General features: G+C 29.6%; 4 protein-coding genes across 12 annotated transcripts; 2 read left to right on the forward strand and 2 right to left on the reverse strand.

Annotated features, from left to right (window-relative positions):
- Window positions 1-8,011: 8,011 nt before the first annotated feature.
- Window positions 8,012-42,342, forward strand: LOC107438262 (nose resistant to fluoxetine protein 6). Of its 8 annotated transcripts, none has more exons than XM_087158083.1 (16): window positions 8,012-8,174; window positions 8,558-8,806; window positions 16,330-16,569; window positions 19,052-19,169; window positions 20,046-20,133; window positions 23,333-23,415; window positions 23,515-23,694; window positions 26,704-26,800; window positions 27,487-27,579; window positions 29,628-29,793; window positions 30,892-30,971; window positions 33,507-33,629; window positions 34,976-35,096; window positions 36,032-36,206; window positions 38,663-38,805; window positions 41,044-42,342. In XM_087158083.1, the coding sequence occupies exons 3-16, from the start codon at window positions 16,396-16,398 to the stop codon at window positions 41,200-41,202; spliced, it is 1,800 nt and encodes a 599-aa protein (XP_087014209.1). In that variant the 5' UTR covers window positions 8,012-8,174; window positions 8,558-8,806; window positions 16,330-16,395; the 3' UTR covers window positions 41,203-42,342. The 8 variants fall into 8 exon arrangements, with proteins under 8 accessions (XP_087014209.1, XP_087014208.1, XP_087014212.1 ...); XM_087158081.1 differs by having other exon boundaries at window positions 8,063-8,174; window positions 16,346-16,569; XM_087158082.1 differs by lacking the exon at window positions 8,558-8,806 and having other exon boundaries at window positions 8,015-8,174; window positions 16,346-16,569.
- A 399-nt stretch (window positions 42,343-42,741) lies between these two features.
- Window positions 42,742-64,741, reverse strand: LOC107438263 (uncharacterized). 2 transcript variants are annotated; one of them, XM_087158088.1, is made up of 7 exons: window positions 64,415-64,740; window positions 61,055-61,218; window positions 59,005-59,490; window positions 57,692-57,810; window positions 55,316-55,470; window positions 44,762-44,940; window positions 42,742-42,989 (listed from the first exon to the last, which is right to left on the reverse strand). In XM_087158088.1, exons 1-7 carry the CDS (start codon window positions 64,522-64,524, stop codon window positions 42,814-42,816), a joined length of 1,389 nt encoding a protein of 462 aa, XP_087014214.1. In that variant the 5' UTR covers window positions 64,525-64,740; the 3' UTR covers window positions 42,742-42,813. The 2 variants fall into 2 exon arrangements, with proteins under 2 accessions (XP_087014214.1, XP_015905984.3); XM_016050498.5 differs by lacking the exons at window positions 42,742-42,989; window positions 44,762-44,940 and adding exons at window positions 48,583-48,826; window positions 50,596-50,774 and having other exon boundaries at window positions 64,415-64,741.
- Window positions 64,742-64,764: 23 nt separating this feature from the next.
- Window positions 64,765-108,430, forward strand: Mcm3 (minichromosome maintenance 3). Its single transcript, XM_087158079.1, has 18 exons — window positions 64,765-65,062; window positions 66,350-66,462; window positions 66,728-66,850; window positions 70,640-70,725; window positions 71,261-71,391; window positions 75,307-75,545; window positions 77,327-77,429; window positions 79,212-79,342; window positions 83,556-83,710; window positions 85,244-85,452; window positions 87,094-87,183; window positions 87,270-87,354; window positions 88,573-88,699; window positions 92,805-92,955; window positions 95,190-95,410; window positions 97,356-97,426; window positions 99,574-99,670; window positions 108,133-108,430. The coding sequence occupies exons 1-18, from the start codon at window positions 64,991-64,993 to the stop codon at window positions 108,332-108,334; spliced, it is 2,406 nt and encodes an 801-aa protein (XP_087014205.1). The 5' UTR covers window positions 64,765-64,990; the 3' UTR covers window positions 108,335-108,430.
- A 21,536-nt stretch (window positions 108,431-129,966) lies between these two features.
- LOC107438265 (NPC intracellular cholesterol transporter 2) lies at window positions 129,967-142,966 on the reverse strand. Its single transcript, XM_016050501.5, has 4 exons — window positions 142,673-142,966; window positions 135,103-135,201; window positions 133,995-134,170; window positions 129,967-130,189 (listed from the first exon to the last, which is right to left on the reverse strand). The coding sequence occupies exons 1-4, from the start codon at window positions 142,752-142,754 to the stop codon at window positions 130,088-130,090; spliced, it is 459 nt and encodes a 152-aa protein (XP_015905987.3). The 5' UTR covers window positions 142,755-142,966; the 3' UTR covers window positions 129,967-130,087.
- Window positions 142,967-144,179: the final 1,213 nt, after the last annotated feature.

Below are 144,179 nucleotides of genomic sequence, written 5' to 3' on the forward strand. Positions count from 1 at the left end.
AATAAAAAGATCGGAACCATTAGTTAAAATTGTTTGCGGAACGGATATAGTGAACTCCCGGTTATAGTGAACCCAAATTTCGGTCCCTTGAAGGTTCACTATATCGGGGTTTGACTGCAAAATTATATTTCAGAGGAAATGTTTCTTTTTTTCCGTAAAATTTACGATTTCCGCCTTCTTATGAATGCTGTGTAAAGTAATCTTTGTAGTTCTAAAATATGTTTTAACTAAAAACGTGCAAAGAAAAAAAAATGGCTTTGCAAGTAAAACGAGTAATTTACCAGCCAAAATATCTGTACACAACAAAAATTCTCAATGCTATTTTTAATTTGAAACTGCAATGCATAAATTATCTTGACAATAATTTTTTTTTTTTTTTACTGCAACTATTCTTCTTTTATAAAATTTAAAATTACATCTGTATTGTTTTATAATGAAATATTCTACAACGATTACGTTTACTAATCAATTGTAATAATATATTTTTCCATATACTTTCGAACTCAGATCATGTTTCTAAAATATAGTATTTTAATCTCAAATCCAAACGCAACCAAAGTTAAATTCAAAAAAATTAAGTAGCTCTAAAAAATCTCTTAAAATTAATTCTATTCAAAAGGATTTGATTTCACTTTTATTTTTGAAAAGAAAAACTATTAAATAAGTTTCATTTTAGCTTAATTTTTAACTAAAGTATCTAAACTAAATGCAATTTACGTTACACTTTAACGAAATCAACATAACTGTAGTTTTCAAGAAAATTCAAATCAAACTACAATTTTTTCAATTTCTGGGAGGCTCCTTACACTATCGTTTCGCTCAGCAATCCTTGTAATCGTTTCTTAATCATTGCTATTCTTTTCTTAAAAATGTATGTAAATAAGATAAATTTGTTTATAGTATGTACTCGTTACTCTTTTAAGCACATGTTGTTAACATATAAATCGAAACGAAATGTACAGATAACTAGATTTTGAAAATTGTTCAACTTGAAAATGCAGAATTTGTTACACAATAATAATAATGATGTAAAATTTATGACTTGGTGAAAATTTATAACTTTTACCTTCTATCATATAACAGTTAAAATTAGAAATATTTTCAATAACTTTTGAGTCTCTTATATTTTTAAAAATTTCGATAAAATTAGCAACTTCATCGAAACATCAAGTTTCGCCTTCTTATTTTGTTTTATTAATTTTTTATTTTATTTATTCGTTTATTTATTTATTTTATACCTTTAGACATGGAGAGAAACGAAAATTCGAGAGAGAGAGAAAAAGAATGGATAAATAGGCATTATTTCAAGCAACAAAAAAGAAATTACGGGAAAAAATGGTAATAACTTTCGAACAAATTGAAATGCCAACGAAAAATAAATTCCCGTAAATTAATAAATGAGAATTTTAGGAATTTCAATTAATGAAATAATTAATAAATAATGAAATTTCATGTGCAAATTAAAAAGAAATAATTAAACTAAGGATTACAGATTGTGTTACAGAATAGTAATAAATTTTACTTATTAAAAATTTATATATATTTTTTTTTTCTAACGGCAGGCACTGAACTGTTACGTTCTTTACCTAGGAAGATGCCAGAAGTACCACTCATTTAACGTAACCCAGTAACGTTACCTGTAAACCTAAGTTACGGAGGCGAGCAACATTACCCAAATCACACTGCCGCAGATACCCGTTTATAGGGTGGGCCACATTCACACAATATCCGTCGTTGAACAGCCGACCCAATTGCTTGGGTTTACGACTAATGTTCAACTCCGTGGCCTTGTAATTTTGAATCAATAAAGAAGACAAGGAAACTCTTGAACCAGTACCCCTTAGAGGTATTGATTTGTTATGGGAATATGGAGGACTTTGTGACTCGACAGATTTAACGTGCATCAATCACCATTTACTACACGGGGGTCTTCGACCGGCCTGGGATCGAACCCACGAACTTTAGGACATGGCCCCAATACCCTACCAACCAGCCTATCCCGGCTCCACATTAACCAATCATTTTTAAAATCAGAAGAAAGAAACGATGATTGCGAAAGTTACGCAATTTCAGCCTGCATGATTGTTTTTTTAGAATTCTTTTTTTAACTTTTAATTTTGTTCATTAAACTGGTGAGTTTATTTTTTAGACATGGGACCAAAGAGATTCAATAAATACTTCTTGAGTTGTGAATAAAAGAGAATTTCATAATTTGAACAATATTTTTTTTTCCTTCGTATCTTTGATACATCAAGTGGGAGGCCGTGGGAATTAAAAGTATTTAGATAATGTTTATTAACTTTATAAATTCTTGTTCTACAACCGTTTCCTTTAAGAATACAATTCCAAGCTGCTTTATTGTTTTTTAAGTTTGAATGAAGGCTGAATGATTGGTAGTAAAATAGGCAGTGTTTTTTTATTACTATTATTGTTCAACTGCATAGCCATTCAAGATTGAACCCAACCCAGAAGACAAGGGAGCTCCCGTATCAAACACAGGGATAATCTAGCCTTCGTGGGGAACTTCTTGATGAAACTAATCAGCATTTGCGTTATATGGAGAGGAAAACCTCGAAATCCTTTCACAGTTAGTCCGATAAGAAGAAGATTCTAATCCATGATATGTCTACCACTGTGCATATTTTACGTCAGCACTGTGGTCGGTGCTTGTTAAGCTATTATTGACGTAGGGATGCTTAACTGATTGTGGTAAAAGAAAAATAATACACTTATGTGAGTGCTAAAGAAAACAGCTTTTTATTTAAAAACCACCGGAAATTACACGAATCAAAACTTTCACAGGATGCAGCTGCTTTATATTTTTAGAACTTTATTTATTTATTTTTTAAATGTATCACATTTCATACATAGAAAGCTAGACTAAAATATTTTAGCATTAAGAAAACCTTTAGAAGTGAAATACAAAAGCTATGACGGGGATTGTTATCTTTTACAACTTCTGCGAGAAATTATAACAAGACTTTCATTTAAACTATTATTAAACGCATTATAACTCTGTTTAATGTTTCTGTCCGCAGCAAATATTGCAGAACTCACATCTAAAACAGTTAATTATCTGTACCACACTGGAGAAAAATAAATGATAGATAAATTAATAATGATGAAAATTTCATTCAGTTAGCCTTAAAATAATAAAAAGAGTTGTTCAACTCAAGTTTATTCTAATATCCGATTAAATGTACACAGAATGAATATGCTATTTACCTGGCAATTTTGCATGAATGTAATTCGATAATTTTCAAAATCAATTACGGCAAATTTGTAGCCGTAATTGATTTTGTAATCATATTTAATCATCATTTTATTTGTGATTCATATTCTATATTTTTAACTTGCATATATCCTATAACAATTCATATTCTATATTGCAATTCATATTATAACCTAATTTTCGATAAGTTAAAATGTTTGTTTCATTTCATTACATTAAGAAACTAAAAAGTTGAAATCACGTAATCCTCGGTGGTAGACGGATCATGGGTCTGAGTCTCCTTGCCGCCAGGCTAACTGTGGGAGATTTTCGCGGTCTTCCTCTCCACGTAACGCAAATGTGGGTTACTTTCATCTAAAAAGTCCTCCACGAAAGCAAACTTTCTCCCAATATTTGATCCAGAAGTTCCCTTGTCTTCTGGAGTGGTTTCAAAATGACAAGGCTACGGAGCTGAACATTAGTAGTCGTAAATCCAAAAAATTGGGTCGGTTGTTCAACGACGGACGTAAAATAAAATAAAATTTGTAATCGGATATAAAACATACATTTGGTGCATTCATCAGACTCAAAAATAGTTCTAAGAATTAAAGTTTTGACTTTATGTAATTACAAAAAAATTCTTTATGCCAACACAGATACAACGAAATCCTGATGATATAAATTTCATGATAATTGTTGCAAAATATACTAAATATTTTGCACATAGGGAATTTTAGGGATTTTTATAGTCATCAAAAAAGAAAAACTGCCATGTTTTCCAGCTATGATTTCACATTAAATGATCTTGAAATGTTATGCATTATGTTTATTCATCTTTTTGAATAATAATAGGCAGTAAATTCAAAGAGAGTTAAATGAATTTTGTTATTGAGACTCGCTTTATCATGTATTATTGACACTTATTTAAATATTCAAGCAAGCAATAGTCTCAATGGGGATTTTTTTTTTAAGGAAACTTACTCAATATTAGAGAATTTTCTAAAATGTACAAAAACCAGAAGAATTTTTATTAAACCAGTAGACCTGGAGAAACTGGCAAAATCCAGAAGTTATGTTTATATTATTTAATTATATTATTATATTAGTTTGCAGCTATGTTTATATTATTTAAATTAGCTACATTCTACTACATATTCAAAATTTTTAATCGCGCCTCACGTTTCAAAATCAAATAGTCATTTGACTTCATTAAAATTTTCAAACATCAAACAGGGTGCGTCTGTTCATCTTTCAACGAAAATAAGCACCTTTTAAGTACTTTTTAGGTACTCAAAAATATTTTTAAGACCTACATACATTAACAAAATGCAAAATAATTTTTAGACTTCACATAATCATGATAAAATAACCATCAGTTTCTGATAAAGAACTCTTTTCTTGATTATATTAGCCATTATGAAAAGATGAGATTTTTCGGTTCCATATCAGAGGGTGGAAAATGAATCTTGAAATTGAGAATATCTTGAGGCAGAGTTGCATATGAGAGTGCCAATAATCTCACCGAACTCAGCTCAGTAGACGCACATGTGGACTCGCAAGTACTTCATCAAACATGTAAAATGATTGGCGCTTTCATACGCTACGGGCCGCACAGTGGGCTATGGGCGACGGTCTGGGAAACATCCCTGAGGATGATCCGAAGACATGCCATCACAATTTTGATCCTCTGCGGAGGGGATGGCACCCCCACTTCGGTAGCCCGACGACCTGCGCCCGAAGTCGAGTACTTTACGGTAGCACAGTTAAACGAGGACCAATACCGCACACCCTCGGTCCCTACGCAGACTGATCCAAGAGGTCACCCACCCGCACACTGACTGCAACCGGTGATGCGTGACTTTGGTGATCTGCTAGGAGCCGTGTCCTAACGATCAGTCCACTAAGGGACTACTGCTGTTGTTACTCTTCGGTTGACTTTTCACTAATGGTGCGAAGAAGGTGGAGATTTCGACTTCAAGTTAGAATTATGTATATTCCACAGTAAGTGTTGGTTCTACTCCGTTTAAGCACTGAGGTCCTTTAGTGATTTCAGACATGAACTTGAAACCTTCTCTTCAGCCGTCCGAGAAATTAGACACCCATCTTCCCACTAGACATCAGCTTCACGTTTCATTCCAGTTAAATCCGGCCATGTCTTTCTGCTAATCAGGTCTGGATAACCTGGTTGGTGGGGCACTCGGCCCATGTCCAAGAGGTCGTGGGTTCGATCCCCGTCTGCTGTAGACTCCCCGTGTCATAATGGTGGCAGATGCACGTTAAATCTGTCGAGTCTCAAAGTCCTCCATGTTCCCATAACAAATCATATCTTTGGGGGTACTGATCCAGGTGTTTCCTTGTCTTCTGGATTGGTTCAAAATCACATGGTTACGGAGTTGAACATTAGTCGTCGTAAACCCAGAAATCAGGTCGGCTGTTCAACGACGGTTATAAAATCGTTTAAGTCAAGTTGCATTGTCCTTCCGTCGAATGCTCTGAAGCGTGGAGGTAGCGGGATTTGAATTCCATTCTAACCATGATTCTACCTTTACGGAATTCGTGCAATTATATCTTCGATTTGACAAAGATTTATAACCTTTCATTTTATTGAGTATGCAAACCGACATGAGAATAAATTAATCAAATCAATTCAATTTTCTAGTACCGTTCAGTTTGATGAAGTTTTGCAAGGGACTTAAGGGATAGCAAAGAAGTAAAAATCCAGCACAGATTCCTTCCCCGAAGAAAAACTTCGACGATAAAGGGATCAACATTCAAATTTTTTATATCACATAACCTGTCTTTCTAATGAACATACAAGCCGGCTTATGCATGCGTATAAAAATTGCATGCAATTTTCAGTCGTTCGATTCCCCCGAAGAGCTGCAAAAACGAATAACATTCAACTACAAATTCTACAAGAGTTTCATATCAAAGACACTTTAATGATTTTTCATAATTTTTTGGTTCACAAGAAAACTTTGATATTAATTTCAAGTCATTGCATAGGCGTCAAAATTTCTAAAAAACATATACATATGCTGAAAAATATTTAATAAACAGCTTTGAAAAAATTTTTATTTTGTACGTGTCACCGTAGACTATTAGTACAGGTGTCGCTGAAATCGACAGTGACGCAAATATGATATAGAAGGGAGAGGAAAATTCTTTTTGGCCTACTTTCAAGGTACAGTATTGTCTATTTCAGTTAAAGGCATTATTATCATTTACTTTCTTATTATGATTAAATACTGCATTTTATTTGGCGGACACTTTAATGATTTTTCATATTTTTTGGTTTACAAAAGAACTTTTATATTAATTTCAAATCATTGCATAGGTGTCAAAATGTGCTAAAAGGCATCACATTTCATTACATTTTGATCGAGAACATAATTATTCACCGCAATCTAAAACAAGAGAGAATAATTTGAATTCAGAATGGAATAATAAACAAATTGAAAGAGGAAATCTTTCTTTCCCCCCTCTCTCTTCACTAGCTTTCGAATTCACACCTGCAATATGCGATGAGCAGGCACAGGTATTGGCGCTAATATCTTTTCCGCCACGAGTCTGGAGTGAAAACAAAACAGTTCTTTTTTATGTCAGCAATTTGTGTGATGTGATTCTTCTGGAAATGAGAGGGAAGTTCGTCTTACAGTGGCCAGGGACTGTAAATGTAATTTCATAAGTAAAAAGAATGCTCAGATCGTCTGCCATTGAGAAAGAATAAAACATGCCTGGGTTGAATGACTGGGCTATTCCTGTTAGGTCTTAAACAAGTGTTACTTTAATAAATAAAGTCCAACAGATTTAAATTTATGAGTTGTTCCTTGAATTACTGCTCTCACACCCTCAAAAAAAGTGTGAGAGGTTACAAAACATTAACTTAGCTGATGAATATTTTCACATCCGCAGAGCTAATAGATCCTGGATAAATTTATCTTCCTAACTGGAATTTAATCTTACAAAATTCTTTGTTTGATTATTTAGTCAGTGGGAGCAAATCAAATATGGAGGATGCTAAAATCCATTGAAATGACGAAGATAATTTTAAACCCAATCCAGAAGACAAGGGAACTCCTGGATCAATCATTGGGAGAAATTCACCTTCGTAGAGGACTTTTTGATTGAACTAACCCGCATTTGCTTAACATGGAGAGGAAAACTGTCCACGGTCAGCCTAACGGCAAGGGACTCTAACCCATGATCCGTCTACCATGGAGGATGTTTTACTTCAGCACTGTGGTCGGTACAAGTCGGATGCGGAATTCGTATCGACCAGCCGTCGCTGGTATTCGAAACCGGTTCACTTCACTGAAATGCTCTGTTCCCTGAGCCATCGTGGCTCAATCTAAAGAACTATTAGATCGATCCTGATAAAATTTTGCTAACTGCGCAGTTTGAAATTTTTGTAGTAAAATGTTTTTAGAAGAAATTATCTTCGGATAAATGAGTTCAGTCAATGTATGCAAAAAAAAATCGTTTGAATTGTGATAGAAAGGTACTGAAATACTCAGAAAATAATAATTTTCTATTGCTATCCTGTTGTTACGAGACTCTATCAGGAAGTAAAATATCCTGCCGTTCTCTACTTCTAATCTAAATAATAAATCTGACTAAATAATAAAACTTCTAGTAAAAAAAGAACAACCTTTTATTTACATAATAATTTTCAGACGATTATTTCTTGTTCCACAAAAAGCAGAATAAAGAACGTTGCCATGGCAACTCGGCAGTTTTAACAGAAAACGAAAGTTAGCTTTTAGCTAACATAAAAAGAATTATCAACTTTTAACACCTGTCTAAACAGCTTACTTTCCAAATCACGGCAACCTGTCTTACTTAGTGATTCATAAATCCATATTCGTGGAATAATATTTATTCAGAAAAAGTACGATTTTTGTGTTTGACTTAAAACTTTTAATTTCCATGAAAACCATCCCGGGAAATATTAAGACTGCATGTAAGTACACGAAATCCGATTATCAAATCGAAAGTTATTCAGCTGTTACGATTTTTTATTTATTTCATCATGCACCTAACAAGTTCACTATAAAACAACTTTTCCTCATTAGCTTTATTTCTATCCGAAAATCTTAGATCCCTTATTATTTTCTTTACTGCAAAATCATCTCTTGGCAGGTTTTTAATTCTATATTTCTCTCTGTATTTCTAGATTTTTATCCAGTTTCTTCAATTTCAGTTCGTTTTTTTCTTTAAGCAGTCAATAAAATTGCGTGCCTCTATCTGAATAAAAATTTTTTTTACATTAACTGCTTTATTTAAATTGGTATTAAAATATAAAAATGTTTCATAAGATTTGGATCGCCTTAATATTGTTTTCAGGAGTTACAGAAGTCGTTCAAAATACAACTTTGAGCAGTTTCTTGGAATCATACAAAAATTTAAATGTCTCATTAAATTGGCATGATCTTAAGGTGATGTACCAAAATGAGTTTGATTCGACTTTCTCACAGTCCGCGTTATTGGAATTAAATGAAATGTTAGATAATGTGAATGTGTCATCGAACTGCTCTGACTCATTAACTCAACTTTACTTTGACCTGAGAGAAGCAAAAAGTTGGGCTGTACTTAGTAAGTATTTTTTAAGTGATCTAGTTACGCTACCGTTGCTTTTTTTCCGTTTTGATTTGTTCTTGAGTATGATGTTTATTATTTTGGTAGCACTGTTATGTTTAAGATTATTAAAAAGTTGTTAAGTTTTAAATGTTAGTATTGGTAGTTTTTTCTAACAGAGTTGTGTTTTAATTATGTTTTAGTTCGAGGTTTAATATTTTCAGCTGTGTTATTAATCAGTTCTAGTTGGTGTTTTAACAGTTTGTTTCATTTTATTACCTGCATTGAACATTATTTTTTAATTCAACTCAGCATTATAAGATTTAATTCAACCCAGAAGACAGGGATTTTTCGAATCAAGTATGGATATATATATATAGATATATATTTTATTATTTTTATTTAATTTTATATCCGTCGCTGAACTGCCCACCAATTATTTGGGTTTACGTCTACCAATGTTCAATTCCGTAGCTTTGTAATTTTCAATCCAGAAAACAAGAAAGCTCCTGGATCAAGTATTGGAAGAAATTTTGCCTTCTTGGAGGACTTTTTAGATGGAATTACCCCCATTAGCGTTACAAGGAGAGGAAGACCACGAGTACCTCCCCTGGTTAGCTGGACGGCAAAGGGACTCGTACCCATAAGGATATTTCACGTCAGCACTGTGGTCGATACAAGCTGGATGCTGATTCGTATCGACTTGAACCCGGTTCACCTCATTGGAAGGCGAACGCTCTGTCCCCTGAGCCATCGCGACTCTGGATCAAGCATTGAGGCAAACTAGCCTTTCTTGATGAAACTAACCTACATTTACATCAAATAGAGATGAAAACTTCTTACTGTTAGCCCGACGTGAAGAAGATTCTTAAACATGATTCTTCAACAACTGGGGTTATTTTACGATGCGAGTAGAATTCGAATCAACCAGTATTCTCCAGGATTCCAACTTGTGGTGTTGCCAGAACTTAAGATTAAAAAGTAGCGAATGGGAGCTCCAAAAGTAGCGGATTCGAACATTTTGAAGCCAAAAAATTTTCGTGAGCCAATATATATATATATATATATATATATATATATATATATATATATATATATATATATATACATACACTAAATAGTCAAATTCAGTATTTCGTTTTAACTCAGATTAAAGGTCACGTGATTTTTTATTTTTATGGGAGATAAACGGTTAATAATGATTGGATTTAAAGATTTTTTTCATCATACTCGCCGTGCATTGTTCCACATATGGGTGAATCTCACGAAATATGACAATTTACCGTCTCTCGCTACAAGGTATAATATTATACTACTAAAAGAACTTTTTTTTAAAAAAAAATTAATAAATAGCATTGCTGTTAGCATTTTAAAATGATTTTGCACTAGCATTGACTGTTTTGTATAGTTAAAATATTTAATTGAATATCAAAGTGTCATTTTCCTGGTATGTCTAAAACAATATTTCCAATTGTAACTAGCTTCAAAAGTTCCCATATATTCTTCAATATCTAATTATTTTTTATCTCAACCGTTGTAAGCATTTCTAGAATATATGCAGAGGGTATTATTTCCAAAAACTTTGTTGAAAATAATTTTTTCTGTCAATAATTTGTCTGTCACATGAAAGTCAATCATTTTCCTGGCAGTGTTTTTAGTAATTTATGGCCAACAGCAATCAATATCTTAGGTTAAGAGATTGATTAGAATACTATCAAAACATGTCTAATTGCAGGAATCAAGAACCAACTTTCTGAGTCAAAATATATTTCAAAAAATTTTACAAGGTGAGAAGGGTTTTAAATTGTCCTTTTTCTGTCCTCCTGAAATCATTAATATTAAACTATTTACATTCACATTAGTTATTTCAAGAAATCCTGATGTTTTCTGCAGAAAGTAAACGTCTTAGGCCAAAATCTTAAGGAATGTTAAATGCTGTAAAATGACTAAATTGTCATTATCCTGGCTTATAAGTTCCAGGACATTAACACAGTTATAAGAAAATGTTTTAAACACTAAAATGAAAAGAGAGGGAAAACAAATATTAACCTAATACCCAGTTTATGAAAGATTGTAATATGCTCGTATGTAATTAAAGTTATCCATTTATTTAATGATTGTTTATTATACACAATTTTATTCTGTGCATAACTACAAAAACATTTTTGATTTTTTCTACAGTGGATAAAGTAATTAATTTAAACAATTCATGGTCCTTCTAATTCATAGGCTTTAGGTTATTTTTTTTTCTTTCAAAACACGGATAGTTAAAAATATAAAGGATAAACTAAGAACATCACTGTACAATTTAATTCTGTCAGTTTTTAAACGCTGCTTGGGTCTATAAATTAAGGAATGTAATAGAGTGGTAAAATAAAATGATTTAAAATATTTTAAATTTAAATAACATTATAAAAGAAATTCCGATGTAGATTATTAGAAAATTAATTTTAATGTAAATTTTTATAAAATTAATTAAAAAATTCCTAAGGTTATCATTTTTAATATAGGACTTTTGAAGTCGTTTATCGAGATATTAAAGTTAGCTTTATTGTTCGTGCTCGCAAACAGACTGCTAATTACTTTAAGTGGCCCGGGAAAAATGTCTGAGTCAAAATTTCTTAGAATATCACAAATTCAAAAATGTCTGCTCCTTACCCAATATCTTCCAGGCATTTTGCTTTCTCTGAAAGCTTCAAGATTAATGAAATTTTACAAAGTTTTTTTGTTTTCTTTGTTTTAACTGTTTCTTTGCAAATTAAGGTGTAGTAAAATTGAAAACTAACTCATTGTGTGTGTTACTCTCTTTTTTGTATTTAAAACATTTATTAAAATTTTTCACAATAATAATTTATTTTTTTTTGGATTCTATTTACATAAAAAAGTCAAAAATAACTCCTCAAATTTGTCTTTTTTGAATTTTTTAAGTTGTGTCACTTACTATTAGCTTAAAATGACTGTTTTCTTAACTTCTCAGCTAATATGACATTTTCCTGGCATTCACAATGTGGTGAATTTCTATTATATTTTTTTCTTGAGCAAATGTCAATAAACTACACACAATACTGCTACACATCTTACTGCTGTCTGTAAGATATTAATAAATGTAACTAAATAAATGTACAAAAAATTTTATTTCGAAAACTTTAAATTTGAAGAAATTTTTTTCCTCCGAATTTTCATATTTCCAAAGAATCACCCATATATCCTTCCGATTTCACGAGTTTACGATTTGAAACATAGATATGGAAAGATAATAGATTCCCAGCAGCAAAACAAATCACGAATCCAGAACTGAAGCAGATGCGTTTTCAACAAAAAAAAGTTTTATTTTTAAAAAAGATAAAGAAACTGCACACTTTTCGGAATCATTTTATAATGGGAAGGCAAAAAATTAGAAAAAAAAATATTTCTGTAAGAAAAAAAAGTAGCGCTTTTTTAAGATTTGTAGCGTTCGAAAAATAATGAGTAGCCCAAAAAGTAGCGGGTAGCCCAAATTCGATTTTCAGTAGCGGGGACTTTTAAAAGTAGCCCAATTCGCTACTTGTAGCCCAATCTCTATCTTCTGAACCTCAACTTCTTGTGTCTATTTGTTAACGAGGGAAACATACCAATTGAGGAAGTCGGACATACCGTACCGGTCATAGGTTTAGACTCGCTCTTGAATTTTTTAAAAATGAACAAATAGCAAAGATTTTAAACTGAAAATCGCAACAAATTAACTTTCTTTTGACAAAGGATATTTATAGATACTATATAAGGGATGCTATAATTCATGTGGTATGCTATAATTTTATCTATAACTTATGAATTTCGTCCAATATTGGATTTTTCGAAATGTACTCCTTTAGCCTTAATCACAGCAATGCATACTTTTGGCATTCTTTCTATCGGCTTTTGCAATGTTCTAGTTGAGATCTGGTTCCAGCTACTAAGTAAAGATTCACAAAGTTTGGTTTGATTGGTACATCCCATTTTTCTAACAGTTCTACTTAGTTTATTCCACAATAGCTCAATAGGATTAGTATCGGAGGATTGTGGCTACCAATCCATGTATTTCTGTACTTTTCTTTTGATGCAATGTAGTTCCTACACAATTTCAATGAATGTTTCGGATCGTTATCTTCCTGAAAAACAAATCTTTGATCAACGATTCTCTGTTCACATGGAAAAGCGTAACAATGTTTTTTATCTATAAATCCCTCTATTATTACAAGATCTCCAAACTTTGTCTCCGGTAAAACATCCCCAAACCATGACAGAACCTCCACCCTGCTTAAAAGTTGGTAGTAAACATTGATTTGTCATATGCTCACCAACTAAACGACGAACATACTGCCTTCTTTTTTTCCAAACAACTCAAATTTTGACCACTGTTCTAAAGACCAGTTAACATTTTTTTTAACTCATTACAGTTGTTTCACTATGTTTTGTTTCTTCAAAAGAGGTTTTCTAGCAGCTGTAACAACCTTTTAAACCATAGTCACGAAGAAGACGATGCTCTACAGTAGTTATTGAAACAGTTTTCTGTCTAGTAACCTTCAATTTCTTCTAATGATGTTCGATACTGCTGACGCTTACTTATAGTGCACATGAACTTATCCTCATGTTTGGACATTATTCTAGGTCTCCCTGATCGTTGGTGGCTCTTATTTTAGTCAGTTTCTTTCTTTTGTTGCAAAGTTCTGACAACAGTGGTCTGGGAAACATTTGTTTTTAAGGGCAATATTTGTCTACTTTGATAACCTTTTCCATGAAGTGCAATATAAACTAAACCTGTTTATACACTTATATCTGATATTTGACTCATATTTCTGTAACAAATTAAATTTTAAAAAATGCTATCATTTGTTTTTAATATGTCCATGTTATTCTGCCAAATTAAGGCTATTATATCAATATTTTAAATGCGTTATATGCATGAAAATAAACTTAGAATGAACCTACCCAAAGGAAGATAAAAAGTAAATTGTTTCTAAATTAAAATTAATGAATTTTTTTTTAAAAAACAAATTACACATTTTTTAGAATAAGTATTTACATGCACTTTCGTTCATTTCGTAATCAACTACAGAATAAATACAAAATTAAAAAATAATGAACAGTTTTAAAGGCAAACAGCATTTTGTGAAGTTTGTTGCTGTTCGTATTTGATAAATTAGATATTTAAGCTAGAAATATATAAGTGTGTTAACCTGAAAATGGTCGAAGTTTTGGTTGTTAATAAATCCTGCCAAAAATCAGAAAAATGTTCATTTTTTTTAAATTTAATTTTACACTAAAAACGTAGTTATTTAAAACTGGATTTTTTTCCTAGAAAATTATGCTATATGTTAATGCAAATAGTTTAAATAATAAGCTTAAGAAACATTATTACGACACATTAGTTTGCTTAAATATTCACCTTTTTTTTACTCTTCAGTGTTATTTGGGTTGTTGACAAAGGTTTGCAACACGCAGCGACGTGTATTGATGGCTGTTTATTTTTTTTTTCTTCATGAAACTAATGGAATAAATAAGTCATAAATGTATTCATGACTGATTTAAATTCCATAAGTTGTCCATAATTTCTTTTGTGGGGTTAGCAATTGGTGTGTAGGGTTAAACATTTCGCTTTGACTTAAACTAGAAAAAAATCAAGTAATGACTTCAATTCTCCCAACCCTAAATAGTTTTACTTTTATTACTTTCATCGTTCCTCTCATCATTTACTACAATAATCATTACAATGCAATACTGTCCCCCCGCCCCCCCCCCAACATTCTTTTTACCGACGCTAGAAACTTACTAGACTCGAGTCTCTTTTTCTCGGTGCCGAACCTTCATTTGAAAAGTATCGCGGCACATTTTCTTAATCGAACCAACTATCTTATAATCAGTTGAGGAATCGAGTCTCTTTTTATCTGTGCTGGAGCCTTCATTTGAAAAGTTTGAAAACACATTGTTTTAATCGAACCCACTATATATATATATATATATATATATATATATATATATATATATATATATATATATATAATTTTAAAATAAAAATTCTGATATATTTAATGATTTAGTGTTGAGTGGTGTTTTAGTTCCCTTCAACTCCCTCTCTACAAGCTACTGTGAGAGGATAATTTATCATCTAGATCAGTGTTTCCCAAACTTATGACTTTTGTGTACCCTTTCTAAATTTTTCGAAACGCTGCGTACCCCTAATAAAAAAATGAATCCATTTTTTGCTATAAGAAAATTGCACAAAAGTTAAAAATCATAACTAGCCGTTGACACCACTAATAGTTAACTGTTAACTCTGCAAAAAATAGCCAATAGAAAAATACGTAATCATAAATTTTCATGGCTAGCTTTGTTTTTAAATAAAATATTTTAAAATTTTCGTTTGTTGCAAGTTATTTCGCATAAGAACGCGTACCCCCTCTAAACTGTTCCCGTACCCCTGGGGGTACGCGTACCACACTTTGGGAAACACTGATCTAGATAAACAATGACATACCTTCTTTCGTTTTATTAAAATATATCAGTGACAATGAGATTAAATCATACATTCAAAAATACTTATGACGTAAGAAATCCATGACAGTAGCATCTTCGGGAAAGGTTTGCGGAGCTTCCAAGAAAAATATCACTATAGAACATCCGCAAAGATGTGTTTTTATTTTTTTAAAGTACTGAGCACGTCTCGGTCTCTTCTGCATTTAATCTGAGCTTCATAGAGCGGTCAAATAACTTAAATATTTTAAAAGTTATCAAACTTTTTTTTATGACTCTCATCACGCTAATGGTAAAAGCCTGCGTACTGTTGTTATAGGTTCTGCTCTGTGCCACCTGTAGTTCATTTCGATCACCAGTATACAAACCCCGGGCCAAATTATTAGACTAACTGTAAGATTCTATGTAAAATCTTAATTATTAGGTGATACTATACAGCATTATTGTTTTTACGAGACTGTCTGCACTTGTTTACATTAGTGTATCAATTGACTAAATTAGGCGATATACAGGGTGTCTCAGTTAAGCGTTTCAGAACTTCTAAGAGGGGTAGGGGGCATCCTGACGACTCGAAATCATATAGCAATGTGGGGTCGGAAATGCTTTCCTGAAGCTGTGACGTACACAGACGCATCATAAAGAAAAGAGACCGTGAGTGAAAAATTGCTATAATAATACATTGAAAAAATTATATGGTACATGGGCCAAAGTAAGTGTTCGAAGTTTTTGCCCCGGGTACAATGTACACCTCACATCTCCGGCGCATGGACATTTGAACATTCTGCAATACTCCAGGCATATCTCGCAGGCAGCTACTGCGATTCTTGCAACCAGCATTATCAACAGGGGTGTCATAAACCAGTGTTTTCATTTGACACCAGAAGTCAAAACATGATAGGTCGGGTGACTGAGGAGGCCATATAATTTTTTCAATGTATTATTTTTTCAATGTATTCTATATGTAAGACGTTATCTAATACTTGTGACAGTTTATACTTTGATTCTTATTTTTTGTTTACTCTTATTGTATGAGTGATATGGTTTGTTAACAGTTGAGTTATTATTCAGTGGCTGATGCAAGTGGCAAATTTCCAAGTGGGTTTTTGACATGGACACTTATGGACTTAGGCTCGTTCGACGAATGCCTTAATATACGATTCAATGATTCATCCATGTCATTCAGTGGTCAGTATTGTATGGTTGGATATTCATCTCCGTTACTGAGCCCTTTTTCTGCTAACAGTTCATCTGAAAAAAAGTATATCGATTCTTATGGCGATCCTCCAGAATGGGTGAGAATTAATTAAATTAATATAACAAAGAAATAATAACTAAGTAAGAATATTAACAGAATAAATAAGCATAACAAGTCACTCTTGAACTGATGGTCTTCCCCGAAAGTCATAACTTTCAGAATTAAACTTAGATTTTAAAGATTCTAAAAGTGTTTAATTTTCATTTTAATTGAATTAGTAACAATTTCATGTATTTTCTATTTAAAAAAAAAGTCTTTCCCAGAGAGCAAAATAAGGTTTATTTTCACCCAGCGAAAACCTTTTAATGTTGACCTAAAAAGGTTTGTTGTGTGGTTTACGTGTAAACTTACTAACCATGAAACGAGATGTGTGACCATCTGCTCTATTCTACGTACATTCCAAAACCTTGAAAAACAACCTTCTGTATAAAAACCTTAAATGGAGGTTGACTTAAGCGTGAAAAGAATCCTTTAATAAAGATAGTTTCAAGGTGAAAATAATCTTAAATCTAGGTAATTATAAAGTTTCTTATCGCATCATCTTGTATGCTCAGCTAAAATCCACCTTGTCTTGAAATTTTAACGGACAATGCAATTTGATCCTATCTCTAGTGTGACGTCAGTTAATACGTCATAAGTCACCATTTTATTCTAAGTTACAATACTTTTTAAAAAAGCATTAAAAAAAATTTTTTTTTTAATCCTTTTAGGATGAAAGGTTAGAAATTGCAATATTTTTGCTTAATTGAAAGAAGGTTTTTAGTACAAACATTTTCGTGACAATAAAATGAAAATTCCGATACAAGATTGTCGTAAGGTTACATGCTTTCTGAGTTGTTTGTTGCTTCTCTCTTCGCAACATCGCTCTCTCAGTGGTCATTCCTCAGAAACTATAAAAAAAACCATCTGAACAATACAGCAACAACAATGGACTGTTCCACAAGTCTTAGTTTTTGTGTATTTCCCTACTTTTTTTCATTCATGATTAGGATTTATTTTGGAAAGGGATATTTTCAAATGTTTCTTCATAAAATTTCGTAATATTTTTTCCCCTTTTTTTAATTTCTTATAAAATAACCAAATTAATATTTTTTTTAAGAGATTGTAATCAAAATTTTGAAGAAGGTTAAATAAAGAAAATGAAAATTTCTCTCTCTCTCTCTCTCTCTCTCTCTCTCTCTCTCTCTCTCTCTCTCTCTCTCTCTATATATATATATATATATATATATATATATATATATATATATATATATATATATATATATATATATATATATATATATATATATATATATATATATATATATTATCAATTTTCCGCAAATGTTTTTAAAAATACGTTTTTGTTTGGTATATCAGAGCAAGTGAAAGTTTGAATTTAAACAAACTACTAACACGCTTCCAGAAAACTATTACTTTTTTTTTAATTATTAGCCGTTTGATTATTTTCAAGCAATTGTTCTTTTCTCATATTCTAAATTGTTATTAGAAATTGCCAGTTTTAAGAACTGAGACTCTAGCATCAGCTCTACCACACCGACTATACTCTAGGGGAAATAGACGTCTCAAGGTTATGGATTTTCCCTTCTCTCCACACTTTTCCTCTCTCTGTTGCCATGATCTCCGCTAGTCTTACTTTTTCCCCCACTGCAATGTACGTTTCAGTAAGAAGTTGGAATAAATAGGCGAAGGGGAAAAAATAAGATTTGCCCCATAGTAACGGGGAGGGGGAAATTGTGAAGAGTAGGAAAATCACGTCATTTTGAGACGCTTATACTGTTGTAATAAGCTGTCAGCAAAATCATGTCAGTGAAGGGATTGTGTCAGCAAAGCCAGTTATCAGTGAAATGATTTATCAGCAATGTGAGCTGTCAGTACCGTGATCATGTCTGTGATGGAATCTGAAAATTTTCCACCGTTCAATCATCTTTTCAAGAATCGTGTGTTTTATCCAGCATGAACCACTTTTCTTATGAAATCTTCCTTCCTTTCAGTATGACGTCACTTTTCTTTTATTAGCCAATAAAATGCATGTCTTCGACTAACAGGAATGATATACAGTTGAGACAAAATGTATTTCTTGCAAATTTAGTGACACAACTCGATGTTTTATACTTTCTTGGAACATTTTGCTCGTAACTCCGAAAATGAAGATAAAATTAACTTTGAAAACGAAGCTAGCTATGCAAACCATTGGTGGTGCATGGTTTGATTATTATTATTATTTTTTTTTTTGTATACATCTTCATTTTAGTCAAAGATTAGATTGTGTTCCATATAAAAAATCCGATAATTTCTGTAAAGAGGATTTTTTTCGCCTTTTGCATTAAAAAAGAGATCCTGCTTCGAAGATAGTTTGACTCTTTCTTAACTACTACAACATGATTTTCTCAAGGTCGCTATCCATTGGTAGATTTTGGTTTACTCGTTCGTTACGATCAGTGCGTTAACGATCTTCATTTTTTCTTTCTAATTGATAGTGACTAATAATTTGATAATTAAAGATGTTTTTCTTCCAGATAGCCAAGGATGTTATTATGAACGCTGGAATTTCTATAAAACACGCTGCTCTTTGGCTTGGAACATGCATTCCATCTACTTGTTCCCAGCAAGATCTGATGAAGCTTTTGGTGCAACGTATGATTATTAGTTGTTTATATCAAATTAATACTATTGTTGTTATATTTTATCTCGTTAAGTTCTGACATTTGATGCTATATTGTTAAATTTGATTAGATTTAACGGGATTCCAAAAATAAACAACAGTTTGGAAAATCAATTACAGAAAACAAAAATCGATAAAAAAAAAGTCCGGCTGGCGGAATTAAAATCAGGAAAACGGATAATTTATTCTCAACAAGTTTCAAGATTAGTCAACAAATAGTACAGCTGAGTTGTAAAAATTATGGATCATTGTTTCTGAATCAATTTTATCAAATAACAGCAGTTATTGATACATCTTATTTTATTAGGTATTGTCCTTTATTACAGTATTGTTAATTATGATTAATCTTAACTAGTGTTCCAGATAATAAATGACAATTTGAAAAGATCAATTACAGAAAATAAGAAAGTGATAGAAATGCTGAGTTCAAGAAACCAGATAATTTATTCTTGTCATGTTGGAAAATTATTTGCAACAGATAAACTAAAATTATGGCTAAAACTATAGAAAAAAGTTTTTTACTGAATGTCAGACCATTCAAAGTAAGGCATTGCACACTGTTTATGTTTCGTTTTCCATCTGTGTCAAGTTATAGCTTCAAATTAAAGTTATTTTGAAAACTTGTTTGTTTTTTCCAGACAGTAGCCCCAACTGTTAACAAATTTTGAAACAATGGTAATATTTAGTTTTTTACCTTTTTTTAGCGGAATTGAGAAAATAATACATCTTCCTTCCGTTTGACTCTGTATAATTTTTTTTATTGTAAAACTTATGCAGCACTTAATTTATGATATTATATAACATGACATATAATATTTATTTTATATATTTCACAAATTTGTTTTTAGTTACAAAGCCATTAGGGATAAAAGTATCTATTGCTGATTGCCAAATTCAACAAACAAAACCATGGCCTACCTCTGCATCTGTAGCTGTGTAAGTAAAACTATTTTCTTAGAAAAAATTGATTGAAAATGTTTTAAAATTTTTATTGTACTGTCAAAGGTGCTCCTCGTAGTATAGCAAACATGTATACTTTTTTATGAAAAAAATTTCTGACATTCAATGTTGGGAATTTTATTCTATATCACTATTTTAGTATTATTATTATTTTTTAAATAAATTTTATTATTTTAATAAAATTATGCACAGTTGGTTATTCAGTGAGAAAAATGAAGTGTACTTTAGAAAATCAGCACAAAAAAAAGGATAATCCTTTTGAACAGTTGGTTGGATTTTCATTCTGGCAAGTGTTATAGCAATATCTCAGAGAATTTTTTTTTTTAAATTTTCTTAACAGTTAACTGTAATCGTAAAAGGGGGGACAGTTTTAATTAAAAAACAAACTTTTTCTGTAGAAACTGTCAATTTATATTACATTTTATTGAACTTGCGAAAATACCCCCTGAGACCAAATTTCATAAATTCTAGCCTGTAACGACATCTGACCATTTGACATAAAAAATGGAATACTGTCAACTTTTGGCATTAGATTATGTAACAAATTTACATAAAGCATCACTTGGGAATCATACTGCCTTTGATTAATTCACAATGAGAAGTAAATTTTAAATCAATTTTCAAGAATAACTTTGTAAAAGAATTTTATTTTATTTTGTAACCGTCGTTGAACAGCCGACCTAATTTTTTGGTTTAGGATTACTAATGTTCAACTTCGTAACCTTGTCATTTTGAACCCAATCCAGAAGACAATGGAACTCCCGGATCAAGTATTGGGATAAATTTGCCTTAGTGGAGGACTTGATGAAACTAACCCGCATTTGCGTTACATGGAGAGAAAAACTAAGAGAACCTCCCCCGGATAGCCTGATGGCAAAGGGACTTTAACCCATGACCCATCTACCACTGAGCACGTCAGCACTGTGGTCGGTGCAAGCCGGATAGGGATTCGTATCGACCGGCCATCTCTGGGAATCGAACACGGTTCACCTAGATGGAACGTGAGCACTCTATCCCCTGAGCCATCGCGGCTCTTTGTAAAAGATTTTTTTTTGCAACCATCGTTGAAAAGCAGACCCAATTTTGGGTTTACGACTCCAAATGTTCAACTCCGTAGCCTTGTAATTTAAAACCAATCCAGAAGATAAGGGAACTCCTGGATCAGTACCCTCAGAGGTATGATTTGTTGTGGGAACATGGAGGACTTTGTGACTCGACAGATTTAGCGTGCATCAGTCACCATTTACTACACGGGGAGTCTTCGACCGGCGGGGATGGGACACACTTTCTCTTGGACACAGGTCCAGTGCCCTACCAACCAGGCTTCTTTATCCTTCAGGAACTTGTGGATAGTATTCACTTTTTGCGCTCCCCTCCAAGAGTTTCTGGAAATGATATTAGGAAACTAGGAATCGAATTGACCTTACATACCTCTTTCTGTCACTTTCTTCGTTCTTCAGTCAAACCACGCTAGGTACACGGTTTAAAGTTTACAGTTTAAGCAAATTCACATATTTAATGTTCAAGTGGAATATAAATATATATATACAGTCAAACTCCACTATGGTGAACGAATCTTCCCTCCCTTGCTACACGCGTTTAATGTTATTTTTGTGTGGATATAGTGAACCAAAAAAATAGAGGAAGTTGGATATTATAAACTTTTTTCTGTCCTCGACTGATTTTCTTCCTTTTTTCGTTGTGAGTTTGAAATTTCTACTTCAAAATAAATACATATACAGATTTTTAAAAACAATCTATGGCATGGAATGTAGCAATAAGTATTTTTTCTCGTTTGCTTCATTATTGAACAGCATTATTGAATTGGTTGAGCATTCAAAGAAGCCGCAATCTTCCCCAGTATCTGGACAAATGCGATGTTTTTGCTAAGCGATTTGGTGAGACTACTTTTATGTGACTGATTAGACACGTTTAAAAAAGCGGATATTCATAAATTCAGGAAAAATTATCGGAGAGTCTGGAATTGCTTCGGTATGTGATGTTGAGGATTGCTCATCAGCTAAAGATTACAAATTTTTTTTTTGTACGCAAGACGAAGAGTAATAAATAGAGCCCGGATTTTGATGACCTAAAAAATCTCAACTAATGCCCTTAAAAAGTGCAAAAAATGCCCTTAAAAAGGGCAAAAAATGCCCTTAAAAATGCAAAAATTGCGCAAAAAATGCCTTAAATAAAGTAAAAATATTGAATTAAAAAAATGTTTTGCTCTTTAAAATTATTATGAGTCATTTAAAAGATATAAAGCAATGCAATACTTGTTCTACGCTCATTAAAGTTTGAAAAATATGTTTTATATCCTAAAATAACAAAAAAAAAGGAAAATATATTGACACCAAAATTTTTTTATTTTGTATAGAAACTTTAATGGATATAACAACTTCCATCTCATAATATTACTAAATATCAGAATTACATTGGATTATTAAATGTTTTTTGATAATTTGAAATGTAAACGAGCGTCTCTTGTCTGAGAGTAAATTTTCATTCCTGCAAAAGCTTCTTTCAACGTCTACTGATGTTATAGGTGCGTACTTGAAAAAGACGGTCTTCCTTACTGACAATTCTTCTTCAATTTGAAAAGATGTTGCTTCACCTGTTAATATCCTAGAGATTTTCTTTTGTTTGGAAGCCAGTGTAATAATGAAAATTGATAAAAAATAATAAAAATTGTAAAAAAATTAACAGAAAACTTTAAAAAATGCAAAATACGCCCCAAAATTTCAAGAAAAATGCACTATAAATCTAAAAAAAATGCTCTTAAAGACAAAAAATGTCAAAAAATGCAAAAAATGCAAAAAAAATGCAAATGTCATCAAAATCCGGGCCTTAGTAATAAAAAATGAAAGTTAACACATTATTTGTTACTACGTATTATTTTTGAGTCATTTTTGTATTACATTTTATGGGTCATTTGTTTAAATAACGTGCAATAAAAGCGGGAAGTTTGTGCTCATTGCTTGAGGAACGGATATAGTGAAGTCCAGGTTATAATGAGCCCAAATTTCGGTTTCTTGAAGGTTCACTATAGCGAGATTTGACTGTATTAAAAAAAAGTTTCAAATTCTATACAATGTACCACTTGATTTTAAATATCATAAAAGTTGAAAAGAATCGTGAGCTGCTATAGTTGAATACTAATAAAGTTTCCTTTCAGTTGTTTTTTTATAGTTGTTGCTTGTTTGTGTATTCTGGGAATAGTAGCTGATAATATTACGATTCATCAAAATTTAGAAAGTTGTAAGTTTTTGGCAATTTTCTTTTTGTATTGTTGCATGAGTAGTTTTTCTTTATACCATTGGTTTCGAGCATCTTATCAAAACAAATTTTATTTCATAGATGTGGCGGTCAGATTTTTGAAAGCTTTTTCAATCTATAGAAATACTGAGGAATTGCTAGGTCATGCTCCTGATGCCAGAACTTTGGGATGTTTTCACGGAATCAGATTTCTATCTGCCACTTGGATAATTCTGGGTCATACTTATTTTATTCCTGATAATTGGCAGTATTTAAAGCATCGTAAGTTATATTTAAAATTGTTTTTTTTTTCTTCACGATTTTTATTTGGTATTGTTATTTACAAGCACTGCTTAAGATTTCCTTTATAAATTATTTTTTAAGATTGAACGTGAATATATAAATTAAGAAATTGTGTTGTAGAGCTCGTCATGTCCATGTCTTGACCTCTTCTCAGTTGTGTGGGAAGAGTTGTTATCTACCATGTCAACCTTCATCTCAGAAAAGGTATCCCACCATAGAATCTATTTGAAAATCAAGATAGAAACTAACGTACTTCCTTCTCCTATGACTCCCCTCACGCTAATGGAAATGGTGAAAGTGTGCGAAGTGTTGCAGTAGGTAGAGAGTTCTGCACTACGCCACCTGTAGCCCTTTCGATCGCCGAGTGAATTGTCAGTTTTAAAAATATGCTCCAATTCGATGATTTGTAAAATCACCTAAAAATTTATTGGAGTCAAAAATGAACAGTAGGTTGGTTCTTAATTGCTCAAAACTACTTAATAATTGAAAGCTACTTATTTCCACCAAGTTTTAGAAATATTTTCAGGAATCATCAACAAAAGATTCTGCTCACTGAAAAACCATAAAACAATATTTTCAAAATAACCACCCTTTGCAGCAACAATAGTTTACTATGAGAAAAAAAAATAAACCGACACTTGTGCAAATATTTCAGTTTGAATGATCAGAATACATTGTTTTATTGTCAGCAGAGTCATTTGTTAACTATCTTTGAAACGGGTTGCAAGATTTCTAAGCAGAATACATATACAATTCTGACCCCCTATCAATTTTCTTGAAGCATCTTTCCAATCAACAGACCTATTTTGGACATCCACTACTTTATTAGGAAACTAAAATATTCTTCAAATATTTGAATATCTGAGCCTTTTGAATAGTATAGTTTTGTTTACCTACAATATAATCTTGTACTAGTTTTTTTTAAAGAAAATCAAACGTGACATCATGTTTTAATATTTAACAATTACATCAGTGTTTCACTACTAAAAGAAAACAATTTTTTTAAAATTCTAAATAGATAAAACTTCCTTGAAAAAAACGCTCTTAAAAGCAGCAGAAATTTCAAAAAAAGGATTTTTATTTTTTGATAATTTTGGGGCCGGTACCCCCTGAAGACGTCGGCTTCGGTTGTTATATTTTTATTTCCTTCGTTTCCTTTATTGCTACGAATGTAGATTGTAGAATGTTCTTTTACACTACTTGGTGTAAATGATTTATCATAGTTGGCCAGACAGCCCCAATGCCTTCCTCTGAAGATTTCTCCATAACGACTTATCTTTGAACTCTTTTCGTTCATTTCAAGAAAATCCACCGAGTTTGCCCATATCCTTCCCCGCTTTCTTTTTCGAGTGGGTTTAAAAAACAGTATCTTTTTTTATTGTATTGCCATCAGTCATTCGAATCACGCGGATCATCCAATTCATTCCAATTTATTTCTATGCATTTAATAATATCGGATCGTTTAGAAGTCTTGAGTTGCAGTTGTCACCTCAAAAAAAAAACATTTGGTGGCAGCTAACTTAAACGTCGTAGATTAGCTGCCACCACTTTTATTTTCAGTAACATTAATACTTATAATAACAGTAAGATGTGCTATGCATAAGAGTCGGTATAGTTATTTTCATGATATACAATAAAAATAATAATCATTAATTTAGAATGCATTCATATACTAATTCCTAAAATAAAATTAGTTTCATAATTAATTACGCGCACAACATAGAGAGAATTGTAGGATGAATTCAAGCTAAGCATAGTGATACAGAAACAAATCGAAATTAAATATTATAAAATTATTTAATACAATTGACCGATTAATGTAAATCATTTTATTTGGAGAACATACTTGAACAATTATGTAAATCTTCTATGAGAACATTCTTATAACAAATTCATAAATATTGTTTATGCATCTGAGCTTGGTGTGAGCTTTTTCATTATTGTTTGGACTTAAATACATTTATGAAAAAGTGATCTATTCGGTCAGTATTAACTTGAAATGGAGTATTCATTCACCTAATTTTCAGAAATTTTCTGCTCTGAATTCAGATTTCATCCCAGTTTTTACAGTGCAACGTTTCAGTCACAAAGGATTGTGTTCGATTCTAAAGGACTACTACTACAGCTATTGATTCAGCTAAGTCATTTTACTGAGATATATTTACTGTTACAAGATATACAATATGTATTTGTGGAAAGTGTTGTTATCGACAATCTCAACCTTCATCTATGAAAAGGTACCCCCCTATAGTATCGAGTTAACATGTCTTATATACTAGTGAGTTGGAATTATATTTTTGTAGTCTTAGATACACTACAGTACTCCCCCATCAGAATTTTATCTGTGATAGAATTCGTTGAATGGGATACCACTAGTTGTTTTGTGAGAAGTTGGGAGAACTGTATTAAGATCACCTTACTTTTGAGTGCTGAATTAAATTCACTGTCTTTCCTATGCTGCCCTTAGAAATCGAGTGTATACGTTGTATGTGATAGAGACTGAGAAGCATCAGCGTGATTGTTGCAATCACAAGTCAACTGTGAACCATCCATCGAATCGAAGTGGGTGTTACAGTTAAGATAGGCATGTTCATTTCGAAGTGGGAGTTTTTGGTCAAGGTAGGCATGTTCACATCACGCCCGATGGTCATCAATGTGGGAAGTGTTATTATCGACAACATTCATTTAAAAAAACGCATCCCACCATAGAATCGAGTTAACATGCCTTAAATATTAGTAAATTGGAATTAAATTTTTTTAGTGGTAGAAACACTTCCTATTGATTGTCTAATAATGCAAAAGAAATGCTTCAGATATCGCTTTTCAGACAAAATTTGCATAACTTGGTAAATGTTAGAATTTTTGTTAAATTTTTAATGTATCTTTTTTTAATTTTCTTCTCTTTATTTACTTAACTAAGTTATTAATAATATTATTGCATCATAGCAAACTCAAAATATCCCTTAATTGTGTTGTATATCTTTTCAGGAAACTTAAAGAGATTTACAGAAATATTTAATCATAATTTACCGGTAGCTGTCATTGAAAACTTCACCATACCTGTGGGATCCTTCTTTTTTATGAGGTATGGTTCACTAGGTAGTTAAATCTACTTTGATACACTTATATATAAATCTCATTTTTACTTTTCATTCAATTGATTACATTCATTATCATAATACATTTTTACTTGTTTTGACTAAACCTGTATATAAATCTTAATTAAATTTTTATTTTTTTAAACTCTGTTCCTTAAAACTTATTCCAATGTTACACATGTTGTTTTGATACACCCTATACATAAATCTTAATTATATTTTTAATTTTGAATCTCTGTACCGAACCATACATAAAATATAACTTATTCCAACGGCACTTTACTTGTTTTGATACGCCTTGTATATTAGTCATATTTTAGTCATATTTTTACTTTTTAAATATTATACCATACAACTTATATGCATTTAATTCCGATGGCTTTTTACTTGTTTTGATACGCCGTGTATATACGCGTCTTGTTTTGATACGCCGTGTACCATACAACTTATAATATGCAACTAATTTCGATTGCATTTTATTTGGTTTGATATAACCTGTATATAAATTTTAATCATATTTTTACCTTTCAAACGTTGCATGATGTAACTTATAATATGTAATTAATTAATTTCTCTTTTTACTTGTTTTGATACAGCATGTATGTAAATCTTAAATACATTTTTGCTGTTTAAACGTTGTAACATACAGCTTATATTACAAAATTTATTTCAGTGGTTTTTTACTTGTTTATACTATATGGAGAAAATTGGAAAAGAATGATGGGAATTTTAATTTGATTATGTTTCTTGTACGTAAATATTTGAGGTCAGTATTCTTCTCTTTTGAAGTTAATCTTAAATATTTTCTCATATTATATATATATATATATATATATATATATATATATATATATATATATATATATATATATATATATATATATATATATATATATATATATATATATATATATATATATATATATATATATATATATATATATATATATATATATATATATATATATATATAAAATAGCATTCAGGTTTTAAATACACTAAAAACTTTAAAAAATGTTGATTCAATTCACTGTTTTGATTTCGAAAACCTATATACTTCCCTTCCAACAAATAAAATTCATGATGACCTTCTTCAAATTCATAGCATGTTTAATCTCAGTGATATTATTAATGAAGATAACTGGAACTTTCTAGTACACATTAACCTTAACAACAATTATATTCTTTTCAATGACCACCTTTTTCAACAAATTAATGGTATTCCCATGGGAAATAATTTTAGTACTAACATCTGCAATATTTTTCTTTTTCTACAAGAATATAGATTTGTAAAATCACATGTTAATCTTCCAATTGATTCTCTCTTTCTCAGATTCATTGATGATCTATTAGTTATTAATTTTAATGATTTCGATATTCTGGCAAAACATATTTATCCAAATGAATTAATTCTTAATAAAACAAATAATAGTAATTCTTCAGCATTTTTTTAGATTTGAAACTTAATATTAATGCAGATAAAAATATTACATTTAAACTTTTTGACAAAAGAAATGATTTTAAATTTCCAGTTAAAAAATGCATTGATTTTAACTCTAACTTAGCCAATGGCATTACTCTCGAGGCTGAAGTTCGGTTCCTTTACTCGGTCATTCAATTGACAACACTTCAGAAATAATTAAGAGACGATCGGGATAAAAATCGGATTTTTTTTTTAAATTCCCTATTGCGCAATTGCAAAGTAGTGCACTATGAAATGTTAATTCATACATACTTAAGTTTTAAACATAAAACCAAGACGGCAGATGTAAATAATAAAGTGTGAGAAAGTATCTAATTTTGAATAATTAAGAACAAGATCTAGAAAAAGAAATAACATAAAAAGTTTAGTTTAAGAATTTTATGTTAGACATGTATATATGTACATATAATTCTGACCGCAGTAAAATTTTAAAAGCTAAAAAGAATTTTAAAAAGTTGCTCCTTAAGAACAAATTTCCATTAAAAAAACAATATATTACATTTTAGTTTGGCAGGGTAATTGATTCTAAAATCAATAAATTGTATTGAATACAATATCACATAGCAGTAAAATTAAAAAAAGCTACCAATTTCAACTCGAATAATATAAAAATTAAAATCTTGCACTGATTAATAATAATTATACTTATTAATAAGGCATGAAAACAATTATGAATACTATTGTTAGAGTCTTTGTAGACTTTTTATGATGCATAAATACTTATTTTGTAGACTTCTTAGTTTTTTTTCCAATGTAATGAACTGTTTTTTACCTTAAATTTCTGGAAGAGTGAATGAGGGTTTTGGTCTGTGAAAAACCATCATACAATGAATGTTATTTATAGGTTCTTTTTTATTAAAAAAATATAAGTTAATTAAAACCACTTAATTGAACAGTTAATTTAAAGTTTTTTCAAACAAATGTTTTTTATAGTTTTTCAAATAAAAAGTATTTCTAATTTCCAAATTTTTATTTATTTAAATTAAAAAAGATATATTATTTGAATTATTTGAATTAAAAAGATATATTATTTGAATTATTTGAATTAAAAAGAGATATTATTTGAATTAAAAAGAGATAATGTTCATAGAGAGATAAAAAAAATTCTGAAAAAGAGAGTGTTTTAAAATGAAACGAATTTAATAATAGCAATTTACCTAAAATTATTTATTGTTATTATAACTTTTTTTTTAAATATTTGTTAAAGCACCCTTTTTTCTTTCAAACTATAAATTTTTTGAATAATTTTTCAAATTTTTTGAAGAGTGAGTTTTTAAGAATTCACCATAAATGTGAACTACATAAATACTTAATTCTCTTTTCGATTTTAGATTGACTCCAGCTCTTGGACTGATAATATTGATGGTCTTTGCTTTGCCCCTTATAGACACTGGACCTCTATGGTATTCCATTATAAATCCAGAAGTTCACGCATGCGAAACATTTTGGTGGACAAATATTTTGTACGTAAACAACTTGTGGGAATCTAAGAGTACAGTAAGTTTTATTATTTTAAGTGGGCATTGGACCTTTCAAATAGTTTTTCAATTACAGTCAAACCCCGCTATAATGAACCTTTAATAGACCAAAATTCTGGTTCACTATAACCGGAATTTCACTATATCCACACCACAAGCCATTTTGACTCATTTTTCCTAATTGTTCCCTTTTATGACACATTATTTAAATAAATGACCCATAAAAAAGAAATACAAAAATGATTAAAAAACAATATGTAGTCACAAAAAATGTGTTAGCTTTTATTTTTTATTACTCTTTCATCATCTCGCGTACAAAAAATTTAGTGATGAGAAACTGAGATAGAAGAAGCTTAAGAAAAAATGCTTATGGCTACATTCCACGCAATAGGAGGTTTTAAAAATCGGTCTATCTATTTTGCGTAGAAATTTCAAAATTACAAAAAAATGAAGAAATCTATTTATTTTTGTGTGAACTCTATCAATCATGTTTCCAATTTTCTTAATCTGCAAAATTTCATAAAAAATATTTGAAAGTGAACGCAAAATTTTGTTAACATGTCATTTAAAATGTCCCTTTCAGAACAATGTGTTTTAAATAAGTTTATTTTTAGTACATTTTTACACAAATAAGATCAATACCACTACACAACTACTTTCTATATAAATAATGTACTACTGTAACTACTGTCACAAATAAGATCTATAACACTTGTTACATGAAATGATTTCGATATCAACAATTTAAAATGCAAAATTTATTAAACCAGAGCATTTTTTTTATAAAATTTTATTTTTTCTGTCTTTGTAAACATAGGGATACTTTTGAAATCATTTTAAATAATAAAGCGCTTAATTTTATTTGCGAGCAAATTTTTAAAATATTAAAATAATTTCTTTCATTCGTAGAGTGAGGTGTATTTTTAATTAGAAGGAAATAAAAATGTTTTTATTTAATAAATTTGTGATTTTCTTAATACATTTTTTTGAAAGGTATTTTGGTTAAGTATAGCTGATAGTCAAAAACTTTGGCTTATATAGTATGAAATGAAAAATAAATAAATAAATCCAATGCAACTTTTCTTCAGGGAAAATTTAATTGATTGTGCTTTCCTAGTGTGCATTCCATACTTGGTACTTGGCAGCATTAATGCAGTTTCATCTCATAGGAGTCGTCGTTTTACTGATTTGTTACAGGTAAGAAATTTATGTTAACTAATAGAAATATTTTATTTTTACATTTAATTTCATTTTTTATTTTTCTGATTTGTTGATCTTGAATCTGATTTTTTATTTTTTTTGTAAAGGAAAAAATATCGATAGTTGTTTGTTTTAAAGCACTAATGTTTTTTTTAAATCTTTTGGCACAAAACACAAATTTTTAAAAAAATTATATATGCGGTATTTCGATACGGTTTTATCGGAAATCCCAGTTATTTTTTCTTCGTTTTTTCGGCAACAAATGTGATTTGGTCGAACGTGATAATGAATTGTGATTCGGTTGAATACCGAATTTTCGGGGCCAAATAGCAACACTGGAACCAAAGTTTCAGTATTATGAATAATAACTTCTGGAAAAACGTAATCATAAAACAATGCTAAAAAATAAGGCCTATTAGAAACGCTTTTGAAAATGCCGCGCTATCGTAAAAACTAATATGTAAAAAACAGAGAAAATAAAAATCGATTTTAATTTTCGGAAGAAAATAAAATCGATTCTTAATAAAATAAAATCGATTCGAGATAAAATCGACCTTCCCAGATTTCCAATTACCAGAAAAAGTAAAGAAAAAATAATTAAGTCTAACAGAAATGCTCTTAAAATTGCTACTTTGTAATAAAAATATCAATAAAAAGAGAATATTTTTTAAAGGAAAAAAAAGCTAGATAGATATAAAAAGAGAAAGCGTTTTTAATTTTTTAAATGAAAATCTTATGTTGAAATTTTCAATTTCAATTTTTCACATTGCCATTTTTTCAGAAGAGAAAGTATTGCCATGAAAAAAAGTTTATTAGTAACGTTCATCAAACAAATGCTGTGTCATAATAAAAATGCCTAGAAGAAAAAAGAAACGTCAATTAAAAAGAAAAGCAAAAAAAAAAAAAAAAAAAAACAAATTGTCCTTTATTCCTCAAACAAAACTTTAACACTGAAAATCACAGTTTTCTATGTTACCGGTCATCTATATTTCAGTACAGGGAAAAAGTGACAATAAATTAATAGTATGAGACGTTCTGCTCATGATGCTACGTTATATGAAGCGCTAAGTAAAAATGCTACGTTATAATAAAACAGCAAAAATGAAGAAAAAAAATCCTTCTCAATTTTTTGAGCTAAAAGTTTTGAAAAAATGATGAAATTGACTTGTATGAATATAAATTAAAAAAAAAAAAAGCAGACGTGCAAAAACTAGTGGTTCAGTGTAAAGTAATCTAGTCTCAATTCTTCAAATTTCGTTTTACCACTTGTCTTCTAGAAGGTAAAATTCCAAGCCATGTGCAAAAAACATAAATTTTAAAATGTAACAATTTTTTGTAAAAACTATTTCGTATAATAAAAACAATACTATAATATAATTAAAAATATGATTTTATATTATTCTTTATCATGTTTATACAAAAAAAAAACCACTTTGCTGAATAGTTAGCCGATTATTTCACCAACTGAATTTTTGGCAAAAAGTACTTGTTACATCATTAATTTAAATGCAATGTTATTGCAACTTGAGAAATTTACAAAGTGGTGCAAAACGTGAATTTTTAAACTGCTCGTTATTTGTAATTTTGATTTCAATTTTTTTGTTGCACAAGTGCTCTTTTACGGTGAAAAAAAGAAAACGTTCACTTAACAAAAAGAATCTAACAATCAATAAAACACCATACTAAAATACATTGAATTTTATTTTAAACTTATCAATTTCGTTTTTATTTTAGACTTTTGTTTAAACCTTATAAATTTTCTTCCATCAAAATATTTGATTTAAATTTATATTACTTAATACCTGGGTGTACTAAATTTTTTTCTACTTTCATCGCAGTTTTCTTTAATTAGAATTTATTTTTAAAATGAATTTTTATATTGAGTGATATGATAAAAAAAGACATTCCTTTTCACCAATGTTTATTTATTTATTTTGATAAATCTATTTTTAATAAAAGTGGAAATTTTTTAAAAAATATTAGTTTTTTTCATTTTTGAATGAATTCTGATAATTGAACGCCTTTAATTTTCTGAAAATAAATTACTAAGTTTATTGATAAAAAAAATTAGAACCCTAATGTTTAAATAAATGTTACTACATTTACTGTCAACCTATCTAAATACATGTGCGGCCCTTCATGAGTCAACCTGCTGTACAAGGGGCCCTTGACTCAAAAAGGTTGTGCACCCCTAGACTGTTGCTACGCTGCATACCACAAACGAATAATAAAAAAAAAATTTAAAATAATAACACATAGAAACAATAGATCATTGTTTACCTTATTCGATTCCTGAGTATGACAAAGTACGTTACTATGTAAACGTCACCATTGTACGTTACCTTGTATACATCTCTTTTGTATGTTACCCTGCATATGTCAAAGATCGCATTTTAAAACAACTTTAAAGTGTTATTTATTCCATTTTAAACCCGATTCTCAAGGAATAGGTAAAAACAATAGGCATAATATTGTTTGAAATCTAGTTTTTCTTCTATCTTGTTATTTCTTTATTCAATGCTTTAATTATAGGTGGAAAGTTATGGGAACATTTGTAGGACTTATCATACCTGTTGGCAGTTGCATATTAACTTCTTTTATTGCTGCCTGGCACAATTTCCCTATGCCTGCACTAGGATACGTGAAAGATATGGAGTATGTTTCATTTTATTATCGTACCTCTTTTTTCCAAAGGAAATAATCATGGGTTTTGAACTTTCAACAACGTTATACAAAATCTTGCCGTGAAGAATCACCTACGCTTTAGAATAGACACAATTCTTAAAAATTAACAAAATTACTAAATTTTTTTAAAAAAAATTACTTATTTGGCAAGATATTTCCCGCAACAGATTTCTCATTATTTTTCTTTGCAAATTTTTAAGAGCCTAATGCATGCATCATTGAAGTAGCTTTGTAAATATTTATTTAACCGTCGTTGAACCGTCGACCCAATTGTTGGTTTTCCATTACTAATGTTCAACTCCGTGGCCTTGTAACATTGAACCAATCCAGAAGACAGGCAACTCCTGGATAAATATACCCAGAGATAGGGTTTGTTATGGTAACATGGAGGACTTTGTCACTCCACAGATTTACCGTGCACCAGTCACTATTTACTTAAAGGGGAGTTTTCGGCCCGCGAGGATCGAACCCACGACCTCTTAGACATGGGCTCAGTTCCGTACCCACTAGGATATCCCGGCCTTGTAAATATTTAATAATTAGAACACATTCATTTTCCTAAAATTATCGAAAAATAATAAACCCATTTTATCATTATGCGCCATTTTCATAATCAGCACTAGGAGAGCACTGAAAAGAGAGGCAAAACTCGGTTTGTACTGCCAAATAGTGATGAATAACTGTTGAAAGCTCACAACTAATATAAAAATAGCCTATAATTCACTAAAAAACCGACTTCTATCGGCTTCAAAGAACAATCAAATTCGTCCATGAACCAGTTCAGTAACTTTTTATTTCATGTGATCTTACAGTTCCTGGCCAAATTATTACACGCCCAATGAAATTCTATGTAAAATCTTACTTATCAGGTGGTACTATATACAGATTTATTGTTTTAACAGCTTTATTGTTTTATGTTTATAACCGTTTGCACCTGTTTACGTCCGTGTATCAATGGTTTAAATTAGACGATATATAATATAAATTCGACGATAGGATAAATTGGATGATATATTTTATAAATGTAGAATAGAAATGTAGAATGTATTATATTAGTATATTTAAATAATTAGATCAAATTATTAGACGCACTGTAGTGTTTCAATAATGACATGTTTTGCACGAGTTTATAGGCAATACTTTTGTATTTAAACACACATGTAATGGGTTTTTATTCAGGAGATTTTTTTATATTCTTCCTATTTATTTTTAACGTATTACATTACAATGTTAACCCATTGATACAGGGGCGTAAACCGGTTTCAGTCACATTAAAGCTGTATAAGTATCACCTGTATTTTTTTTTCCTTCACCAGATTTGCTGATGATTATCTCAAAAAATTGTATATAAAACCATTCAACCACATCGCAACTTACTTCATCGGAATGCTCACAGCTCATCTTGTTTTAAAATACAAGGACAAGAAATTGGAAACTGTAAGTTATTCTTACTTCAATTGCATTTAATCTATTTGTAAAATATATGTTTACACACATCCGTTTGTATGAGAAAAAATTCGTAATTTCAACATCAATTGCCAGTGGGCAAACAACGAAAATTCGCCATTTGTATATGACAGTCTATAATTTGTCAAAATGTTTGGTTAATGATGGTACTAATAATGCCAGAGGTTTCAATTGCACAGATTAAGCTTCTAGAAATATTGAAGTAACATCAGTATTAGGCAGGTGTGTTTTAAGAAAATCATGCAATGTTAAGATAGAAATTATATTATTGTTTAAAATTAAGAAACCACTCATTAATAGGACAAAAAAGTAATTTATTTATATTGAGTTTAAAAATATTTAGGTATGTAATAAAAAACAAAATCAACAAAAAAGTTGTGATGGCCTTATTACGATTACTGGTTACCCATTTGTCAAATGCTTTTTCTTTCTGGATTGACTCCGTTAAACATTTCAAATCATGGGTTGCATAAACTGTCTCCATTGATGTTTGTCGTACGAATTGATTTTCATATCCTGCCTATGTACGTATTTCAAGACGTCGCAAAATACTTTTCCTTCTTCATTATTCATATTTATATTAAAATCACCGTCAATAAGTCAGTAATTATACGTTAATAGTAAAAAGAATATAAAAATACTTTAAATTATCATTATGTAAATACATTAAAAATGTCTGCTGATGAAAAGAAAAACAACTGCGGTCGCCATAGCAACGCATGCGCACTGTTTACTATTACTGTTGAGCACAGTTGAAAAGTGTGTGGACGCCATCAAATCCAAACCAAGACCCATTTTGCCAATGGGCAAAAAAAAATCTACATTTTATTAGCAAAGATAAGTTTGAGAGAATACCATTTATCGGCTACAAAGTATTTTAAAACTTGTACTGTTCTTCCTTACAGCACTATCAAATACTTGGATGGATTTTAGCAGTTGTTAGTTCATTGTCTTCTATTTATGGACTGTATGGGCCATCAGAATCCCTTTTTGTCCGATCATTTTACATAGGATTTCACCGTGTTGGCTGGGCTTCTGCCGTTGGCTGGGTAGCTTACTCGTGCATAGCTGGAAATGGAGGTAAAAACTAATTGTGCAGTAATGCAGTGCGTTTTATGCAAATAAAGTCACATTGATTTTGTGCCGAAATTGACACATGTGTTTCTAGGTAGTTATCTTATGGTATATCCGGAAATTTTTAAAATACATGTTAGGAAGAAAAGCTAAGGAACAGCTTATATAATGTAAAAAGCATGGCTTAATCATTAAATTGACTGAAACATTTTAATTTACAGCCATGAAACAAAATCTAATTATTCTTTTCTAAATACGTTTATTTTTGAGTGGAAAAAAAATTAAGATTACTTTCAACAGCTATCTAAATAAATAATCTATCTAAATATGTAATAATCTTATCTAAATAAATAATAATCTTATCTAAATAATCGTAGTGAGCAAACTGTTAAAAGCTGAACATGTACAAGCTATGGTTTATGTTAATTAGTAGGAACTGCAGAGAGCAGTAGTGCTAATATAAAATATCCTTAATCGAGTTCCTATTTTTCTGAATTGAGTTCATTCAGACAAGGTTTCGTTAGTAAGCTGTATTTAATCAGATCCAGTTTGTGTCGAGGAGAAAGTTATTGGAAGTGATAAAACTTTTTGGCAAAGAGTCAAAAATAAAACATTTGCTTTTTGGTACATACAATCAATTTCTGGCTAATTATTTTACAGCTTTAACCATATATAGTTCGTTCGTCTGGAGTTGGTACTTGGCTCCACCACCTTGTACGAAGTCCGCCTCCTCATTCCAGCGAGTAAGAGGAACAACGTCTCCGCTCTTGAAATTGACGCAACTCATAGTGCGCCAAACACTAACAGTGAATTCTTTTTCAGTCACTTACTTCGCTTTATCATGTGCTATTATACCTTTCTTTACTCTAGCTAATTAAATATATTGCGGCAAAATATCTCAAAAAGGACAAACTATTCACTCAGAAGAGGGAAATATCATATGATTTATGAAATATTTAAAAAATGCGCATAAAGATTGAAAAATAAATATTTTTGTCATGCGATCGCCAAATAGCAAAATTGTTCAAGATCGTTCACATCCTTCTCCCAAAAATAGCGAAATAGTATCGTCGGATACCACGTGATAAAGGCAAGTGCCAACTCATGGTGAACGAGTTATACTCGTATAATGTAAAATATTCCTTTGTGCAAGTCTCTATCTAATGCAAATGGGAGATAGAGTAACTTAAGGTCTTAAAAAAAAGGTTTTATTCGTAAAGAATCATAGGAAAAACCCTTGTTTTATGAATTGGTGCACCAAGAACAGTGTATCTGGTATATGGATTGTCCATTTATTGCTAAAGATAAAAAAAAAAATTATTTAGAAGATTTGTTACTACTTCCCTGCGCTCCTTAAAAAAAAAGGAAAAATATTTACCAGGTGACCGAAAAATGTTTGATAATTAAATAAATAAATAAATTTAACAATAAAATTTTAAAAAAATCAAATCAAATAAATAAAAGAAATTGTGATCGCGGAAAGGCAATCACAGGTTACCCATTGGCAAAATGGTTGATGTGTAATTTTTTTTTTAACTTTTAACCTTCTTTATTTGTGATATTCATCTGAATTGGTATTGAAAACGATCTAGTTTGAACTGTACGTTAGAATTTCTGATTCTTAATTAAAACAATAAAAACAAAAATATCGTTCGAATGATGAAATTCTCTTTTATCAAGAACTCAAGAAGTATTTATGGGAACTCTCTCTGGTCCCATAACTCAAAAATAAACTTACCAACTAAATGCATAACAAAATAAAAGTGAAAAAAAAAAGAATTCTAAAAAAGTTATCAAACAGCAGCTGTCGCCATAGCGACGCATGCGCACTGCTTACTATTCCTCTTGAACACAGTTGAAAAGTTTGATGACGTCCAAATAAGGTGCGAACGCCATCAAATCCAAAACAACACCCATTTTGCCAATGGGTAAAAAAAAAAAAAAAAAAAAAAAAAGCTGTAGATGATAGAAAAATTCCCCTTTTTCCCGGTGTTGCTAAACCAAAGAATTTATACACACTAAATTTGCTAACAGATTACATTGGTAGATGAGAAAAAAACTATCAAATTGCCACCATTAGCAGCAACAATATGGTAAATTTTGAGAACAATGTTTGTAAATACCCAAGCAAATTTCTCAGAGTGGAGGGCTTAAGTCGCTCAAAACATTTTCGATGGCAGTGCTATTTGTTGAAGAAACTCATAATTAATTTTGATACTTGTTTTATAGTGAAGTATATCTGTCATTTTCCTTTAATTGACATTTTAAATTGTACACCAGGTAAGATACAGTATAATATATGACTAATTGACAAATTTAAGTAAACCTTAAATAGATTTTTTACTTAAAAAGTCAATGGAACTGACTAATCAATTAAATAGCCTGTGATTTGTTTTAACTCAGGAATTTTAAAAAAATAAAATAATACATTTTAGAAGTTTTTGTACGATCTTATTTTTCAGGCATAATAAACAGATTCTTATCATGGAAAGCATTCATTCCTTTGGGTCATTTGAGTTTCTTAGCATATCTGATTCATCCACTAGTTATGATTTACAGAAATGCCTCACTGAGGGAACGGGTGTATTATGGACAAACAGAATTAGTAAGTGCTTATATATATATATATATATATATATATATATATATATATATATATATATATATATATATGTGTGTGTGTGTGTGTGTGTGTGTGTGTGTGTGTGTGCAGTGGGAACTTTATTTAGCGAAGTCGCTAAATCCCGACAATAAGTTCGTTATGTGAAAAATTCGTTAAATAGAAATCACCGTTTGAAGTACTTAAAAAACACAAAACAGGTTTTAAATTCATTAACGCTAGATATAATTAAAATAGCAATTGATACACCTTTATCTTGTAAACTAGTATCTACTGTTTATTTTACAAATCTTAACCATAAAAGAAATCTGCATGGAAAGCTGGAAATAGAGCAAAACATTATCTAATACATGCTGCATACATTTTCAACTAAAAAAAGCTAAATTAATGTATAAATTAAATTATAGCTGCAGTTTATTATAAAAGAAATTTTAAACATTAATTACCGCATGCGTTTTTAAGTTTAATTGCTACTGATAAAATCCGTTTATTTTGTCTGAGTTTTTCGTTTGAAATGCAAACAAAAAGAGAAAGGGAATTTATTGCTTCTCTAAAAGTTAAGCGGCTTCAAAAATTATTTCAAGGTCGCTTCCCCCATAAAATGCGTTAAGAAGTTTGAAATGTTCTGAAATATTTTGGGAAATCGGATCTCAAAGAAAAGTTCGCTAAACAGAAGTCCAATATATATATATATATATATATATATATATATATATATATATATATATATATATATATATATATATATATATATATATATATATATATATATATATATATATATATTTATATATATATATATATATATATTTATATATATATATATATATATATATATATATATATATATATATATATATATATATATATATTATATATATATATATATATATATTATATATATATATGTATATATATATATATATATATTTATATATATATATATATATATATATATATATATATATATTTATATATATATATATATATATATATATATATATATATATATATATATATATATATATATATATATATATATATATTCTCTCTCTCTCTCTCTCTATATATATATATATATGACCCAGTGGATACTATGGGTAAGTCACAGCGGTGGAGTAGCAGTCGCTCACTTCATGCAACCACAAACCCCTTTATTGGGTGGGTTACATTCACATAATCACTCAAAAGAGAGCCTTCCAATGAGTTGAAAAAGGTTTGAATCCCAGCGATACCTTCTTCTTCTTCTTCTCATTGGCACGACAGCCCAGGATGGGCATTGGCCTTCTCATCAAGCCTATGCCAAGACATTCTTCCCTTAGCCAAGGTTCTCCAGTTAGTTATCTTTAAAATTTGTAGGTCCTTTTCAAGGCAGTCTAAAAATCTTAGGTTTGGTCGTCCTCTTTTTCTTGTACCTGTTGGCCTGGCACAGAAAACTTTTTTGGTTGTCCTGCTATCCTCCATTCTTATAATGTGGCCTGCCCATTTAATCCTTTGAATTTTGATAAATTAGCGATACCTGGTCGATACGAATTCCTCATCCGGCTTGCGCCAACCACAGTGCTGACGTAAAATATCGTCAGTGGTAGACAGATTATGGGTTCGAGTCCCCTCCCCGTCGGCCTAACCGTGGGAGGTTTTCCTCTCCGTGTAACGCAAAAACGAGTTAGTTCTATCGAAAAAGTCCTCCACGAAGGCAAATTTCTGCCACTACTTGATCCAGGAGTTCTCTTGTCTTCTGGATTGGGTTCAAAATGACAAGGCTACGGAGTTAAACATTAGTAGTCGTAAACCCCAAAAAATGAATCGGCTGTTACGTGACGGTTATAAAATCAAACAGAAGAAAGGACATAGAACACAGAAGAGAGAGAGAAAAAGTTACATCCATGGCTACGGTGGGATTTGAACCCACAACTACTGGCCCCGTGCAGTAACAACTAGACCAGTGGTCGGCATGTTTCTTAATAGCCAAGTTTCCATTTTATTTTCAAACCGTTTACAACTCTGCTTACTTCTCTTCATTCATTTCTGGTCAGTCTTGAATGAGAGAGCCTTTTTTCGAACGCTCGAAACGTGACGAATTTTTCAGTCTTTATACTTTTTGAACAAAAACAAATTTTTACATTATCTTAAGAAAATGTAATGAAAAATGACAAATATTTCTTATTTAAATTGTAATTGCTTTAAGAAAATTGTATTTTTATTGATTAATTTATGTTACAGGTTTTCAAGTATTTGGTATACACACTAGTTAGTTTCTTTTTGGCCTTCATTGGATATATCACTGTAGAAAAGCCATTCGCCACCCTTGAAAGATTGATGTCTAAGACAGATTCATCAGAAACAACAAAAAATGCTTACAAATATAAGTTATTACGTTAAAAATACTCTATATTTTGCTTCATCAATACATTAAATTAATTCTTAGACAATCGTTAACTGGAACTATAGTTAGGAGCATTTTGGTAAATTCGTAACCAAACTTCAATTTCTTCAGTATTTCTTAACCTCATATGTGACAATATTGTTTCTTGTGAAATAGATTATATTAAATATATAATTTGGATTTTATTTAAACTTTTATGTTGTTCATCTGAATCTTAAACACTTAATTTAAGAATTTCTCGAAGCACTTACGCAAATAAAAACAAAATCCATAGTATTACCTTGCGCTAGAATAACACATGTAATAATTTTGTATTTAAGATTTGCGTGAACATTTTAATATATGGCTAAACCAAATACTTGTTACACCCTTATAAATTAGTACAGCTTAAGGAAACTGCTCTTAGAATTTAATTATAGATAGGTAACAAAATTATTTTTTCAATTTTTTTAAAAAAATAAATTTTGAAATTTATGTTTTAAGTTTACTTAACTATCTTTGAAGAGGTTAAAATTTTACGATAATAACCTGACTTTGCAAAACTAGGAAAAATTAGTGATCTATTGGATGAATGTTATTTACAGTTAATCAAAAATAGACTTTTAAGACACTGAAAAATAACCTGGTTTTGCGAAACTAGCAAACACTGGTAGACTATTGGATGAATGTTATTTACGGTTAATCAAAAATAGACTTTAACCGCTTCCCTAAATTATCCCAAGTTGACTCTGGTATGTTCCAGCTATTTATTATTCCGAGAAAACTAGAGAGTAGCAGAATTTGTCAGTATGTTTTGTTTTATCATGTTTTTACTTGGCCGAGAAAAATTAATGAATAATATTGCTGAAATATGTATATATTGGAAGCTAATAATATTGATGATATATTGTTAATATATGAATAATATTGGAAGCAAATAATATTGCTGAATTTGCATGAAGAAAAAAAAGTTTTAAAAAAATGGCATATCATTTTAGTGGCATATGGAAAGTATCACTTTTTGTTGTCTTTTGTTTTAGAAACCATCATACAAAGACTTACATGTTACTTTTTTCTGTTGCCCAGACTCCTCGGGATAGTAAATTGATGATAAATTAAATGTTTTTACAAATAAAAAAAAAATTCGAAATTTCAACTTGAAACTTGTGTATTATGTTTTGTTTTAGTTCCTAGTATTTATTAATAAAATAAAAAAATATGTTGATTTTTTCCCAAACAAATAAGATACTCAAAAATAACCTGGCTTCTAAAAACTAATTGTAAAAATTGGATGAATGCTATTTACGTTTATTAAAAAATAGACTTTAAAACAACCTGAAATGACTGAAAAATAACCTGATTTCACAAAACTAGCAAACATCAGTAGACTATTAGATGAATGTTGTTTACGGTTAATCAAAAATAGACTTTTAAGACATTGAAAAATACTAATTCTTAATATATCATACATAAAATCCTAACATGGTATTTATTTTTAGATAGCAAATGACTTGTAAAATGTATGTGTAAGATAGAGAGAATGAGAATATTACAAATTGTTTTGACAAAAAAAAAAACATTTTATTATCTTATATTTACAATTTATTTACAATTAGAAAAGCTTCTCTTTACATGTCTTGTACACTCCACAAGTAAGCTTCTTCTTCCGTCGCTTTTTTACTTGATTTTTGTTCAAAATATCTTTTTTCAAATCCATTTGATCTATCCACACCATCCCATCGATATCCTGGAGTAATACCAAACCGGTTTGGAGGAGGGGGTGGTCCACTGTATACAGGATATACTGAAATTAAAAAAAATGCACACTTTAAGATATTAAGTGTTTAACTTTTATAGTGAACAGAGTTCATACTTGAAATGAAAATTTTCCCCTGAGTTTTCCAAATCAATTTACATAAAATTCCAGGTTATAAAAAAAGCAGCAAAATTTATATTTAATAAAAATGTAAATTATATTTAATATACAAAAATAAACATAAATGTAATATAATAAACATTTGAAAAATAAAATGAAATGTAAATTTAACTTGTATCCCAATGTCAGTGATTTCAATTTAATGATTAAAACTAGCTTTTTAATGTTTTAAATACTCTATCAAAGACTGATATTTTGGGATAGTAAACTGAGGGTAAATTAAATGTTTTTTACACGTAAAAAAATTAAAATTTCAACTTAGAACTTGTGTATTATGTTTTGTTTTAGTTCCTTGTAAAGAAAAAAATATGTTGATTTTTGCATTTTATCAACAAAAAAAAAACTAGTAAGGGAAGCGATTAAGATATTAAGTGTTTAACTTTTATAGTGTACAGAGTTCATACTTAAAATGAAATTTTTTCCCTAAATTTTCTAAATCAATTTACATAAAATTCCAGGCTAAAGAAAAGTAGCAAAATTTATATTTAATAAAAATGTAAATTTTATTTAATATACAAAAATAAACTTAATTGTATAGTAATAAACATTTGAAAAATAAAATGAAAAGTAAATTTAACTTATACTCCAATGTCAACGATTTCAATTAAATGATTACAACTAGCTTTCCAATGTTGCAAATAATCTGATATTCTTAAAAATCAATTAAAAACAGTGATATAAAATTTAATGACTAAGATAATTTGTTATGCTTTAAATTTTGAGTAGTCAAAACAAAAAATATATAATTTTTCTAAAAATATTCTTTTAAAAGATTTTAGACGAAGTTAGAAATTTCAAACATATAGCAATTATAAGAGCAGGGCTATTTAGAATGCACAGTAATCAGGTACATAAAAAGTAACAGTTACAAATGAACCAAAAGCAATGGCATAAAAAAAAGTAAATCATATAGCCACAAATAAAATAAGAAGAGTAATGATAGAGGCCCTATGCTCTAATTCAGTGTGAAGAGAAATATGCGTGCGTGTATTAAGAATCATCGTAAGACTCTTTTTGATATTTTAAAATTACTAAAAAGTAAAAGTATGCAAGAAAAAACTAGCATTGTGGTTGAAAAACCAGTAGGCTTCCACTTTATGAAATGTTTCTTATTTATTCCTTATTTCCTCTCTCCTTATTTTAATTGTGCATCGAAATCTTTTGTAAATGTAAGTAAAAAGTTGATTTAAAGAAGAAGAAAAATTCTTTTAAAAAAAGAAAAAAATGTTTGAATTTCAATTGTTTAAGGTTTTTAAACTTTTCCCTCAAGTTTAAATCAAATATGTTGATTTCCGCTGAGTTTTTGTAAAATTAAATTTAATTCTCTGAATTTTCTTTTAAATTAAACTTTAAAACCCAGAATTTTTCAAATTTGCCCTAAGGCAAACAAAAAGATTTTAAATTTCCTTATTAATTTATAAATATATATTTTTCTACTTTTCAAATTTTTTTTATTTCTATTTTATTACATTAAAATTTTTTTATTTAATACTTTCTTTTTTTTATAAAATTTTTTATTAAGAATAATACAAGATACTTAGAGCAATAAGGCTCTAAGTATTTTGTATCATTCTATAGATAATGCTACAATTTTTTAATCTTATACAAAAAGCAATATATTATTTTTATAATTGTTTTACCATTTACAGCATGTTTTTGCTTCTTTTTTCGCATATACTGGGCCATAGGATCATCATCACGGATTTCAGACTTAAGTTTTTCTTCTAAATCTTCATCATCACAATACCTGGCGAGTGGTTTTGATGTTTCATACAAATCTTCTGCTAATTTCTGATTTTTACTCTCTCCTTGAATCAAACTAAAAAGAGAAATAAATTCTGCTCACATATTTACAATTGTACATTGCATTTTCAAAAATAAAATATAACAAAACTTCATATGGATGAAACAGAAGTCTTTATATAATATAAAATTAGGGCTTGCAATATGGGAGTTTAATGGTACAGGGTCAATGAAAATGTTGCTGGTGTTGTGTAACCTCATTAAAGAATGAAATTTAGTATGAAATTTATGTTAATAGACATTTATTAATTTGCACAACCCAATTTCGTAATTCTGGCAGTCTTTTCTATAATCTTGTAAATCTAAGATTATATATATATATATATATATATATATATATATATATATATATATATATATATATATATATATATATATATATATATATATATATATATATATATATATATATATATATATATATATATATATATATATATATATATATATATATATATATATATATATATATATATATATATATATATATACAGCGTAAATACTCGAAGGACTAGCTCTATGCAGCGACCACCTCTATTTATGACCACTTTTGGGAGGCACAGAATTTTTTCCATAGACTTTGTGTTAAAGAAAACCTTTATGGGAGATCATTAAAACCTCTCCTATCTGCACCAAATGTGGAAAAATTCAAATAAGGAAACACCAAAAAATATTAAAACAAAAAATGTAACAAAACAAATAAGTAGATTAAAATGTATTCTAAATATTTGAGTGAGGCTCTTATTTAGAGAGCTCTTTTTGATGATACAACTTCATGTTGCAGTCAGATTGCACTAAAGACAATGCAATCATTGATTTACTTTTAGAGTTGAAAATTAAATTAGAAAATGAAGTTATTTTAAAAAAACAGACATCTCAAACAAACAAAACTCTTCTCATCTTTTAAAGTTGACTAATTTTTATGATATAAAATTAAAGCAAACTTAAACAAAATACCTAATTGTTTATTTACTTAAAATATTTTTATCATTCATAATTGATAAATCTGGTTTTACACATAACTATATCAGTTGGGATAATTTTTATAGAGGCTAAATTTTACACATCAAAACGTCTTTCCATGACACCAACAGAAGTGGCATTTTCACACTAAGAAAACGACACTAACTAAAATTAAAATTGTTTACAAAAAAATCATGTATCTTTGACAACAATTTTGAAGTCAATGTGAAGAAAGAAGAAAAAAAGTTTGAATTTCAATTGTTTAAAGTTTTTATACTTTCCCACCGAGTTTCAATTAAATATGTTTATTTTTGATGAGAAGAATTAAATTTAACTTTCTGAAAATTAAAGTTAAAACTCATAATTTTTCAAATTTGCCCAGACTCAAATAAACCCTGTGTGTTCATATTAAACTTTCTGTTGCATTACATAAACATGAATTACAAAAATAATGGGCAAAATACAATATGCAAATAATCTCTAAGAATGACCAACTTCCACCATATATATATATATATATATATATATATATATATATATATATATATATATATATATATATATATATATATATATATATATATATATATATATATATATATATATATATACACATACAGGGGTTAGACAAAATAATGGTAACACTTTTATACTAATAAATTTTTTTTTCTTCATATATTCAAGCTTTAATATTTCTCAAGAAATAATTAAAGCATAATTTTATAACTTCAGAAGTGTTTGGATCATGTGATTTCTCATTATTATCAATGAAATTTAAAACTTTTAGAGGCTTGTGGGACCAACAATAAATTACAAACAAAATATAGTGTTCTTGAACAACCTATGACAAAAAAGGTAGCAATAAATCTGTAGTAATTATTTTGGTTATTATATGTAATAATTGCACAAAATTTCATAAGTCTAGCTTAAATATTTATGGAAATTTGGACGTTTATTTAATAAAAAACTAATTTTTTTGTCTTACGATTTTTTGCTATAACTTAAAAAATATTCAATAAAATTAAATGAAATTTTTAAAACAAATTAAAGTTAGTTACAAAATTATTGCTTTAAAATTAGAGAATAATTTGTTTAAAACTGTGAGGGATATGAGTGATTAAAGTAGTTCTTTTATACTGCGCATGCTTGAGAAAAATTTGAAATTTTTTTCTTAATTTTGTACAGAATCATCTTCGGAAACTGATTTAAAAAAAATCATATTTTAATATCTTAAAAATTTTAAGCAATTTTCTAAGTAGTTTTTGAAATTTTCAGAAGAAATTAAAAATGATAAGGAGTTTTCTCTAAATATTATTTGTATCATAAGACAAAATTAATTACAATAAATGTTCACACACTAAAATATGATTGTATAAGGGAAGAAAACAGTAACACGCAAAAGAAAAGAAACAGGCAGTATAAAAGTACTACTTTAATTATTCTTATCTTGCACGTTTTTTTCTCAAATTTTGAGGAACAGTTTTGAAATTAAGTTTAAATAGCACCAGTAAATTTGTTTACTTGTTGTATTGAATATTTTTAAAGTTGTCGTAAAAAAATTAGTTTTTTATACAAATGTCCATATTTCTATAAATGTTTAAGCTAGGTTAACGAAATTTAGTGCAATTATTGAACATAATAATCAAAATATTTGTTATGAGTTACAAATTTAAAGTTACATTTTTTGGCATTGGGTATTCAAAAACATTTTTTTCTATTTGTAATTTATTGTCGTTCCCTAAAACTTCTAAACTTAATTGAGAAGTATGAGAAATTGCATAACCTAAACTCTTCTATATTTATAAAATGATTCTCAAAGTATTTTTGAGAAAGATCAAAAAATTTGTTAGTACAGAAGTGTTTTCCTTATTTTGTTCAGCCCCTGCATATATGTTCCAGCTATTTATTATTCCGAGAAAACTAGAGAGTAGCAGAATTTGTCAGTATGTTTTGTTTTATCATGTTTTTACTTGGCCGAGAAAAATTAATGAATAATATTGCTGAAATATGTATATATTGGAAGCTAATAATATTGATGATATATTGTTAATATATGATTAATATTGGAAGCAAATAATATTGCTGAATTTGCATGAAAAAAAAAAGTTTTAAAAAAATGGCGTATCATTTTAGTGGCATTTGGAAAGTATCACTTTTTGTTGTCTATTGTTTTAGAAACCATCATACAAAGACTTACATGTTACTTTTTTCTGTTGCCGAGACTCCTCGGGATAGTAAATTGATGGTAAATTAAATGTTTTTACAAATAAAAAAAAAATTCGAAATTTCAACTTGAAACTTGCGTATTATGTTTTGTATTAGTTCCTAGTATTTATTAATAAAATAAAAAAATATGTTGATTTTTTCCCAAACAAATAAGATACTCAAAAATAACCTGGCTTCTAAAAACTAATTGTAAAAATTGGATGAATGTTATTTACGTTTATTAAAAAATAGACTTTAAAACAACCTGAAATGACTGAAAAATAACCTGATTTCACAAAACTAGCAAACATCAGTAGACTATTAGATGAATGTTGTTTACGGTTAATCGAAAATAGACCTTTAAGACATTGAAAAATACTAATTCTTAATATATCATACATAAAATCCTAACATGGTATTTATTTTTAGATAGCATATGACTTGTAAAATGTATGTGTAAGATAGAGAGAATGAGAATATTACAAATTGCTTTGACAAAAAAAAAAACATTTTATTATCTCATATTTACAATTTATTTACAATTAGAAAAGCTTCTCTTTACATGTCTTGTACACTCCACAAGTAAGCTTCTTCTTCCGTCGCTTTTTTACTTGATTTTTGTTCAAAATATCTTTTTTCAAATCCATTTGATCTATCCACACCATCCCATCGATATCCTGGAGTAATACCAAACCGGTTAGGAGGAGGGGGTGGTCCACTGTATACAGGATATACTGAAATAAAAAAAAATGCACACTTTAAGATATTAAGTGTTTAACTTTTATAGTGAACAGAGTTCATACTTGAAATGAAAATTTTCCCCTGAGTTTTCCAAATCAATTTACATAAAATTCCAGGTTATAAAAAAAGCAGCAAAATTTATATTTAATAAAAATGTAAATTATATTTAATATACAAAAATAAACATAAATGTATAATAATAAACATTTGAAAAATAAAATGAAATGTAAATTTAACTTGTATCCCAATGTCAGTGATTTCAATTTAATGATTAAAACTAGCTTTTTAATGTTTTAAATACTCTATCAAAGACTGATATTTTGGGATAGTAAACTGAGGGTAAATTAAATGTTTTTTACACGTAAAAAAATTAAAATGTCAACTTAGAACTTGTGTATTATGTTTTGTTTTAGTTCCTTGTAAAGAAAAAAATATATTGATTTTTTTATTTTATCAAAAAAAAAACAAACAAAAAAAAAACTAGCAAGGGAAGCGATTAAGATATTAAGTGTTTAACTTTTATAGTGTACAGAGTTCATACTTAAAATGAAATTTTTTCCCTGAATTTTCTAAATCAATTTACATAAAATTCCAGGTTAAAGAAAAGTAGCAAAATTTATATTTAATAAAAATGTAAATTTTATTTAATATACAAAAATAAACTTAATTGTATAGTAATAAACATTTGAAAAATAAAATGAAAAGTAAATTTAACTTATACTCCAATGTCAACGATTTCAATTAAATGATTACAACTAGCTTTCCAATGTTGCAAATAATCTGATATTCTTAAAAATCAATTAAAAACAGTGATATAAAATTTAATGACTAAGATAATTTGTTATGCTTTAAATTTTGAGTAGTCAAAACAAAAAATATATAATTTTTCTAAAAATATTCTTTTAAAAGATTTTAGACGAAGTTAGAAATTTCAAACATATAGCAATTATAAGAGCAGGGCTATTTAGAATGCACAGTAAACAGTTACAAATGAACCAAAAGCAATGGCATAAAAAAAAGTAAATCATGCAGCCACAAATAAAATAAGAAGAAGAGTAATGATAGAGGCCCTATACTCTAATTCAGTGTGAAGAGAAATATGCGTGCGTGTATTAAGAATCATCATAAGACTCTTTTTAATATTTTAAAATTACTGAAAAGTAAAAGTATGCAAGAAAAAACTAGCATTGTGGTTGAAAAACCAGTAGGCTTCCATTTTATGAAATGTTTCTTATTTATTCCTTATTTCCTCTCTCCTTATTTTAATTGTGCATCGAAATCTTTTGTAAATGTAAGTAAAAAGTTGATTTAAAGAAGAAGAAAAATTCTTTTAAAAAAAGAAAAAAATGTTTGAATTTCAATTGTTTAAGGTTTTTAAACTTTTACCCCAAGTTTAAATCAAATATGTTTATTTCCGCTGAGTTTTTGTAAAATTAAATTTAATTCTCTGAATTTTCTTTTAAATTAAACTTTAAAACCCAGAATTTTTCAAATTTGCCCTAAGGCAAACAAAAAGATTTTAAATTTCCTTATTAATTTATAAATATATATTTTTCTATTTTTCAAATTTTTTTTATTTCTATTTTATTACATTCAAATTTTTTTATTTAATACTTTCTTTTTTTCATAAATTTTTTTATTAAGAATAATACAAGATACTTAGAGCAATAAGGCTCTAAGTATCTTGTATCATTCTATAGATAATGCTACAATTTTTTAATCTTATACAAAAAGCAATATATTATTTTTATAATTGTTTTACCATTTACAGCATGTTTTTGCTTCTTTTTTCGCATATACTGGGCCATAGGATCATCATCCCGGATTTCAGACTTAAGTTTTTCTTCTAAATCGTCATCATCACAATACCTGGCGAGTGGTTTTGATGTTTCATATAAATCTTCTGCTAATTTCTGATTTTTACTCTCTCCTTGAATCAAACTAAAAAGAGAAATAAATTCTGTTCACATATTTACAATTGTACATTGCATTTTCAAAAATAAAATATAACAAAACTTCATATGGATGAAACAGAAGTCTTTATATAATATAAAATTAGGGCTTGCAATATGGGAGTTTAATGGTACAGGATCAACGAAAATTTTGCTATGTTGTGTAAGCTCATTAAGGAATGAAATTTATGTTAATAGTCATTTATTAATTTGCACAACCCAATTTTGTAATTCTGGCAGTCTTTTCTATAATCTTGTAAATCCAAGATTTTATATATATATATATATATATATATGTACAGTGTAAATACAAGAAAGACCAGCTCTATGTAGCGACCATCTCTATTTATGACCACTTTTGGGAGGCACAGTATTTTTACCATAGACTTTGTGTTGAAGAAAACCTTTATGGAAGATCATTTAAACCTCTCCCATTGACCGGGCAAACATCTGCACCAAATGCGGAAAAATTCAAATAAGGAAACACCAAAAAATATCAAAACAAAATATGTAACAAAACAAATATGTAGATTAAAATGTATTCTAAATATTTGAGTGAGGCTCTTATTTAGAGAGCTCTTTTTGATGATACAACTTCATGTTGCAGTCAGATTGCACTAAAGACAATGCAATCATTGATTTACTTTTAGAGTTGAAAATTAAATTAGAAAATGAAGTTATTTTAAAAAAACAGACATCTCAAACAAACAAAACTCTTCTCATCTTTTAAAGTTGACTAATTTTTATGATATAAAATTAAAGCAAACTTAAACAAAATACCTAATTGTTTATTTACTTAAAATATTTTTATCATTCATAATTGATAAATCTGGTTTTACACATAATTATATCAGTTGGGATAATTTTTATAGAGGCTAAATTTTACACATCATAACGTCTTTCCATGACACCAACAGAAGTGGCGTTTTCACACTAAGAAAACGACACTAACTAAAATTAAAATTGTTTACAAAAAAATCATGTATCTTTGACAACAATTTTGAAGTCAATGTGAAGAAAGAAGAAAAAAAGTTTGAATTTCAATTGTTTAAAGTTTTTATACTTTCCCACCGAGTTTCAATTAAATATGTTTATTTTTGCTGAGAAGAATTAAATTTAACTTTCTGAAAATTAAAGTTAAAACTCATAATTTTTCAAATTTGCCCAGACTCAAATAAACCCTGTGTGTTCATATTAAACTTTCTGTTGCATTACATAAACATGAATTACAAAAATAATGGGCAAAATACAATATGCAAATAATCTCTAAGAATGACCAACTTCCACCATATATATATATATATAGTAGGGAACCGATTATCCGGAACTATCGGGACCATCGCTATTCCGGATAACTGATTTTCCCGGTTTTCTGAATCGCTACAAAAAGCCGTTTTTTTAATGTTAAACCCAACTAAAAAAATTTTTTTTGGAAATAATCTTAAAAAGAAGGAAAAACGATGAAGTAATACACTAATGATTATTTCCAAAATGATGGTAAGGTAAAAATCTTTCAAAAAGAAAGAAAAATCCTAAAATCCTATGAGGAAATAAAAATTTTTTTTTTAAAAATGGCGGGAAAATTCATCGAATTTCGTTCCGGTTTTTTGGTTTTCTGATTTCCGGATAACGGGTTCTGTACTGTATATATATATATATATACACACACATACAGGGGTTAGACAAAATAATGGTAACACTTTTATACTAATAAATTTTTTTCTTCATATATTCAAGCTTTAATATTTCTCAAGAAATAATTAAAGCATAATTTTATAACTTCAGAAGTGTTTGGATCATGTGATTTCTCATTATTATCAATGAAATTTAAAACTTTTAGAGGCTTGTGGGACCAACAATAAATTACAAACAAAATATAGTGTTCTTGAACAACCTATGACAAAAAAGGTAGCAATAAATCTGTAGTAATTATTTTGGTTATTATATGTAATAATTGCACAAAATTTCATAAGTCTAGCTTAAATATTTATGGAAATTTGGACGTTTATTTAATAAAAAACAAATTTTTTTGTCTTACGATTTTTTGCTATAACTTAAAAAATATTCAATAAAATTAAATGAAAATTTTAAAACAAATTAAAGTTAGTTACAAAATTATTGCTTTAAAATTAGAGAATAATTTGTTTAAAACTGTGAGGGATATGAGTGATTAAAGTAGTTCTTTTATACTGCGCATGCTTGAGAAAAATTTGAAATTTTTTTCTTAATTTTGTACAGAATCATCTTCGGAAACTGATTTTAAAAAAAATCATATTTTAATATCTTAAAAATTTTAAGCAATTTTCTAAGTAGTTTTTGAAATTTTCAAAAGAAATTAAAAATGATAAGGAGTTTTCTCTAAATATTATTTGTTTCATAAGACAAAATTAATTACAATAAATGTTCACACACTAAAATATGATTGTATAAGGGAAGAAAACAGTAACATGCAAAAGAAAAGAAACAGGCAGTATAAAAGTACTACTTTAATTATTCTTATCTTGCACGTTTTTTTCTCAAATTTTGAGGAACAGTTTTGAAATTAAGTTTAAATAGCACCAGTAAATTTGTTTACTTGTTGTATTGAATATTTTTAAAGTTGTCGTAAAAAAATTAGTTTTTTATACAAATGTCCATATTTCTATAAATGTTTAAGCTAGGTTAACGAAATTTAGTGCAATTATTGAACATAATAATCAAAATATTTGTTATGAGTTACAAATTTAAAGTTACATTTTTTGGCATTGGGTATTCAAAAACATTTTTTTCTATTTGTAATTTATTGTCGTTCCCTAAAACTTCTAAACTTAATTGAGAAGTATGAGAAATTGCATAACCTAAACTCTTCTATATTTATAAAATGATTCTCAAAGTAATTTTTGAGAAAGATCAAAAAATTTGTTAGTACAGAAGTGTTTTCCTTATTTTGTTCAGCCCCTATATATATATATATATATATATATATATATATATATATATATATATATATATATATATATATATATATATATATATATATTATTATATATATATATATATATATATATATATACAGTATATGACAATACAATAAAAAAGATAATGCTTTTTAGATCCACTGGAAAAAGAAAGTGGAGAAGGCCGTGGTTCCCCACTTTCTTGGTTTAGTGGAGTCTTATTTTCTTGCAATTAATGAAAAGAATAGAAGATCAAAGATAAATCCGAAGTTGTTACGGAGAAATCTTCTGAGGAAGGTATTGGCCCACATTGGGCTGTCTGCCAACTATGATGATACATATAAATATATACAGAGAGAAATTGACTCCTTGTAGTGCATTGCTTTAGAAATCAATGGTCAACTTATAGTGAGGGACAAATCACGGTTTTTTTCTATAATTTCATTCGAAGAAATTTTAGAGAAGTTTTATAGAAATACAATATACTGTGCTGAAGCTGCTAATACACAGAACTCTAATAATATATATAAATAGAAAACCAGAAAAGACCAAAGAAAAACATATAAAAAAATATTAATTTTTAGAAATAATTTGTAAAAAAAACATCATAGCAATTTTCTAAATTAAAAACAAAATAAATACAGAAAGGAAAAGAAAAGATATCCTTTACAAAATATTTTGTTTTAAATTAATATTTTATTTTCTCCTTTTAATTTTTTTTAATTTCCTTTTCTGAAGTGTTTTCTAGTTTTATATTCATTACTGTTGTATAATATTTAGTAGATGAGATGAAATGAAATTAAAAATTTATCACATTCAGAAGAAAGTAACCATATAATAAAGTATTGTAGTATATAAAAATGATGAAAAATAGAAAAGTCTTATACAATAAAATAACAAAACTTTAGTACACAATTGGAATAAAAAATCAAAAGCAGCCATTTCAGTTCGAACTGTTATTTCAGAAATTAATAATTTGAGCTGATAAATAAAACTTTTCTTTACTTAAAATATAAACTGTAATCAGCTGCCAAGTTGTTATGAACTCACAAAACCAATGCAAATTTCGATGTAATGTTTTCTCAGAAAATACTAAAGAAACTTTCTTTTTGTTTAGTCCTCTTTGTTATGGCGAGCACTTTAGCAGCTTTTTTTCTTTTACTGCATCTTTCATTTAAATTAACAAAAACAAAAGACAATTTTTCCAAATTTAAAAAAAGAAACACATGTCAAAGTGTATACAAGAGGTATAAAGCAAAAATAAAAACAAAAGATACAATATGCATTTACACAGAAAATTTCAACCAAGAAGGGCATCTTTGTTAAATAAAATGAGAAAAAAATAAGTTTTTTGAGCAGGAAAATATTTATTCATTGCAATAGGTTTAATATTAATTAAAACAATTCTATTTTTATTTCAATAATCTTCTAGGCTTTCTGTCATGTACAAATTTTTAGTTAGAGGAAATTTTTTTTAGATTACTCACATGTTCATTTTTAAAAGACATTTGTTAATTTCATAAAGATATCTCCATTAAAATATATAGAAAAACACACATTAATGACTTAGAAGATTGTTGTCACTAATACATACCCTTGACCCCACTTGTCATATTTCTTTTGTTGCTCTGCCAATTCCTTTTTCTTTTCATCATCGACCTTTGATTCATCTTCAAGATTCCTTTTTTGCCCTGTACGCTTATCTCTGACTACAGTACCGGCATTACGTCCAGATAATTCATCATCCAACTAAAAACAAATTTTTTGATAAATTAGCATACTAGCATGCACTTGCAATTCATGATTACGGAAAATGAACATGTATTGAAATATATAACGTATGATTAGGTTCAACATTTGCCTTTTGGTTCATTCAACATTAAAACACAATCACAGCGCCATGACGACATTGTCGCAGTACGTTACAGAGTTTTTGCAGAAAGAATTTTCTATTAAAAAGCAAAAAATTTTCTTTTCTACAGAAATTTACAGGTAATATTTAAATCAATATTTTTGGCAGTTATTGATATTGATTTATACGTTGTTTTTTAAATATCCCGATATATTTCAAACAATATGGAAAATTCGAATCCTGCATTTGAGTATTTACTTTTTAAGGCAATAATTCTATGGAATTCTTGGCAGTTATTGATAAATTTCCATTTCTCCATAGTTTTTAAATCCGAAATTTTGTACACGATATTGTTTATTACAACAACCTAATCTCGAAACGAAACACGAATTTGTAGAATCCGATCAGCGTGATTTTGTCCTCTATCTTTTTTTTGGCAATTACTACTACGGATTTCAAGATTTTTTTATTGTGATGATTATTTACAAAATGCAAAGAAGGAAATAATTCGTGCATTCCTCTCTAACAAAATACAAGGATATCACCCACAATATTAGAATAAAAAAATATTACATATTCAACAAAAAAATATTTTATAGTTGATTTTTTTTTTTTTTTTTTGTAAACACAGCACTTTCGTTATTTTAAATTAATAACATATATGTTTGCTACTATTTAAAGTATCTTGCAGAATGATATAAGTGCTAGAGAGTTTTGTCACAGATAGCTTGAAAAACTTCTGCCACAGGGAACATTTCTAAATCAACTTCTGTTTTTTCACATAGTAAATCCTGGGGATCAATGTTGTCGAACCACTAGGTGTTACAGAATCCATTTTAGTTTCAGACTGATAAGAAATCCAAGAGTGTAGAATAGTAATTGTTTTTCTATGAAAAATATTTTTTGTTATTCACTTAAAGATTTTGTTATTGTTTAGGGGCATTTTCAACAGTTGTAGAAATTAAGAAAAATTAGTCATTGGTTCAAAAGAGTAGTCAACTAAATATGAAACAAGATAAATTAAGAAATACAATAAAGCTTTAGTAAACTGATTAACAAAAGAAAATGAAGTTTTATATACATAAATAGCCATTATAATAAACATTCAAAGTGAAATTAGACAAAAATAATTTAATAGTACTGCAGATAGATGACAGAATTGCAACTTTTATGATAGAATCATAAATCTTGGTACACATATACCCCATGTATAAAACTTTAATTCTGAATGGGAGGCCATCACAGGTTCAACCCATAACAATAATAGCATATTCAAAATGGAAACCTCTGAAACATTTTTGCAACAATTTTGAATTATATCTATAAATTTCTCACATGAATTTTTAAATTTTTTTTTCTTTCCAAAATAGTCATATCTTTAATAGATATCATTCAAAATTGTAAAATAAATAAAAAAATATTTAAAAAGAATGCATCAAAACTGTTCAGGGATCGCATTTTGAATGAGGACCATTATTGTTAAGGGTCAAGTCTGAAATTGCCTTCCATCCAAAATTAAAGTTTATATGTTTGGTATATGTGTGCCAAGTTTTATGCTTCTATCATAAAAAAGTGTGATTTTTAAAAAAAACTATTTTACCAATCAGTCGGACTAAAATAAAAAATTAAGATGAAATAATGAAAATTGTGTTTTAGATCAAAAGTCATTATAATAAACAATGAATATGATAAAAGATTAAGGATGTGAAATTAAATTAAAATAACTTTGAGTGTGTGTGAGTGATTCTTAGTTATTATGAAGCATGACAATTTGGATTAAGATACATTCTAAAAATATTCTGGCGTCAAACCCTATCTAACTCAGACCTCTAAGTAAAGTTAAACCAACTCTTAGATATTAATATAGAGCTTAAAAATCTGAATAAAATTAATACAATTTCTAAATAAACAGATAAATGTAAATTATTTTTTTAACATTCTGGTACTATGATAAATTTTATTTAGTTAATTTAAACTATGCAACTAACCAATTATATTGGTCATTTTTAGTTTCTCCAAATTTGTATAGTTCTCCAACTTTCGTCTTCCAGAAAAAATCTTAACCCTGAAATGCATCACATTCAATAAAATGTAAAAATTATAGTTCAGAAAATACACCTCTTCAATTCTAGATCTTTCTCTTTTTTTAAACTCTTTTGTTTCCTCTCTTAGTGTTACTGCATTCTGTAGGCCAGCCTTCAAACCAGAAAGCGTTTTCATGGGGCGGATCTCCTTATCTACGAGAAGAAAAAAGTATATGAATGTTAATTTTAGATGCATAATAATAACATACTTAGTTAATTTCAAAATAGAGAGTTCTGAATTAAAAAAACTGAAAATAAGTCAAACTGATGACTATAATTGAAGCTATTCTTTATTTATATAGAAAAAATACTCAGAATTCTTTATTTAGAAATAATACTCAAATAATTAAGCAGGAAACAAACTCCACAATAACCTTAGCAAGCAATAATAAATTTTAGAATATTTTCTAAAATATACAAAGCCAGAAATTTTTGTCATTAATTTACAAGAAACTGGTCAAATCTAACAGAGTAAGCAGCTATGCTTTCATGTACTGCTAGCAATGGTCAGATAAACTACATTTCTTTGTAGTTAACTACAACTACATCAATATTGATGTAGTTAACAAGAACTATAGTTATTTTTTTAATTGTAGAGATTACAAACTACTTTTGAAATGTAGTCACTACTGAACTACTTTTAAGAGACAAATTCAATCACTCATATTCAAAATTACATTCATGTTCAAAATTAAAAAAGTTGAGCATTGAAGTAAAAAATTCATAAAAAAATTTTCAGAATAAAAAATAATTTTTTTAATCTCCAATTTTTTAAATGAATGGTATATTTATCTTGAATTAATTTCAATAAATGCTAGAAAACTATATAATATGTATGATTTTGTTACATGTTTAAAGATTAAATTAATTTAAATGGAAAAAAACAAAAACAATTTAAGTAAAATACATTGAGGATATCCTCATTACTTAAGATTTGCACTAATCAAATTTGAAAAATAAGTAGCACTTCACCCTGTTTTTTTTACTAAACTAATGTTAAAAGTAGTTGCTAGGAAACTACTATTTCTTTACATCAAACTACTCACTACGCAACTGTTTTCAAAAAATAGAACATTACACAACAAACTATGAAAAAAACTAATGACTACAGTAGTTTTTTTATTTGCAGAGCATTATTTCTGATCATTGACTGGATATTATACAACTCAGTCTTGGTGACTGTGATTTTTAGAGAAGTTAAAATTTTACATACACATAAAAAAAATTTTTTTTTTTCAAAATAGCTACGAAAATAGTTATTTTCCTTTAACATTGCAAAATAAAACAGTTATAACTTTGAAAAAATAAATCGGGACCAATATGTTCCAAAAATAAACATTGACAAACCTTTTGATTTCGTTTCTCTACTTGCAGAAAGAGTACTTTTTCTCGGTGGAGAAAGATCACTATCGTCATCATCTTTAAATGAAGGAGACTTTCTTCTTCTGAATTTTCTTTCAGGAGACAAATCGCTATCATCATCTTTAAAAGTGGAAGATTTTCTTTTGCTTAATCTTTCAGGAGATAAATCACTATCTGACTTTACATGTGAAGATTTCAGTTTCTTCCTAGATCTTTCAGGGGAGAGATCCCTTCTAGAGTTATCTTGAAGAGATTTGTGTCGGTTGGATCTAACAGGGGAGAGGTCGCTATCGGAGTTTGTGTGAGCAGAGTTTTGTGGTTTAGGTCTTGCAGGAGAGAGATCACTATCAGAATCGTGCCTGCCTTTAGAATTGGGCACTGACTTTTTACTTTTTGAGGAGGGCTTAAACTCCTTTCTTTTTTTATGGGGAGAGTTGGTGGTGCCAAGACTGTTTTCTGTTTCTTCTTCTCCTGCAAAAAAAGTAAAAGGTGTAGAAAAAAAGAAATATTCATCCAAACATACTTTATCTAAATATAACCAAAAAAATAGATATAATAGACTCTTAATGTGATCAAATTTAATTTTACTAATATAGGGTGCACATCCAAATCTTTCAACAAAAAATAAGCACCTTTTAAGTATTTTTAAGCACTACATGCATTAACAAAATGCAAATAATTTTCAAAGACTTCATATGATCATCATAAAATAACTAGTTTCTAACAAAGAACACTTTTCTTCATTATATTAGCCATCATAAAAAGATCAAGAGATTTTTCGGTTCGATATCAGAGGGTGAAAAATGAAGCCTGAAATTGAGAATTTCTTGCAAAATGCAGCAGAGTTGCATATGAGAGTGCAAGATTCTCACCAAACCCAGCTCAGTATACACACATGCAGACCCACAAGTACTTCATCAAACATGTAAAATGATTTGCGCTTTCATACGCTATAGGCCGACAGGACGCCGAAATAGATTGTGGCTGAATGAATTGTGAGAACGTTAAATAGAACAATGTGAAAAGCACGTTTTTGAATAATATGTGGCGAAAATCAACATGGTAAAGAGAAAAATCTGATTTTCGAAAAGGGAAAATTAAGCACTTTTTAAAAGCACTCAATGAAAAAAACACCTTTAAGGGCTTCAAAAAAAATCAAAAATAAGCACCTTAAGCACTTTTTAAAAATGCTAAGCACCACATAATAGCAAAATCACTGAACCTGTAACTTCTCAATTCATTTGTATGTTAAAATTATCGTTTTCTGCAACCATGTCATAGTTTAATGTTATTAGTGCTTTTATTCCTTTATTTGAAAATCATCTTAATTGCTAAAAATTATTTACTATATATTCAGAAGAAACCTGTTTTTTTCTTTCTTTGCATCATAATTAGAATTTCTGAGAATTCTCTCTTCTTCACTTAAGGTGAACTTTCTAGTGTAGGTGGGCAGAAATGTGGTGATTGTTCAAATTTAATTATGCAAACATTAGATTTTAAGTGAAATACTGATGTTATACTCCTGCTTTTGTTGGAGTTACAACTGCATTTCAAGGTTTATAAACAATCCAATATTATTAAATATGTAAAAATAAATATAATGAATTGGATGACCCACGTGATTTGAATGAGTGATGACAATAACAATAAAAAATATATTGCTTTTTTAGACCCACTGGAACAAGAAAGCTGGGAAGGCCGTGATTGAGATGGGCAGACGTGTTGGAGTCTGATTTTCTTCAATTAATGAAAAGAATTGGATATGAAAGATAAATCGGAAGTCATTATGGAAAAATCTCTAAAGGAAGGCATCGGCCCACATTGGGCTGTCTGGCTAATTATGATGATGACAGTTCTTCACGGCAGTAAAAGAAAGATTATTTCAAAGCTTAGGAAAAAAAGTTTTTAGTCTAAAAATGTAAATTACTAATTATCTAAATACTGTGATAAATACATAAATATAATATAGAAGGGAATAGAGAAATTTTAATAGTTAATGAGATACATCAAGCCTTCATGAGCAACTTTTATTCACCTAATCTTTTCCATCTTGAAGATTCATAAATTTCTTTAGACTTTATTTCTATGGGTCTTTCATCCACTACTTCTGCTATAACTGGACATTCTTCTTCATCTGTTTCTTCCTTGCTTCCAAATTTAATAGACCTTATATCAACATCTTCATGAACTATTTTCACACTAAAATATATATATATAAAAAAAAAGAAGAAAGTCAACAAAATAGGAAAGTTAAAAACACATTTAAAAATAATATAAATACAGATCTTTTAAACCATTTCTCTCACAAATGAGCTAACTTATAGCTTGTGAGCTATGTTTTTCTCCTGTACACAATTTCTTTATCTATTATTGCAAGAAAAAAATGTTTTGCTTATAATAAAAAGCATAAGAGTTGAAATAAGATTTCAAATGGATTGCTATCTAGAAGATTAATATGTCGTTCTAAAAATTGATAAGAAGAAACTAATTAGGAATATTATATACTTCCGCAATCAAAATCTTTAAATTTATAGAGGTTTATATCTTTTTCTAATAATCAGTTATAAGCATAATAATCAATTATAAGTGATTATAATTGATTATGATGCATATAATCAATTATAAGTAATTATAAGCATAACAGAATCAAAATCTTTAAACTTATAGAGGCATATATCTCCTTCTAATAACCGATTTTCATCATCATTCGAAATTGAAAATCGAAATTGATACTTTAAAAATTTAAAGGGTTCAATGTGATTTAGATTAAAACAAAATCATTACAGAGCAAAATAAGATTCAACATTTAGTTGAGAATATACAACTTCAACTTGAAGACATAGTATAGAGTGAATAATAAAAGGATTTAGGAACATTAAATAAACAAGTTTCTTTGGTTAATTCATTTTTGAAAGCTTTTTTCGAGCCACAAAAAGAATGAGAAAGTTACAAACCAGTAAAGGGTTAATATTAATTGTATTCTCCCCCTTTTTCAACTTTTAATGATGCATTAATAATATTGCATTAAAATTGTGGGATTTGAAATACCACAAAGAAGTGCATGGCAGCAGGAAAAAAAAAAAAAAAAACTTCAAACCCACTTATATTCATAAATTAGTACAAATAAACTTCATCAAAAATTTATAGAAAATAATTAATAAAAAATTAATATTTTTTAAGAATAATTTCTTTTAAGCTAATTGAAACCTCTACAGTTGCGAACACTTCACAATATTACACTTATTAATTTAGGAAATTTATTAGTATATTGCTATGAATTTGAAGGAGATATTTCCGTACTGCGTTCTGTTACACTAATTACAATTGCCAAGGCACCTAATGGATTTTAAAAAAAATATGCAGAGGTTTGATCTGGACTCGGCACAAATTATACCCTTCAAATTGGTCCCCCAATATATATATATATATATATATATATTAGTTTTTTGCAGGCCTCTACCCAGAAATTGACATGACTTGGCGATTATTCAACCGCAGATCACTAATATGAACATCTTCTCAATTCGGAATATATTGAAAATCATAATGTTTTTTTATTGTAAATTACGTAGAATTCAAATTGCTCTTGGCCTTGAAGGCAGATGTCAGACATGGATCATTTGATATCCAGGGAAAATATATGTATACAATAAACACCAAAATAATCAGTAATAGTTTACCAAGAACTTATCAAATAACGGTAAACATAGTTTGCGGTAACCACAGGGTTGGCAGGTTTTTGACATGTGACAGTTTTTGACAGTTTAAACCATGGTTTAAACCGTCACGTCAAAAACCTCACTGTCAAAAATGTCGAAAATGTCAAAAACCTATATTCATATGTGAAATTTAATTAATACATAAAATTTATATATTTTTTAAAGGATAGTGTTTCTAAATATGTTCTAGAAAAAATAAATTTAAAATTTTGAAGAAACACTTATATTTTGAATAGTAACCAAAATCTTGTACTTTTGAAAACTCACATCTTTTGTAATATTATGTATTCATTTTCATGTGTTATTGAAAATCTGCAGTGATATTAAGAAATTTATTTATAACCAAATTTAGTGTATAGTATAGATTATACTAAAAATTAGACATTTTTAAAGATAAACATTAGCAGTTTTGTACATTATACATCTTCTTTTAAAGAAAAATATTTTTAATATTCTTTTAAATCTTCTTAATAATCTTCTTAACATAAGACAATACAAATTTAAGTGCTTTCTGTTAAATACACAGAGTAGTTAGTGTCGATTTACAGTATATTCAGTCTATTCATTTACTATGCTGAAAATTTAGTTTATCCAAATACTTGTGAATTTCATTTTGCTGAATACGATATAGTTTTGTTGAATATCTAAATATTCAGCTGTTGAATAATTACTTCTTGCTTTCAAGATATGCATTATTTGTATTCTTAATACAAGTGGAGAAAAAAAAATTAAGAGATAAAAATTGTTTTAAAATGATAAGTGTAATAATTATAACTAAATATAATAAACAATATGAATTATATTTATCATTATTCATAAATATAACTACTTTTAAATTCAAATTAACATACTGGATAATAAAGATATTCGGTATAACATTAAAAAAAATTTTTTATACACTTGTATCTTATATCAAGTTTGTATTTATACAACATAACTTGTAAGTTCCTTATAAATATTAGTTATATGTTCCTTATATGTCAAAAATACATAGTAATAAACTTTCAATTTTCTTAAGTATCAAAAAGAAGAAAAAAAAATTTTAAATATAAATATTTAAACAATTTTTGTGCAAAATTTTTCTGCACATGCATTTGAATATAAATTTCTGAGATTTTAAATCTTATTTTACCTTAATTTTAATTAAAAAATATTTTAAAACCTGCTGATTACCTATAGTATAATTAAATTTCAATATAATGCATGGCAACTGTTGGTAGTATTGAAGTTTATATATTTTATTGGCAAACTTCAGTTTTTGACATTTTTGACGGGTTTTTGACGGTTTAAACCAGTATTATACCCTTGTCATGTCAAAAACCACTTTTTGACGTCAAAAATCCAACCCTGGGTAACCATAAGTTTACGTCATTGTAATAAAAGATATCTAAAATATAGTGATCAGAAACGGGATTTGAACAAATTGAACGAAAATTATCGCCAAACCAAGAGTCCCCCGAATGTACATCTTAATCATATAATCGTAAAGTTTTGGCGAGTTAAGAGCTGTGGCCCACAGAAAACATAAAATCCTCAAAAAGGACCGACTTGAAGGATCTAACTCGCAGCGATTGTAACTGGTGCAAACAGACACCGATACGGAAATATCCCCCTTAAAACAAATCATTAAACTGTGAACTCTGAAAAACTGTTACTGAATCAAAATAAAGTTTTACGTAGGTAAAATGGATTTGCAAGTTTTCGGCTTTCTTTTACGTTTCTTTCCTTTGTCATCTCCTTCGATATAACGTTTTAAATATTCTTGCTTAGATAATTCAGAGCACATAGCAGTTTAGAAAAAAAGTGCTTCAAGCTAACAAAAGGTGAATAAAAATCAATTCATAAATTCGATGCAAAACTTCGTTCAACAGCACGGCCTCAGGCGAAGAATTTGTTTACTAATATAGAGTGCTTTAAGAAACTGAATTTTTTCAACTTTTATATTTGTTTTTGCGTTGTATAAAATGCAAGGTTTTGTTACTTTTTTGAACTACAACTGATTAAACGTTTGATTTGTAAAATCCTTAAAACAACGTTTTAAACTACTTGTTTTTGTTGCAATGAAGAATCGCTTAAAATACCAAATATAAATTAAGTAGCAGGAACATCAACTTCTCAACTTTATCTGATTTGGCGCGAAGTCGAAGCTCCCGATATCTGTTTTTGTTATGTCCAGTTCCTTTTGTTTGACACTAATTGCTCTTTAAATTTTCAATATCCCTACTTAAAGTTTTATTATTTTTCTTTAAAAAATGGCTGATATTGATATTGATCAACGCTTAAGAGATATTCAAAAGGAGTACCTTGACTTTTTGGATGATGATGTACAGTATTATTAATGCCTTTTATTCCTATAGTTCACTTTTTGCTTCATAATTAGATTTTTAGTATTGTTTGCTTATTATGTAAAAGACTGTTTATAAATTCTTCCCAAGTTGAGTTTTTGTATATATCATTGCCATAACTAATTTTAACTATTAACTTGATTGTAAAATGTATGCTAAATTTCTATTTTTTTAAATTTAGTATTATGTTTCTTAGAATAAAATTGCTCGTAATTTTATTATTGATAAATTAAACTTCTTTTAAATAGTTCACACTCAAAGAATACTCTTTACTGCTATTGTGTCATAAGTTTATTAAATGCAATCAATTTTACTTAAATTTTTTATCATATCTAACTATTCTAATTTTTTAAGTTTTTCTGTTTCGTAGAATTGATTACTCTAGTGGAAATCTCTAAAGACAAAGTAATCTTTACTAACATTTAAAAGCATCTAAGTCAAAATTACATAACACATAAATCATCAAACACATCTTAATACTTAAAATTATTTTAAATGTTAAAATATTATATGTTTTTTATTGATCTTACTGATTCAGTTTAAAAATGTATCAAAAATGTATCTCACTTGATTAGATAGTTTGCAAATTTCCCCCCGTTTATTTTTGTTTTGACCTTTTTAATTTAGCACTAAGACCTATTTTTTAATATTTATAAATTTTGTGTTACTAAATAACACTCTCAATGTCTTGATATTATGTTTAGGTAATTCATAGTGTGTAGCATTTTTAAAAAGGGCTTAAAGGTGCCTATTTTCGTTTCTTGAAAGCCCTTATAGGTGCTTTTAGTTGTTTTACAAGTTTGATGAAATACTTGTGGGTCTGCAAGTTTGTATACTGAGCTGGGTTCGGTGAGAGTTTTGCCCTCTCATGTGCAGTTCTGCTACATTTTGCACAATATTCTCAATTTTAGGCTTCATTTTTCCCCCTTGAAATAGAACCTAAAAATTTCTCTATATTTTTGTGGTGGCTAATCAAAAATAAGAGTTCTTTGTCAGAGACTAGTTATTTTATCATGATCATTTAAATTCTTTGAAAATTATTTTGTTATTGTATATAGTGCTTAAAAATATTTTTTTAGTGCTGAAAAATTACGTAAAAGGTGCTTAATTTTTGTTAAAAAAATTTGGCTACGCACCCTGTAATTGAAGAAAATAATACTTTGAAACTTATAAGTATTAAATTTTTCTTTGTTTTCTTTTTTATCCTTTGATTTTTTTTAATGTTAAACTTGTTATTAATTTTTCAAATTTCCTTTCTTAATTTAGAGTGACCAAGGTGTTTATAGTCAACTTGCTAAAGACTTAATATTGAGGAAAGGAAGACGAATGCTGATAAACGTAAATGACCTGCGAAAAAAGAATCCTGTCAGATGTCAAAGGTCCTAATTTTATTAGAAATGTTTTTCTTTTATAGTGATTACCCATTATTGTAGTAATAAACTTATTTCTTGTCATCCTAATTTTATGTTATAATCATAATGCTCTTATGTTGTCTTCATAATGCTCTTATGTTACTATCTTCGTATTGTTCTTATGTTTGCTTATATATATTGTTCTACCTCATAATGTTCTTATGTTGTCCTCATTACACGTTCTTATGCAACTTCCTGTAAATTAGTAAAATAATTATGTTTTATTTTCTAGCCTGTTGAATTCTTCTTTTGAAGAGTTTGTGGCATTTCAAAGAGCCTTAAAAGAATTGATTTCAGCTGCTGATCCGAGCTATGCCAAAGATATAGAAGAGTTTTTTATTGCACTTGAAGGAAGGTAAATTAATAATCAATTGTTATATTTTCAGTATTAATATACAGATGTGTTACTTTTCTACAGAATCACTTTATTTTTGTCCAATATCCTTCATAAACTTAATAGTTGAAAAATTTCTGAAATTTGATTTATTAAGCTAAAAAGCCATCCACAAATTGTTCAAGTGATTAAAGTATTTTATTTACCTGTTTCACTCAAATTTTATAAATGTGTCATATTCTTATGTTTTCTTTTTAAAAGATTTAAAAAAAAATTGAATGATAGAGATAACATGATGAATAGCATTTCTCAAAAGTATTGTAAGGTGTTTATTTTTGTTTTTTAAAAAGCCCTTAATAGTGCTTTTTTCAAGAGATGTTTGTAAGAAGTGCTTAATTTTTGCTTTTTAAAAATTAGATTTTTTTCCGCATGACGATTGTTGTCAAGAATTACACAGGGCATTATTTTGCTACATTCCATTCTACATTTTCGTAGTTTATTTCTTTGTACCGATGTTTATATTGTGTGCAAGCTGTTGTTATTTTACGTGTTAGATGGTCCTCATGCATGTGTACTAAGCTAAATTTAGTGGATATAATTCTTGCAATTGCATACAGCTCTGCTGCATTTTGCAAGAGATTTTTGTTTTGAAGCTTCATCTTCTGCCTTTTGAAATAAAAAGAAATTTCTTGAATTTTTTTATCATTAGAATCAATTAAACGTTGCTAAATCTTTTTTTCCTAATAGCAAGATGAACTTTACTTATTTCTTCTTGTTAATTTTTTCTTTTGTAACTCTTTATAATAGGTATGCTGCAGAGTTTGTTGATTTAAATCAAATGATTTTTTTGAAAAAAATCATTGATTTAAATAATTTTTTTTATTTATATTTATTGATAGTACAGTACAATCTAAACTGCGCAATCGCTTAGGAAATGTGAAACCTGAAAATTTTGTAAATTTTTTTTTATATAGTCTGTGTCATTAAATTAAATAACCCAGTATTAGAATTGTGCTGTCTCTTTTATCAATAAGTATTTTTTTTCTCATAATATGTTTACAGTATCTTCAACATTATCAGATTTTCTCTTAAGAAATTTTGTAAAAATAAATTCCAATGAGTGCATAGATTTTTAAAAAAAAAATTTTTGCTTAACTTATCTATTTTGATATAGGATTAAAAATGAATATTTTAATATAAAAAAAAAAGAAAGCACAATTTTAAATTAAAATCAAGGTTTGCTAATTGAAATTTTGTTTTAGTAGTTAAAGTATTCTTTAAATTCTTTATTTCATCTAGTCTTTAAATTTCAATCATGCATTTGTTTCAAAATGCTTGCTATGCATTCAAAGCTATATATTATAAGGAAAAGTTGTTTTACTTAGAGCTTCTAAAATATTGTTATAATATAGTTTTAATATTGATTTAACATTTATAAAGTTTTTTAATCATAAATCAAGGTTCTTACAGTGTATTTGAATCCGATTTAAACAATTCCAATTTAAGCAAACTCTGGTATGCTGATAACATTCCTGCGCGTTCTATTTGTACATTAGTACATACCACAATCCTTGAACTTGATTTACGAATCATTCACTAATTAAGTATTTTCATGCTGGTCCATAACAGTCAACAATTATAAAGCTTCCCCCTTTTTGTTATTTGATTTAATAAAGAACTTGATCGGCTTGGAAGAGAATTCCTCCAGACTAAAAGTCAAGAACTCCCTGCTGCGATTGCAACAAAGCAGAGTACGTTTTTATAGAAAATTTAATATTTCCTATAAAATTCATATTTCAAATACTTTTATTTTTGCTATTTCTTGAAGAGAAAAAAAAATAACTTGATTAATTGAGTAGCAATGAGCTTGTTTTTTTACATTTATTTTTATCTGTTATGTGTTGTTTTCTTGTTTATTTATATGAAAGAGTATTTTCTTTAATTTCCACAAGAAAATGCTTTTTTTGTATCAATTTTTTCTGACTTATAATTGGGATGAAAAACGCTAAATTTTAGACTATTTATTTGTATAATCTTCCTTGTTAAAACTTTTTAAAAGATGAAAACTTTACTTTTAACATATGTATATTATATGTAATATTACTTCTTAACATATAATCTTTTAAACTTTACATGTATTCATAAAATTCAGAAGATATAAAAATTAAGATAAAAAGTGCCATTTTCTGATTTTTTTTTTAAAGTCTTTTTTTTTCCCAGAAGAAAAGTATTTTTTAAAACTTATTATTTATAGTGTTACTTTAAGATTTTTATTATTTTTCTTTATTGTACGATTAATTTATGAATGGTTATTTATTTTTATATGAATGAATAAAAATGTTTTATCTATGCATGAATTGAGATTTTTTAACTGTTGTTCTTAAAGGATAGTTTACTAAATGTATAAAATATTTTAGGCTCTTTATTTTAGTCTCATTATCTGAATTTGTTATTAAAATTTCTGTACTCTAGTTATTTTGTAGAAATTAAAAAGAATAGAAACATTTCAGGAGCAAGGTTTTTTAAAAAAAATTATGAATTGAGAGAGACTTTAACATTTTAGAAAATGTATTTAAGAATCAATTCAGACTTCATAATTTTAAATAATATAATTGATCTCTTTATCATTTGACTAAAATATCAATTATTTCAGTTAGATATGATGAATACAGCTGTAAAATATAATGAATGTAAGGTCTATAAAAATTAAGTTCAGTCCAAAATGCTTATCACCAATACTCGTTGTTATTTCATTTTGAAATTACCGAATTTTTACATTTTTTTTTAAACATTTTATAATTATTTAGTCACTTCAAATTACAAATATCCGTAAAATGTTTAATAGGGAACCATTCACTTATTTACTTTTTACTGTTGTAATATGAATGTATTATTTTGCTCTCTCTCTCTCTCTCTCTGCACATTTGTCTATACACTCTACATCACTATGGTCAGTAATATTGTAAATGTTTCTTGTTGAGTATACTTTTCTAAAAAAAAAATTTTTTTCCAAATCCAAAAAAAAAAAAAAATCCAATAACTTTTTTAAAATAAAGTTTTAACTAATTTTACTTTTGAATTAAAATTATTTATAATATGTAATTGAATTAAATAATTATTAATTAAAAAAAGTAAAATAACTCTATATTGAATAACTTTAAAATTGTACATAAAAAGATTTTATGGTGGTATCTGAAATTAAGAAAAGTGTTCTTTAACTATTAATTTTATCGTGATTGTGTAAAATATTAGAAAGTGTTTTTGCATTATGTTTTGTATTTAGTTAGATATATATAAGAATTTTTAAAAATAAGAAAAATTTTATTTGTGCACTTATCCTAATTAACATTTTTTTCAAAGACTGTTTAGTTGCCTTAAAAACTGTAACACTTAATTAAAAACTATAATCAAAATTGTCGTTTTCAAAAATATTTAAATTTTTTAGATTATTTCTCATTAATAAATTATTCCGATTGAGATTTTAATAAGTTTTGAAACAACAAAAGTAGAATATTATAATTTAAAGTGCAATTATTGATTATGTTAATAAAATACTTTTTTTTGTTTGATTTATATTGTATAATAATAATTCCTTTAAAGTGTAATTTTTATCATAATTTAATTAATAATTTTAAAGACTTATTCTAAAGTTTTGTTACCATGCAAATTTCAGCTCCCTTTTTTTTTCCAAAACTGTTGTGCATGTCTGTGATATGGTTATCATAAGTAATCTATTTTATTTTTTTATGAATAATAGTAGTGTATTTTTAATTTTTTAAATATTATTTTGACGTAGTGAATTTCTTTTAGTTTTGGCTCTAGACATGTTACTCCAAGAACACTTGTTTCTAGTTATTTGGGTAATGTGGTTTGTGTTGAAGGAATTGTTACAAAGTGTAAGTTCTATTGCTTTTTTTGTACAATTGTTTGTTTTATTAAATTACATGAAATCATTTCTTTTTTGAAGTAACTGTAATTAATTTTCTTGTTGATGGTCAAATATTTATAGCCTAAAGACAAGATTTATTTCAATATAATTTCACTATGTCAATTATTTATTTTTAAAAGCTGCTATTGTATTAGCCTTCATGCTTTTAGTTATTCAATGTGTATAATCGCTCTTGTGATGATACTAAAGCTATCAGGCAAATTATATTCAAAAGAATATTCTGTTCAACTTTACTCAATAATAGTTTTAAGAATACAATTGTTGCATAAGCGTTTAACCTCAAATTTTCAGAATTTTAGGGAAAAAATTATAAGTTGGCCACAACATTAATTTTTTAAAATTTCCATTTAGTGAAAGCTGTGCAAGCATTCAAACTAAGAAGTAGATATCATCTAGTCCTTCAAAAGAAATAAATTACCATTGAAATCACTGATAGTTTTATGATAACTCTTCCTTACATTAATTTTTTTCTATTTTTAAAGGCTCCATTGTTCGTCCCAAGATTGTCAGAAGTGTTCATTATTGCCCAGCCACAGCTAAAACTATGGAGAGGCGTTACACTGATTTAACTACGTATGATGCATATCCTAGTAGTTCTGTTTACCCAACTAAGGTAAAAATGTTTTCTTTTCTTTTTTTAAATTAAAGGAAGGGGTAAATTATTAATTTCGAGACAAATGTTGACAGAGTGGAAATTTGTCTTAACTCTGGTTAGTAATACTCTGGCTGTGACTAGTTGACTCTGTTCCTATAAGTTAAAAGAAGTTGGTATTATAATTATTATTTGTAAAATTCACACTAATATTGAAAATGAAGTGGTCCAATAAGACCACCTAGGTATTTATTTAGTTTTCAAAAACCTTAATATAGTGACAAGCTTAAGAAAAAAATCTAACTTTAAATTATATAGTTCATGCTATGGTACACGATAAAAATTACCATCTATATATGTAGTAATAAAACTAATTTTATTACCCCATAATGATTAAAGGTTAGTATTAATCTAAGTTAAATGAAAAGAAGCTGATATTAGTAAATAGATTCAACTATCAATATTAATAAATAGATTTAACTTACAGATAAAAATATTGAGACCAAATATATTAAATGAGGACAAATATTATAAGTCAATTCTAACGAAGCAGAAAAAAATAACTTTATTGATGTCGCATCGGTCGTCACTATTTCATTTCGAATTTGCAATTTTCTTAAAATTGAAAAGCTCAGGGCTTCAAGTGCTGCGCATATAGCGCATTTTGCGCCAAATCGGTATATTGGCGCATTACTGCGCAGAAACGACATTTTATGTTAAATTTGCGCCGAATCTGCGCCAAAAATGTTTTGGGGACCAACTAAACATTGCCAAATTTTAATAGCAAAAGAAAATTTTTTCTCTTGTTGATTTCATCGTTATTGATGTACCATCGTCTTCGTCAATGGAAAGCTAATGGCCTTCTTGCGCTATTCTATTTATAGATTAGTACCATGATCCTTGAATTAACTAGGGGACCATCCACTAAGTACATAATTTCATGTTGATCCTCAGAACAGTCAAGAATCACAAAGCTTCATAACCTCAAACTTTCTATCTCCGTTTTATTCATGTAATTAGATAACGATAAGATTAAATAAGGATAAGAACTAATTGAGTTTCATAACTTAAATTTTTTATCTGAGGGACCATCCACTAATTGCAGATTGTTTTTAAACAATTATTTTACTTTGTTACTTTTTAAAAAAAATTTTTTTTTTTTTACTTATTGCATTTTATTATTGTATTATTACCTTCAAAATTTTCAGTGCTCTTATTTTGTTTTAGGAAATAACTTAATAATATTTAGAGGCAAGATTTTAAATAAGTATGAAGAGAGGGGTTTTCAATATTTTAAATGCAGCAAAAAATCTTATGTTTTTCAGATTTGTCATTCAAAAATACTTTAATTCATCTCTTAATGATTTGATTTAAAACAACTAATATAAAAAATTTTAATTATCACAGATTTGCTAAATATTATGAGTGTAGGGACAATATAATAATTTACTTCTGAAAAATTTTTTTTAGCTTCAATACTCATTGTATTTGCATTTAAAAATTATTTAATTTTTTTTAATCATTTCATTAATGCAGTACTTTATAAGTAACCAATTTTAATAAAAATTTATTAGGGGCCATTCACTAATTTACATTTGTAATATAAATTTATTAAAGTTTTCTTAATTTGCTTAATTCTTTACATATTTTTATAAATTTGGTATGATCAATATTAATCTTGTTAATGTTGTGTTGAATATACTATTACAAATAACATTTATTTAAATTTTAATAAAATTACACTCGATAACCTTAAATAATAGTTAAATTAATTAGAGTTTTGAATTACCTTTTACAGAATTAAATAAAGTAATTATTAATTTAAAAAATAGTATGAGCCACTCAATGTTGAATTTATCAAATTTTTTTTTAATATTTCGGCAATATTAAATAAATTTTTAGGTCTTTTCCACACTGAAACACCATTGATTCACTTGCTGTATGATGAAATGGTGTTCCTAGTTAAAGCATTGTTGGGGCGTTTTTTTAAAGAGTTTTGATTTTCATGTTTGTCAGGAAAGGACTTAAAATCATTGGATGTAGAAAATGCAGAAATTTGGCAAAATTCAAATTTAATAGATGTTGGACTAGATACCACAAAGGTGATGACATCCTTATCTTCTTCAGAAAAAAAATTATGTATTTAGGTGTCAGATCTTTTTACTTGGCATGCACAAAACATTTATTAAAAGCATTGCCTCTAAAAAATAGGTTACTGTGCCCTCTTAAAGTGTTGCATCCTGTAATGAGAATGGAAGAAACTTCTATTAAGTCAATAAGATATCTGGCAACAGTAACCCCATCCATTATAAAACCTGGAGAGGCATCTTTGTTACTAGATGAAGGGGGCAAGGTTACATGGGGAACCAGAAGGTTATTCTTCTGACTCAAATGAATATGCACAAATTGATGTGTTTTGGAAAAACTATTTTGTGAAGAAAGATAATTTGGGAAATATCAAATATCCTCTTATAACAAAGCTCTATTGTGCGTACCACATGGGAATGCCGATGTTGAAAGAGGTTTAAGTGTGAACAAAAAGCTACTTGACAATAAGGCAAGTTTAAATTTGCATAGTGTTAATGGTTTGAGAGAAGTTGTGTCACATATCAACAAAATAGGGGTTTAAATAACTTTTAAGTTGACAAAGATATGATTAAAGTGGCTCGTGCAGCATTTAAAAATTATTCTGCTCGACTAGAGGTTGAGAAAAAAGAAAGCAAGAAACACTGAAACTGAGGAAAGCAGATTGAAAGCTGCTGAAATTGATTTGCAAAAAAAATTGAAGGCTTCTCAAGATCTCTTAGCCGCAGCTGAAAAAATATTAAAGATGGGTAAAATAATAAAGACATGTCGATTATAGAAAGCGGACGGATCCTCTTATCTGAGGCTAAGTCGAGGATAGCAGAATATTTAACAGCATTGGAAGGTACCAAAAAGAAACTTAATTTGTTAATGCAGGGACCTTCAAAAAAGTGTAAAAAATAAGATATGTTATTAATGGACAAAATTAAAAATTCTTGTTATTAAATTCTTCTTTTAATTCTATTTATTAAATATGCTCCAAAATTGCTTTTTTGTTGCTCCAAAGATGCTCCAAAACCATGTTTTGCCACTTGAAGCCCTGAAAGCTTTTGCGCACCTGATATTAAGCGTGTAACTCGTAGCAGTAATATTCCTTTTATGCGAGAAAAATACGAATTTTTTTTAGCTCTGTTATCAAATGCCAAATTTCATTTTCATGATTTCCAAATTTTCTTTTTGTGATTATAGTGAAAATGGATTAAAAGTGAGCAAAAATCGCAAGTCGGGTAAAAATCTAAAGAAAAAGAGAAGGATTCTCGTACCTGCATATTATTTTTGGATAGATTGCAAGGATTAAATTTTTTTTTTGAAAGGGGAAAAGAGTTTTGTTTATTTTCATTGTTAATAAGTGTCCGGAAAAAAACCTTCTGGTAACAGACTTTTAGACTTCGGGTATGTGACTTTTTACTGAAGTTAGTGAGAAGACCAATTAAAAGTTTAAGCTCTTATTTTTCTTTTTGTAGATTTTGTTCCGTACATATCCCTAAAACTAATAGCCGTAATCTCAAAAATTACATACCAAATTATAAAACTTGTTTACTCAAAGAAAATTCTATAAGCTTATTGATTTTTTATGGTTATTTAATTCAATAATTATTTAATTTAACAAACTTTTACATCCTTTATATTATGAGTATGACAATAATATGTTTTTAAGTCAGATATATAACTTAAAATAACCTCCTCACCTCTTCATTAACCTATCAAAAGTCAATCTCTCCCATTAAGATTTCAACTGTGAATGAACATGAAAATTCATACTATCACTCAAAAATTAATTGAAATTTCCTCTTTTTGTCATTCAAACTTATGGAGTTGAAGTTCTTTATACTTATTTTATTGTTTTTATAGGATGAGGATGGCAATCTTTTGGAAACTGAATATGGTCTTTCAGTATATAAGAATCATCAAACCTTTTCGATTCAAGAAATGCCTGAGAAAGCTCCCGCTGGTCAACTTCCTAGAAATGTTGATATAATTGCAGACAATGATTTGGTTGATAAATGCAAACCTGGAGATAGGGTTCAAGTAGTTGGAATGTTTCGATGCTTACCAAGTAAAAAAATGGGATACACTACCGGAACTTTCAGGTTTGCTCATATTGCCTTTTGATATTTAAGGCTTAAGGCAAGATCCTCAATTGTCAAATTTTTGGTAATTTAAAGATTAGTTAGAAAACTTAGCTGAAATCCTTTGTTTTACATGTCATTAATTATAACAAAGCAATTTTTTGTTTGTTTCCTTAATGACTTTCAATTGATTAGAATTTTTACACAGTGCTGAAAATTAGAACAAATTTAGTTTGATTTCGTGCCTTTTTTAGGAAATATTGATTGTTCTTGCACTAACCCAAAAATATTTTTATATGTTTATAGTTTATTAACTAGCTATGTTTGATTTGAGCTCATAGTATTGTTAATGTTTTTATAATTAAAATAAAAAGAAGTTTCATTGAAAACATTGAGATGTTTTAAATTATAATTCATCTATTATAATTTAAAACATCTCACTTCATTCATCTCATCGTATTTCATGTATAAATCTATATGATAGTGCTTTAAATTACAATAATTGAGTAGAGCTGTTGAAATGATATTATATATACATGAGAAATCAACCTAGTGAGCATTATTTGTTTTAACAACTTTCTTAATAGTGTTACTAATCCTCAATGTTTTATTACAATGATTAATTTTTTTCCTTCAAAGAATGATTATTTACTACAACATTTTTTAAAACAAATTAACAAATTTATTTTAGAATGCATTTAAACCTTAGTAAGTTAGAACACTTAAATCTGAGTTTAATAAGTTAGTAACAGTTTTCTCCATATTTAATCATTATTGTCACTTACTTAATAGTGCTCTACTGAATAGTATAGGGATATACATTTTTCTGCTCAAATTGTTACTGGGATTCAGCTTTACTTTCCCAAATTCAAGCTTTTCACTGAATATTTAAAATCTTCATAAAGTATTTTGCTTCTTCTAAAAGTGTACATAGTTAAAAGAAAATATTCATATTTATTAAAATTTTAATAGATAAAAATAAATGGTCTTATCAATTATCTATAATGAGCGCTGATTAATCATTCGGCAGTCTAACCATCTAAGTTTGCAGTTACTGGAATTCTGTATTGATAGCAAAACTTCGTTTAAGTGTACATAGCCACCACTAGTAGCTACTTGTTACTACAGTTACATATTGAAACCGAAAATCATGCCAATACAGTTTATCAATATATATTTTATTGCTAAACTGTATTTAGTAATATATACATATACAGAGATGATTATGCTCCGGAAAAAATTCGAATTTATCGCTAACTGCAATGTGGAACTTTCCGGAAATTCAAGGTCTAGAAGTTTTAAGAAATCATCAATCATATTTATATCTTAAAATTCTTGTATATTTTATTTAGAAATATTCGAACTAGAATTTATAATTGGCATCCTTTTCATTTGTAGATATTTTTTCTTTTAGGATAATAAATGTGATTAGACATAAAAGTAAACTTATTTCATTTAAATTATGCTGCATATAATTTATTTAGAATTTCTTATTTTTAAAATATCTATGATTTAAATTTAAGAAGACATTAATTATTTGAAATGCATCATTAATGATTTTACTCAAGTAATTTTCAGGAGTTTTTTGTTGGCCCACAACCACTCGTGTCTATATATATACATATAAAACCACTATCATCTTTTGTGCAATTGAACTCTCTTCTATCCAATCGTAACTACCACTTGTAAATTATACTAAAATTTATTTTTAGAGAAATGATAATTAAGATTTGTTATTTTTTTAAATATATATTTAGCAAGTGCAAGATTTCTATTTCATATATAAATTGTTATTTCAACAGGACTATTTTAATTGCTAACAACATTCAACTCTTGAGTAAAGAAGTGTCTCCCCAAATTTCTGTGGATGATGTCAAGAAGTGCAAAAAATTTTCTAAACAAAAGGTAATGAATGACAATCCTCTTTTCTGAAATATCAACCATCTAATAAATATGCTTAGTCAGTCATTTTTGTGATAATTTTGATATAAAATTCATGCTGGAAAACCTGTTCCGATATTAATTCAATTTATTTAAGTTGGAATATTCTTTATCTCTTAAATAATATAATTAATTTCTGCTTGCTATGCATGTCACAAATATATAGAACATTCCCACAACTGTTGTTGCCCATGGGGTCATAGAGATTACGGCTCCACTACCAGGGTTCCCACAGGTCTGGGAGTACAGGGAAAACCTGGTATTGTCAGGGAAGTTTAATTTAATTACTAAAATCAGGGAATAGTCCGGGAATGTTGCAACTTTTTACAAAAACGCGGAATGTTTTGATATCATACCTGGAAAATAACCAGTCTTAAAATTGTCTGTAACAGCAATCAGTTATTGAGATTAGAATTAATTGATGTTAGCATCGATTGCTATTATTTGTTGTGAAAATTCCACATTTTAGTCAAACTGAAATGTTCCCTTCCTCATTTAATAATACTTTTTTATGCAGAAAATCTAATATTTAACATTACTAATTAATTGAAAGTTTTCTGATGAAAAAATTGTTCCAATTTTCATTGAAATTTACCTAGTACACCTGAAAAAGTCAGGGAATTTTTTTTTGGAAATTGAGTGGGAACCCCTGCACTACTTCATGACCGATGGCATAATTGTGGCAATGTTTTTTGGCAGACCGCCTTCACTTCCCAGACAAGTTGGTACCCATTGATTTTAAGTTGGATGGGCTTCAAGATGCTACTGAAGATTGAACCCCAGTCCTTTATAGTGACACTTCAGTTTTCAGTGCGCTAACCTCTGAGTCACCATCGCTGTATCCCTGTCACAAATAATCATATAAGTTATGCTGAAAGAAACCAACAACACATGAAAGAGAAATGCATCATATTACATAAATAAAGCAACTTTATCTAAAATTACTGCTTTTAAATAAACTTTGTTGATATAGCTTAGTGGTTAAAACACGAATTTAAGAATTTGTATGCATTGATAATTACTGAGGCTTTATCCCTGGCAATAACTGGAAGGCACCCAGGTTCAGATCAACATGTACCAGCTCGTTTGAGGGGTAAAAACGGCATTGAGCACAATACTATACAAAGTTGCAATCATAGCCTTTTTGATAAAATTGCAGCTATTATGTCCAATAATGGGCTTTTGCTAGAATGCATTACTTTATTTGCTTTCTTATTTTAAGCATCAGTTACTTTTTAGAAACTGCAAGAAAATTATTTGACGTGGATAATTAAGAATCTGAGCAAAGTTATTTGTGTTTTACTGTGTTTCTGACTCATATATTTGATCAATATTTTCCAAAAATATGAAACAAAAAGACACATTAATATTGGTAAAAAAAATATATTATATTGGGGTAATTAGTTTTTAACAAAATTATGGAACCTTAAGAACTATCATCCCTTTGTCCAATAATAGGCTTTTGCCGAATGCTTTACTTTTATATTAAAAATGCTTTCTTATTTTAAGCATCATTTAGTTTTTAGAGTTGCAAAAAAATTATTTAAAACATATAATTTAAAAACTTAGCAAAGTTATTACCTATGTTTCACTGTTACATTTGATCAGTATTTTACAAAAATATGAAACAAAAAAAAATATTAATATTGGTAAAGGAAATGTATATTATATTAAGTTAATTGATTTAATTTTTGATTTGTATGCTTATAGTTAAGTGTGATTTGATTTATTTTTTTTTAATTTCAGAATGTTTTTGACATATTAGCCCATTCTCTTGCTCCTTCAATTCATGGGAATGAATATATTAAGAAAGCGATATTATGTTTATTGTTGGGTGGAGTTGAGAAAGTCCTACCAAATGGCACAAGATTGAGAGGGTAAGCTTTGAATTTAATTTATTGCTTCAATCTACAAAGTGATCCATAATATAAGAAGATTTACACCTTTTCCACTGCAAGATAAAATTACTGTTAAGACTTTAGAACTGAAATACACTGGCCCTTAAATCTCAGGAAACAGCAAATGTCTAAAAACCGTAAAAAAAACATAATTCTTAGGAAATTAGAAAACACCGCTGAAAAAGACTGCCATTCTCTTACCCTCAACTTCAAAAATGTTTAAAATATCAACAAGAAGGAGTATTCAGGGGTCTGTCCTGACATTTTGTAAAAGGTCCGTTTTTGTAAAATTGTGAAAAAATTACTTGTAATTTGTGAATATAAAATAAACGAATAAAATATATAAGAATCTTTCAACCAGGGTCCGCTTCTGGGAATTTGTGGAAATAGGGTCCGTTGTTGCAAAAAAAACTTTTTCAAGGAGTTTTTAGATTGTAAAGACATACAAGATTATGCTCAACACTGTAAAATTATAATTAAAAATATAAATAGCAATTGCAGCTACTAAATTAGCGATGCAACATACAAATATTTGGTATTTAGCCTATACTGTTGAACGCAGAATATTCATTTAGGACGAATAAAGGAAGAAGTGTCTGCCGAAGACAAAATTTAGTTCGTTTACATCTGTCTTTCTTCCCCCCACTTCCTGGGAAGGGTTTATTCAATTAACAAAACAAAAATGAAGATAAACAAATTTGTGAAGGGTCCGATTAAAAGATAAATTATTTTCTGAAGGGTCCGTTTTTAAGTTAAAATATTTTGCAAAGGGTCCGTTTTTATGAAAAGATATTTTGTGAAGGGTCCGTTAACGGACCCAAATTTCTTCTAAACAGACCCCTGGTATTATAAATTGTATTCAACATCACATTGGGGGGCAGTCCAGGGTAAATTTGGAAATATTGAAGTAATTATACAGGTGTGTTTTAAGAAAATCAGATTTCTAATTCTGAAATTTTAAAGGAAATTTATTCAAAGGGGTCTGTCCAGAGTAAATTTACCATTTAGCGGTTCCTTCACAAATTCAACTTTAGGAAAAACGGTAGTTTCACAAAATACTTTAAAAAAAAGCAAGTTCTCTTGCAAAGCCTGTTCTCATTGCAATCTATGAAACGAGGAGCTTTTCCGTCAGCTGTCTTTTACGAAAAGGCAGCCCATGTTTGATCAGATATTGCAATGTGGTAAGCCTAACAGATTGCTTACACCATATCAAAACGAGCCTTTTCTTCACTGAGTTTTTTTAAAAATTAAACGACGAGGTTCTCTCTCTATAAACTGTACAGGAAGTCCAAATTCAAACATTATTCTAAACATTCGAACATTATCTTAAACACTATAGTAAATTTATTCTAACAGACCTTTATGTTTTATGAAACTTTTTTTTCTCTGTGAAACTATTTTCTCTATGACCTAGTCGAAAATGTTCTCGTAATGAAAATAACTTTTAGTGCTGGTACTGTTAAATCTGGGATCTGTCTAGGTTTTTCTGAGAGGTACCTATTTTGTGAAAATTTAGACATCATTCGTGAAAAATTAGAAATTAAATTAAACAATCAACACAAAATATGGTAAATATTTGGATTTATCGTTTCTTATGGGATACAAAAATAAAATTTTAAGAAGAAGTATTTTGTGAAACAACCATTTTTACTAAAGTTGAATTTGTGAAAGTACTACTAAACGGTAGTAAAATTTCCCTAGACAGACCCCTGGTTAAATGCATGTTTTTATTAAAATCAAGTTGAATTTTAACTATGGACAGTGATTTTTATGGATTTATAAACTTGGATACAATTTTAAGGCCAAAATTTCACCATAGCAAAATTATTTTAGAATATATGAGGAAAAATGTAGAAATTTACCAGTCATAAATGATTTTTATTTGCAGTGACAATATTTGAAAATATTTTCTTACTTTACCATATTTTTGTGCTGATTTTTTAAAATAATTTTTAATTTTCGCAAATTATGTCTTAATTTTTCAGAAAATAGGTTCCTTTCAAAAAAAACCTAGACAGGCCCCTGCACATATAATTTTTATTTTCACTTATTCATTGTAAACGTTTAAGTCATAAAATGTAACTGATTCAAGACTTGAAAGAAACGGTCTGAAACCTATCAAATTTGACTCAAACCACCATAAAATATTGTTAGTGGTCTCCTGAACCAGCAATTAATAAAAAGGGATCCTATGTTATTTTAAGTTTCTTGTTTTAATCTTTTTTTTTTTTTTTTTACTGACGAATGAAAGTGTGTACTAATTAGCAACATCTTTTATTTATTTGTTGGTCTTTTGGACCAGTGATATACATTTTTTTAGTTCTTACCCCTACAAATATATTTTTAAAAATTTATCAAGTGGTACTTTCATTTATTATTTTTTTTTGTTATGGATATTTCAATAAATTATTTATTTTTGAATTAGTAGATAATTCTTATAGATAATTTTGTTTTTCTGAATATCTTACTGATAATTTAACAATGAATAGTAAAATGAGTTTCTAGTTATTTAAAGACTGTAAAAAAATTACTAATGCTCTGTTTTGAAGGTAATTTAACAATGTAAGAAATGATCTATATAATGCAAAATTCAATAAAATACAAAGCTTTTCATTTCAAGTTTTATGATATGAAGATCTTTTACTGTTCTTCATTTGTAACAGTAACTTAATGTATAAATGTTGCATGCAACCAACTGATTTTTTTTTTAAAACGAAAAGAAAATTAAACGGGCATTGATTCTTACTTCAAAAATAGTATAATGAACAATAGAGTGTGTATTTTCATAGTCTGAGTAGCTGATACGAGAATTTTGCAATTTGAACAAACTTTTTTGAAGTAGCACTTTAACGGTGAAAATAAATTTTTTTCATTTAGAGTGTCTATCATTCATTAACAGTGTAGTAAACAATTTAGTTTTTTTTTTTCTTTTTAAATTTTTAGAAATATATAAGAAAGTAAACAATTACACAAGCTTTTCACTTCTAAAAATGATTTGCTTAAATTTCAGTATTTGTAACACCACAGGGGTTATGATATCCACATTTTTCCAATATTAACATCTCTCTAATTGTAATCAAATTTCGTAAATAAGAATAAAAGTAATTAAACTTCATTCTGCAGCGATTGAACCAGATGCAACCACCCTATTGCAAATTGCTTGTATGTGCATTATCTATGTTGAAAAAACAATTTATAAAATGTTTTGCAAAATGTAATTATTCATCATTTAACTGTTAATAACTGACCTAGTAAGCGATTTTCTCTAATACCTGTTGAATATTTGTAATTAATTAAAGTTTTGATTATTAAAGATATTTAAGTTTTTTCTCTGAGCTACCTTTAAACTAATAAAGAAATGTAATAACAATGTCGATAAAGGTTATACGTCATTTAAAGTATTTTATGATAGCCACAAAGCATTCCAAAGGATACTGTGGTAAGTTCCATGGACAAATAATAATGACTCTTCATTAAAAAAAATAAACTTTCATCATATAGAATAATATGAAATTATGCTAAATCATTTGATTAAGCTAAATTTTTTTACTTTTGTTTAACAGTGATGTCGAATTGGTTTCTGAAATTGCAATGAAAAGGTTTCTTTAAAGATAATTAAATTTTTCATGAAAAGTTCAAAAGTTCCGTTTTAACTTGTTTGAGTTTTAATGACTTTTGACCTCACTGACTGATAACGTTTTTTTATTTTCCCCCCCCCTTTCCTTTCTAACCTTGAGATAAGGGGTAACTAACGAGAACATTTGTAAGGTAAAATTACTTCTGCAAAAAGTTTATTTTTGTCTAAAATATATTTATTGAGTTATGCTTATTAGACTTTCTCAGAAAATTATGCTTTATAATTATTCAAATTTTAGTTTTGTGTCAAAGTTGTGTCAATTTAATTTCCAAATTGACACTGAAATCTATTTTATCACAAATAACTCATAATTTAAAAAAAAAAATCCAAGTGTTTAGTTTAAAATGATTTGAGTTAATAATACTTTCTTTTGACCGACTGACTAACTGCTTACATTTTTTTGGTTCTCTAACCTTGCGATGAAGAACATTAAAGAAAATATTACAAAAAAGAGACTAAATTTTCTACAAAAAGAATATTTTTACCCAAATATTTTAAAAAGCATGCTTATTGAACTAGTCTTTATTGCATCATGAAATTATGTTTAATTTTTAGTGACATAAATGTGCTGTTGCTTGGAGATCCATCAGTTGCCAAATCTCAGCTTTTACGTTATGTCTTGCATACTGCTCCCAGAGCCATAACCACTACAGGGCGAGGATCATCCGGTGTTGGTTTGACTGCTGCAGTTACTACTGATCAGGAGACTGGTAAGGAATCAAGATTGCTTTTATATATAAATTCAGATATGCAATTCTTTTGTCATTTTGTGACTTTTAATTGATACCTATTTTTTTTTTAATTTTTTTTTTTAAGTTTATATTTCTCTGTTTCAAGTTTATATTCCAACAATCTAAAGTGGCTTCTCTGTAACTCAAACTTTCTATAAATCAAAGCCATGGTGTGCATGATTTGTATTTTGTACTGAGCAGGTTTCTACTTTCTTAGCTTATATCTAACACAGCAACATAGTTTCTCATACTGGTACAACTAATCATCAAAGATGTTTTGCTGCCATTGAAAATAATAAAAAATGCGAAAAAATACTGATAAAGCTTTTACTTGAGGTTGAATGTTTTATTTAAAGTCTTCATTCAGACTGAAATTTTTTTTTTAACATGAGGTTCTGTTATTTGTAAATTGCCTATTGCTGATACCAACAATATCCAAGATATTGTGCTCCAAATTTTGAAGTCCAGGTGATTCCGGGTATGGGACTTCCCATTTTATTTATCCAAGCAACTCCAAATGCTTTATTATTGAATATTTTAGTTATTTTTTGTGATATGACCTGGTAAAAAGTTCTTATTTTTATTTTTGAAATGAATTGAAACTATTTTTAGCATTATTAAGACTGATAAAAGACTTTAACAGCTAAGGCTGTAAAAAGTAACATATCTAATTATTAGATACATTACTTTATATGTTATAATAATTAAGGTCTATCAGAAATTAAATCTGTTTAGGAATCCTTCCTATATTATTTAATGGACCTTTTTTTAAGTTTTCTACTTTTAAAACAATTCCTTTCACAAAACCAAATTTTCTGCATGAAAATTTGCATTTTTTTCTAAATTCTAAGCAGTATTATATTTTGCTTGAATTATTATTTGAAATTTGAAAAAAGTAAGCTTCACTAAAGTACAAAAATAAGTAGGGATCCCATAGGTCAGAGAGTAGAAGAAACTTGAAATCGTCTGGGAATTATATTTTGATTCCAGAAATCAGGGAAGTTGCAATTTTTTACAAAAATTTAAAAAATTCCTGCATCATACTTGGAAAATAATCAGTCTTAGAATTGTCCTAAACAGTAAGCTGTTATTGAGGTTTGAGTTAAATAATTCTGACATTTATTTGTTGTAAAAAGTTCACATTTTAATAAAACTTTCCTGTTTCTATCCTCATTCAATGATATTTCTTTGCTCACATATTGTAACTATTTAATTGTAAAATCAGAACTTTCTAATGAAAATTGTATGGTATAGATAAAATGCAATCTGGGTATTCATTGAAATTTTTCTGATAAGCCTAGAAAAATCAAGGAATTTTCTGAATTGAGTGGGAGAGATCAGATTTGATCTCTTAAATTTTAAAAATTTTAAACTTGTCCCAAAAAATGATTGTAGAATAAGTGTGATATGATCCAAAAAATGTTTAAGGAATGTTTTATAGTTATTTTTCAGCTTGAGTTATATAAAAAATATGAATACTTCAAAATTTTCTGTTATATTTTTTGTTCGCAGGTGATCGCAGACTTGAGGCTGGAGCTATGGTTTTAGCTGATCGTGGAGTTGTTTGTATCGATGAATTTGATAAAATGTCTGACATAGATCGTACAGCCATCCATGAAGTTATGGAACAAGGGCGAGTGACAATTGCAAAAGCTGGAATTCAAGCTAAACTGAATGCTCGTTGTAGTGTCTTAGCTGCTGCAAATCCTGTTTATGGAAAGGTAAGTTTTGATGTTCTTTGGTACTCAATACCATACACAAGATTTCTTGGATCTGGGATATCATTTATCTTTTTTTTTTATTTATTAAAAAATCATCTATTTTTTTTTTTTTTTTTTGTTATACTTTTAGAAGTTTATAAAAAAAAAAGAGTTGATTAACTCAGCTCCAAAATTTAAAAATAATGCTGCTGTTAATTATGTTATAAAAGGCTAATTTCTTATCAGATGAAATATAATTATCTAATCAGTTGCTAATTATCATGTAATTTTTCATAATAAAATAGCAGTTTTTGTATGTTAAGGAGTTACTATATGTTTCTACTTCACAGTTATTGACATGTTTCAATTCAAAGAGCTCTAGTTAGATTAGATTGTAATATGAACATAGTGATTCTAATTGTAAATGTTTCTTTTCTTTTCTAAATAATTTAAAAAGTCATGTTTCTGATTTATTTGTTATAAATCATGTAACAGTATTTATTAAAAGAAAGGTATTGCTAATGTATGTTTTCAGTAGTTTTAATTTGCTAAACCACGCAGTTTCTAAAGTAAAAATTGTCTCCTTTATGTGAACTGAAGAAAAATATAATTTCTAGCTTTATTTTTTCAATTGGTAATTTTACTTTTTACTAAATGTTAAGTATTGATGTCATCATTCTTATATTAATAAATTAGTACACAGTTATATGTCAACACATGGTTGTTTATTACCTTAAATTGTCTGGAATTTATTATTAAACAATTGCACGTGTGTAAAATTTACTCTTGTGGAAATTCAGCTTTTTTGCCTTTTGGGAAATCTCATCCCTGATTAACTATATTTCAATGAAAAGCAATTTCATCGAAAAAAATCTTAGATGTAATTTTTAAATATAATTTTTACAACTTTGAGATCAGTAGATAAGGGCTAGGCTTAAAGTTAATTTTTATTTTTTAACTATGTGTGTAGCAATTTATTGTGTAAAATTTTGAGGCATTATTTTAAATAAGTTTTACTTATAAAACTTTTGATTCCTGTTAATAGCTTTTTTGGACTTTTATCAAACTCATCCTTGCATAAAACAGAACTGCAAACAATTAATGTTCTACCTTCAGAATTCAGTTTGTTGTTGATGTTAACATCTGATTTATTTTGTCTTTTTGTTGACCTATCGCGTCAATCTGAACTGGTAAGTTGAAACACTAGAGGCGAAGAGAGGAAAAACGAAAGTAGGAAGGAAATTTGTGAGACATTTTATAGGTTTACCTGGAAAAAACTTCTTGAGAAGTCCAAGGCCCACCCTGGGCTGTCGAGCCATTGATGATTTAATAGGTTTTTATTTCTAAACAAAAGTAAACAAACAAACTAATATGACTCAGTAGTCCAAAAGGGAAGATGAAAGTTGCCATCTCCACAGAAATAGCATGCTTTATTTATTTAATTTTTCAGCAGTTTATATTTAGGTTTTGAATTTTGTGTAAATTTTCAAAGATGAAGCATATTCTGAGGTTACAGAAGGATAGAAATATAATTATTCAAAACTTTTTATTCGAAATATGAATCTTTTCTCTGACAAAAACTCTTTTACTTATTTTCAGAAAATATGTTATGTATAATATGTTTCAACCCATTCGTTAAACTATATTTTTTCCTTATTTTAGTATGATCAGTACAAAACTCCCATGGAAAATATTGGCTTACAAGACTCTCTGCTTTCTCGTTTTGACCTGTTGTTTATCATGCTTGATAAAGTATGCCATCGTTTTATTTCTTTCGTAGATCTTCCCTGATTAATGTGTTTCTCTGCTACAATGTTTAAACTTATTCTTCTCTTTAGATGGATCCAGAATGTGATCGGGAGATAGCTGATCATGTTGTTAGAATGCATCGATACAGAAAACCTGGGGAGATGGATGGAGAACGTGTGTACTGATTTTTTTCTTTTCTTTCTTTTTATATTCTAGATTTTCCCTGTATTGGTTAACTTTTTTAACCCTTGTGTTATAATTAGAAATAAAAAAACAAAATTAATGAAATCTCTCGCATAATATAAAACTTTTTGGTTAATTGAGTTTTTTTTAATTTAATTTATAATTGCTTGTATGAATTACTTTGAAGAAACAATTGCTGTATCTTCATTTAAACTATTTACCTGCTTTTAAATTTCAAGTAAATAAAAATATAGAGCACAGTATAGTTAATATAAATAATAGAGTTCCCACTGGGTCAGAGGTATCTGTAATTGTCAGAGAATTTAAGGAAAATTTATCACCAATAGCTCAGGGTGGGCTTTGGCTTTCTCAGGAAGTTTTTGTTGGGCTAACTTTTTTTCTGCTTGTGTTTTCCAGTTTTTAAGACCAAAAGGTCTTTTTCTATGCCATCTATCCATCTCAAATTCGGCCGGCCTCTTTTTCGTGTGCCAACTGGTCTGGCATTGAACTCTTTTTGTTGTACGGTCTTTGTCTATTCTGATAACGTGGCCTGCCCATTTTATTCTTTGTCGTTGAATAAATTTAATAATGCCTGGCTCATTACATGAGTGATAAAGCTCTAATTAAGGAAAAATTTAATTTTCAGCTAAAAAAAACTTGCAACAAACCTGGAAAATAATTAATTTTGAAGTTTATTAGAGCAATTAATAGTCATAAGTTATTAATCAATTTTTATTTCTTGTAAAAAATATGCATTATGTCTATTTTTCTAAATTTTTTTAGATTAACTAAAGTTATCTTTTTTAAAAATGTGTTTTTAAACAAAAGTATATTTGTAGTCGAATACTATTTTTTATTAATTTAAAATTTCTGTATAACATGTTAGTCCTTCATCTTTACAAAAATAAATATAATACATGACATAATTTCTACTCAAAAAAGTAACTTTAATTGGTTATTGAATTCTAAAAAAAATACATATTTCTGATGAAATATTGCTAATATGATAAATTATAGCAAAATATAATCTAAAATATTCTGGAAAAGTTAAGATAATTTTGTTTTTAAAATTGAGTAGGGCCCCTGAATACATTTTATTATGTGTGATTTTATTATACATTATGTGTACCTCAAGTTTAAAGTTAAAATTAAAGTTTCGTAGTCTGCAGATTTCACTGTTTTTTAAAATTTGTTTTTGTGTTATTTTAGCTTTGCCTATTCATTCTGCTGCTGATTTTCTGGCCACTAAAGATCCTGATTCTGAAGATGAGCAGGATGGGGAGACACCAATTTTTGAAAAATTTGATGCTTTACTTCATGGATCAAGAGCTAAAATGTAAATAAATTTTTTTAGTTAATTTTTTTAAAGTATGAGGTAGTTACCGTTTCATACAAATTAATAGCTGTGGCTTGCAACTTTTCTTCTTCTCTTTTTTTAGATAGGGTTTAAAAGAAAATTCAGCTACTTTAAATGTTAATGAAAAAACATCTTTTGATTTATAAATAATAATAGTAAAATAGACCATATGTTAGTTTTTAAAATTAATGAATTCATGTAATCATTGAAAGAATTAAAGCTTCTAAAATTTTAATTTTACTGAATTAATTGAAATGAGTGCTTTTATAATTTTATTTTTTCAATTTAATTATAAAATTATTAATTAGAATAATTTTTCGTTTCTAGGGTAAGCAAATTTGTATTGCTCAGATGCAATGCATTTATGTTTTTTATTGTTATATTTTTAGATTGGTATTTTTGTATAATATATTTTTTTTTGAGTAATATGGTTTATGAAGTAATATTTCATTTAAAGTTGTAGTTTGTCTTTAAAAATATTGTTTTATTTAATGTAGCGTTATGTTAAAATAAGTGTCAAAAAAAGTAATTTTTTGTTTTTCCAGCCATTAGAACTAAAACATACCTTGGCTATTTTAGTTTATATTTATGTATTAATGTATTCTAATTTTTTTCCTTTTTTTTTCATCGTATTTATTTTAAACAAAAAAAAAAATTTACTTCGTTGGTATACCCCTTTATATTAGAACTTATGTTAATAGAATAAAAAAAAAATGCATTAGAAGATGGAAACTTCTTTTTTTCATGCACTACTATAAATAACATTTACATCTTAAATGGTTGTTTGCCTGTTAAATTAATAAATGTGTTGTAAAGTAATAAATAAGTATATTTAAAGTTATTATACTTTTTTATTATATTTGTATATTTATGGAACGTTGTATATGGAACTTATATACTTGTACATTTATGGAACGTTGTATATGGAACTTATATACTTGTACATTTATGGAGCTTGTATATTTAAGTATTTTTGAATTCTTTATTCAAATTATTAATCGATAGTCAAGATATCTGTAAAATGTATGCTGATGGTTTCGTTAATTTTAACTTGGATCTTAACGTTTTAGTTAACCTTTTGTTTTAAATAAACCTGAAAAACCTAGTTTAAACCAAAAAAAAAATAATAAATTAGTTTAAACTGAAAAACCTGGTTTTCAGGGGATTTCTGAACATTTTTTTCAAACCCTGTTCAAAACAGTAATATGCATTATTATTTGCATTATTATTTGCTTCGTGATCGCCGTCGTAACCTTGTTCTGAACGCAATCTATTATTGAAGAGAATTTATAAAGAAAAGTTTCTTCATTAATTAGATAAGTTTTTTATTTATTTTCTGACAAAACTTTTTTTATATTTTTAAATGTGAAAATTATCGGAAATCTAATTTAAGGCACCCATAAGGAATTAAATTACAAAGTAAATAAATTTGTTAGGTTATTTTTTTACTTTCTTTTAATTTATTAAAAACCTTTCGGGTAAAACTTCTAATAATTTAATGGGCTTCTATTACTGATTTTAAATTTATAAATCTTGAGTTGTTTTTATTTTTAGAAATAATGTTAAAACAAAACTTATTTTTTGGACATAAGTCAATAAACTTTATTTGTTCAAAAGAATTTGAAAAGTTTGCGAATTTTATTCATTTCTTTTTTTTTTTTATCAATTACTACTTCGTTTTATTAGAGAGTAAAATCATTATTTTTTTTTAATTTTCGTTTTATATTATTAGTTAATTAGCTAAATATATTACCGAATATCATAATTCTTTTGTTTCTATTTTTAAGAATTTAATTAAGAAACTTTGCCTTACTTTGTTTTTCGTTCGTTCATTATTTAATTTAATTTAATTATTTATATGAAATAATAATAAAAATAGTGTTTAAGAAGCATTTTTTTTCTAAAATTTATTTAGCTCTTTGTTTTAAGCATACAAATAATTTTTTAACGAACTTATTTTTTAAATTTTGTTCCTATGCTGTTAGGTAAATATATTGATAAATTTCACTTTTATTTATTTTTTTATTTTTAAACTAAGAAATCTTTTGTTATTTGCGTGATCATTTTTAGAAAATATAACAAAACTTGTGTTTACTTCTTTATTAAGAATTTTAACATTACGATCGAACTTAATAATTCTGTAATTATTTACGCATAATAGTACAAGCAAATATTGATTTGTTAAAAAAAATTTCTTTTTTTTTAAAAAAAAAAAATATTTTTAACACTTAGTTTTAAGTGCATAATGAATTTCTTCACAAACTTTTTTTTTTAATTTTTTAAATTTTCTTTCAATAATTTCAGCTAGATATCTTTATAAAATTCCCTTTTTATTTTTAAACTGAGAAATCTTTCAGAGAACGAAAATTTTAAGAAATTATTACAATTCTTATGTTTACTTTTTAGTTTAAAATTCGAGCATTTTTAATTTTAAACTTCGGCTCTTAGTCAATCTAACTTTTATTTTAATTAAAATATATTTTGAAATTTTAAAATCAGCTTTTGTTTAATAACAATATTTTTTTTCATTAAGGGTGTTTTAAGGGTTAACTTAAATTAAGACTGCTTATACCTTATAAACGATAAAGAAGTGCAAATATTTCATTCTGTATCTACACACATTTTTTCAATAAATATTTTAAGTAAGATTTGTACATCTTAGTCAATTTATTTAATATCTTTCTTTAGCAAAACATATATATTTTCAAATTTATAAATTGATTTAAATCAATATGCGTATGAAGTCTTGATAGAAATCTGACTTTCTGTGCCTTAAAGTAAATGAAATTCAAAAATACTATATCGCGATACATCGCTATATCGCGATGCAAAACTGACGATATATCACGATATATAATTTCTAATATCGCCCAGTCCTACTTATGGACAATCCATTATTTCGTTTTTCTACTCTATATACACTATTTTTGAAGCATTTCATTTTTCTGGTTGCACCTCTGCCTCATGCCCCCCCCCCTGCAAAACCTCTTGTGGTCACTTTTATTAACTATCTCCTAAACCGCAAAGTTAGTGTGATTTTTGGAGAATTGCTTTTTATAGAATTGTGTTCCAGGGTTGTTTGTTTCCACTAACATATTTAAGCTTGGGTGCACTTGAGCTTTATTGAACCGGTTTTCCGAATGTTTAATCTTTTATAACCTGCGAGTGGAAATGAAATGAAATGAGTGGACCTTTTTTTTTAATCAATAATTATTTTATCTGTAATCACGAACGCCTTGGAAGAATCTAAGTGGCATATTGAAATTCAAACACATTTTTGAAATGAGTCACAGAAAATTTCAACAATAAAGTCTATTTAAATACAGAGGTTATTTACTCTTGATATGCCTTAGCGAGTAAATTCTATAAATAAGTTTAATAAATTTTTTAACCCATATTTTCTACCAAAGCAACTTGCATGATTTTTGAGATACCTTGTACCAGTTATAACATTGTTTACTCATAAGAAAGATCATATATGATGGTGTCACGTAGAACATCTATATAATGTAATTCTATTAACCGAATTTACTTTTACAAGTGTAGACAATGAAAAATCCAGCTTAGAAGAAATGTCTGTAATTAATCAAGGATCTTTTTTTATTTCTTGTTTCCCTATTTGTTAGAAGGTTACAATTATTACAAAACCGAAATTGATATATTGGCTAGTTATTAGACATTATAATGTATAATTAGTTTATTATTATAATAATTATATATATTTATTCCAATGCTCTAGAAAATTTTATTATTTTTCCCGTGTAAATAATAAACACTTGATTGTATATTTTGTGTGTTTAAGTATTTTTATCTAAAAATTATTTTTAAGCATTTTATGATTAATATGTTTCAGACTAATTTTATGGCCATGTTTAATAAATTAAAAGATATGTAATTTGAAAGTTAAAAGACATATAATATGATATATATAACGTAGATTCTATAAAACGCAAAGCCTCATGTTTTAAGGTTTTCATTACAAAGATCTTATACTGCATGTCTATATGATCATTTTATCAGTATTTCCTAATCATTAAAAGAAATGCTTCCAGACTTAAATATTAAATGAAATCTTATTTTTCAGGGAGAAAGTTGTTAGTATTGAGTTTATGAAAAAGTATATTCACTTAGCAAAGGCTGTAAAACCAATTCTCACTAAGGAAGCGTGTGAAATTCTTTCTGAAGAATATACAAAACTTCGAGCATTTGATACTCAGAACAGTGATATTGCCAGGGTAAGTGACATTCTTATCTTACAAATTTATTTAAAATTAAAGTGTTCAGCAAGTTGATAACCGGGCAAAGCAAGGGAAATTTTTAATTTTGGAAAAGGCAGGAACGTTCGTAATTTAAGCAAAGAATTTATAAATTTCTATCAAATAGGTGGAATTTTTTTTTTTTTCTTAGCATAATTTTTGAATTTTATAACTTTAGTGTTTCAGTCTGGTCTGCAGTTGTTTTGTCTACTATAATCTTTTCTTGTATCAAAAGAAAGTTAATATGAAAAAAAAACCCTGTAAAATTGTGTTTAAAAATAAAATTAAATAGTATACTAAGTAGTAATGAATGTGTTAAATTTAATTTCACTAAACTCAGTGACTTGGCAAAGGCCTATTGTGCCTATCTCACTTTTCTGTGGTGCAGGAGCAGATGTTCTGGCTTGGTGGTTAGCCGAGCACGGAACGCCCAGTATACTTGGTACTCATTTTATTGACCCACTGAAACCTGTTCTGAGCATTGAACCCAGGACCTGTGACACGAGAATGCGAGTTAAACTTAATTATATTCTTTAAAGTGTAAATTATTACATTATACATAGCTGCCAACCCTACTAGATTTTTCAGGAGATCACTGGATTTTGTGCAATTCTCCCTTTTTCCAGATTAAAATTATTCTGATTTTTTTTAAACTTATATAGTAATATCCATATGCTTAGGAAAATATTTTTTGATCTTCATATTTTGTTTAAGAAAGCGATCCAAAGTTTGGACCCCGTAATGTAAATTTTATTTTTTACGTATTTCGCCACATCTTGAGCACTTTTAAATCTGATTGAGATTTCTTTGCTCACTATTATAAATTTCGTTTATCCAAAGTTAATTCCTAGGAAAGATAATTTTTTTAAAATTTTATTATTTATGACCAAACAATTTTGAATTACAAGGTGTGCAAATTTTTACACTATTTTAAATAATGTAATTTTAAATGCCAAAATACAAAATTTGAATAAAATCAGTCCAGTTGTTCCTGAGAAATAGAATTTTTTTTTAAAAAATCTAACTTATTAAAATTGTGATTTCTGGGGAATTATTCAACGGATTTTATTCAAATTTTGTATTTTGTCATTTAAAATGTAAAAAATTTTATGCCTTGCAATTCAAAATTTATTTAACCATTAATAAATGAAAAGTAATTCATTATTATTAAAAATTTATTTCTGATGGAATTTTCTTTGAATAAACAAATGTTATAATTGTGGGAAAATTTTTTTTGAAATTGTTTAAAAAGCTCTTGATATGGCGAAATATGCAAAATCTCACCATTAAATCAAAAGCTATTCAAGCTGCTTTATCTTTCTTTTTTTTCCCCATTGTAGTTATGAATAGGGTACCTGCGCACCTGGAAAGTCATGAATTTCTGTATTAAACAAAATTCCAAATATCTGAATTTGTAGCAAATTCTATTAATGTGTATATATATATATATATATATATATATATATTCTATTAAAATGTTTTTATCCTGTTCTTTAAAAATTATGATGTTCTTTCTAAAACTGAAAGAAAGAACATCATTTCTAGAGCGAATTATCTTTTTAACTTTTGTGATTTCACAATTTTTTTATTTATTTATTATTTAATATATGAATTTAAAATTCTAGTTTAGCAGGAGTCTGTCTAGGCTTTTCTGAGAGGTACCTATTTTGTGAAAATTTAGGCATAATTTGCGACATTTCAAAATTATATTAAAAAATCAACACTAAAATGTGGATTTATCGTTTCTTACGGGATACTAAAATAAAATTTTAAGAAAAAGTATTTTGTTTTCTGAAAATGAATTTGTGAAGGTACCGCTAAACGGTAGTAAATTTGATCTAGACGGACCCCTGTTTAGGCTTTTTATATTACACTTATATTAAAAAAGAAATAAAGCAGCTTTAAATAATCCTTATAGCTTTAAATAATATAATCCTTTTTAAATTTATTGTTGTGTTTTTGTAGAGAGAAATAGTAACTTCAGTAAGTCACGAAAAATTCATAGAACTATTCATGAAAAGTCCTGAATTTGAAAATCTAAAATATAGCTGATACCCTGTATGAAGTTAAGCTTTTGTGGTTGAATATGTAGCATGTAATATTTTTTTTCATTGTGAAAAAATTAGGCTGAACTTGGTCAGACATAATGTAAAATTTCAATATTTCTTTAAAAAAAATAATAAATTAATAAAAAAACATGTGTTTGCACACAGACTCAACCAGTGACTGCTCGATCTTTAGAGACGTTGATCCGTCTTTCTACTGCCCACGCCAAAGCTAGAATGTCGAATATGGTGAGTGTGAAAGATGCTCAGTCTGCCATCAGTTTGGTGCAGTATGCCTACTTCAAGAAGGTGATGGAGAAAGAGAAGAAGCGCAGGCGCCACGACGACAGCTCTAGTGATGAAGAAACGGAAGAAGCACACAAGAAAAAGTTAGTTTATTTATTTTATAGGTAACACTATTGAAAAGCTTTTTGGAAAAAGTTTTTCAGTGACATTTTAATTAAAATTGCAAAAATTGCTTGCATGAAAAGTAAAAACAATAAGAAACTGTTTTAAGAAAACATTCTTTTCCATTAAAACTTCGAACCCCCTTGGCAGAATCGTGGCGCCAAGGGGGTTCGACAATCGTGCTCCGCCATGATTGTCACAGAACGTTGCAGAGTTCTTGCAGAAAGAATTATCCTTTGAAAGGTAAAAAAATTTGGTTTTCTTTTCTGCAAAAATTATATTTGAAAAATGCCTTTTTCACGCATCGTATGAGAAAGAACTGTTCTTGATTTTTCGATTTTTATTTGAGGAGAATAAAAAGTAAAGAGTATTGGAGCAAAATATTCCTTTTTATAGAAATGTTTGAAAGATTTTTTTCCTCCACAATTATATTGAATAAAAGCCTTTTTCACGCATTAGAAAGTAAGAAATGCTCGTAGTTTTTTTAAAATTCTTATTTGGGAAAAAAAAATTTTAAAAAATTGCTTTTCTTTTCTTTTACGGATTTTAAGATTTTTTTTTTTTTTTTTTATGTGATGAGGATTTATGAAATGTGAAAAAAAAAAGTAATGAGTGCATTTTCCTCTTACAAAATATGAGAACATCGCCCATGATATTAGAGAGAGAAAATTATTACATAACCATTTAAAAAAAATACAGACAATTTTATTATATCCAAATAGGCTTTTTTTTGGAAATGCAACATTTCTTTTTCTTTAAATTTAATTTATAACATGTATATTAATTCATGGTGCATAGCATTTTTAAAAAAGTGCATTTTTTCGATTTTCGTTTTTTTAAGGGCCTTTTTTACCTTTTCGAAAATGAGATTTTTTACTTTACCATGTCAATTTTCACCACATATTATGAGCTGGGTTCGGTGAGATTGTTGCACTCACCTGCTGCAATTTGCAAGCAGATATTCTCAATTTTTAGGCTTTATTTTCCACCCTCTGATATCAAACCAAAAAAAATCTCTTGATCATTTTATAATGGCTAATATAATCAAGAAAAGAGTTCTGGGTGCTTAGCATTTTTCAAAAAGGGTATAAAGGTGCTTATTCTTGATTTACGTTTTTTAAAAACTCTTAAAGATGCTTTTTTTATTCGGGGTTTGTAAAAAGTGCTTAATTTTCTATCTTTTAAAAAGTTTATTCTTTCTTTTCCGTGTCGATTGTCGTCATAAATTTTAAAAAATGCATGATTTTCACAATTTCCTCTGCAATATTTATCAGAAACTAGTTATTTTATCATGATTATGTAAAGTTTTTGAAAATGTTTTTGAATTTTATTGATTTTATGTTAAGGAAAATCTGCCTCAGAGCTTCTAACCATAAAATATTTCTAAGCTCAATATTTTGAACAGAACATTACTCAGTTCATTATTCCACTTAGATCTTCTATTAAGGAGGCACTATACCTCAGGCAAAAACTTTTCCTGGCTAATTCTATTTGACCTGCTTTGGTGATTTGAAATTGAAAAAAATTAATTTAAGTAAGGTTACAGTTAACCTTGAACTGACAAATGCTATCAAAATATCCAAATATAAACAAATTATGGCAAGATTACTGTCGACACGGCAGAATGCTAAGTTATCCTGCAATCATTTATTTGCATTTGGATTTTTTGAAGAAAAGAAATTTTTAGAATTTGAAATTTTGTAGTTTTCTCTAGGTGTACCTGCACTCACTTTATACTTTAAATTCTAAAATAATGAAACAGAAGTAGCTATTTCTCTCTTGAAGAATTGTAGAGGAAAAATTGAAATGTTCATGTGATTTAAGTGTACTCGACCAGTTTTTTCTTTGCTGTTTTAGTTTTTAGTGTGTAGAATTTTTTCTTTTAAATTATTCATTCTATATTTCTTGTTATTTTTAACAATGCAGAAAATCTACTAAGCCCAGACCTAAACCTGGTGAAGAAGGATATGATCCATTTGAATTTGATGATGTAGAAGGTAAGGAATTATTCAGGTTTATCAAATTTATGATTTCCTCCATGCTTTATTTAGTTTTGTTCATTACTATTTTAAAATCAAGATGTTTTACATTTCCTTTCCATTAACATATTACATTTCCTTTAAAGTTCATTGTTTAATAAATGATATGAAGCATTTTCAAATTACTCATTGTGATCAGTATTTAACATAGGCTAGTAGACATCACTTGGTTTTCTAAATATAGACCTATTTAAGAAATCTTTTAATGGAAATTTTTTACTTATTTTAAGATGTAGGAATGAATTTTCAAGATGATAACGATTTGCCTCACAATGTTTTTAGAGTCACAATCCTCTACTCAGGAGTGGATTTTATTTTTTTAAATTTTTTTTAAAATACTTTCTGGGCAATGATATATCTTTTGCAAAAATATAATAAACTGAGTTGCCACAGAATTAAAAAAAAAAAGTAGGGAGAGCAGAAAAATTTTTTTTATTATTAATCAGGAAATCTCTCTGAATGTTTATTAAAATAACCTAAGAAACTCATTGAAAAGGAATAAAATTGAGGGTCAGGTGTTTGAGTCCAATATTTTTTTTTTATAATGCTTAGTACAAATTTTAAGTAATATTTAAGTTTCATAACATTTATTTTGCAGTTTTATATATTTATTTTCTTTCGTCTATTTTATAGTACATATTAATGTGATACATTTCTGTGCTATCTTAGTATAAATTGAAGTATTAAAAATATTTTTTGACTTTATCTAATTATAATCAAGATCTTAAAATCAAATTACCTATGTTTTTTTTAACACTAAACATACCAACACTTAATGTATACCTATTTCTACCATAGCCGGTCAAATGACCGAACTTTATGTTTCTTGATTTAATGTATGAAATGTGGATGCTGGGAAAAAAATAAACTAAAAAAACTTTATTATAATTAAACAAAATTGCATATTGACAATTTTTATGTATTACAAACACTTGCTCAATGCAATTTTTACATATACGGGGTTTTTACATTTTCCGCAAACATATTTTTTCTAATTATTATTTCTATAATTTTTATAAATATTCTGATAAGAATATATAAAAATTATAATTGTCACTTTTTCTTACGCAAAAATGCCAATCTAAAATTTTAGGTACTTTCTTGACATTTGAATTTGCAGTTATTCTGATTGAACTAACTAAGCATCACTATTTTCAGAAATGTGCAACTAATCGAATGCAATACATTGAACACGCATTACATTTCTGATCCGATAGCCTTATAAAGCAATAAATTGTTCCCCAGATCAAATGACCGGTTGTGGTAGAAATAGTTATACGACAAGTATTATTCTTAAAAAAGAAAAAAAAAACACTTAATACTAGAATATTAACTGTATATAATTGTTAGAAAAAGTCATGAAGTCAAATGTGCAAAAACGATAAGATGATAAGCTCATTTTCGATGCAAAAATTCTTAAAGGGTCATTTGACCAGTTATGGTATGTTTAGTGTTAATGAAAAAAAATCACACTAATGTTGAGCCTATTGCTTAGAAGTTGCAAGAAAAAGGTCAGGAAATTGTTCCTTTAAAAATACAGTAATTGAGAATAATTAACAATATTGGGGTCAGCTTGGTAAAAAAGAGTTATCTGATTTATTGTTCTTTGAGATATTGTGAATTAACTATAATGTGTGTAGCATAAAAAGCTTCAATTAATCTTCTTATGTTATTCCTGTTCTGTAAATCCTTTTCTTATTTTATTTTTTCAAAACACTTTCTCACACTTTTAAGTTCACATTCTGTCCTTTAATCTATTTTTAGCTCAAGTATGCATTCATTAAAAGAAGGACCTTTTCCCCTTTGCTCTTTGTGGGAATCGCGTGACCTATTTAATAAACCAATTACAATTACTAAGATTTTCCTAAAACGAGACATTTTACGAAATTTCTTTGCAAGATTTTCCCTAACATTTATGGAACAGCACGATGATTAAGAATCGCATTCTCTCCCTCCTCGTCATCACATAATGATTACATAAAATATACATGCTCTATTTAAAAATGCTGTGCCTGTTTGTTCTGCTCACACGAGTGCTAACATTATATATATATATATACTATTATTCATGGCAATAAAGTGTGTTTGACAAAATTTTTTAATAGGTGCCCAAGTTGCTTCTTCCCAACCATCATCTGGAACGACGCAGGCAGGCTCGTCAACAATGGATACAAGTAAACCCAGTAGTTTGTCCGACTCAAGGTATCTTATTTTTTTATATTCACATCTTTTTAATCCTGTATTAGAAATATTACTTTAAGAGATCTAAGTTCTATATTTCTGAAATAGTCGTATATAAATCCCTTGTTTCTTTTACACCGTGCAAAAAATTTACATCCTGTAATGTGTATAGAATCTGTAAAATTGATTAATATCTATCATAAAACAGCTTTCAAACGTGTTGCCTCGAGTAACTAAAGATTCTTTTGATAAAATTAATCTCTATTTTTGAATTGAAAGATAATCAGGGTCTTTCTCGACGCAGTCATCTGTCTTTACTTTTTAAAGTTTGTATTACATTTTTCATGCACTAGCTTCATTTGAAAATTAAAGAATTGTCACATCTGAGAGATCGAAAATGAGCGTGGATACATCAAAGGCATAAGTATTATCAGAGATGCTATAAACCCTCAGGGGGGTTTACCTACTTTAGGTAAACAACTAGGTAAACACAGGGAGTCACGCCCCGGGGTACCCTAGTAACCTGTCCTCCCTTTCCTCTCCCTTTAGTCCTACTTTCCCCTTTCTCTTCCCCTTGCCGTGGTTGCGAATTTACTGATAAGGGCTTTTCATCTATGTTTGATTACCACCCTGTTGTATCAGACCCAGGTGGGAAGAGACCACCCTCGGGTTTGCCGTGCGTGGAGACCCGTGTCCTTGGAAAAGGGGATCCTGGCAGTTGAGGGGCGTCTTGGTACCCCAATACACTGCTTTGGCTAATACACTATTTTTGTTTTTTGCACCCCCTTAGTAGGACTCCGTGGTGGGTGATGCCGCTGGTAGTAGTACTGTTTTTATTTTCAATGGCTGAAGATAGTACGGTGTTGAATTCCGCACACCAATGCAAAGACAGCGGAACAGCTCTTACACCGCATGTATATGCTCGTTATTTCATAATAACATTGACGAATCCTGTCCTACCAAACACATCATTTTCTAAAGTTTCACCATTCTTAATACACAAAGCTCTTCTCTCTGCACTAGGAGAAGTAGCCTTTGTGAGAAAACTACATTCTGGCGACCTTTTAGCGCAGACGACATCCGAAAAACAAGCCACTGCAGCTATCTGTTCCTTTAAGATAACTCACTCCACACAAATCGTTGAATACCTGTCATGGAGTAATCTCCCAAGCGGAATTCATAGAAAACAAAGAAAATACGATCTTAGAAGACCAGCATGTTGTTGAGGTCCGTAGGATTAAAATTCGAAGGAATGGACAACTCATTACAATGAAACATCTTATCCTTACGTTTGCCTCTCCAACGTTACCATCTGCTTTAAACTTGCATGGTATAATTGCCCAGTTAGACCCTATAAATCCTTTGAGGTGCTTTCAGTGCCAAAGGTTTGGGCATTCAAAAAGCATCTTGCCGTGATACACCTGTTTGTGCTCGCTGCTCTACTCCAGGCCATTCAGACACTTCCTGCGAGTTACAACCCCTTTGTATTAACTGCAAGGGAGCTCATGAAGCTTACTCAAGGAGTTGTCCTAGATGGTCAGAGGAGAAAGAAATTCAATCAGTTAAAGTAATGCAGCCCGTCAAATCGTTACTGCCTGTACACCTCTTCCGGGCGTGTCATATTCTACGACTGTTGAGACTTCATAATGCTTGCTCAGATTACGGAAGACATGATAACTCGCAATACTATAGGTGCTGCTATTAATAATGTAACATCTGTAATTCTCCAAGCGGCAGAGGAAAGTATTCCTAAGTCGTCAAGTTCACTTTCTCGCCACCGCAAGCCGTGGTGGATGAGAAATGCGCAGCTGCCTACAAAGAGCAGAGACGCTTCTACAATTTTTTTCCTTTTTAGAATTAGGAGTGGTTTTCTTTTTCTCTTACTTTAAAATGTAGTTACACTTTTTCCTTGTAATTTGGGTTCGATAAAACATCAATTAACGACACTTTTTGGTCGATCCAGAAAACTGGGAAATTAAGACATCCGGGATAGCGATGGTCCCGAGCATCCCGGATAATTGGTTCTTTATTGTACAGACATTAGTATTGAATTGGTTTTTTTATTCAATTTATTTATTTTTTAAAAGATTTTGTGCATTTTTATTACAGTGTCAAGGGTTTTTAAGTAATGTTTTATTAAGGAAATGGTATTTATTTTTTAAATCAAGATTATCTACCTAATATAGTTTTGTGTTGCTAAATCTGTGTTTAATTATTTTATTTCCATTTAATATTTTTCCACAATTTGTGCTCTATTAGTGTGTAAAATTTCTTGCATTCTTATATTTAATAAATTTTTTACTTAAAATTCCTTAGAAGTGTCAAATATTGCATACCGTGCATCTTTTTTTTACCCCTCCTAAAATCTCCTAAATTATTGTTAGGGAAACTCCTGAATGTTAATTTTGCTAGGTTGGCACGTCTGTAATACCTATTCTAAAACCAGGTAAAGAGGCTAACGATCCAATCAACTATCGCCTGATAGCCTTGACCAGCTGCCTTGGTAAAACATTTGAGCGGATGGTTAACTCTCGGTTTACTGTATTACATCGAAAAAAAGCGTGTCATACCAGACTTTCAAAGTGGCTTCCGTAAGGGCCGGTCAACTTTAGACAATATTATTGAACTATAATCCAGAATTCATAATGCCTTTGTCCGGCTGAATCATCTTGTTTCTGTTTTTTTTTTTTTTTTTTTTTGGTATTGAAAAGGCATATGATCGAACTTGGCGTTGTGGAATTCTCCAGACACTGTTTGACATTGGACTCCGGGGTCATTTGCCAATTTTCATCAAAAATTTCTTGCTGAGGCGCTATTTTCGTATTAAACTTGGACCTACATTTTCTGATCTTTACGTTCAAGCGGAACGCGTCCCATAAGGCAGCGTTTTAAGTGTCACATTATTCATCATGCATATTTCACCAGTTTTAAACTTCTTGCCCCCTACTGTCTCTGGCTCTCTCTGTCGATCTACACATCTCATGTTCAGGATTCGACATGAGAGTCATCGAGCGACAACTGCAATTAGCTGTTAACAAGATCTTAGACTGGTGTGATCAGAATAGTCACACTCTTTCACCTTCTAAAAGTTGCTGCATCCATTTCGGCCGTACACGCGCGCTTCATAATGGCCCTGACATCTCCATTCGAAACATTAATTTAACAGTCGTGCCACACACGAAATTTTTAGGAGTCATTTTCGACAATAAGCTAACTTTCATACCTCATATCAGGCTATTAAGTAAACAATGCAAACAGAAACTGAACATTTTGCTTGTTCTGTGTAATACATTTTGGGGAGCTGATCGCCTAACCCTGCTATGCATATATCAAGCGCTGATACTCTCACTGCTTGACTATGCATGTGCAGTTTATGGCTCTGCAACCACCTCAAATCTACGTATCTTAGATACCGTACACCATTCAGCTCTTCGCATTTGTTCGGGAGCTTTTCGTACATCCCCCGTTGAAAGTTTATGCGTTATCTGCAATCAAATACCATTAGATTTACATCGCATGAAGCTATCTCTCAGTTATTACTTTCGTATCATGTCCTCTAGATATCATCCACTAAAGCATTAAGTAATTTCATCAAGCTTGGAGAGATTATATGCAGCTAGATCTTTTCACGTCCGTCCATTTCATGCTCGCATGCGTTTACTCATTCAAACTTTTGACATTTGCAAATCACCATCGCAATCAGTGGATCATCTTCTCATACCTCCATGGAACATTATACCGTATCTATTTTATTCCCCTTTTATGATGTATAATAAATCTAATGTTGCACCCATTATCTACCAGCAACTATTCATTTCTCATCGTGACCAATATTCAGAGTATGTACCTGTGTTTACTTGCGGATCAAAATCTGCGGGTTATGTGGGCTGTGGCATCATTATCGCTGATGATACCTATAGCTACAGAATCCCAAGTATTTGCTCTGTCTTTACTGCTGAAGCTGCTGCCATCCTCTTGGCACTGCGTCTGATTTCCACTCGCTCTACAAGGAAGTATTGCATATACTCCGACAGTATGAGTGTTTTAAGGCAGTTGGAAAATTTTAACAGTGATACTCGTCAGATTCTTTGTTTTATTAATACAGGGATGAGATTTTTCTGCATTTTTTACTTTTGCCTCTTGAATTTCAGCCTTTTTATCAAAAACTCCGTTTATCTCAAAGTTTCACTTTTTTTTTTAATAAATATTCTACTTTTTCGAAAAATTCAGCCATTGAAATAAAATAATTATATTTATTTCCGATTTTCAAATTTAAGCAGAAAATTCAAACTACATAGCTGCTAATCCTTCCACATTTTTACTTATTTTAGCTATTTTCTCCGCTTTTAGACGCAGAAGATAAGATTTTCCGCATTTTTACTTGTCCGCCAGGTAGTTTGTATTTTCTTAATTCAAACGAGCCTTTTACGAGCCCGGAATTTGCTAACATTTCGATTCTTATTTACGTGATATAAAAATCCAATATCACAATTTATATTTACCCATTTTTAAAAAATCTATGTAGCGATTCATATTGACACGAGTTTAAAATCCAATGTCGTGATTTGTTCATGCGGTTATAATATCAAACATTGATTTTTGTATTTATACTTTATTTTAAAATAAGACATTGGGATTCGCATTCACGCAATTTAAAAATTATGCATCGTGATTTGTATATACTCAATTTAAGAATTCTAATATGCAGTTTAAATTTTTTCAATTTTAAAATCGAATATCGAGCTTTATATTCAAGTGGTTTTTAAATCCATTATCGTGATTCGTATTCACACGATTTTAAAATGCAAGGTCGCTATTTGTATTCACGTGATTATCGCGAATAATATCAATTATAGCTAAGAAGCTTGTGACAAAGGCAGGTGAAGAAAGAAAAAATAGGATTTGTCAAAAGATGTTTGAAGATGGGCTAACGACTAAAAAATTAATCACCAATCTGTTTCCCCTCATTCACAGGCTGCATTACGAGCAGACCTTGATAAAGGATCTTTTTGCTTGTTATGTAAAACATGAAGCATTTGCAGCAAATTAAACAAAAATTTTAAAAAAAGATATAGCAAACAAAAGCTATCAATTTTTGTTATAATAAGTTATTAAATTTTTTGTGGAAAAAAAGTTGATCAACTTAGCTCCAAAATTAAAAAAATAATGCTGCTGTTATTTATGGTATAAAATGCGAAATTCTTATCATATGAAAAATAATTATCTAAAGAGTTTCTGATTATCATGTACTTGTTTCAAACTAAAATAGCAATTTTTGTATGTTAAGGAGTTACTATATGTTTCTACTTCACAGTTATTGACATGTTTCACAGGGCTTTATCTAGATTAGATTATAATATGAACATAGTAATTCTAATTGTAAAAGTTTATTTTCTTTTCTAAATAATTTTAAAAGTCATGTTTCTGATTTATTTGTTTGTTTATCTTGTTTATCTGATTTATTTGATTTTACTCACTTTTGAATGCAATTGTTTTATAAATCACGTAACAGTATTTATTAAAAGAAAGGGACTGTCAATGTATGTTCTCAAAAGTTTTTATTTGCCAAATCGGGCAATTCCTCAAGTAATAATTGTCTCTTTTATGTGAACTGAAGAAAAATATAATTTCTAGCTTAATTTTTTCAATAGGTTATTTTACTTTTTACTAAATGTTAAGAATCGATGTAATCATTCGTTTATTATCTTAAATTGCCTGCAATTTATTATTAAACTATTACACACACGTAAAATTTACTTACGTGGAAATTCAGCTTTTTTGCCATTTGGCCAATCTCATCCCTGTTGATAACCCTTTACAAAAATAGATTTCACATTTTATTCTGTTGGGTACCGAGTCACGTTGATATCCCAGGGAACGACTTGGCTGATTCGGCTGCGCGATCTGCTACCTCTGTTTTAACTCTATCTGTACCTTTCTCGAACACAAAAACTTATATTCGACAGTTCATCACATCTGTTTCGCAACAACAATGGGATCAAAAAATTTATAACAAGTTGCACTCAATAAAAACAGTTTTTAACCCTTATCCTGTATTGAGTCTGCGGCATGCAGATGCAAAATTAAACCGTCTCTGAATCGGCCACTCGGCTCTACCCACCTACATTTGTTATTTGGGGAACCTCCTCCCCAATGCAACACCTGTAAAGTTTTACTCACTATTCATCATATTTTAATCAGCTGCCCATGTTTTAACTGTCATCGTCTAACCGTTTTTGGTTGTTCTATTTTTAACTCTGTGGGATTTGTTAGGTGACTCTCATCATCCTAACATTTTTGCTTTTCTACACGCTATCGGTCTTTTATACTGTATCTAACTGTTTTATCCTATTCGCAATTTTATTCAGCTTTGAATACAATTGTTTTATAATGTTTTACTACTACATTTACATTTTATCTGATTTTACTCACTTTTGAATACATCTGTCACGTATGATTTTTAAGGAGGTAAATTTGAAATATACATTTACCTTTATTTAAATGTAAATACTGTAACGAAAAACAAGCACTTGAACATATTTCTGCAATCATTTCCTAGCATTTCTTGATTTTTTGATATATTTTATTGTAAACATCAATCTTTAGATATTTAATTTCACCTCATAGTTAATAGTCGGAATAATCACAACTATACATGTAAAACATGTTTATAGAGGTGAATTTGTTACTTTTGTATTTTTGCCCGATAGCCTCCGGGCTGTTGCTAAAATAGTATTATGTTTTTTTATTGTTTTTAAATAAATGCCACTGAGGGGCTTCGACGGGCCTCTCGGCCAGTGCGTGTGGCAGATACTTTCTGTCCACCTCCGGCTGTGCGGGAGACTGTCATGGCGCCAAGATGAAAATTTTTCCCGCATACCCATATTTGGGGGGGGGTCGGCGACCCAATTAACCTTACCTTTATTTTAAAACCGTTTGTTTGGTGCAGCATGTCCTTCTTTAGACTTTGTGCCATTAACCCAACATTCAATCAATCAGAGATGCTATAAATGGAAAGATAACGGATGTTTGTAACACCGTTCTTGAATGTCACTGATTCGTTGAAAGAAAAACTAGCGCATGCGCATTGTTCATATTCAACATTATAAAATAATACTTACATAAGTTTAAAATTACTAAATAAAATCATAATAACTCAAATAAACCGCAACAGATCAATTTATTTGGACTAAAATATATGAAAACAGACGACAAAATGACATAATTTGCTGCCTGCTTGTTGACGTCACAAAACCTAAGACGCTGATTGGTTAAGGGAGAAAAAACTTGGATGGAAGGTAGAACATGCTCTACCATTGTCCAAGAAGTTGGACCAAGTTCTTGGATGATAGTTTACACGATCCAAGCTCAAAGCAAAACAAGTTTCCATCAAGATCAATCAATCTCTGTCCAAGAAATTGGATCGTCTAAACAGGCCTTTAAAGGAATAAGTATTTTATTTTATTATTGTTGTTGAACAGTCAACCCAATTTTTTTACTTACAACTACCAATGTTCAATTCCATAGCCTTGTAATTTTGAACCCGACCTAGAAGACAAGGGAACTTCTGGATCAAGTATTGGGCGAAATTTGCTTTCATAGAGGACTTTTTGATCGAACTAACCTACATTTGCGTTACAAGCAGAGGAAAACCTCCCACGGTTAGCATGGCGGCAAGGGGACTCGAACCCATGATCCGTCTACCATTGAGGATATTTTACGTCAACACTGTGGAATTTGTATTGACCAGCCATACCTGGGTTTCGAACTTGGTTCACCTCATTGGAAGGCGAACACTCTGTATGATTTTTCGGGGAATATAACGAAATTCCACGTTTCTCAAGACCATTGTTTCTCCGACTTTCACTGATCAAATACTTATACTCAGGCAAAATTTTCACGGAATTCCTCCATCTAAAACCCCTTCCATACACATGATTTTTCCGCAAATGGGCAGAAAACCGCCAATATGATTCTTTTGGTTTGGCCAATTTTTACCATTATGAATAATTGGACTTCGCTGGAATCCTCTAATATCGCGGTTTAAATATCAAACATCAATTTACGTAATTTAAAAGTCCATTTTTATGATTTGTATTTACTTATTTCAAAAATCAAATTATCGATGCGCGTCGTGATCCATATTTACGTGTTTTTTTAATCCAATAATGTGATTCATGTTCGCGCATTTTAAAAATCAAATATCACAATTCATATTCACATGATTTTTGTGAGAACTAAGATTTTTCTTACATTAGTTTCTGTAAAAATGTGATATTCTTCATTGATAGGTAATTTAAATATAAATCTTATTTCAAAAAGTCATGCCAACTATGAAACATGCATGGTATATAAAATCAATATCAATTTTTTGTACATGAAATTTTCACGGTTTTTCACCTTGTGGTTACAAAAGTTTATTCTCTGATCTTTTTTCCCCTTTACTGCTTATTATTGATTCTTTTTTTTCTTCATACCCTCAGGATGAAAGACTTCAGATCAATTATATCGAAGCTCTTTAAAGAACGCCATGCACAGTCTGTTCCTATCCAAGTGTTGAACGATTATGTGAGCGAACAAGAAACAGAACATCCTTTCACTCCTGAAGAAATAAATACTGCTTTGGATGCGATGACCGAAGCCAATCAATTAATGGTTGCTAATGAAATTGTTTTCTTGATCTAGAACTTCAAAAACTTTTGTAAATATGTTTGTTTTTAATTGCTTCACTTTTGTCTGCATTTCTTATTTTAAAAAATAAATTGTTTAAAAAATTTTCAATGAACCTGTGTGATTTTTTATATCGTTGTCAAAAATGATTGTGCCCCGGAAAAAATCCGGATTTTTCTCTAACCGCGATCCCGAAGTTTCCAGAAATCCCAGGTCCAGAAGTTTCAAGAAATCATCAATCACATTTATGTATACAAACTCTTGTATATTTTATTTTAAAATATTAGAACTAGAATTTATACTTGGTATTTTTTTCTTGTAGAATAATAAATGTGAATAGAGATGTTAGTAAACTTATACATAATTATTCAGCATTTATATATATAATTTATTTAGAATTTCATATTTTTGAAAATATCTATGATTTAAATTTATAAAAGCAATTTTTTGAAATGCATCATTAATGATTTTACTCAAGAAATTTTCAGGATTTTTTAGTTAGGTTCACATCACCCCTGCAAAGACTTAATAGTTAGTGTTCAAGACTGACAGTGAGCATGCGTCGTCATTACAAGCGTTGCTGCTGTTTGATAATTTTTTTGGAATTCTTTTTTTTTTTCATTTTAATTTTACTTCACTTTTGTCTGCAGTTCTTATTTTAAAAAATTCATTTTTTAAAAATGTTTCAATGAATCTGTGTGATTTTTTATGTAGTCGTCAAAAATGATTGTGCCCCGGAAAAAATCCGGATTTTTCTCTAACTGCGATCCCGAAGTTTCCAGAAACCCCAGGTCCAGAAGTTTCAAGAAATCATCGATCACATTTATGTATACAAACTCTTGCATATTTTATTTTAAAATATTAGAACTAGAAGTTATACTTGGTATTTTTTTCTTGTAGAATAATAAATGTGAATAGAGATGTAAGTAAACTTATACATAATTATTCAGCATTTATATATATAATTTATTTAGAATTTCATATTTTTGAAAATATCTATGATTTAAATTTATAAAAGCAATTTTTTGAAATGCATCATTAATGATTTTACTCAAGAAATTTTCAGGATTTTTTAGTTAGGCTCACAATCACCCCTGCAAAGACTTAATAGTTGGTGTTCAAGACTGACAGTGAGCATGCGTCATCATTACAAGCGTTGCTATGGCGACTGCTGCCGTTTGATAATTTTTTTTTTAATTCTTTTTTTTTTTCCATTTTAATTTTACTTCACTTTTGTCTGCAGTTCTTATTTTAAAAAATGTTTCAATGACCCTGTGTGATTTTTTATGTAGTCGTCAAAACTGATTGTGCCCCGGAAAAAATCCGGATTTTTCTCTAACTGCGATCTCGAAGTTTCAAGAAATCATCGATCACATTTATGTATACAAACTCTTGCATATTTTATTTTAAAATATTAGAACTAGAATTTATACTTGGTATTTTTTTCTTGTAGAATAATAAATGCAACTTTTTGAAATGCATCATCAATGATTTTACTCAAGAAATTTTCAGGATTTTTTTTAGTTGGACTCACAATCACCCCTGCATTGTAGACGTATAAAAGTAGAATTTTAAAAGATTTAATAGTTGGTGTTAAGACTGACAGTGAGCATGTGCCGTCATTACAAGCGTGGTGTTTGATAATTTTTTTAGAATTTTTTTTATTTTTATTTTTTATAAGTTGGTGAGTTCATTTTTGAGGTATGGGACCAGAGAGATCCTATAAACTGCTTTTCGAGTTGTAAATAAAAGAGAATTTCATCATTTGAACGAAGTTTTTGTTATTCTTGTTTTAATTAAGAATCCGAGAGTCTAACCTACAGTTCAGTCTGATTGTTTTATTGTTTATAAACAAACTTTTTTTTATCACACTGATCTTCTGTGGAAGTAATTTTTCATGTAATTTTAGAAAATACTTCATATGATATCTTAAATTACTTTTAAGTGTTATGCTTAGTGAACTTATCTTTGGGTATATAATTTTAATTAAATATACCCTTTTTTTTTTAATGAAAATGCTTCTAAATTGTGCCACGCTGTTGATCTTAAGCCTGAAGTGGATACATATACAAAATGTTGTTTTTTAGTTATTTATATCAAACTACTAATTAAGATTCGAATTCTTTCCTATCAGTTATTTAATATGCCTTGCAATTTTAATCGTGTATATTTTTGGGATTATCAGAAATTTAAAAAAAAGTTTAAACTAGAAAATAAAGAGCTACGCATTTTTTAAGCACCAAAGTAACCAACATTTTCAATTGTTATGTCTGAATAATTTTGACCCGTTTGTTTATTTAATTGCATTTACTTAAAAATGCTTACTAATTTAAAATTGATTTCTAAACCTTTTCACTTTAAAACAAAAATGCCTTTTACGTCTATGAATGTATAGTGTGCAAAAGATTAACCCGAAACACTTTTAATATCTTTTGATCTAAAAATCAGTTTTTTTAGATAGGTACTGGGAATCAAACATGGGAGTGATCTCAAATATGCTAATTTATTTGTGCAGATATTTTAAGTGATCACTGAAAAAAAATTTTCCTTGTCTGTCAAATTGCAGTGAACACGGTTTTTCATTTCTTATACATTTCCAGGGTGCATAGTGTTTTTAAAAGGTGCTTATTTTAGTTTTAAAAGAACTTAAAGTAGCTTTTTTTTATTTGGGGTTTGTAAAAAGTGCTTAACTTTCTATCTTTTAAAAAGAGATTTTTTCTTTGCCTTGTCGATTGTCTTCATAAATTACAAAAAGAGCATGATTTTCACTGTTTTCTTTGCAATATTTATCAAAAATTATTTATTTTATCCTGATTATGGAGAGTTTTTGGAAATGTTTTTGTTCATTTTATGTTTATAAATTAAGAACTTTAAACAATAGAATAAAAAAATTTATTACTTCTCATATCCTATTTATAATATTTTTTTTTTTTGGAAAGTGCTTAAAAATATTTTTTGAGTGCTTATTATTTGTTGAAAAATCGAAAAAAGTCTTTTATCCCATAGGTCAGGGAGAAGACGCAAAACCTGAAATTGTCGGGGAATTTTATTTTGACACTAAAAAACAAGAAAAGTTCATTTTTTGTTGCAAAATCCTAGAAAATTTCTACATCATACCTGGAAAATAACTGGTCTTACAATTATTAGTAACACTAATTAGTTATTGAAATTCGATTTAAATAATTTTAATATCTAACACAATTATTTGTTGTTAAAGTTCCACATTTTAGTGAAACTTTTCCATGTTTCAATCCTCATTCAATGATGTTTTTTTGTTCAAAACCTGATATTTGACATTACAAATGTAAAAAAAAACACAATTTTTCTCATGAAGAATTGCATGTACAGATAATATATGGTCTAGATTTGCATTGAAATTTTCTAGAAATACCTGGAAAAGTTATAGAATTTTTTTTTCTAAGATGAAGTGAGAATCCTGATTACAATTTATAGTTTTTTTTATCTATTAATGAAAAAAAATGACTGGTCACTTAACTTATCAAATATTATTTTTTGCCTGGAATTATCTTTGGATAAACGAATTTTATAATTGCGCACAAAATTTTTTTCAATTCACTTTGTTTTCGAGATTTTGCTGAAGATTCAAAAAGTGAACCTTGAAATACCAGGGAAAGATAGGGAACTTTTTTCTCTCTCTAATATTAAAAAGAAATAATTATTAAAAATATTTTTTGCCTGGGGTTATCTTTTGATAAACGAATTTTATGAATGTTCAAAAATTTTTCAATTCGCTTAAGTTACCCCCACGAACAGTTAAGTTTCATTCCTAGCTTGTGAAAATTCGACCATTAAATCTAAAGTTACTCAGGGTCTTTCTTTTTTGTGCATTATTGGATGCATTGACATTGTAGTGTGTCTTACCTCTACAATATTACAGTTCCAATTCAGTAGTATATAAGACATTTAACTCGATTCTATGATGGGGCATCTGATGGGGCAAGTTGACATTGTCTATAACTTCTCTTTCCACATTGGTGACCCGGACATGATGTGAACACGCCTACCTTCACAGAAACTCCCACTTCGATTTGAACATGCTTCCTTCGTTGGATCGTCCACATTGAACAGTTGACTTGTGACTGCGACATTGTCCTCCTAGTGCAGTTGCTACTCGATCACGTACAACATATTCACTCGACTACTAAAAGCAACATGAGTGTGAACTTAATACAACTCTTGCGATCAGCACTCAAAAGTACGGTGATCTTAATGCAGCTCTCCCTGCTTTTCACAAAACAGCAATAAATCAACTAGTGGTATCCATTCATCGAATTCTATAACAGCTATAATTATGGTGGGGGAGTACTGTATGTAGTGTGTCTATCACTACAAAATTCCAATTCACTATAATATATAAGACATGTTAACTCGATTCTATGTTGGGAAAGCTTTTTATAGGTGAACAACAATCCCCACAATTCGATTTAAAGATCATAGAGTTTTTTGAGGATTTCATGAATGCCCATACCTTTATTCAAATTTAGCAGTTCTGATGTTTTAAACTAAGACCAGTTTTTAATACTTTCCTGTCAACTTTTGTCCTATCCAAGAACAATTTTCGAAACGGTTTGTAAAATAAAAATGAAATATAAATTATTATAGGCAGAAGTATTTTTATATTTTGCTACAGTTTAAAGACATTGTATGATTATCATGAATTTAATGTATTCCTATGTAGTGGTGGACCCTTTGGCAGAATTCCTATCTGCGACAAAACTCTCTAGCACTAACATTCTGCGAGATACTTTTAATAATAACAAACAAATACGTTACTAATTTTAAAGTAGCAAAAGCGTTGTGTTTACGGAAGAAAAAAAAATATTTTTTCTTTGAACAACAAGTAATAATTTTTTATTCTATGTTATGGATGATATTCTCGGATTTTGTTGGGGAAGAAAACGCACTAATTATTTCCTTCTTCGCATTTTGTAAATAATCATCACAATAAAAAAAAATAGTTAGAAATCACGAAATCCGTAGTAGTAATCCCCCCCCCCCCCGAATAAAAAGATCGACGAAATCACGTGAATCGGACTCCTAAAAAGGGGGTTACTCAAATGTGTATTTCGTTTCGAGATTAGGTTGTTGTAATAAATAATAACAGTATAGAAAAATCAAATCTTGCATTTGAGAATTTACTTTTTAAGAATCATATATCCTTAATTTCGATCGATTTTTCTATACTGTTTGAAATATATCAGAATCTTTAAGAACCGCATGAAAATGAATAACTGTCGAAACATATCGATACTATCGGCGTAAATTGAACTCGTCAAAAATTGATTATCTAAAGGCATGATTCAAATATTACAGGGTGCGTTCTGAAAGAGTCCCGCAGTGGACTGATCGTTAAGACACGGTTCCCAGCAGATCATCGAAGTCAAGCATCACTGGCTGCGGTCAGTGTGCTGGTGGGTGACCACTTGGATCAGTCTGTGTAGGGACCGAGGGTGTGCGGTATTGGTCCTCGTTAAACTGTGCTACCGTAAAGTGCTCGACTTTGCGCTCAGGTCGTCGGGCTACCGAAGCGGGGGTGCCATATCCCCTTCGCAGAGGATCAAAATTGTGATGGCATGTCTTCGGATCATCCTCCGGGATGTTTCCCAGACCGTCGCCAATAGCCCATTGTGCAGCTCTAGTGCGACGTAAATTAACAACAGCGTTCTGAAAGTAATGCGCATTTTCTGGGGAAAATAGATGTATTGATCCTATGGGTACAAATGATTAAAATTCTTCAAAATAGTTCCCTTGTGCATCAATACACAAGCGGAGACGATTCTGCCACGTCTGGAAGGCACCCTGGAACTCCTCGACAGGAATGCCCTTGTAACATGAGCTTGGAGGCTCTACACCGACACCCAGTGCTTTCCCTTCAGCTCTCTTTTCAGTCGGGGGAGCAAAAAAAAGTCACACGGTGCCAAGTCATGGCTATAGAGAGGCTGGGGCACCAACCCATCAATTCTTCAGCTCTTTTTTCAGTCGGGGGAGCAAAAAAAAAGTCACACGGTGCCAAGTCATGGCTATAGAGACGCTGGGGCACCAACTTATCAATTCTTCACTGCGCAATACTCGAACTTCTCTTTGCTCCTCCGTCAACACTTTCGGCACCTATCGCATTTGCAAATCCTCCGTCACAATCCCATGTGTACCACGCATTTTGACAAGTTTAGGGTGATTACCTGAATGCTTAACCGACTGTCTGACTTCACGCACATGCTGGACATTTTCATCGGGTCGGGCGCATTTCTCTATTCTAATGTCATTAAGTTTAATTCTATTAAAAGATTTCTCAACATATAGTAAACTATTTCCCCCCCCTCTTTTGTAACATAATTTTGTTATGGAATTTCCAGGGTTTGTAAAAGGGTAGTTAAAAGAAAGAGGAAAAATCGAGATTTTCGTAAATTTGTAATCACTACCACATAAAAATATATCCTAATTAGTTTATCTCGTTGCGAAATCAATGTTTCATATTTTCAATTTAAAATGAAAGCTAAGAAAAAGAAATTTAGCTTTTTACATAAAAGGAATGTTACCTATATCATAAAAATCTTTCAGTTCATACATAAATCTTCCTTCATTTTATTATGACAAGTGAGCAGTCTAGAGATTTATGTGAATGGGTTCAACAACCTTGGGGAGCCCTAAAATTTTTTATTTTTCTTTCTTCGCCTTGCGGTATCAGATATAAATTCTATCAATGTTTAGCTATTTTAACTAACTGTGGGTGCGAAATTTCAACGTAAGTTTACACAGAGTTAGTTATAGTAGTCTCATCTAGTTTTTTGTCATTATATGTTAAAATCTCCAAATGAATTAGGGTTAATGCCACAACATAAACATGTTTATTAGTCTACTATTCTATAGTAAAACTATTGAATTTAGATGAAAATATGCATATTTTTAGCGAAATGTTTTAAGAGCATTCTGATATAAAGATATTAATGATGCTGGATATAGTTATTTTATGTTAAAATTGATTACCTAATGTTCTTTTTTTTTACATTCCATAAATTAGTCTTCTTCCAATTGGAGCCTTCCTTTGTTTAAATTTCAAGTTAGTTTTGGAGTTATTAAATTGTTTATGTTCTTGTAGGATGTAAAATAAATAAAAGTTTTGGAGTTATTAAATTGTTTATGTTCTTGTAGGATGTAAAATAAATAAAAACTAACTGCCGTACAATAATTTATTGCAACCTTCCTGTACTCGCGTATGAAATAAACAACAACTGAATCTTTAAAAAAAGAAAAAATCAAATTAGATTTCTTAATAATGGTTAGGGGCCGTTCAAAAAGTACGTACACAAAAATGGAGAAATTTTAAACCCCTCCCCCCCCTTCGTACATTACCGTACATAAGGTCTTACTCCCCCCCCCTTAGAGTACGTACATTTTATTAGTCTACCCCCCTTTTTCATAAAAATTAAAATAATTATGTTTTAAATAAAATTAAATATTCACTTAAGGAGGGTGTAGGATAAAGTCAAATTTAAATTTGGTGTATGTTTATAAAGTACGTACTTTGTATAATACCTCCCCCCCCCTCCCCATCGTACAAAACCGTACATAATAGCAAATCCCCTCCCCCCCCTTCGGGATGTACGTACTTTTTGAACGGCCCCTTATACAATGTGACCTTTTTTTCTCTTGTCTGAACTAGAGAGGAGTAGACTCTGGACTAGAAACAACTTTTCGATCATGCGCTTTCACAAAATGCAGGGCCGGATTAACCTATAGGCACACTAGGCACGTGCCTAGGGCCTACGAAAAACTTGGGAGAAAAAAATTTGTTGACAAAAATAATTTAGCTTTAAAAACAACAAGTGTATTTTGCGCAAAATTATGAAGATACAATTAAAAATATAATATTTTTCGGTAATAAATTATTTTGCAGAATCTTATGATCTAATATATTACTTTTTTGCGATTTTTGGATTCAACGAAATCTTGTATTATGCTGCCGAATTCCAAACTACGCAAAATGTCGTATTCAATAGACATAAATGCGAGCGATGCCAAACGATCTCGATTCATTGTTGAACGCAAATAATTTTTTATCAATTTTAATCTGGAGAAAGATCTTTCACCTTCTGCATTTGATCCAAGAATCGACAAATATATTCTTAATGCAATGTGAACGTTAGGAAAAGTATTCACTAGTTTATCTTTAACATAGTTATCGATCGAACTAATCATAATGGTATTATCGATATCAACTGTAATATCGGCAGTATGTCGGCAAATTTGTAAATTAAAATCCATATTAACAAAAATGTTAAAAAAAATATGCAAGAATATTATAGCATATATTTTAAAAAAAGAGGGGAGGAGTGGGGGAAGGAGGGGAGGGCCCAAAAACGGTTATGCCCAGGGCCCACGAAAGGTATAATCCGGCTTTGACAAAATGGCGTTTCATTTTGTTCATTAAAACCAATATATTTTCTCCATCGTTTCTTTTAATTTAAATTCGACGAGAAATCCGGTAAAATAAATTCTTTCTTTTTAACATCTTTCACACATTGCAAATCATAATGCTGGCCGTTATGCTATACAATAAAAGCAGTTATATAATACAAAATTGTTGTCATAAACATTTCAAGTTAATTTTTGATTTAAAAAAAGAAATGAATTTTTTTTTTCTTCCTTTATGTTATGCGTTTTCAAATGACAAAATACAAAAAGGAAGCGAAATCAGCCGAACTGTTTCTAAGCAATTAAAATCTCATTTCTCGAGAACTATTGGACTAATTTTGTCCACACTCTGGATTTTGCATTTAAAATTAGATGATGTAAAAATTTATACACACATAGAACGTTTTTAAACGTAATTTTTTCAATTTCAGTTTTTTCGTCTTATTTTTGACTGGAGATTTCGTCTACCCAAATTAATTAGCCTATTTAAGATTAGATAATCGAATTATTAGATAGCTCCTTGCGAATAAAAACCTCACCTCAAAAGCAACATAAGCAAGCAACAAAGCAAAAGCAACAAAGCTTCACCTCAAAAGCAACATAAAATTTTAATATCTTACGAAACTTTTTTTATTAACATAAATTGTGAGTCGCTGAATTCGAATTTATTAGTTATTATAAGATCCCTTAAAAGACTCGTAAGTTTTTTCCTCAAGCGAAAGAAAAAGAAAGATACATAACAAAAAGAAGACAGCTATCATGAAATCAAAAAGTTAAAAATGTCAATAATTTCTTCATCTCTTTGAAATTCGGAAAGGAGGGGGGGGGGGACATAGAGGAGGTTTGAAAGGTGATCGACGGGTGAAATTCTAAATGTGCTTTTAATCCTGTTTATTTAATTTTCACAAATAAAATGATGATGGGTATTTACAAGGTGCGTAGCGTTTTTAAAAAATGCTTAAAGGTTCGTATTTTCGGTTTTCAAAAGCCCTATTAGGTGCATTTTTCATTGGGTGTTTTCTTTAAACAGTGCTTAATTTTCCCTTTTCCAAAATGAGATTTTTTTTTCTTCACCAAGTTGGTTTTCGCCACGAATTATGCAAAAAGACGTTGTGTATTCAACGTTTTCACAATGAATTCAGTCCCGCAGTGGACTGATCGTTAAGACACGGTTCCCAGCAGATCACCGAAGTCAAGCATCACTGGCTACGGTCAGTGTGCGGGTGGGTGACCACTTGGATCAGACTGCGTAGGGACCGAGGCTGTGCGGTATGGTTCTTCGTTAAACTGTTCTACCGTAAAGTGCTCGACTTCGCGTGCAGGTCGTCGGGCTACCGAAGTGGCGGTGCCATCCCCTCTGCAGAGGATCAAGATTGTGATGGCATGTCTTCGGATCATCCTCCAGGGATGTTTCCCAGACCGTCGCCAATAGCCCATTGTGCAGCTCTAGTGCGACGTAAATGAACAACAACAACACAATGAATTCAACCTCAATTTATTTCGGCGTACCGTCGGTCCGTAGCGTATGAAAACGCCAATCGTTTGACATGTTTGATGAAATACTTGCAGGTCAGCATGTGCCTATCATCAGGGTGCGTGGCGTTTTTAAAAAGTGCTTAAAGGTGCTTATTTTTGATTTTCGTTTTTTCAAAGCCCTTACAGGTGTTTTTTTCATTTGGGGTTTTTAAAAGGTGCTTAATTGTCCCTTTTCTAAATGAGATTTTTCCCTTACTATGTTGATTTTCACTTCGAATTATGCAAAACGACACAGTTCACATTGTTCTATTCAACGTTTTCACAATTAATTCAACCCCAATCTATTTAGGCACATTGTCAGTCTGTAGCGTATGAAAACGCCATTCGTTTTACCCGATTTAAAATTTCATGATTTTTGACAATTGTCAAAAACAATGCCAAAAGTTTTTTTTTATTGACATGATGGTTAAAAAGATAAAACCATCAATTGTCAAAAACTTTCAAACCCTGCCTAATTAATGATATTTTTTTAAAGTGCTTAAAAATATTTTTTGAGTGCTTGAAAAGTGCTTAAAAGGTGCTTATTTTTTGTTGAACAATTTGGCTACGCAACCTGATCTGGATTCAGTGAGAAGAATTTTTGCCCACTCATGCGCAATTCTGTTGCGTTTGGTCACAGTCCACTGCAACTCTGTCGCAGTGGACTGATCTTTAAGACACGGTACCCAGCAGATCACCGAAGTCAAACATCACTGGCTGCGGTCAGTGTGTGGGTGGGTGACCACTTGGATCAGTCTGCGTAAGGACCGAGGGTGTGCGGTTTGGGTCCTTGTTAAACTGATCTACGGTAAAGTGCTTGACTTCGCATGCAGGTCGTCGAGCTACCGAAGCAGGGGTGCCATCCCCTCTGCAGAGGATCAAAATTGTGAGGGTGTGTCTTCGGATCATCCTCGGGATGTTTCCCAGACCGTCGCCAATAGCCCATTGTGCAGCTCTAGTGTGACGTAAAATAAACTACTACTACTTCTGTTTCATTTTGCAAGAGATTTTCGATTTCAGAATTCATTTTACCCCCTCTGAAATCAACCCAAAAAAATCTTTAGCATTTTCGCTGATTTTGGGAGCTGATTTTTTTGTTGAAAAATTTGGCTACGCACCCGGATTTACTTCATTTGGCAGTATCTTTCGATGTTGTTGTCGCAGGCCATTCAGACACTGGGGGTGCGATTGTTCTTGTTTTCCAGTGGCGCCACCTATGGCCGAGAATTCGACTCCTACCCCACCCATCTGTCACGCCCGCGACTTTACACATTGTCGACTCCCGGGCACTTCTTTGGCACCGTATTTTGAAATTCGCCAATCTTACATTCGCCAAGTCGGGTTTCAAATTTTCTCTCGAAAATCTTCGAATATTAATTCGCGCATGTTTCACTTGCGACATACGATTTAAAAAACGCATGAGTGAACATGAGGGGTGAATAAATTTAGCTGCTTTAAAAATTTTTGTGTATTATCATTCTCTTTTTATTCGGACTTCCTGAAACACATATTTATTTCTTACTTTTTTTATTTCCTTTTTAGGATAAAGTTTTGTTGTGGGTGTAGGATATATGAGTAGGGTATAGCTTTTTAATTATTTTTATAAAATTATTGCAAATTATTTATGATGTCTTTACCAAGTATGTGGACTCAATATTCTATAATGCAGCATGGTTTTGTACCTTATTGTTTAGTTTTTAGAACCTTTAATTTAAGTAACTACACAATTTATGAGTTTTAAGCATTTTCTTTTTATATACGTGTAATGATGAGGAGATTGTTGCTGTCAGCTTTATACATGAATTTATTCTTTTTTACTTTTCTGACATTGATATCTATGATTAAATTTGATGTAATGATTCCCATTTGCAGTGCCAACAATATTTGCGTCCAAACAATTGTACTTAGATTTGACACTTTTTTGTAAATGTTATGTCCCAAACGATAAATTCCTTCATACGTATTAGCCAACTCCACAGCTTTGGTAGCAAAGACTGAAAAATTTGTAGCAGTTAAAGTATATTTATGAGGTGAACACAATTTTGATTGAAGAAAACTTTTTATGATTTGTAAAATAAAAATATAATGTAAACAGTAAGCATCAACTTTGACATTCTCATATCATAACTGTATAACAATATAAGGACTATCTGTTTATTTATTTCTGATTCATTAAGGACAAGATATTGAGTCAAATAAGAGAATCTTAACAAATTTTAAATTTAATAATTTTCTTTAAATAAAGAAAGTAGTTTTAAAGCAATTGGGTTGAAAGGCTGAGGACTTACACTTTTCTCAAAAAAATTAATCGATGTTATGATAATAAAACAAAACTCCTGCGATCAGTTATCTCAGCAAAAGTAAGATTTCTATTATCAAATAAGAAACAATTATTACCATTCTGCAAGGAACAAATAAAATAAAATAGGTCATACAGTTTTCAGACACACAGACTGCATGACAATCCAAGAATAAATATTTGAACTTTTAAAGCAAATTGCATACAATAAAAAATATTGTGTAAAAAAAAATTAAAGCAAGTTGTTACAAATGAGACTAATATATGATTCCAGCAACTGAAAAATTCTTTTGGAATTTTAAAGACTAATGAAGACTATTAAATAATAACAGAAAAGTTTTCTGTGTCTCTTTTGTCTCATTTTTGAAGCAGAATATAAATTAAAATACGCATCTAACTTTTTCTGATCCTGCTTTTCTCTGAATCTTTCTTATTAAAATAGATGAATCGTGTTAAATTACGTTACCTTAAGTTAGTAAATGTGTTTTCGCACTTAGGAGGAAAAAAAGGCCGAATTTTAGATTGATAATAAATGTAATAATTTTCATAGTATTTTTTCCATATCTTATTTAGAAGCCCAAAAATTGAATAAAAAAAATTATGAAATATATAGACCAATTGTTGAGTTATAGAATCTAATAAGCTGAAGTTGTTATAAAATTATGAATAAAAAGTTACAAGATGGATATGTTATGAAATTAATGAAGCATAGAATGAAAGGATAAATATATATAGCAAAATATATGATAAAATTAATTAGGAAACAATTAAAACGAAGGTGAGTAATTTCAGATATATACAAATAATAGTGATAGAAACAAGAAAAATGGAAAATATCGGAATTTTCCCTGACGAAACATTAAAAAAGGTTAAGAAGCCACAACTTTAAGTTTCAATAAATATGATTTGATGTTATAAAAAATAAATTAACTATACGAAAATAGTAGTGAATATGTCATAGATTTGTTTCTTTATGTCATGGCTTCACTAAAAATATTTTTGCTCCTTGTTTTCCTAATAGCACGCATTTTACAGAAAATATTTGAACAAATTTAATGAAAATATTTTCAAATTTTTTTAAAGACTCTCTTATGAAGAAAATACTGTCAACCAAAAGTTGTTCAGTATAAAATATATGCAATTTTTTTAAGATATTGTTAAGCATTTTGAAGAATGCATATTTTTTCCAAAATAGAAATAATTGATAAAACCTGGTAAAAATGAAGGAAATGAAAATAATTATTTTTCAAACTGAGTAAAATTTTTTTTAATACTTTTATCTTCAAAAATATGTACACTTAATAACGTGATGATTTATAAAGGGAATTATTTTTTTAAACTTTGTTTATTAATTAAGATATTCAAAAGAAATTGATTATTCTGAATAATTGACTATTTTATTACTCCAGAGTTTTATTTAATTTACAAGAATAGTTTCTATTTGAAATTTTTTTTAATCGAAATATGTATGTAATTAACTGAAATAATTGTGTGTATGTAAATTTTTCTTCCTCTTTCTTTAAAGAAGGACGAAGTATTTTGTTCTCGTTATTTGAATTTTTCTAGTCTTAAACGAGGATAAAATTTTAACTTAATTCAACAAGCAACTTTTAAAAATATCCATGAGCGCGAAGATTCATTTATGACTTTTGCGAGTGCTGTATTGAGGCGAGCGTAGGGTTGCCTCTGAGTGAGGGTTACTAGATAAGGCGGTGAAACAGTTGACAAATAAAACCGCGGCGAGTGGAGGTGCCCGGGAGTCGACAATGCGTAAAGTCGCGTCACGCCCGCTCATAGGGCGGACTCATTCATTCATCCACAGGTCATAATTTTGACCAGAACCAGGGAACCACCAATCTCCAATCCAGTACCCCCAGAGGTGTAATTTGTTATAGGAACATGCAGGACTTTGTAGATCATCAGTCACCATTTACTGTTAGAGGAGTCTTCGGCCGGCTGGATTCGAACTTCCGTTCTCACGAACGAGAGTCCAGCGCTCTACCAACCAGACTATTTCGGCCGCAGTATCTTTCGATAACATACAAGGCCGCCAATTCATCACAATTTGAGATAGAAAGCGTGCGGTATTTTAGATTCTTTTTTCGTATCACAATACGATTCTGCAATCAACAATTTTTGATAGGTAGATAAATTGTGTTTGCCCTGTTTTTAGATAGGCAGTTAATTAGTATACAGTTCCTCGTTTTTAGATTTTTGTTCAGCACCTTTGTTTTTACGCAATTAACGTTAAAAGAATTTTTTTAGCGTCATCCAAGTCGGTTTTTGTTAGTTTAGGCTATTAAAACTTAAAAATTCTAAGAAAACGTGTAGTTTTAAATTACTTACTCAAAACCACAAGTCACATTATCTTATTGTTTTAAGTTTTTGAGGAGAAATTCATAGAAGAACAAAAAAAAAAAAGAAAGAAAAAAAAGCACAAATTAAATTTTTAACCTAAAATCCAAGATGACGATAGTAGAGACCTCTTAAGCACTCAAAATTATGCTGTCATCCATAATTTTAAAAGTAAAGTTTTTTTAGTATTTTTCAGGGTGGTGCTCCTTCTCTTCAATCAAAGAATTTCAAGTCAATTAGTTAGAAATGCGTTTTCCTTTGATTATTGTCTAGTTGAGTAATCTTATTTCTTCTAGAAATTACACACTTCTTTGATCTGTACGTGATCGCCATTTATATGTTCATTTATTTTATTTAAACTGTTATTTGAAGGTTAAACTCAGTAGTTATTTCAAAACGCTTTCACCTTTATGACATCCTCGAAAAGACATTTCCAATTATTAAAGTGATGTTCTATGAATGTAATCGTTGAAATGAAGGAAAAAAAATGTCGTTGATCTTCTTGAATTGAGAAAAGCGATTTAGAAACTATCATCGTTTTTCTGTAATAGTCTTAACAGTTAGCATCAAGAAAAAGTCGACCATTTTCGCGTATGTACGAAAACTATAAAATCTGCTTCGTATACTTGATCTGTAATGATAAATTTTTTTTAATATTTCGTATACTAAATGTAAAATCTATTTCCTACACTTAATCTGCATTAACTTTTTTTTTAATTTTCAGGGAGCGTAGCCAATTCTTTCAACAAAAAATAAGCACAATTTAAGTACTTTTTAAGCACTCAAAAAATATTTTTAAGCACTATACACATTAACAAAAGGCAAAATAATTTTCAAATACTTTACATGATCATAATAAAAATAGCAAGATATTTTTCGGCTCGATTTCAGAGGGTGGAAAATGAAGCTTGAAATTGAGAATGCCTTACAAAATGCAGCAGAGTTGCACATGAAAGTGCAATAATCTCAGCAATCTAGTAAAATGATTGACGCTTTTATACGCTATGGATCGAAAAACTCATTTTCGAAAAGTGAAAATTAAGCACTTCTTAAACACACCCCATGAGAAAAGCACCTTTATGGGTTTTTAAAAAACGAAAATCGAAAATAAGCACCTTCAAACACTTTTTAAAAACGCTACGCACCATGCTTTTTTATACTTCGAATATTCAGTATGAAAAATCTGTTTCCCGTACTTAGTTTGTAATGACTCATTTTTTTACATTTTGTATACTTAATATGGAAAATCTGTTTCGTAAACTTAACTTGTATTAACTAAACTATACTTAATATTTAAATAATTTGTATACTTAATATTTAAATTCTGTTTCGTAAACTTAACCTGTATTAACTAATTTATATGCTTAGAATACTTAATATATGTTAACTCTGTTTCGCATACTTAATCTGTAATAATTTTATACTTCTTATGCTTAATATATTGGGTAAAACAAAATAATAGCCACTGAATAGCTAAATTGGTTGCATCATAATTTTAGGACAAGAAAACTCTAAAATAAGTGAACTAACTATAAATGAAATGTATAGAATCAATTTACGTTTGGATGAATATCTTGTGGAAGCCTACCAAACTTCTAGGATAAAAAAAAATAGATTGATTTGGTTTAGTTAATTAAGAATTATTGGCCATACCGCACCTACAACTTGTTTTATAAGAAACATTCTGCTATAGCTAAATTGATATGTAAAAACCAATGTCCCTTAGATAATTAAAAATGTTATTGTGTGGTTTATTCCCAATTAATAAAGTCATGGATTAAAGCTACCAAAATGGCATTGTCTCTGCGTTTTAAATCTGTTACACTCGGTTAAAATATGTTTAATAGTGAGCGGTTCTCTACAATGAGAACATTCGGGTGCAGGTTCGTTTAATAAAAGATGTTTATGAGTTATTCGAGTGTGACCCATCAGCATGCGATTTAATATTACTTCTTGCTCTCGACTAATATTTAGGTTTTTATAAAATTCTGTAGATTGTTTAATGTCACGCAATGTATTTCATTTTCCCAATCATTTTGTCAGTGTAAATACTGTTTATTATTGTCAATCGCATTTTTGATATCTGTGTAGGTAAGAGGGTTGTTTGTTGATTTAGCCACGTTGTCTGCTGTTTCATTACCCGAAATGGCCTGCTACCCAGCAGACATATTCTTTTAGGAGTCAATTGCTGTATGGGCTTAAAATCAGGGTTGGCAAGTTTTTGACACATGACGGTTTTTACCGGTTTATACCATGGTTTTTACCGTCATGTCAAAAACCCATAGTTTTGATAAAACTGTATTGTGAGTTTAACTGCTTATGATTTAAAATTTATTCATTTTTGGGCAATAAAATTAGAAAAAAAGTTAAAAGATATTTAAGAACAGATCTTTGCACTTTCCCAACATGATTATATCAAATCATACTATTTGAAGTAAAATATTAGGATAGTAAACAAAATTTTAAACATTTCCAAGCATCATTTTGTTTGGCATATTACATTTCTGAAGAATGTCGAGTCATTCCTGACTTAGAGTTTGTTAGTAGTTATAAGTTTTGAAAGTTTTGTTTAGCTTATTTCAAATATTTAAGAAATGCCAAATTTTTAGTTCTTGAATTTATTAATAGTTCCAAGTTTTTTTGTTTGTTTGTTTGTTTATTTCTAACAATCCCGAAGTGCAAAATTTTGAATCCTTTGCAAATCAAGCTATAATGATAAAATTTAAGTATCACTATTTTCAATAAGTATGCTACAATATTTCTGTATGAATGTATATCCTTCTATAAGAATACATGTATAGTGGCAAAATCAATAGCAATCATTTACAATATTCATTTATAAAGGCAATTAAGTGAAAATAATATATTGTCCGCTATATGCCATAAATTAAAGAAAACAGTAGGTTTTTGACGGTTTTTACCACTGTCATGTCAAAAACCAGTTTTTGACGGCAAAAACCCAACCCTGCTTAAAATATTATTTATAACAGAATGTGTATTCAATTCTTATTTTGTAAGGCAACTATGACACTTTTTGAATCTGAATATATTATCCATTTTTTAAACTTTGAGAGGAAATATATTGGAGAGCCAGATAAATTGCATGGCATTCAGATGTAAATACGGAGCATTTCGAATGTAATTTTTCAGATAGTGTGGAGATAGGGGTAACAGCAGCGCTTGCAACATGGTCAAGGCCTTTAGAGCCATCTGTAAAAATTGAATTAAAATCACTATATTGTTCTTGGTGTGAATTAAAAATCTGTAGGTAAATGTCAGCAGCAGTTTGTGCTTTTGTCATATTGTTAAAAATATCAATAGTTTGGGGAGAAATGACGTCCCAAGAATTACAAAACATGAGATGGCGTTTGACATGAAAATAACATCTCAATGTTAACTTATTATTGTGTCTTTCAGCAAGAGTTGGTTCATGATATTAAATGGGTGCCGGAATTATGGATGGTGTCAAGATATTTAAGAACAGATTGTCTAAATGATCCGTAGACAACGCAACCATGGTCGAGTTTAGATCGAATGATACACCTATAAATTTTGAGCATAGCATCGGTGTCTGCACCCCAAGAAGAGTTTGTCAAAACTTTAAGTAAATTTAATTGTAGTCCACAGGTTTTTCTTAAGTGTTTAATATGAGATGCAAAAGTGAGTTTAGAGTTCAAGATCAAATCAAGAAATTTGGTTTCGCCTAAAACGGGAATACGTAAGTTTTTGAGATATAGTTCAGAATCGGGATGGAGTCCTCTTCGTCGACAGAAGTGTGTACTCGTTGTCTTAGTTCTTGAAATATTAAAACCATTTAACTCAACCGATTGGGATAATTTATTAATAGCTTACAATTTATTGATTATATCTCTATTTCCCTCTTCTTTTTTTGCCTCTCTTTCTCTCTTTAAAAAAAAAGTTACCATCCTTGTTTTTGAACATTTTCTCTGCATACATTTTACTAAACAGATACTACTGGAAAAAATATGAAATTTTGTACATGTTTAGAGAAATGTTCCAAGAACATTCTGACGTGAATATGTTATTGATGCGTTCATTTATTCACTTTTTTATTCCACACGTGATTCAATTAAGCTAAAGCTATTATCAGGAGAATCGGGTACCAGATATCCACACATGTGATCTATGACGTGAGCGCCATCTGATCGTTTTTTAGCGAAATGGCGTATTTAAGTTGAGCTAAGTTTCTCTACATAAGTAAGAATTAGATTTTAACGGCGCCGTATTTAATTAAGGTGAAGTTAATTAAATACGGCGCCGTATCGCACATCGAATTTGTTGAAATATTATTCACTCTCGTCTACATCTTTTACTTGAATTAGATTTTATTTTATTGTAACCGTGATATATTTTTGTTTTGTTTACCTGGCAACTTCGACGCATAACTAGTTTGTTTATGTTCCACATGTCGTCATGCCTGTCTCTGTTAAGTAAGAAATATATAGTGAAAGAATAGAAATCTTGTGAAAGAATCTTCGTGTAAGAATATAGAATGTGTCACTTAAGAGAATTGATACTTGGCTTGCTCCAAATAGAATAGAAGGAACAGGTGATAAAGTAAACAAATGCCACGTTTCAACAACCAATCAAGATCGAGATACCCACACTACGTCACTTGCAGCTATGCAGCTATCCCATTACGATTTTTTTTTGCAGCCACGTACTATTATTTCTGAATATGAATACTATGACTCACTTTGCTTACATTTTGAATAAGTTGAGGAGTTATTAATTTCTTTTTTCTATTTATTTACTGTTCATTCGACAATTTGATGTAAAAGAAAAAATGACAGCAGAAGAAGTATAATTTCTTGCTGTCACGTTCTCTTATAACTTACCAGAAATCAGGTCGGCTGTTGAACGATGGTTATAAAATCGTTTAAGTCAAGTTGCATTGTCCTTCCGTCGAATGCTCTGAAGCGTGGAGGTAGCGGGATTTGAATTCCGTTCTAACCATGATTCTACCTTTACCGAATTCGTGCAATTATATCTTCGATTTGACAAGGATTTATAACCTTTCATTTTGTTGAGTATGCAAACCGACATGAGAATAAATTAATCAAATCAATTAAATTTTCTAGTACCGTTCAGCTTGATGAAGTTTTGCAAGGGACTTAAGGGGTAGCAAAGAAGTAAAAATCCAGCACAGATTCCTTCCCCGAAGAAAAACTTCGACGACAAAGGGATCAACATTCAAAGTTTTTATATCACATAACCTGTCTTTCTAATGAACATACAAGCCGGCTTATGTATGTGTGTAAGAATTTTTAAAAAGTATCGCATTTTTAATTTTGATTTATAAAGTTTATTTTTACCGTACGTTTATAAACGCTTCTGTTTGATACACACTACTGTTCGATTCAGAGGATCAAAATTGTTATGGCATGTCTTCGGACCATCAACAGGAATGTTTCCCAGACAGACGCCAATAGCCCACTGTGCAGCTCTAGTGCGGCGTAAATAAAGTACCTACCTACCTCAAATCCTGAAATGGTCAAAAAAATTCTCGTATTTTTCCCGCTTTTAGGTGATAATCAACCCTGCCAAACTGCTTTCATATTATACAAAAAAAAAATTTTTTAAAAAATCGATCATTTTATTAAAATGCAACATGTGAAGCATTCGCCTAAATATCGTACTTTTAGAATGATTTTTAAGTTTTTCCCTGGTTTTGTTTCCCATAATAGTAGCCTCTAATGTATTGAAAGTACAGCAAAAAAATTAAGTATATAAGATGGAGGTATTAAACAAGATCACAGCAAAATGAAAGAGATACATACTTCCGTGGGTTTATCTGTCTTAAGTAATGTCGAAATTAAAATACAAACGATGATGAGAATGAAGATGTCCAGCAAATTATTCCAAAAATAATAATTATAGAATGTGATAGGAAAAAGAGTTTTAAAGCCTTTTTCACTTTTCAAAATGAGCACTTTTTTCTTTTTAGAAAACATAAAATAGCCATCTTACAAACTACTCTTCATCTTTTTCACTTCATTTCAAACTATAAAGAAGATTTTCTTTCATTGCATATAAATTATCACATGTCTTTAAAAGATTCTTTTAAATGATACACAACAAAATAATTCATTCCTAGCGGCCGATTTATAAGCCGGTTTTCTAAGGTTTGTATGAACCACGGGAAATTAAGAAAGTGTAGACGAAATTTCTTCGTTCATTCAACATAATTTACGGCCGAGAAATTCCCCAAAATTTTGTTAAAAAAGTTTCTATAAAGCAAGCCATTAATTCTTTTGAAATGATTTTATAGTCCTTGAATGAATAAGTTTTATCAGGTAATTAAACTATTTTTTTTCCTCATTTTTGGTCCCCTCTTCTTAACTAGTGATTCGATAGATTTTGGTGGTATTATTTTCTACCATTAAATATAAATTTGTGACCCCTAATGGGCCTTTTTTTGTTTAATTGATTTTTGATAATGATTTTAAAAATATATATCTTAACCAGTATATGTTTAAACAATCTATAACAAGACAGTTTTTTATGATTATTATTAAACTAAACATTTTCATATTTTATATCTTTGTCGTTTATTTTCTTTTAAACTGGAAAATAGACATAAAAAGTGTGGGGATAGTATTATTCGACCATGTCAACCTTCTCAACCCTAAGTTACCCCAACATAGAATCGAGTTAACATGTCTTATATACTAGTGGACTGGAATTATATTTTTGTAGTGGTAGACACACTACAGTACTCCCATCAGAATTATATCTGTGATAGAATTCTATGAGCGAATACCACTAGTTGATTCATTGCTGTTTCGTGAGAAGCCGGGAGTGCTGTATTAAGATCACCGTACTTTTGAGTGCTGAACGCGAGAGCTATATGAAGTTCACGGTCGTGGCCGCTCATGTAGCAGTGGTAGATACACTACAAGAAGAAAAAAACGATAAATTTTTTCTCTTAATCTTTTTACTGAAAAAATATTTTTAATTCATTATAATTTAATGGATACATATTAGAAATCAGTTTAGTCTATACAAATTATTGAGTCATGAATGAAGTGAAACATTTATTTTAATCTCATATTTACAGAAATATAAATTATGAACTCAATTATTATCAGTGAAGTCGCAGGGAGAAATAATAACTTAATGACAAAATTTGTGTGCTTTTTTTTTTATTCTTTAGCGTTGACAACTTTGACGGGAGCTCGGAAGCAACAGATGTCCTTATCCTGATCATCGTTGGTCTTCAGGTTGAACCTGGCTTTTGTCTGAACCTGTCCAAACAATCACATATCATTACAAAAAAAAAAAAAAGAAAAAACATAAAAAATAAATAAATAAAGGCAGTTCCTACTTAGATCAACAGAAATTAATATTAAAGTAAACTCTATAAACATCAAGTGTCCTTCACTGCAAGTTTAAATAAAAAAATCAAAGCGAAATCCGAAGAAAAATTTTAAAAAAAGAAAAAAAAAGAAGAAAAATCAACAAAAAAAAGTTGTGATCATCTTATTACGATCACTGATGACCCATGGGTCAAATTCTTTCTCAGGATTGACTCAGTCCACAACATCATGGATTGCAAAAACTGTCTCCATTGATGTTTGTCGTCGGATTGATTTTCATATCCTTGCCAATGTATACGTGTTTCACAAAATACTTTTCCTTCTTTAGCATTCATATTTATATTGAAATCAGAGTCAAGCCATTCATTATAAGTCATACTCATAATAAAAATAATATAAAAATACTTTAAACTATCATTATGTAAATGCATTAAAAATACCTGCTAGTGAAAACAAAAATAAAAACAACAGCAGCGGTCGCCATAGCAACGCATGCAATGACGATGCACTGTTTACTCTTGAACACAGTTGAAAAGTGTGTGCACGCCATCAGACCCAAACCAAGACCCATTTTGCCAATGGATAAAGAAAAAACGTATTTGAACTCGAGTGGATGAATAAAAAGTATCTTATGAACGATTCAAAATTTGAACAAGATATAGGGAGAATGTGAACTAATAATAGGAACTGAAGAAAAACAATTACCGAAAAGTACACTTTTGAACATTCGGAAAACTGATTGTTGTTTCTTCAAACATACACGTGCTTATTGAAAAAATGAATATTTTCCCCTCTGCATTATTTTGTTTCGCAGTGAAAACATTATAAGTATTAGAAACTTGAAATTATAAAGGGTTATAGAAAAATGTACAGGGAGTACGATGAAATGAAAAAAATATTGATATTTGATAAATAGAGTTCGAAAATTATTAACTGTAAAATTTGTAGTAAAAGCCTACTGTAGTCAGTAATACGAAATGCCTTCTAGTGTAGAACAAATAACAACTGAATGTAAATTTTTCCAGTGTTTCGTAAAAAAAAAAAAAAAAAAAATCTTTCTAAGCGTTTTAAATTAAATATCACTAAAAGTGCTTGAAAATTGTCATTAACTGATTAATTACAACGAAACTAACGAAAAGGTAATTTGAAGTGTAGAATTTGATTCTCTGTTACAACAAATAAGGAACTGAGGAAATATTTAAAATTTCTGGCTGTGTACATGAAAATATAATATAACAGTTATTTTAAGTATTGTTATTGTTCGCTAATGACGTTAGAGAACAGGTGCACCAATTCGCATTCTTTTTTTAAAAAAATGTTATTTTAAATAATTGAATGTGACCAAAATAAGAACAATGTTGAAAAAACAAAACCCTATTGTTTGAAATCGCATTGTTTCGGATTCAACATCCATTAATAACTTATAAACGGTTGCACCGATTGAAATGGAGTTTTTTTTTCTCTATTATTTTTTAAGCTTCAATTAAGGCTAATTTTTTTTTCTCCAGAAAGTTAGTCAATCAATCGAATTTAAAATTCTACATGTTTAAAGAAATCTAAGATGGTAGCTTAAAGCGTCTAGTTACAAACTAAAATAATTGTGGCAACAATTTTTAAATGAAGTAAGTCTTATTCATAATTTTGTTCCCCAAAATTGTGACTTTACAGAGATTCGTATTGCATCCAACGACACTGTGACTAAACAAGTGCAAACCGGTTTCAATCTCGTAAAAACAATAAAGCTATTGCCTGATAATTAAGATTTTATATAGAATATTAAAGTGGGTCAAATAATTTGGCCAGGGATTGTACGTTCGAATTGAATTGAACGTAGGGTTTAGTGGCACAAAGTCCAAAAGACGACATGCTGCGCCAAACAATACGCCAAAGGCAAAGTACATGCACCACTTTATTGGTCGTACAATTATTCTTGATAAAATGGTATAAGTTGGTATATAGAATCAGATAAAAGGTATGAAATAAAATCACATAAAAGGGTAGGAATGAAATCAGATGAATACGATATAAAATACACGAAGTAAATAAAATAAGTTGTTTTCTAAAGTGAATAAAATTGCAGATGCATTAAAACATTTATATACAGTTAAAAACACCAACAGCACGTAAATACGCAAAAATATTAGGATGGTGAATATCATCTAACAAATAATGCATGCATAAAATAGAACTCCCAAAAACCGTTAATCGAAGTTGGTCAAAACATGGATATATTATTAAAATGTGATGAATCGAGAGTTACAGGCACTGCATAGAGGAGGAGGCTCTCCAAACAGTAAGTGGTTAACCGGGTATGACCAGTTTGAAGACAGCACTACGCAAGAACAGTACTGACAAATGGCCTGAATCGGTTAAAATGCTATGCAATTTGTTAAAAACTTTGAGATCCCGCTGTTGTTGTCACAATGATGTCACAAATTTCCGAATATGCAGTTTTACATCAGAGAAAGGTATGGAAAATGTTAAAGCAAATGTGGCAGATCGTGCAGCTGATAGGTCATTCCCTGGAATAACAACATGACTCGGTACCCTGCCAAATAAAATCTCAAAGCCATTCTTTTGAAGCGTGGTTAAAATTGGATGAGTATCACAGAGAAACTTTTCTACTTGGCTCAAAACAGCAACAGCTAAATAAATATTTTTGTCATACAATCGCAAAAATAGCAACAGCTTCAGCAGTGAAGACGGAGCAAATTTCAGGAATTCGGTAGCTGTACGCGACGTCAACAATGATGACATCACAGCTAGGAGATTTTGAGCCATTAGTATATATCGGAACACAATGAGAAAACTGATGACTGTACGTACGTGAACATGCTGAATACTGTGTACGAAATTTCTGCCTGAGAGACGCATCACTTACTCGAATCATCCAACTCGTTTTGTGCCATCACTGTAGAGAGCCGAGATAGAACAACGCTGCCCATACGGGTGAACAGGCGGGGTGGTGTGAGAAAGTGGTAAATCTATAGTTCCTTCACCAAGAGTTGGCACTTGGCTCCGCCTTCATCACGTGGTATCCGACGATACTATTTCGCTATTTTTGAGAGAAGGATGTGAACAATCCTGAACAAAGTTGCTATTCGGCAATTTATTTAGCAATCTTTATGTACAATTTTTTTAACATTAAATATTTCATAAATTGTATAATGTTTTTCTCTTTTGAGTGAATAGTTTGTCTTTTTTGAGACATTTTGCTGCAATATATTTAATAAGCTAGAGTAACGAAAGGTATAATAGCAGATGATAAAGCGAAGTAAGTGAATGAAAAATAATTAGCTGTCTTCGTTTGGAGCTCATTAAGGGTTGTCTCAATTTCAAGTGCGGTGACGTTTCTGCTCTTACTCCAGCGCTGAAATGAAATATCCGCCCGAGGAGGGGGAGCCAAGTGCCAACTCCTGGTGAACGAACTATATTTATCATAGCACTTTCCCGAATCACTCATCAGCTTGTTCACGTAAGTATGCCCTGCGCAAGCTCTGAAGAGAGCCGAGATTGTTTAATAGAATTGGTATGAGAAAGTGACAAATCTCTTTAGATGAAACGGTACATCTCTCGGTTACTGCACATGTACACGCTAACATATGTGTGTTGAATTGAGTGAAAAAGCGTATAAAGAACCTTTTCTGTGGGGATGGCAGTTAGCTCAGAACATACGTATATTATATGGAAGTGCTAAATCTCTCTATTGTAAGAAAGAAAGGGAAAATCATACGTTTGGGAAGAATTTTTTGACTTCGAATTTCTGTGTGTAGTGCAAATCTTGGTTGTGTGTGATGGGACAGGTCAAGTTCTTTCCTTTGCAGGCATCTCTCTTCATTCCTGGATAGGGTAGTTCAATACCAGCAAGGTCAGCCCATACAGACAGTCTCAGTTTCTCACAATTCACATCTGCAACAACAATTTTGAAATGAAGTATAGGAATTGAGTACTGTTAAAATCATAGACAATAAATACAGGGTGTTTCGTAGAGACAGTACTATATATACACATTTGCAAAACCATTATCTAAAATATAACCGTCGTTCAGCAACCGACCCCATTCTTTTGGGTTAACGACTACTCATGTTCAACTCCGTCAGCCTTGTCATTTTGAACTCAATCCAGAAGACAAGGAGTCTTCTGGATCAAGTATTGGGAGTAATTTACCTTCGTGGAGGACTTTTCGCGGGAACTAACCCGCACTTGCGTAACATAAAGAGGAAATCCACGAAAACCTCTCACGGTTAGTCTGACGACAAGGAGACTGTAACCGTCTACCACTGAGGATATTTCATGGCAGCACTGTGGTCGGTGCAGGTCGGGTGCGGAACTCATATCGATCAGTCATCGCTAAGATTCGAACCCACTTAGCCTCATTGGAAGGTTCCATTTTCTCCCCTTCGAATCATTATTATGATTGATACTTAGTTTATGAAAATCCGATTATTAGAATAAAAGTTATTTTAGGTGATATATTTTCCGCTTTGATACATTTATTATCCGCACTGCGATTGTAGTTTTATGAAATTAAAATGGTCTAACAACTGGTTGTAAAAGCGGATGTTTATTATACACTTTGATAAAAAAAACATCGTATTTATCCTTTACAAACATAGAAATTTAACATAAGTGACAAAGATTAAAGTTTCTAAATGGAATCGGGGAAAAGTATTTATTTTTTGATATCAATTAACATGAATGACAATGATAGTATTTGGAGGGGAAAAAAAAACGTCATTAAAATGTGTAAATGTCAGCTGCAAATTAAATGTTTATTCTTGCAATAAATACGCGAACAAAGAGGAGGAAACTATGCTACACGTCAATAGAAATATGCTTACTTGAAACACAATGAACTGATATAATGGCGGCAGATCCTTTTGGAATTTCACAAGGCTCGGAAGAACATGGTTCAACATCAACTGATTTCACAGTGCCACCTACAAAATGAACAAAAGTAATGGTGATACAGGATATATACATAATATACAGGAAAAGTTACTCAGCGACATTCTGCTTTTTGGGGGGAATAAAGTTTTATTTTGGTAGTGAGTTGATTTTCATAATGATAATTTTGTTCACTGTTCCCAAAATATGGACCAGTAGGGAGAAAATGTATAAAATAAAAAATATAAATTTATGTATTTTTTTTTCTTTTAAAATTTACGATAAATGTTTAAAGAAAAAAAAAATTACGAAATAAAAGAAAAAAATTACCTTCTTCCATGATTTCCAAACAAAATTAAAATATTTTGCCGAATAGTTATAATTAATCATTGTTATAATTTTTTAATAACTAATAATTTTATTTTTTTATTCTAGCATACTGCACAAGATTTAAAAACACTTCTGAAGTAAAATGGCCGGGAACGAAAAAAAATTGCAAAAAGATCTGATTTTAGTTGTGATGCGTGCGGATAATGAAATTTAAATAATAATCTGCGCATAAACCCTTTTTCTCTATTTAAAGAATGTGCAAATACAAACAATGCATTGCAAAGTATTTGTGTGCATGTTACATTGAATGACCGAACTGAAGAGAATGTCGACTTTCACCGGTGAATGTCAACAATCACATAGTCTCTTAGGTGAATGTTCGAAATATTTGATATTAATTTATCCGTTGATATTATTATATTTATATCTGCTGAGAATAGATTAGGAGAAACACCGGAGTACTGGTTAAATGCATATTGGGTAATTCTCACTGAACCTTAAGAAACATCAGTGTAGGGTATACCGGACAAATATATACATGGCAGTGGCACTGTATATGTTTCGGATATATGCCAATGTAACTGTGAACATTCAGTGGTGGAAGCCAACAACCACCCTCATAGTAACATAATTACAGAGTTGTTTAAATATTGGTGTAGTGGTAGATACACTACAGTCAACTCGATTCTACCTTTTCATAGATAAGGCTTCCCCCAAATGGGTGACCTTTGGACGTGATGTGAACACGCCTACCTAGGCAGAAACACCCACTACGATTTGAACACGCCTACTGCGATGGACGGTCCACATTAAACAGTTGACTTGCTACTTGTGACTGCGACATTATCCACCTCCTCCTGCTGTTGCTACTCAGTTTCAATCACACATAACGTACAAAGTATTCACTCGACTGCTAATGGCAACACAAGAGCGACCACGACCGTGAACTTAATACAGCTCTCATGATCCCCACTCAAAATGCACGGTGATCTTAATACAGCTCTCCCGGCTTCTCACAAAACAGCAATGGAGGTACCTGTTCATCGAATTCTATCACAGATATAATTCTGGTGGGGGAGTACTGTAGTGTATCTACCACTACAAAAAATGTAATTTCAATTCACTAGTATATAAGACATGTTAACTCTATTGTATGGTGAGGTACCTTTTCATGGATGAAGGTTGACATGGACGACGTGACTTCCCCCAAAATGGGTTGAGATATAGCACGCCTTTAATATTGACGTGACATATTGATTGTACAACGGCAATACGTAAAGTTGAAAAAATCAATCATGTGACAGATTTAAGACAATTAAGTTTAAAAAAAATTATAAGCGATGTCATTGCTTTCTGTGTGTAGTTTTTTGGAAAATCGGCATCGAATCCTTCGAATAAAGAAAAAGAGTTCCAAAATCGTAAATTAATCTTGAATGTAATGTTGTTGATGCAGAGAAACTCATTCAAAAGATACATCCCGCTAGTATTTTTAAGGTAAAAAAGACTAAGTTTTAAGAAAAAATGGAAACAATTTGGGTAACACTTTGCGACAAAGAAGAAAAAGAATGAATCATTTCTTTCACCATTTTTATTTACGAGAAAAAGGAACAGATAAGAAATACTTCGGTCTCCTAAAAGCTTAGTTTATTTTATTTTAAATTTTATAGCCGTCGTTGATCAGTCGACCCAATTTTGCGGTTTACGACTACTAATGTTCAACTCCTCAGCTTTATAATTTTTAGCCCAATTCAGAAGACAAGGGAACTCCTGGGTCAAGTATCGGAAGAAATTTTTCCAACGTGAACTTTTTTTGGAGGAACTGACCCACATCTGTGTTACATGGAGAGGAAGACCACGGTTAGCCGGACGATAAAGGGACTCTAACCCACATCGACCAGCCATCACAAGGATTGAAACCCAGTTCACCTCATTGGAAGGTGTAACGTTCGATCCCCTGAGCCATTGTTGCTCACTCGGTCTATTATGATAAACATAAAAGCTATTTAGATTAATTTAAGCATAGAAATAAAAAAGACGACAAATAAAAATGAATAAACAAAAATACAACGCATAAAACGTACTAGTGACGAAGTCTTTCAATATATATAACAATTAACAGTCGCTTTATTTTATGAGACATATAGGGAGAAATAGAAAGTTAACTCACGCTGCAGTCACTTGCAGGCATCCCATTTCGATAATGGAATGCCTGCAAGTGACGTAATTGTGGTTATCTCGATCCTGATTGGCTGTTGAAACGTGGTATTTGTTTATGTCAACAACTGTTCTTTCCATTCTATTTCGAGTAAACCAGGACTGTTAAGTACCAATTCTCTTAAGTAACACAGCCTATATTCTTTCTCAAAGATTCTTTTACAAAGTTTTCAATTCTTTCACTATATATTTACACTAAGACAGACACGAAGCCATGTCGAACATATACTTATTACGCATCAAAGTTGCCAGGTACACAAAACAAAATTATACCACGATTACAATTAAAATACGTGAGCAAATAGGAAAGAATTATATTTTAAGAATTTCGATGTGCGATACTGTTCTGTATTTAATTAACTTAACGCTAATTACCATTCTATGAAGAAAAACTTAACTTTAATACGCCATTTTGGTGATAAAGATTAGCTGGTGCTGAAGTAATAGGACACATGTGTGGGTATAGATTGTCTTCTTCTTGGAGTGCCTAGTACCCGATTGTATATAAGAATTCTTTTTTACAATTAACAATATGATAATTGACAATTAAATCTACACAATTAACGACAAACAAATGATATTGAAAACTTGATAAGGAATACCTTTGAATACATTGAATTGTAATGTAGTAACAATGTCGCGAGGGGGGTACAGAAGCCTTTTGGGCTGAGAAACTGTGGGAAGAATTCAAGTTCTTGATAAGAAAAGTTCTTTCACATAGAGTAAAGTATTGTATGTAGACGAGAGGTTTTAAAAGGCAGCAGATTTAGCAGGTTGAACACCATCAACGGACATTTTGGGTGGGGTTTGATACCCATCCCTGTCGCGACCTCAATATCTTTGCATTATTCGGGTATTATTTTGTGTCACTTGCGTTTTTCTATTCTACAGAAAATGCTTGGTAAGACAGGGAGTTATAGAGTGAGTGAAAATTCGGCAATTATTGCAAGAATAAGGACCGCAGGGAGGTTATTTTTGATGGATGCTGATAAGTAAACTTGTTAAATTTTGATTCATTCGGTTATAATTTAGTCTCCTTGAATGTTTTTCGAACTGAAGGAAATTAATTATAAAGAATGCAGAATAATAATTTCTTTCAGTTATGCCTTATTATTTTTCTAATGAATGCTTTGTTTTCACATTTTATGAGAAACTCTTCAATTATACTCTCTGTATAAAACAAGTTCCGCTAGTTTGAAAAGCAAACCATTTCATATCAGACAAATAAATTAAAATATTATTACAGAGAGAATAGATTTCATTTGGGGATATTTTTAATATTATCTTTGGAGGCATTTAAAGTTGAAGGTCACCTTTATTGTCTTAAAGGAAATTGGATATTTAGAGTCATGAAATGAAAATTTTAGTTATGTGGCGTGTTTATTTTTTCCTCATTTTGACTTTTTGAGTTACTAAATAAATATTATGATCAATTGACCGATGAAGGTTTGTTGATTGCAGGTTCTACACAATTGTTTCCATGATCTTCTGATACGTTTTTGTTTCAAAGCAATTTCATAGGAATCATAAAATTTATAGTGAAAAATGAAGAAAAAAAAAATTCTGAATCAAGGTACAATTATCATACTTTTGATGTTCAGAAGCAACACTAAGTATTCAGGTGTTTGGAAAATACCCTTATAAAGCAGACGGGGGGGGGGGCTAGTGTAGTCAGTTCTCATAAATTTGCCAAAAAAGGTTTTCTAATTATTGTTTTGAACATATATATATAATTAAAGTTCGAAAATTTTATCTTAATTTTGAAGCATACTTAAGTTATTTTGTAAGCATACTTTTATAGTAATCTTCTTTTTTTTTAAAAAATAATAAATACCGGTGGACCCCAATTAAACGAATTCATAGGAACCGAAAATATTATTCGGTAAATCGGGGATTATTCGTAATATCGAGGGTAACATATAAAAAAAATGACACCCTATGAAGTATTCAAACCTCTCCTATACACAAAATAAATAGAAATCTTACACTTTTCATTCAGGAATTTAAAATACAGCGAATGATTTCTCGCTGATTAATTTGAAATTTTAAACCCTTTCCCGAGTTGCTTATTTCCTTGATTTCTTACTTTAAAAAGTTCTTTCTTTTCACGTCATGAAGAGAAGAAATTTACATCTTGCTGCATTAGGTAAGTCTTCACTGTTTCCAAACTCTTCAAAGCATCAGAAAAAGTAAGTTTTCACTTAAGAACCATCATCATCCACTTCTCATTCGCTATTCATTGGTTCCTATAAATCTACTTCATTAACTTCATAAAATTCGCTAAATCGCATAATTCTGTATACAGAGGTTCGTTAAAATGGGGTCCGGCTGTAGTTGTTTTTGCATCCACATAGGTTCATGTCATGGGGCTAGTTTGGATGCGTCTAATTGTTTAATTGTCTGGATATTATTTAATAGAAAGGATGCGTGTTATCAATTATTTAATTTATTGTTACCCATGAAAAAAGCAAGCAAAATGAATAATAATTAATGTTAGTCTAATAAACACATATTTCCCAACATTCCCCGTTTTAGCTAGAGCCCCTGAATTAGACAGACAGTTGATAGCCTTAGTTTTAGCGAATGACTTCTTATTGCATAGTATTTAAAGAGGTGCCAAATGTTATACTCATTGATAGATTTAATTTCAGATGTAATGAAGTTGATTTGCAATGAATTGGCCACCATGCAATAAGTATGCATAAGCAATTAAAAGAAATGAAAATAGTGCGGTGGAGTTATTAAGTGACACTTTAGACCACAAGTTTTATTTCAAGCTATTGAATTACATTATGCAACTATGTTGGCTCTTCAACTTGCTTAAAATGTAAATTGAATGTAATCAGTATTTTAAAAATATTTGACTTTAATAAGATAAGGTAAAAGATCTTAAAATGGATGTCTTTTATAATTAATAAAATAAAATAAAGGCGATTAATGTGTCAGATGTTTTTAATTTTTATAGTAGAAAAAACTATATAAATGAACACTATTTAAAATAAGTTATTCGCCTTAATGAAAATGCTTCACCAAATATGCGCCTTACTTTTTAAAATACATTTATTTAACATTTTGCATATTTTAACATAATATTACATTAAAAAACAACGTACATTTAATCTTATTTAGTGCGACATCTATTGCTGAACTTCATCAGCCATGCTATTTATTTCTAAGTCATATAACTTGATTTTAATAAGATACAAGTTTCACATTTTAGTTTATAACAAGGCAGATCTTTTTTTTTTCAATTCATTATAAATACCTGTTCACAAGCGTGTGAGAACTCAAACATTGTGAAAATTTATTGCGGCATTTTTTATTTTTTATGATTCGCAATTTAGCTCGAGTTCTCTCTTTACGATTTATGCACAGTCGAGAAAAGAAAGATATCACCCTGAATGACTTTCGTTCTAATGATCGGATTTTCACGTACTAAGTGCCAATCTTAATGATTTCGGGGGGTGACCTCAAATACGCTAATTGTTTAGTGCTAATTATTAATTAAGTAACGAAATCGGACACAAAAATGTACTTTCTCTGAATAAAAAAATTTTTTTTTTTCATATTTGGATTCTTAATCCTCAATATATGGGGGGGTAGCCACAATCTGGGAAATGTTGTCCCCATAGTTTGGCCAGGAGAGCGATTTAAAGTATGGACCCTTTAATGTTAATTTCATTTTTTTGCGTTTTTAATCATGTTTTAAAAACTAATTAAGCAATTCAAAAAAATTGCACCCACTCATAAAACTCATTTATCCAAAAATAATTTAATGCAAAAAATAATTTTTAATAATTATTTTTGATTATTTAATTAAATTCAGGATGAAAAAATGCTGAATTACAATATATCATATTATTTATATTTTATATATATCATATTTTTTATATATTTTTTATATATCATATTAATCTACATATTTTTCAATTGAAAAATCTAAATTTTCAACTGTTTTTATTTCGTAGAAGCTGAGAAAAATTAAAATTAATTATTTTTAAACAAATAATTTGGCGACAATGAAGAAATATTTAAATGAAGCGATTAATATTAAAATGTGATTAACTTGACTACGCGCGGGTAGCGCAAAATTGCATTCATATTTTTTTCGTTAATAACCGATTGCTAATCTTTTTATTTCTCTTAAAATTATAAAATACGATTTTTCTTGTTTAGTCGTCTAATAATTTATTTGCAATTTAGTAAAGAAATTTGAATAAAACATTTTACTGAATGAAAAACATTTTATTCAACGAATGTCGAGTTTTATAAAAGCATGTTTCTGGTAGAATATGATTATACCCCAGATTGTGCTTATTTAATGCGATTATATTTTATTTTTTAATTTTTTTTTCAATAATTGATACAATTTCAATAATATACGTACATATGTATTGATTTGAAGTAATATATTTATCAATTTCTTTAATATATATTTTATAATTATTAATTCGAATACGTAGTCAACATTTTCAAAGTTGAGGGCACACTACATAGTCAACCAAAAAATCTGAACTATGTCAAAATGCCCTAACTCGTACTTATTCTGAATCTGCAGATGATGGCCGTCACTTTTTTTAAAGTGCTGTTTAAATGTAAAGTGTTGTTTTAAAATGTTGTTGTATAAATGAATACAAAAAATTAATTATGTACTTCTCGCGTGCTACATAGTAGCACACTAGTCCACCTTCTCTGCTCTCTACGTTTACCTAAACACAGTTTTTCCTAAACTTTAAAATTATTGGAGGTGAGACAGAATTCGCCATAAAAAGTTTTTCTCGTGGTATTAAAGAGAAAGTATGCAACAATTTTTTTTGTAAAAATATAAATAACGCTGTATACAGGAACTATCATCAATAAAAAATGTTTTTTTTCTTCCTATGTTGATTTGGACAAATAACGTTATTAGCAAATTACCCGTTTTTCAGTGCCCATCTGCATGGAAAAAATAAATAAAAAGATTAAAAATTATGAACTCACCGCACTCTTCAAAATCTATCTTTCGAGCGAAACAGAGAGGTAGGAGGAGCAGGAACAGGAAGTTCGAATGAACCATTTTCATATTCGTTTCACAATGAAGTTAAATCGTCGAATGTTTTGAGTGAAATTGTATCGTTTGGAAGACTGACGGAAAAGTTGCGTCGCCTTTTTACAATAAAATAAAAAGAAATACGAAACGTAACGAACCTTGGCGCGTTTTTTTGCGCCCTGATTGGGTCATGGCTTATCCATCTCGAAACTTGCTTGGCTGCTTTGAAAAACGTTTTCTCATTCACCGAATTATTCTTTTTACATTTATTTGAGTAATGTGATAGCCTTCACGGCCACTTATTATTTTAATCTTTACCTACCGTTCCTGGAATGACCATTTTTTTTTCTTTCTACACGACGCTAATTTTACATTCCAAATGATCTTTTGTTAAATTTCTTTATCACGGACAAATGTCCCTGATAGAAGAAACTGTTGCCATTTGTCACAAACAAATAACAATAATTTCTTTCTTTTCAGTCAAACGATTGTGCTCTTATACGAGAATAAGAAATGAAAGTGGCGGAACAAATTATTGTAGTATGGGGAGGGGGGAGCAATAGCAATTTATTCCGAAAAAAATAATCATGCTTAAAAATGAGTGAAAGGTAGAATAAAAACAAACTCGCATTTGGTATATATTTTAATATACATTTGGTATAAATAATGAGCACTTGGTTTTACAAATTTTTTTTTGTTCAATTGTAAAATATTAATATCGTAAAAAAAAACAAAATACAAAAGAGTTGTGATCGACTCATCACGATCACTGGTGATCCATTGGTCAAATGCTTTTTCTTTCTGGATTGAATCAGTTAAAAGCCACAACATTTCAAATCATGGGTTGCAAAAAAACTGTCTCAACTGATATTTGTCCTCGGATTGATTTGCAATTTCTGGCTATATACGTGTTTCAAGACGTCACAAAATGCTTTTACTTCTTCAGCATTTATATTCTTCAGTATTCATATTTATATTGAAATCACCGTCAAGACAGTAATTATAGGTTAATAATAAAAAGAATATAATAGACTCACCAAATTAATGCATATCGAAATCAAAGGGGAGAAAAAAAATTCTAAAAAAATTATCAAACAGCAGCGGTCGCCATAGCAAAGCATGCGCGCTGTTTACTATTACTATTGAACAAAGTTGAAAAGTGTGATGAAGTCCAAATAAAACTTTCGCTTGTCCGTAACTAATGGTAGAAAGAAATCGCTTTAAGGAATATTTGGCGATTTTCTCGGTTACCTTTCAAAACTATCTTGCACAAGATATACATTTTTATGGTAACCAAGCCGAATGCAAAGAACAACTGTATTTAAATATTCTAATTCTACAACCCCTCCTCCAATTCTAACACATTAGTTTTAAACAATATGTTATTATCCCGCTTTTTTTTCATCGTCTAGCTGTTACCCTTGCTTTTGTCTACGCGGAAGTACTTCGATTTCAATT

This window comes from Parasteatoda tepidariorum, chromosome 2 (assembly GCF_982258835.1).
Source record: "Parasteatoda tepidariorum strain Cologne lab strain chromosome 2, Ptep-v5.0, whole genome shotgun sequence".
NCBI lineage: Eukaryota > Metazoa > Arthropoda > Arachnida > Araneae > Theridiidae > Parasteatoda > Parasteatoda tepidariorum.

Bases quoted from the DNA above. Each gene is read 5' to 3' on its own strand.
- LOC107438262 (XM_087158080.1), top strand. From the start codon at position 8,518: ATGTTTCATAAGATTTGGATCGCCTTAATATTGTTTTCAGGAGTTACA. The intron at 23,695-26,703 runs GTAAGTTATATT...ATATCTTTTCAG, and splicing joins TTGGCAGTATTTAAAGCATC to GAAACTTAAAGAGATTTACA. The intron at 35,097-36,031 runs GTAAGTTATTCT...TCTTCCTTACAG, and splicing joins AGGACAAGAAATTGGAAACT to CACTATCAAATACTTGGATG.
- LOC107438263 (XM_087158088.1), bottom strand. From the start codon at position 64,524: ATGTGCTCTGAATTATCTAAGCAAGAATATTTAAAACGTTATATCGAA. The intron at 61,219-64,414 runs GTAAAACTTTAT...TATATATTTTAG, and splicing joins TGCAAATCCATTTTACCTAC to TGTGAAAATAGTTCATGAAG. The intron at 59,491-61,054 runs GTGAATAAAAGT...CTTTTTTTGCAG, and splicing joins TTCAAGATGGAAAAGATTAG to GAGAAGAAGAAACAGAAAAC.
- Mcm3 (XM_087158079.1), top strand. From the start codon at position 64,991: ATGGCTGATATTGATATTGATCAACGCTTAAGAGATATTCAAAAGGAG. The intron at 70,726-71,260 runs GTAAGTTCTATT...CTATTTTTAAAG, and splicing joins TGAAGGAATTGTTACAAAGT to GCTCCATTGTTCGTCCCAAG. The intron at 87,184-87,269 runs GTATGCCATCGT...TCTTCTCTTTAG, and splicing joins TGTTTATCATGCTTGATAAA to ATGGATCCAGAATGTGATCG.
- LOC107438265 (XM_016050501.5), bottom strand. From the start codon at position 142,754: ATGAAAATGGTTCATTCGAACTTCCTGTTCCTGCTCCTCCTACCTCTC. The intron at 135,202-142,672 runs GTGAGTTCATAA...TTCATTTTGTAG, and splicing joins GATAGATTTTGAAGAGTGCG to GTGGCACTGTGAAATCAGTT. The intron at 134,171-135,102 runs GTAAGCATATTT...TTGTTGTTGCAG, and splicing joins ATCAGTTCATTGTGTTTCAA to ATGTGAATTGTGAGAAACTG.